Source organism: Vulpes vulpes, chromosome 10, assembly GCF_048418805.1.
Source record: "Vulpes vulpes isolate BD-2025 chromosome 10, VulVul3, whole genome shotgun sequence".
Taxonomy (NCBI): Eukaryota; Metazoa; Chordata; class Mammalia; order Carnivora; family Canidae; genus Vulpes; species Vulpes vulpes.
Window position 1 is genome coordinate 44,816,600 of NC_132789.1, and position 110,910 is coordinate 44,927,509.

The 110,910-nt window shown below is 39.9% G+C and overlaps 2 protein-coding genes and 2 long non-coding RNA genes across 25 annotated transcripts; 2 read left to right on the plus strand and 2 right to left on the minus strand.

Annotated features, from left to right (window-relative positions):
• Positions 1–694: 694 nt before the first annotated feature.
• ZMYM1 (zinc finger MYM-type containing 1) lies at positions 695–29,072 on the minus strand. 9 transcript variants are annotated; one of them, XM_072723888.1, is made up of 10 exons: positions 28,965–29,029; positions 20,612–20,782; positions 18,939–19,011; positions 18,267–18,516; positions 16,942–17,117; positions 11,913–12,084; positions 6,619–6,727; positions 5,174–5,311; positions 4,959–4,996; positions 695–4,423 (listed from the first exon to the last, which is right to left on the minus strand). In XM_072723888.1, the coding sequence occupies exons 6-10, from the start codon at positions 11,931–11,933 to the stop codon at positions 2,123–2,125; spliced, it is 2,607 nt and encodes an 868-aa protein (XP_072579989.1). In that variant the 5' UTR covers positions 11,934–12,084; positions 16,942–17,117; positions 18,267–18,516; positions 18,939–19,011; positions 20,612–20,782; positions 28,965–29,029; the 3' UTR covers positions 695–2,122. The 9 variants fall into 9 exon arrangements, with proteins under 9 accessions (XP_072579989.1, XP_072579988.1, XP_025847565.1 ...); XM_072723887.1 differs by having other exon boundaries at positions 6,619–6,772; positions 28,965–29,027; XM_025991780.2 differs by lacking the exon at positions 16,942–17,117 and having other exon boundaries at positions 28,965–29,072.
• A 19,017-nt stretch (positions 29,073–48,089) lies between these two features.
• Positions 48,090–48,774, minus strand: LOC140594189 (uncharacterized). Its single transcript, XR_011994787.1, has 3 exons — positions 48,690–48,774; positions 48,460–48,568; positions 48,090–48,186 (listed from the first exon to the last, which is right to left on the minus strand). It is a non-coding gene; the product is annotated as an uncharacterized lncRNA (long non-coding RNA).
• ZMYM6 (zinc finger MYM-type containing 6) lies at positions 48,767–89,192 on the plus strand. 13 transcript variants are annotated; one of them, XM_072723894.1, is made up of 17 exons: positions 48,778–48,984; positions 50,965–51,131; positions 59,336–59,510; positions 60,625–60,709; positions 61,411–61,660; positions 64,703–64,877; positions 64,976–65,167; positions 67,451–67,601; positions 68,014–68,129; positions 68,937–69,254; positions 69,429–69,579; positions 70,804–70,976; positions 72,085–72,232; positions 73,466–73,606; positions 74,045–74,085; positions 85,628–85,772; positions 87,238–89,192. In XM_072723894.1, the coding sequence occupies exons 5-17, from the start codon at positions 61,524–61,526 to the stop codon at positions 89,067–89,069; spliced, it is 3,720 nt and encodes a 1,239-aa protein (XP_072579995.1). In that variant the 5' UTR covers positions 48,778–48,984; positions 50,965–51,131; positions 59,336–59,510; positions 60,625–60,709; positions 61,411–61,523; the 3' UTR covers positions 89,070–89,192. The 13 variants fall into 13 exon arrangements, with proteins under 13 accessions (XP_025847569.1, XP_072579995.1, XP_072579996.1 ...); XM_072723895.1 differs by having other exon boundaries at positions 48,807–48,984; positions 59,336–59,434; XM_072723893.1 differs by having other exon boundaries at positions 48,808–48,984; positions 59,336–59,485.
• Positions 89,193–91,584: 2,392 nt separating this feature from the next.
• LOC112914698 (uncharacterized) lies at positions 91,585–100,421 on the plus strand. 2 transcript variants are annotated; one of them, XR_003233920.2, is made up of 3 exons: positions 91,585–97,004; positions 97,963–98,183; positions 98,582–100,421. It is a non-coding gene; the product is annotated as an uncharacterized lncRNA (long non-coding RNA). The 2 variants fall into 2 exon arrangements; XR_011994788.1 differs by having other exon boundaries at positions 91,585–96,512.
• Positions 100,422–110,910: the final 10,489 nt, after the last annotated feature.

Genomic DNA, 110,910 nt, shown 5'->3' on the forward strand with positions numbered 1-110,910 from the left:
CTTGAACTATCGAGTCTCCTTTTAGGTTAAGTACCCTAGAGCAGACTTTCCCAACTAGCATGTCAGGGATAGGTGGCTGGGTAAGGCCTTTACTGGCCACAGCTTCCAAAACCTCATCTTTTTCCTAGTGCAGCCTATAAATATTATTTTCTGTATTATCATCCACCTAAAGAACTGCTGAGTAACTTCTTCTAGCATCTTTCTTGGACCGCCACATTAGAAAGCTAAGTTTCATTGGAGTCAGGGCCTTGTTTTAGTCTCTGCAGGATCTCCAGCAGCTAGAACAGTGTTTAGTATATAGTACTTGTTGAAAAACATTTGTTGAATGTGCAAATGCATACTACATATGGAAATGTCATTGGAGTAATATAAAAGTGCAAAATCAAGGAGTATAAAATTTCCATTTAAATAGAGAAAGGATGAACATGTACAATCATAATGGGGTAATATTCAGCAGCTAAAAATAAATGAACTAGAAATCCATCTATAAATTTCAAAAACATTGAATGAAAAAAATTATTGGAAGGTATGTACAATGCAACTTAGAGTTTTATATAAAGTTCATAAATATGAAACAAAGCTATCTTTTAAGTATAAAATTAAACATTCATGAAAAGAAGCACAATAAATCATTGCTTCTGGGGAAAATAGAAGAGGAATGCTATCAGTAAACAATCTGCAAGAGAGCTCCATCTTGCTCTGTAATATTTTATTTCTGAAGTAAAAATCTGGAACATAGTAAAATGTCAGGATTTAATAGGATTAAATGTTATTTAGTATACTCTTTGTATTTTTATACAGTTAAACCATATTTTTAAAAGGTAGGACTGATAAATAAATCTAAGAATGTGTCTGAAAAACAAGTAAATAAGTCACTGGCTGGCTAATCAAGAAAGGAAGCATTTATAGAAATTGATGAGGAAACTTAGTATACAAAAAAAATAAAAAACTTTCTATAGCTCTACGTAAATCATTTTTTGAAAAACCTAAATAAAATGGATGCTCTCTCTAGACAAATTACAAATAATAATTGAGGAGAAAGAAACAGAATGGTGGCAGAAAAATATTCCTAAAAGAAACAAACAAAATTCTAGGCCTAGATACATCTACCACTAAATTCTTGGAAGTCTCTGAGGGACAGATTTTCCTTTATCACCGAAACCTTTCTAAAGTATAGTGATAGAAAAAGAGTCTCTTTTTTTTTTTTGGGGGGGGGTGTTATTTGTTATTCAGTCATATTTTCATAAGGCAGATTAAGAATTCATATTGTGTCATCTAGCTATTTGTCAACCAAAACCACAGCCATGTTTAACCATGACAGTTCATAGGAAAAGGAAATATAAATAGCTCAAGTAGATATCCAACCTTATTCTTAAGTGAAAATACAAAATTCCACTGGGGCTTAGAACAGACTGGCAAAGATCAAAATGTTTCAGAACTCTGTTTATAAAGATTCAAGGAAATAGGCAATATCACACACACATGGTTGAATGGGACTTAAATGGGCATAATCCTTATAGAGCAATTTGTCAGTATTTATCAAGAATAAAAATGCATAAATCTTCTGACCTAGTAATTGCAATTTAAAATTTTGTCTTAAAAAAATAAAAAATAAAATTTTATCTTACAGTAACTCACTCATGTGCAATATGACCTACATACAAGGTTACTAAATGTGGCATTCTTTATAATAGCAAAATACTGGAAAGAATTTAAATGTTTGCTGTTAGGGACTGCTCAAATATTTTATGGTACATCCATACAATGAAATTCTATGCAGTTGTAAAACGAAATCAAGAAACTATGTACTGATATAGGACAATTCAAAAATATGTTAAGCGGACAAGCTGAAGAATGGTGTGCATTGCAGAGTACTATCTATGAAAAATATCGCCAGGAGCATATCTGAGAAACAGCTAACACAACAGGGAGGGGGAATTGCATACTACAAAGGGGAAAGAGACTTTTCATTATACATCAGTCTGGTTTTTGAATTTTGAATCAAGTGATTGTTACATGTTCTGATGAAAAAAAAAATGTTTTCTTAGAAAATAAAATTCTGAAATTAAACATTCCAGTAGAAATACAAAATTCTTTTTACGTAAATCCAAATTAGCAAGTGTTATATTTCTTTCATCCGATGGATAAACTTTTCCACAATTCCATTGAGTCTTTCAGGTTCCATCAGTTTATTTACCAATTCCTGCTCAATAGCCATTAGGGCCAGGCCACTAAGCTTCTCTTGTCCCATGGTATGACATAAATATGTTTTAAGACGGGGCAGTGTAGAAAATATATTTTGAGCACTTGAAGTAACTGGCCAAGACAAACCAATATATAATAACTTTGATATGCAAGGAATATTATTGTGAAGACCATGCTGAATAAACAAATAGCCAAGATCAATGAAGTTGATACAATCATAATTTATGACAAAATTGAGCTTTGCATATTGCCGATAAAATCTAAGTTCTGGGATGATGTCTGCATCAAGTTTATAAAATTCTTGGACCTGTTTGGCTGTTGTTTCATTTAATGGTTCATTCCATTTAAATAATAGTTCTGAAATTTGTTTCATTTTGCAATAATCAAACTCTGAAAAACATAATTTTAAATTATCTAATATAGTGTCCAATCCTTGGTAATAAATATTAATTTTATATTGTTCTTCTGTTGACGTAGGAAAAAACATACTATCTGAATTGCCAAAATCTATTGTTTTCTGAATTTTTCTTCTTTTCTGAAAAGAAGGTCTTTCAACTTCAAAACCTTTACTGGTTATTTTTTGACATATTTCCTCTGCTCCATCCCAGATAGTTTTGAAATAGGCATCATTTCTCTCAGATGATAAACATTCTAAAATTGCTTCTATTTTTGAAGACAATGAAAAAATATCTATGGTTTCACTTTGAAGCTCTTTGGAAAGAATTCCTGTAACACTTAACACTCGATAAAGAAATTTCAAACAAAAGATAAATTCAAATTTGGAGACCAGTACTAACAAATTATTCAATTCATCAGCCAAACTTGTGTTTGAAGAATGGCTTGATACAACTTCCAAAGTTTCAATAATCTCCGGAAGACCCTCAATCACAGATAGTAATATATGATCGTGAACTGTCCAACATGATTGTGATGTATGTTTCTTGCATGTTTTGTTTTGACTTAGCTTACAGATGTTTTGAAAATTTGCAGACATTTCCCCAGACATATGAATAGTGTTGAACAAAGAGCTGAGAGTATTTAGAGTACTTCGGAGTTCTTTCACTTCTTTACAAAACCTAATTACTGCTAAATCCAAAAAATGTGCATAACAATGTATGTACAAAGCTCTTGGCTCTTCTTTTTTGAACTCTTCTGCAATTTTATTAAATTTTCCCCTCAAATTGGCGGTACTATCATAGGCCTGGCCACATATCTTATTCAGATCAACTCCAATTTGCTGCAGGTACGTTTTGATAGTCCTATGTAAGTTAGTCCCACTCATCTCTTTAACATCTATGAAGCCCAAAAATCTTTCTTTAATTAAGATAGCCTTTGACATTTTTTGTGGGTATCTTACACAAATTGCAAGCTGTTCTTTAGTGGCACTATCAGTTGTCTCATCACATATTATAGAAAAAGCTGAGGAGACATTGATTTCATCCACAATATCTTGCAGCATTTCAGTCTTTATTATTTCAATAATATCATTTTGAATTTGTGTGCTATTATAGAAGTCAACTTGTGAATTCATAAGTCGAAATATTTCTTCTCCTTTATCTTTTGCTCTGATTTCTAACAGTTCTAAAAAATTACCTTTATTCATAGATGAAATGGATTGGTCATTTCCTCTTAATGGTAAACACTGCTTCCCGAGAAATAAAATATTTTCTATTATAAGCTTTAGGTACTTTTTATTTCCTTCAATCTGCTTTGAATGAATAGATAAATTATCATTGACTGCTTCATCAGAAAACTGGTGTTCCCTCCAAAACTGCAATGACTTCAAATGCATTTCACTTTTTTCATGCTTCCTGAATTTTTCTAGAGTCTTTTTCCAATTAGAAATTCCTTGGCCTGCAAATGATTCTCCTCCACAACTAAAATTTTTTTGGCAGAACAACTGGCATGAATAACAGAATGCCACATCCTTCTTAATACTGTTTTTCAAATGTTGGAGATTTGAACACCAAGATTTTTTAATACTTCGTGATTTATCTTTAACTTTTTGTACTTTGGATGTAAACTTTGGGTGACATAGTCCATCACTTATTTTCATAGATTTCATATTGTATGTAGCATCTTGGTTTGACACTTGATCTCTTTGTACTTCTACACTGGAGTCAACTGTATGCTGACTGGGTACTGATGAAGATGGTGAAAGCCTTGGCTGTTCAACACTATTATTAGCAACACCATTACTTGATTCACTGGGTAAACTCTTAGAAATGTTTGGGAGAAAAAGAAAAAAAACATTTGTTCGAACAGTTTTCAAATGATTAATATATCAAACATATCTATTCTAATAACACAATAAAATGAATGGGCAAGTTGCAATATGAGCTCCGCTAGGGGGAAACATTAACAATTATTTATAATATAATGTTGCAATCTAGACTCAGCATTAAATGTTCAAAGAATCTTTTGGTATGTAATTGTAATAAAAATAATTTTTATTGCTCATGTGACCTAGAATATTGAAAAAGGTAATAAAGAACCCAGAGGAAAAACTATGGCTAATAATACTTGTTTAAATATTCTTATTAATAGTTTCAAGTCAAACCTGGGATTCGGGAAATTGAATATGAATACCAAAAGATGTTTCTTGTTCAACTTTTTTGAGCCTTAGGATGAAAATAGGGATGAATATGTATATGTGTGTGTGTGTGTGTGTATATATATATATGTTTACATATATAAATGTACAAAATATGCTTAAAAAAGACAGGGTCGAAAATATTAAGAACAAAACTTACATCTACAATGACTTTTGCTGTTACTGAAGAAACTGTATCTGGTAAAACAGAAGAGTATCATCAATTCAAGATCTTATACTATAATTTATAAAACAGCATCATAAACTATAATTGCTTATTTCATATCAGACAACAAAAACAACCTAAGATTATAGATAGATTCATCAAGGATGTGAAGACAGTGTATATATCAAGTATCTTTATATCAATTTTACCTTGTAAGACATCAGAGTTCATGATGGGCAGGGAAACATGAGTATCTGCCAATGACACTATATTGCTTATAACTGGAGTTGTATCTTTCTTTGGAGCTAAGAGCTCTGTTGAGGCATCCTGTACCACAGAAACATTTACTGAAAAAAATTAAAAGATTTCTCAACAACCAGGAGAATCAATCAGAAAGCACTGTTTAATAACCAGTGTTTCAATAAACAATGCAAATATCCAATAGCTTTAGGTATTGCTGGATATTGGAGTAGGGCTTATAGCCAGGTTCTTTAGCATAACACATTAGTACCCTGAAACTGATAATTTACATTTTCCATTTTTTAATATATTTGACCTTTGCATACAACTTCTCAGTCCCTTTATGTCATCTGCATGAAATTTCAAGCAAATCTTTACATGAACTTACCCACGAAGAAAAGAGATTCCTTCAGAATCTCCTAATGGATATCAGATCTTTCATTTTTTAAACACATTATTTTATTTTTTTAAAGTAATTTCTAGGGGATCCCCGGGTGGCTCAGCGGTTTGGCGCCTGCCTTCTGCCCAGGGCGTGGTCCTGGGGTCCCGGGATCGAGTCCCGCATCGGGCTCCTTGCATGGAGCCTGCTTCTCCCGCTGCCTGTGTCTCTGCCTCTCTCTCTCTCTGTGTCTCTCATGAATAAATAAATAAAATCTTAAAAAAAAAAATTTCTACACTCAATGTGGGGTTCTAACTCATAACCCCAAGATTAAGAGTCACTCGCTCTAATGACTGAGCTAGCCAAGCACCCCTAATGGGTCTCATTTCTAACTCTTTCAAGATTTATAACCCTCAACATGACTGGAGTTAGACTGGTGTCAAAGGTAGTATTGCAGAGATTTCTAAAATAAACCAGTTTACATGAAGTACAAGCCTCAGGGGTATCATTTTCTTTATTATCTATGTAAAATAGCACTAATGGTCCTATATGAGGCTCTTTGATAGAATACAAAGTTGGCCCTGGGTTACTTGTGCTTTTCTATTAGTGAACTTTCAAGTATTTCCAACTAGCTCCACTTCCTATAAAAAAACATAACTGATACCCTTATTTTTACAAAGCAGGGCTAAGTATAAAATTCTATATTCTAATATGATGATCTTTACAAATAAATATGAAGTCTTTGGTTGTGAAGTAGGCTTCCTTTTACATAAAACTACTGGAAAACATTTTTTTCCTTTTAAATGTAGGCTCCATGCCCAATGTGGGGCTTGAATTCACGACCCTGAGAGCAAGAGTCACGTGCTCTACCGACTGAGCCAGCCAGGTGCACCTGGAAAACATTTTTTTTGCAACGAGTTTTATACTGTTTTGACTCGTCAGTTTAATGTTGAGATAAATCAAGGTGATAAATTAAAGGAAATTAGTAACATTCAACAGTTTCTAAACCTCTGATAACTTCTAAGCAAACATTACCTGTTGATGATTCCATCTTAGCTTTATTGTAAGCAGAGAAACAATTAATAGAACAGAAGAGGTCTGTCTTCCCAAAGTCATTGGTGGTCTCAATCATTTCATCTGAGGGCTTCAATGATTTGCAAAGAACAGATGTAAGTGTTTGGGTTGGTTTCTGTTTAAAGATTAAAGTTATATTCATATTCCTGGTGTATGACATATTATCAACAAACAAAAATACACCCATTATTGCTCCTCTTAGCTAAAATATAACAAGTAATGATAATGAAGTCACATTTTTACACTTTCTTAAAAACCGGAAAAAAATAACAAGCACTGAATGTTATATGCAACTGATGAATCACTAAAGTCTACCTTGAAACTAGTAATACACTATATGCTAACTAACTTGAATTAAAAACAAACAAAAAAGAGGAAAAAAGGCACTACAGATTAGAGTGACTAAAATGAAAGAAACAGATCATTCCAATATTTGTGTTATTTATCAGATATACATTAGTAGCAGCATTATTATTAGATAAATATTAGAAAGCAGTATGCTTTCTTCATATGCAAGCAATGAAGAAAGAGGTCATAGAATATGTTTATCACTCCAGGCAATCAACTCTGACTGGATAAATACACAAAAGTCTTACAATTATATCTCTTTCTTCAATTCCACTTTAAAAAATAAAAAATAAAGATTTTATTTATTTACTTGACTGAGAAAGAGCACAAGCAGGGGGAGAGGGAGAAGCAGGCTCCCTGCTTGATGTGGGGCTCCTGGGTTCATGAACTGAGCTGAAGGCAGATGCTTAAGTGACTGAGCCACCCAGGTGCCCCACTCAATTCCACTCTGAATATTAACTCAGGAAAGCAGAGGAGCCAGAGAACAGCTGTGGGAATCATTGCTTTTCTAGCCTAACTTCATGGTAAACACTGAAAGCATATTGTGAGAAAGCACAGAAGCAGTAAGATATACAGAATATAGTACATTCAGTAAGCAGTAAGTGTGTAAAGGACATGAACTGTGTGGTTCCCCATCTATTGTTTCTACTGTAACAGGAACCATCATTCTTGGGCTTAGAGCAATGGTGAAAAAGAACCGCTTTTGGGGGCATAAAATACAAGGACAAATGAAAATACCACATACAGATTTTCTTCCATGAAAAACAGGATATCGGCAAAGAACAATGAGACAAAAAACAGTTTAAGTTTGAAAATTCTTTTACCCTTCATCAGTATGATTTTTTTACTTTGAGAAGAGCTATTTTAACATTATTTAGGGGATCCCTGGATGGCTCAGCGGTTTGGCACCTGCCTTGGGCCCAGGGCATGATCCTGGAGACCTGGGATCGAGTCCCACGTCAGGCTCCCTGCATGGAGCCTGCTTCTCCCTCTGCCTGTGTCTCTGCATATCTCTCTCTCTGTGTCTCATGAATAAATAAAATCTTAAAAAAAAATTATTTAGCCCAATATTTAACATTAAGTAACAACAGTGGTATTATTTATAGTTAATTTATTATTCATCTGGGAAAGAGAACAATTAATTTATTCTATTAAGATGTGGAGGGGGCAGCCTGGGTGGCTCAGTGGCTTAGCGCAGCCTTTAGCCCAGGATGTGATCTGGGAGACCCGGGATCGAGTCCCACCTCAGGCTCCCTGCATGGAGCCTGCTTCTCCCTCTGCCTGTGTCTCTGCCTCTCTCTCTCTCTCCTCTCTGTGTATTGTCATGAATAAATACATAAAATATTAAAAAGAAAAAAGATGTGGAGGAAAAAAGGTGTGGTCAAAGTAAGTATAATTCTATCAAGCAATCTACTTTAGGGTGGCTCAGTAGGTTAAGTATCTGCCTTTGGCTCAGATCATGATCCCCAGGTCCTAGGATTCAGTCCCCCTGCTCGTGCTCTCTCTCTCAAATAAATAAAATCTTTAAAAACTATTAAAAAAAAACCCAGTCCATTAGAAGAAAATTTTTTTTAATTTTTAAATTTTTTTTTTTAATGATAGTCACACAGAGAGAGAGAGAGAGAGAGAGAGAGAGGCAGAGACATAGGAAGAGGGAGAAGCAGGGGATCCCTGGGTGGCGCAGCAGTTTGGCGCCTGCCTTTGGCCCAGGGCGCGATCCTGGAGACCCGGGATCGAATCCCACATCAGGCTCCCGGTGCATGGAGCCTGCTTCTCCCTCTGCCTGTGTCTCTGCCTCTCTCTCTCTCTCTCTCTGTGACTATCATAAATAAATAAAAAAATTAAAAAAAAAAAATTTAAAAAAAAAAGGAAGAGGGAGAAGCAGGCTCTATGCACCGGGAGCCCGACGTGGGATTCGATCCCGGGTCTCCAGGATCGCGCCCTGGGCCAAAGGCAGGTGCCAAACCGCTGCGCCACCCAGGGATCCCTAGAAGAAAATTTTTAAAAGATTTATTTATGGCGGGGGGGGTGGGGTAGGGAAGGAGAGTCTTAAAGCAGACTCTGTAATGACTGTGGAGCTGGACATGGGGCTCGATCCCACGACCCTGAGATCACGACCTGAGCTGAATCTAAGAGTCAGACACTTAACTGTGTCAGCCAAGTGCCCCTAAAACAATCTAGTTTTGTGTTTTTAAAAAAATATTTTATTTATTTATTCACGAGAGACACACAGAGAGAAGCAGAGACACAGGCAGAGGGAGAAGCAGGCTCCATGCAGGGAGCCCAATGTGGGACTCGATCCCGGGTCTCCGGGATCACGCCCTGGGCTGAAGGCAGATGCTCAACCATTGAGCCACCCAGGGATCCCACAATCTACTTTTGGAAATAAAAAGTCACCCTATTTTTAGACTCATAGATTTGAACATTTTTCTAATTCTTATTACAGTTAACTAACAATATTAATTTTTCTCCATTATCACTATCATAGTAACTCATATGCAGGATATAGTGTTAAATGGTGCTTTTTAAACTCTTTTACCCAATCACATAGGCTAAGTATGTAGTACTCACAATAGCCTCTTAAAAACAGGACAAGGTGTATTCACTGAGTGTGAGGGATGAAGAAGGAAAAGACTGAACGGCATTTCTTGCCTTCAGAAGGCTCCCATTTTCCCACTTCTGTGCCCAAGGTCATCACATGAGCACTCTGCCACAGGGAAGATGTGGCTCACAAATGACTTAGTTGAATTCACACTTGTGGAGAATCCTATCTTGAATCGCGTGTTTTTAAGGAAGAATTTATGGAGATAGAACTGGGTCTCAAAGCATCATATGAACAAGCAAGACAATAATCCTACCTCATGAAAGGGGCTCAGACCACTAATTGCGTTAATCTCATGTAGTCCACCAAAGCAGGACAGCTTCTCTGCTCTCAGAACCACCTACCCACGGCTCTTCTACCAGAAAGGGGATTATTTCTCATTCAGAAAAGCCTGTGACATTCTTTTTTTTTTTTTTTAATTTTTTTAAAATTTATTTATGATAGTCACAGAGAGAGAGAGAGAGAGAGAGAGAGAGAGAGAGAGAGAGAGAGAGGCAGAGACATAGGCAGAGGGAGAAGCAGGCTCCATGCACCGGGAGCCTGATGTGGGACTCGATCCCGGGTCTCCAGGATCACGCCCTGGGCCAAAGGCAAGCGCCAAACCACTGCGCCACCCAGGGATCCCCGCCTGTGACATTCTTAATTCATTTTAACATTGCTTAGGTGTAAGAAAACAGAATTAAAAACACCTTTGTGGTTGAGTTTTACGATAGGTAGGCTATTGTTACTTCTGCTATCTTTATTTGCAGTTTATTTATTTTTTTAAAGATTTCATTTATCCATTCATGAGAGACAGAGGGGGAGAGAGAGGCAGAGACACAGGCAGAGGGAGAAGCAGGCTCCATACAGGGAGCCCGATGTGGGACTCGATCCTGGGTCTCCAGGATCATGCCCTGGGCTGAAGGCGGCGCTACACTGCTGAGGCCTATATATTTGCAGTTTATAAACAAGCTTCCATTTGCTTGGTTTTCTTCAAGGCAAGATCATCCTGAGAGTCTTTAGGAGAATCTCCATACAGCATTTATCATGAATTGTTATGTAAGAGGAACTGTCAGAAGTCTTATTTCATCTTCTTCACTGTCTTATCAACTGAAACTATTCCCAGTGGTACTAAAATCTTATCCCCACATTTTCCTAAAGTGGAACCATCCACAACTAAACTAATGGAAGGAACTCAATCTTGGATATTTTGAGTCACATAGACAAATTCAAATGGAGTTGTCCTTACTTTTATGCAACAGGTCTTTATTTGTACCCACTTATGTGCTGTAATACTCTGAACTATTTTTTTCAGTATTTTATTTATTTATTTGAGAGCGAGCGAGCATGAGCATGTGGCAGGCAGGCAGAGGGAGAGGGACATGTGGGGCTCATGACCTGAGCCAAAATCAAGAGTTAGATGCTTAACCAACTGAACCACCTGGGTACCCGCTCTCTAAACTATTTTTTTTTTTTAATTTTTTTTTTTTTAATTTATTTATGATAGTCACACAGAGAGAGAGAGAGGCAGAGGGAGAAGCAGGCTCCATGCACCGGGAGCCCGACGTGGGATTCGATCCCGGGTCTCCAGGATCGCGCCCTGGGCCAAAGGCAGGCGCTAAACCGCTGCGCCACCCAGGGATCCCCGCTCTCTAAACTATTAAAGTAATAGACTGTCCTTTCATCTGAAGCATTCGAAACAAACTAGAGACAGTGTAACAATAAGTAAGCCCCACAGTTCTCAAGATAGACTTCATGATGAGGTTGTTAGAGTCAAAGTGAAAAACATTACTACAGTGTTTCACATTCTGGTATTTTACTTTATACTGAATCTAGGATTTAAAAAAAATTCAGTAAAGGGGAGCCTGGGTGGCTTAGTGAGTTAAGCATCTGCCTTTGGCTAGGGACACGATCCTAGTGTCCTGGGGTCCAGCTCTGCATCAGGATCCCTGCTCAGTGGGGAGTCTGCTTCTCCCTCTCCCTTCGCCTGTTGCTCCCACTGCTTGGGCTTTCTCTATCAGATAAATAAATAAAATCTTGGAAAAAATTTTTTAATTCAGTAAAAACTCTAATATTTAAACAAAATAATCAGAATCCCTAAAAATTAGGGTGCCTGGGTGACTTGGTTGGCTAAGCGTCTGCCTTTGGCTCAGGTCATAATTCCAGAGTCATAAAACTGAGTCCTCCATTGGGCTTCCTGCTAAGTGGGGAGTCTGCTTCTCCCTCTGCCCTCCCCCCTACTCATGCTCACTCTCAATAAACCAAATATATAAATAAATATCTTTAAAAAAAAAGAATTCTTAAAAAAGTTAGATTTTCAACTTACAACAGTAGTCTTCTGACACATGCTGCACTTGGTTAAAATGCTATTAGTACATATGGTAACAAATACTTTTCTTTTTTCTTCATATGATGAAAGACAAGATTGGCTGCAAAAATTTTTGCTAGAGGTATCTTCTAGCTGGACACTGATCACATCCTTTAGATTTAAGAGGTCTCTAAAAAGAAAAACAAGGGCACCATTAAACACTTTTAGAAGTTAAAGCACTCCTTCAAGTAACCCTCTTCCATTTCATCTACATTTAGATTATGCAACAGCAAAAAAAAAAAAAAAAAAAAAAAGGTTATGCAACAGCAGTGACATCACATCAGCCTTGAAATAACAAAACCTGAATTTGGTATTTAGTTCTAGAATTTATTTATTTATTTATTTTTATTTTTTTTTAAATTTTTATTTATTTATGATAGTCACAGAGAGAGAGAGAGGCAGAGACACAGGCAGAGGGAGAAGCAGGCTCCATGCACCGGAAGCCCGACGTGGGATTCGATCCAGGGTCTCCAGAATCGCGCCCTGGGCCAAAGGCAGGCGCTAAACTGCTGTGCCACCCAGGGATCCCAGTTCTAGAATTTATACTACATAATGTTGGGTAAGTCATTTATACTCCCAAATGCTGATTCCTTTATCTATAAAGTAGGGATTACAAAACACATCTGATAGCACAGTTTTGAGGATTACCTAGTTGCATTAGTTAGTGCTAGTGATAATAGAATGTTGATGAGCAAACACATATTCATACCTGACCAACTCTGTAATCTACAAGACAGAGAATACCAAACTATGGTCTGCAAAACTCTAGGGATCCTCCGGATACTTTTAGAGGGGTCCACTAAAACAAAACTATTTTCATATTAAAATACTATCTGCCCAAAAAAGTGTCATTTGTCTTTTTCACAACATATGTTAACATTGGAACTGATGATGCAAAATCAACAATGGGCCACTGCAATTCCACTCCTCGTACTGAAAAAAGTATGAAGACACACATGTTCCTAACAGCTCTATTTCAAATAGCTAAAAGATAAGGGCACTGGGCCGGCACAGTTGGTAGAGCACATAACTCTTGATCTCAGGATTGAGTTCAAGGGCCACACTGGGCCTGGAACTTACTTTATAAAGAAAAAAAAAAAAGCCAAAAGATGGAAATTTGTGATATATCCATACAATGGAATATTACTCAGCTATAAAAAAAGATGAAGTACTGCTACACATGCTACAACATATATAAGCCTGGGATAAACCTTGAAAGCATTATGCTAAAAAGATGGACACAAATGGTTGTATGTTGTAGAATTCCATAATTATAAAATATCCTGAATACATAAATCCAGATAGACTGCAGATTGGTGGTTGCCAGAGGCTACAGAGAATTTTCTCTGGGGAGAAACTCAATGGATACGTTGGGAGTGAGAAATGTTTTGGAATTAGACACTGTTGAGTGTACTAAATACTGCTGAAATGGCTTTTTATGTGGATTTCACCTCAATAAATTAGGAGGAAAAAAAAAAAAACCAATACTGGGTAAAATGCCAGGGCCTTATTAGCACAAACTAATGCAGCTGCACCAAAATGTCCTGGTATCAGCTATTCATTGCCATACATTTGTTGTAAAAATCATTTACTTATTAAGCTTTATCCTTGAAAACTTCTTTTTCATATTCCATGTGGTGATATGGGACAGAGGCACAAAGTATTTCTCCTGCACACCAAACTATGATGGTTGTCTCAAGGAAAATCTCACGTGAGAATGTTGAGCTACAACCTGAGGTAGTTACTATTTTCATGGAACATATTTTTACTTGAAAGAACGTACCATTATCCAGAGTGGATATCTGGCAAATATTTTCTCAAAAAAGAATAAAGTAAGACTGTTACTTCAAGATAAAGAGCTGACAGTATTCATTGCCAATGATAAAATTCAAGCTTTCATTGAAAATTAGAATTTTGGAAAATTTGCCACCTCCAACTTGATTGCGTCCCAATAGCTAAGATTTCCTGATGAGATTAGTGTTTTGGTTTTTTAACAAATGTGATTGTTAAAATATTGCATAAAGAAATATGCCAACATTTGGAAGATCTAAATAACTCAGTGAAGTAGTATTTTCCAAATTATGATAGCATGTAACAAAAAAGCATTCATTCATGTGTTTAAAAAAAAAAACCCAAAGTACAAACAGATCAATGTATTTTAACCTTACAGTACAAAGAATTCATTGATATGGTTTCAGATTTCACATTGTAACTAACCTTTAAGAAGTACAACCTGTTTTCTGCTAGAGTATCAAAGAAGAGCATCCACAAAATCTAAAAGACTATTAAAACATACCTCCCTTTTCCAATTACTGATTGTTAGGACCAGATTTTTTTCACACTTTGGCCAAAACATTTACCAATTAATTGAACACAGAGGCAGATATGAAAACCCAGCCAGACATCGAAGCGGTTTGCAAAACTGATAAAATGATGTTCACTCAATTTTTCTTAAAATTCTTTTCACTAAAGACTACTTCTCATTAAAAATATTATTTATGTCCGCATTAACTGAGTTATTTTTAAAGGAGTTAATAATTAGTTTAAAAATTTCTCAGTTTTAGGGATCCCTGGGTGGCGCAGCGGTTTGGCGCCTGCCTTTGGCCCAGGGCACGATCCTGGAGACCCGGGATCGAATCCCACATCGGGCTCCCGGTGCATGGAGCCTGCTTCTCCGTCTGCCTGTGTCTCTGCCTCTCTCTTTCTCTCTGTGTGACTATCATAAAAAAAAAAAAAAAAAAAAAAAAAGTTAAAAAAAAAAATTTCTCAGTTTTAGAGGCACCTGGGTGACTCCGTCGGTTAAGTGTCTGCCTTCAGCTCAGGCGGTGAGCCCAGGGTCCTGGGATTAAGCCCTGCATCAGGCTCCCTACTCTACAGGGAGCCTGCCTCTTTCCTCTGCCTCCCCTCTCTCATGAATAAATAAAATCTTAAAAATTTATCAGTTTTAATCTCTAATACTGTAAATATTGGCAGATATAACCTACATAAAGTAAAGCTTCTGGCTTTTCAAAAAAATTTAAGAATGTAAAGGGTTCCAGAAACCAGAATGTTTGAGAACTGCCAATGGTGTCTGGCTACTTAGAAACCTCAGAACATCAATCTTTCAGGGTAATAGTTTTCTAGATGAAATACTCCTGAAATCAACACTATTTTAACACTTACAAATTTTCCTCCTGAAACAGATTGTACCAAAAATAACAGGTTCATTTCATTACTATGAATCAGTCATTTTACTGGTTTAAATAGCTCTAAATGCAGTATCTGAGTTGTACTATCCTTGTATTTTATTTGACAAAAATTTTTTTCTTGGATTCACTGTGCCAGCTAGTGTAAAGGCATTGGGAATATAAGGATGAGCGTGATCTGGTTCCTAATCTCAAGAGATTCATAGTTTAACTGGGGCAGTATCAATTCTTTCTTTAAAAATTTTTGATTAATGGGATCCCTGGGTGGCGCAGCGGTTTGGCGCCTGCCTTTGGCCCAGGGCGCCATCCTGGAGACCCGGGATCGAATCCCACATCGGGCTCCCGGTGCATGGAGCCTGCTTCTCCCTCTGCCTGTGTCTCTGCCTCTCTCTCTCTCTGTGACTATCATAAATAAATAAAAATCAAAAAAAAATTATTAAAAAAAAAATAAATAAAAATTTTTGATTAATGCTGTGGGAATTATGAACACTATTAAAACACAGACCATGGAACAATTATTCTGAAAAGGTGGGGGTTAGTGAGAAGAGAGGAAAAAATCATGTGGGAACAGAAGACAAGAGGTAAGGATATTTGAGGCAGACCTTTGTGACAGAAATAAATTAGCCAGATGGAAAGGGAGGCAGAAGAAACTGCATCGGCAGAAGCATGGAAGTTTGAAAATGCTTACTGATTTACTGCTACCAGTATACTAGATTCCTGGTTTCTAATCTACTAGGTCCTTATAAATAAAAAACTAAAAAATGAATTTTCTTAAAAGTGCCTAAAATTAGCTTAAACAAATTCCAAGCACAGGAGTCAACAAATTTCTTATTTATATGTGTTATACAGCATTAATGCACAGGGATATTCTGCACTCTGTTGATTGCTTTCAGAATCTCTGGTTGGGGGATCCCTGGGTGGCGCAGTGGTTTGGCGCCTGCCTTTGGCCCAGGGCATGATCCTGGAGACCCGGGATCGAATCCCACGTCGGGCTCCCGGTGCATGGAGCCTGCTTCGCCCTCTGCCTGTGTCTCTGCCTCTCTCTCTCTCTCTCTCTCTGTGACTATCATTAAATAAATAAAAAATTAAAAAAAAAAAAAAGAATCTCTGGTTGGTTTCAAATTGGGATACTACAGTGCAGAAATGACATTTCTTAAACACACTGCTCTCAAAAGAAGTCTTATCTAACATGACATTTTCTTTTTTTTTTTTTTTTTTTTTAAAGATTTTATTTATTTATTCTTGAGAGATAGAAGGAGAGACAGAGCCAGAGACACAGGCAGAGGGAGAAGCAGGCTCCATGCACCGGGAGCCCGACGTGGGATTCGATCCCGGGTCTCCAGGATCGCGCCCTGGGCCAAAGGCAGGCGCCAAACCGCTGCGCCACCCAAGGATCCCTAACATGACATTTTCAAAGCCACTTTTCATTTGGTTCATGAAACAAAAACTGCATTAACTCAAAACAGATTTTTAAATCATTGCTGTAAAAGAAACCTCAATAGTAACTGATAATTAGCTAAAATCTTGAGAACTGTAGATTAATACCAGAGGCTAATGAGGAAGAAAAAAAAACTTTGAGAAAAGCACAGGTTACTCTGAACAATGGACAGCCTCTTCCAGGCTATGTATGCATTATTATCACCTTTCCACCAACCTATACAATAGTATTTTGTATTAAAAAAATATTTGAAAAAAAAAAAATATTTGAAAGGAAGTAATTTTGGAAAAATATTCCAAAGGAAGTAAAACTTGTTTCATATTTTTGCTCATATTGGATTTCTTCATCTTAGAGAACAACTTACACTATATCTTTCCTGTTTCAGCCTTTTCAATCTGGGAGATCTGCTGAAGATGTATAATAGGTAAATTCCAAACATAGTAACATGGTACCTTAACTTCTCAGGACCTCAGTTTCCTCAAAACCAAAAGAAAATGTTTTGACTGGATGATTTCTAAGGCCCCTTCCAGTTTTATGATTCTGCAGAGAAAGAAAGCAGACTGAAGAGAGTGCCTTACAGCCCTTAGCAAAAAGGAAAAAAGACATAGTACTGAAGAGTTGAAAAAAACACAAAGATAAAGGTGAGTTTCAGGGAGTAAGATTTGAAGCAGCGGATAACACCCGAAGCAGCGGACAAATGAGGAGTTGAAGCAACCAATAAAAAGGGTTTGTGGATTTGTTACGAGAATAATAATGGTAATAATTAACATTTATTGAGGTCTTGTTACATGCCAGTATTGCTCTGATGGCTTAAATCTATTATTCAAATTATGGCAATCTGATTCTAAAATAAGACACTTGAAAGGTATTTACTATATTTACAAGCAAAACTGGTGGCCTGTGTGTTTCCTCTGTTCTCAAACAAAAACATTTAAAATTTAGCAATAGCATTTAATGAGAACTAATAAACCAGAATTATAGTATGATAGGAGTTTCAAAGCACATGGATTCTTTACATCTCAAGGTAGAGTTCAAAGTTTTGGACATTTTCCACTAATTCATTATGAAATTACCTCTACTTCCTCTCTCTGCATCTAAATTGCCTTACATACATTAAAAAAAAAAAAAAAAAAAAAAAAAAAAGGTAGCAATACAAACCCCAACAGCAGCTCACTGAAATCTTGAAAAGATTACATGCAACCATATTTACCTAGGACTACTCAAATTTGCAAAAGTATCTAATAAATTCATTTGCCATTACAACAGAAACATTACTTTATAATGTTATACCTTGGATATTTTATACCTTGAACGATCCAGATTGACTACTATTATATGATTAATGTGTTAGTGGTTTGCAGCCTATACAGTTACATGATAGAAGAGACATATAATAATCCCACTTACAGAGAATTTCTAATGAAAACAGTAGGAAAGTAAGTTTCAGAAGTCACATTATTTAAAGCTGAAGAGAAACAGAACTCCTTATGTTTTAAATTCTGCAAATCTCTCAACAGAAAAACTATTTCTGAAGAATCTAATTGAGGAACTGAAAGCAGAAGCGGCTTCTTTTCACTAAACCAAGGTGATATTTCTTTAGAAAAAATGAAAATGTAGACAGTTACAACCAAGACTCTGATCAAGATCTATGTAGGGAAATAAAAGGGGGCATAATTTAGAATTATATACTTTGAGCAGTTTGAGCAAGTTCTCTTGGGAAGAGCTGGTGAATTGGCAGATGAAATGTACTCATTGATGCACAGCGTGGAGCAGAAAAGCTGAGTAGACCCTTTCCTCTGATAGGCAGTTTGCCCCTTCTGAAGGATTTTTTTACAACCAGAACAGGAGACCTGAACAGCTGTGGTTGAAACTGAAGGAAGCATTTTATTCATGCCAGACGACGTAAGAGAAAGCTGAATGCCTGCAGTCAACTGTGGAGCTATAAACACAAAACAGGAAGAAAGAAAATTAGTATTTACATAAAATTAAGTATGCATTCTTTAATTTTCTTTTAGAGGTTACTTCTACTGGACTTGAAACCAAACAAACAATGCACTTTTCAAAGACATTCTTTTTTTTTTTTAATTTTTATTTATTTATGATAGTCACAGAGAGAGAGAGAGAGAGAGAGAGAGAGAGAGAGAAAGGCAGAGACATAGGCAGAGGGAGAAGCAGGCTCCATGCACCGGGAGTCCGACGTGGGATTCGATCCTGGGTCTCCAGGATCACACTCTGGGCCAAAGGCAGGTGCTAAACCTCTGTGCCACCCAGGGATCCCTTCAAAGACATTCTAAAAAAGTAGAATAAACTGGCTAATACGTTGGTTAGGATAAATATGATTAATTTAAGTAATTCTATTACCACTCTCTGAACAGGTAGTGTTTATTTTCAGTTCATTCTCCTGAGTTTTGGGCTGCTGGGCTTGACAGTACTCCTAAAACAAGAAATGAAAATAACGAATACAATGTGTATAAAACAGCTAGTTATTCAATAGAAAATAATAAATTATGTTTAAGTCTTTGCAGTGAATTGTGTAACTGAACTGAACCATAGGTAAACACTTCGTTTCTGGTGACCTTTGGCTGACAACACTGATCAATTACTACATTATATTCCATCATACCTGGACGTGACTTCAGTAATCTTTGTTCACACAGTCCTTCGGTAGCTACCACACAAAGAGCAGACACACTCAATGACATCTATTTTCCCTCCTTGTTCTAATTAGTACTAGCTAATTGTCTTTGTAAAGACCTTAAACACAAAAGTTGTTGGACTGAGCTAAGAGTCTTACGGAGGATTCTTCAGAGCAGCAGGCAATCTATCTAAACATGATCTATGTTTGGATGTCCACAACATCCACAGTGTTTGAATGTCCACAGACTGAAGAAGCAACAAACACTTCCTAGATAGACAATATTCCCCAGAATCACCAACTCAGTGGGAGTCATATCCCTACTTAACACTGATTTACTTTAGGCTATTTATAAACAGAATACCAGAAATAAATTAAAACTGAATTCACTTTTTGTTTCATTAGAAATTTCAGCTGGCTCATATATAAACAGTCTAAAGAAATTTGGCACTATTCACAGAACATTCACAGCTTGAGTCAGTTTATTATTTATAGGTTCTTTAGGACATAATATGTGTGAAAAAGTTTAAGAATAAACATGAAACTAATTTGGGTAAAATAATTACAAAGAAAAAATTTTAATAATTTATAATGTATTAAGGCTACTACTCTATTTATTTATTTATTTATTTTAAAAAAATTTATTTATTTATTTATTTATTTATTTATTTATTTATTTATGATAGTCACACAGAGAGAGAGAGAGGCAGAGACACAGGCAGAGGGAGAAGCAGGCTCCATGCACCGGGAGCCCGATGTGGGATTCGATCCCGCGTCTCCAGGATCGCGCCCTGGGCCAAAGGCAGGCGCCAAAACGCTGCGCCACCCAGGGATCCCAAGGCTACTACTTTAAAAGTCAGTAGCATAAAAACATACAATTAGTTAGTCATACTTTTTTAAGTTAAGAAAAATGAAAACAAAAATGTGTTAACCTTAGCTAGACCCATAATTTCCTAAGCAATCCTTTTATCAATCCAAAACCCAATGCCGGGAGGCCTGGGTGGCTCAGCGGTTGAGCGCCTGCCTTTGGCTCAGGGCGTGATTCCAGATTCCTGGGTTCAAGTCCCATGTCGGGCTCCTTGCATGGGGTCTGCTTCTTCCTCTGCCTGTGTCTCTGCCTCTCTCTCTGTGTCTCTCATGAATAAATATTAAAACAAAGAAACAAACAAACCCCCAAAAACAAAAAACAACAAAACCGCATGCCAAACATCCATTCTTTTCTCAAATCATTTTCTTATATAGAGTTGTGATGGCATTTCACACCATATACCTTATATTATGTGACCAACTGCTTCGGGGAAGATAAAGATTTAAGGTTTTCAACCAGTAAACTAGCATCTTGCATAACTGAAATGTACAATTAAATGCTGTTCTAGAAAAAAGAAAATAAAATATTTACCTGAGCACTGTCAGGTTCAGTCTTAATTTCATCTACCCGCCCCATTTGTGGTGCCACTGCTTTGTCACATTCACCATCTACTGGCGATTCTTTCATCTTAGTATCTGATGCAAAGGAATCCTCCAGTTCCAAACTAATGAAATTCTTCTTTGGGGAATAGTGTCCAGGTTCCTAAAATAAAATAAGAATTGAATAAATAAATAAATAAAATAAGAATTGAAAGAGAGTCTGATTTTAACATTAGTTCTTTTAAATATGGTAATTTTCTGGAAGCACAACAGGTCTTCAGACAGGTTGGACTCAAGGTTCCTTCACAGTACCAACACTGGCTTTCTTCCCTTCATCACTATTCCCCAACATAGTTTTGCTTTGTAATTCTCTGGTGGACATATTTCTCGCTTTCTTCTGGGACTAATCTTCTTCACTTCTATTCCCCCAGGCCTGCCTATAGCATAAACTCATTAACCCACAAGTTTACTTTTAAATTATTAGTCTTAGAAAACATAAAGTCTTCTATCTAAGGTTAATCCAAATGGCTGTAGTCACTACCTCTCCCCCGCCACTGTCCTCCTATAGAGCCAGTTATTATCTTCATCTCCCTCAATTCCTCTTTCCATCCTTACTGGTTCTTCACATATAAACATTCAAATACACTCAAGGGTCCAACTTTTAACGCTAGTGGCCTCTCTCTGACCACTCCTGTCCCTCATCCTTGAAACTCTCTACTTCCTTGAATCCTATGACTCCAAAACATATTCCTCCTCCTACCTCTTTGCCAGTTTTCTTCTCAAACATTTATTTCACCTGCTTCTAAATTATTTGTGTTCCAGGGATGCCCGGGTGGGTCAGTCAGTTAGGGGTCTGCTTTTAGCTCAGGTCATGATCCTGGGATCAAGACCCAAGTCAAGCTCCCTGCTTAGCGAGGAGTCTGCCTCTCCCTCTCCCCACCCCTCACTCATGCTCTCTCTTGTGCATGCTCTCAAATAAATAAAGTCTTAAAACAATTTTTTTTTGTGTTCCTTCAATTGCATAGGAATCTTCCTCATTTGTTCTGTGGGCACAACCTTGGATTCAATTATCATTTTTAGGCTGATTTCCCCTTACATTTCTGAGCTCCAGCCCATATATCTAATGGCCTACTAAATATCTCCACTTAGATGCTCCACAGGTCCCTCAAATTCAAGAGATTTTTTTTTTTTTTAATTCAAGAGATTTAAAACTATATTCTTATAGTATTCCTGTAAACCTGCTTTACACATGTTCCCTTTTTTGATAAAATGGCTCTATACCCAATTTCCCATGCCAGAAATCTAGGGGTAGTCCTAAATTCCTCTTCTCCCAAAGTCCCCACATTTAATCACCAAAGTGGATCAAACCTTCTAAATAGATTTTGAATCTATTTTTTTTTTTTTTAAATTTATTTATTCATTCAGAGAGAGCGAAGAGAGAGGCAGAGACACAGGCAGAGGGAGAAACAGGCTCCATGCAGGAAGCCCGATGTGGGACTCGATCCCAGGTCTCCAGGATCACACCCGGGGCTGCAGGCGGCGCTAAACAGCTGCGCCACCGGGGCTGCCCTGAATCTATTTTCCAATTACACCTCATGCCTGTCTCCTACTCTCTACCCCCATGAATGGATTCCTTTTTGGGAACTATATAAGATAAAGTCCCAAATCAAAATATAAAAGATTGTTGCACATTCAGGCTTAAAATATAATCCCATTTTATGTCTTTTGAGGAATCACAAGTGCCTTTTGATTGCTCAGCCTCAAGGTCTCTTTTTCCATGACAAACTGGTTCCTTCTATCTTCTTTTCTCTCATCTTTGGTCTTTCCCCCCACTTTTCTGGTACTTTAATTCAAAGTCCCTATCCCAGAGCAGAAAGTTAAATGATTAAGACCTGACTGTGAAGTGCAGTAGAAGCTCAGACAGCTTCTGTGCAGCCTACTTAAGCACTCCAAATAACCAGAGCAAAGCAAAGCTCACGGAAAATTAACTACTAGACTGTCATTCACTCAAAAGAAAATATGCAAGTCTAAAAATCAATTAAAAACAACGCATCTGGGATCCCTGGGTGGCGCAGCGGTTTGGCGCCTGCCTTTGGCCCAGGGCGCGATCCTGGAGACCCGGGTCGGGCTCCCGGTGCATGGAGCCTGCTTCTCCCTCTGCCTGTGTCTCTGCCTCTCTCTCTATCTCTCTGTGACTATTATAAATAAATAAAAATTAAAAAAAAAAACAAAAAACGCATCTTAAAGAAAAAAAAAAACAAAACCAAAAACCCACAACGCCATCTATGAGCTTTTGCATCTTGGAATCCCTTCAAATGTGTCAGTCATCACACAAATAGGCAAATAATGGAAAGTACCCTCAAAGTGTAATTAATTAATTTAAATTAGGTCTCTGAAGCAAGGAAGAACAGTATGTAACATTTCTTCAGCTATTAGAAAAACCAAAAGAGCAAAAAACATATATGAATAACAAATCTAGTACTTCCTTTTCCAACAAGATACACATTAAAAACCCTAAAAGATTTTATTTTTGGGGTGCCTGGCTTGCTCAGAGGAGTAAGAGACTCTTGATCTCCAGGTGGTGAGTTTGAATTCCACACTGGGTGTAGAGATTACTTAAATGAATAAACTTAAAAATTTTTTTTTAAAAAGATTTTTGTAAAAATCTACACCCAATGTGGGGCTTGAACTAATGACCCTGAGATCAAGAGTTGCATGCTCCTCTGACTGAGCCACCAAGACACAATGAAACCTCTTTTTTAATATAGTCTTTCACCTATCTTTCCCAACTAGGGCTAACCCATGTATGTCGGAGAGTATTAATGTGGCACATGTTCCTACTGGTTAATACTACTAGGTTATAACCAATTAAAATATTTTAATTTAAACCAAAGAGGGATAACATGGAGTAGAGAATAAAATTCACATTAATTAAAAAAATTTTTTTATTTATTTACTTGACAGTGAAAGAGAGAGAGAGAGCGCGCGCGCAGAGGCAGAAGCAGACTCCCCACTGAGCTGGGAGCCCAACTCAGGCTCGATCCCAGGATCCTGATATCACCACCTGAGCCAAAGGCAGTCGCTTAACCAACTAAGCCACCAAGGCGCCCCTCAAAATTCACAGTTTTAAAAGTAAAACTTGAGACTGCAAAGAAATTACAAGCTATCAGGAATTATTTCCAGACACACAAACAGATCTCCAGAGACTATGTATGTAGCTTTCCTCCTGGAAAATTAGTACAATATCGATGCTTCAAGTTGCTTCGCCCTTAATCTTTTAATTCTTCCCCACTATAACTGTGCTTATACTGCTCTACCCGTAAAGTCATTTTTGCTTATTCAAACCCTATTCAGCTTCTAACCCAACTCTGTTCCAAATTTTATCCGATTGACAAGAATTAAAAATAAGACTGATAAATCTAGGGGTGCCTTACTCCCTCAGTTGGCACAAAACTCTTGATCTTAGGGGTCATGAATTCAAACCTCATGTTGGGTGTAGAGAATACTTAAAAAAAAAAAAACGAGACTGATAAATTTAGGCACATCAGATAAAATTAACAGGCTTTAATTTTATCTGTTCTGAGGACACTTTCCAGAACAGAGTAGAGGAAAACAGCAGCACATTGAGCTAAGGAGATGGGAGTTTTGGGTTGCCAAAGCAGGTGGAGCTCCTGAGGCACAAAGGAGATGTGGGAACCAAGGAGAAATAAGCCTCCCAATTTGCACACAAATACCTCCTTCTCCACTTTTTAGCTGATCTCCAAATGTACATCTATGGAGTATGACATAAAAAAAATCTAGCAGAAAATAGCAGATTGAGTCTAAAGAGCTGAATAGAGATTACAGTAGCTTTGCAGAGCTAAGAACAAAGCTGAGATTTAAGCCCAGCAAAGGTAGAGGGGGCTTGGTAAAGATCTGGACTTTCAGTTGGCCATGTGGTAGGAGTAAGGATCATACCCCAGGAGAAAAGACCACTCCCTGGAAAAAAGGGCAACCCAAAATAAATCAGCCCTAAAAAGTCCCAACAAATCCTAATGCTAACCCTCAACAGGATCAATGTAATCTGTTAGAACTATCTGCCTGCTTATAAGGAACTCAGCCCTCTCTGGAGGAAGTGCACCTAGAGTCTTTAAATTTTGTCATCCACAATACAATAAAAATGTATGGGTATATCCTCCCCCCCTCAAAAAAAAGTCCCAAATAAGACTGACTGAAAACCAATAAAAAGAAAAAAGACAACAGAACAGATCTATAGGTAATTCATATTGGTATTATCAGGCTAGGACTTTGATACATTTGAGAAGATAAGAGAAAAAAGGTGAAGAAGTTTAGCAGACCCCTGGAATAAAAAAAAAGTCATAGAAATAGGAGAATTGGAAAATAGAGAAATTAAGAATAGATACATTTTATATCAATAGTAGAAAATAGTTCAGACTGATGATGCATAATAAAATAAAAATACAAATAATAAAAATAAAAAAAAAAAATACAAATAATGTAAGCAACATGTGGAAACTGGCAAAAAAGGTTAACACAGATGTAAATAGAGTTCCAGAAAGAGAAAACAGACAAGGCTACAGAAGCAGTATTTGAAGAACTACTGGCCAATTTCCTCCAAATGAAGAAAAATATCAAACCACACAATTCAAGAAGATCTATGAGTAATAAATACAGTAAATATAAAAGAAAAAAACCAAACCTATGCATATCAGAGTCATACTGGTGAAAACTAAAGATAAAAAACTCTTAAGAGTAGCTAAAAAAAAAAAAAAAAAAAAAAAAAAAGACATACAGGAAAACAGAAATAAGAATAAAGAATAAACAGAAACAATGAAGGCCAGAAGTCAATGGAGGGTCTTTAAGGTAATGGGAAAAAACAAAAACACCCCCCCCCCCGAAAAAAAAACTACTTAAAGTATTCTCTAGTCAGTAAAAATATCCTTCAAAAATAAAGGTAAGCGATGCCTGGGTGGCTCAGCAATTGAGCATCTGCCTTTGGCCCTGGGCCCAGGATCCAGTCCCACGTTGGGCTCCCCACAGGGAGCCTGCTTCTCCCTGTGCCTGTGTCTGTGTCTCTAAGTAAAATCTTTAAAATAAGAAAAAAAAATAAAGGTGAAATATTTCCTTCAGATACATGAAAATGAGAATTTATCACAAACAAATCTATACTGCAGAAATGCTAAAGAAAATTCCTTAAGTGAAATATTTAACAGAAATTTGGTGTAAAGATTGGAAAAGGAGAAGCAAATATACTGCTTTAAAAAAAAAAAAAAAGAAAATCCAAAAGGATCTCCAAGTAATTACTGCCAATTATTAAGTAAATTTAGGAAGGCCAATATTCAAAAATCATTTTTTACTTGAACAATCAAAAAATTTTATTTTTTTTTAAATTTTTTTATTATTTATTTATGATAGTCATATATATAGAGAGAGGCAGAGACAAGGCAGAGATAAAGGCAGAGGGAGAAGCAGGCTCCATGCCAGGAGCCCGACATGGGATTCGATCCCGGGTCTCCAGGATCGCGCCCTGGGCCAAAGGCAGGCGCCAAACCGCTGCGCCACCCAGGGATCCCAATCAAAAAAATTTAAAACAACCATTTTCTAGAGCATCACAAAACATCAAATGCATGAATATATCTAATGAAATAGGTCAAGATCTCTACACTGAAAAACCAAACAATGCTGAGAGAAAATTTTTTTTTAATGCTGAGAGAAATTAAGGAAGATATAAATAAATGGAGAAATATAGCACGCTCATTGACTGACTTAATACTGTTAAGTCAGTTTTCCCCAAATTGAGCTACAGATCAAAATCCCAGTTTTTGTGGAACTTACAAGAGGATTTAATGCATAGGGAATGTGTACAAACATAGAAAGTTAAAACAATCTCAAAAAAGAAAAAAGTAAAAAGTAAAAAAAAAATATATAAAAAAATATATAAAATATATATATATAAATATATGTAAAAAAAAGTTGGAGAACTTAACTCTAAAGCTACGGTAATTAACATAATGTGGTACCATCACAAGCAAAAATAAAGTGACTCAGTTTAGAAGCAGGTATACTCTAACCTTTTACTTCTTTGCATTACAGCTACTTCTTTATACATTACCCCTTTTTTTTTTTAAGATTTTATTTATTCATGAGAGACAGAGAGAGGCAGAGACACAGGTGGAGGGAGATGCAGGCTCCCTGTGGGGAGCCCGACAAAATCAGTAGCTTTTGGGGTTCAGCAAACATTTCACTCATATATATATATTTTTTTAAACCTACTTTTAAAAATCAAAAAAAGGATGCCTGGGTGGTTCAGCAGTTGAGCATCTGCTTTTGGCCCAGGGTGTAATCCTGGAGTACTGGGATCAAGCCTCGCACCCGGCTCCCTGCAGGGAGCCTGCTTCTCCCTCTGCCTGTGTCTGTCTCTCTCGCCGTGTCTCTCATGGATAAATAAATAAAATCTTAAAAAAAAAATTAAAAATTAAAACAAAAATCATTAGATACAGTTAACCGTGTAATATACCAAGCGTCACCTATTTTTGGAGACTTCTGAAGGATCCAGAAAATAGCCCTTCCTGCCATCTAGGGGAGTACACTTCACCCCCCCCCCCCCCCCCCCCCAGCGGTGACACTAAGGAGGACGGTCACAGCTTCTCACCTGCTCTTTCTGGATTCCAACCTGTGTATATGCTCCGGCACAGAAAATCCCGGGTTGGGGGTGGGGGACAAAAATCACTATTTCAAGCAAAGGGCAACTACTCCCCTAAACGCTCTTGCCTCACCCTACGAGCTAAACGGCAAACTGCTGGGTCCTGAGGCTGCCAGGGCTGAATGTAATATAGATCTTGCTATAAAATTTAAATTTCTCATTATATATATAATAAATATATTATATATTGCACATATAACATATAATAAGTAATAAATTATTAAAAAATAAAAATATAAGAACATAAAAATAAAAATAAAATAAACATTTTATTTTTTATAAAAAACACAAAAAAATTTCATATATAATAATATGTCATATATAATAAATATGCAATGAAATAATCATTAAAATAAAAATATAATAAAAATGTATAATAGAAATATTTATTTCTATAATAAAACTGTAATAAATATAAATATAATACATAAAATAATAAACTATTAAAATAAAAATATAAATAACATAAAAATAAATATATTATAGAATATATATAATTAAAATTAAAAATATAAAAGTATATAAATAAATAAAAATAAAACTTTATTTTTATAAACAAATAAAATATATAATAATGAAGTAATTATTAAAAATAAAAAATATAACAAAAATACATAAAAATGTCATAATATATTATACATAATAAAAATAATATATCATATATAATAAATATAACACAAACAATGTAATAAATATAATGTAATAAAATAAATTAAAATTAAAAATAAATAATATAAATAAAAATAATTTATTTTTATAAAAACAAAATATATAATATAATAAAATATAATAAATATAAGTATGATACAATATAATTTAATAAATATAATGAATATAATTAAAAATTAAAATATAATAAATATAATTTTTTATAAAAAATAAAAATATAATAAACATGTTATATATAATAAACAAACAAATAAATAAATAAATATTTAGACATTCGATTTATTTATTCCTGAGACCCAGGTGGAGGGAGAAGCAGGCTCCCCGCGGGCCCCCGTGACCCCCGGCCCCCGAGGCGGCCGCGCAAGCCCGAGCACAGGCGAGGAGACTCACGGCGTCCGCCGGGCGTCCCCCGGGGCTGCAGCTCCCGCCCACAGAGCTGGGCGCCGGGCCGGCCGCGCACCTTCCCCGCGGCCCGGCTTCGAGCCACACTCCTGCACGGGTCAGTCCCCTTCCGCGGACGCTCCGTGCGCAGCACCTTGTTGCAAGAGCACTTCCGTAATTCCTTTTTTTTTTTTTTACGGCGTCTCGGGGCCGCCCGGGGGCCCAGCGGTTAGCGTGACCCTAGAGACCCAGGTTCGAGTACCGCGTCGGGGTCCCCAAGAGCGTGCGTCTCGCTCCGCCTGCGTCTCCCATAAAAGCACTACAGTAGGGGCCGCGAGCTGCGGGTGTGCGCGGGTGTGCGCGGGCGGCCGCGGGGCGGGGAGCGCAGGCCGGCGAGGGGCACGCGGGCACGCGGCGGCCGCGGGAAGGGGCCCGGCCGCACATGGCGGACCCGCTCGCAGGGACCCGTGTCTGGGAGCCCCGCCCGACCCGACCCGACGCCTCATCCTCCCGCCGACCGGCCACGCTCTCTGCCCCTTCCGGGGAGGCGCGGGGAGAGGCACCGACGCCGCGACGGCCGGAGGACGCTTACTAATTTTTCTCAGGGACGCTCGCCGCGCGAGGAGGCTCGGAAGGACTTCGACGCGGAACGGTCACGCAGGCCCCGCCCTTTCCCGGCGTGCTCTGCGGCCGAGCATGCGCGGCGCAGCCGGGGGCGGGGCCTCCGGGCCCTTCGCTGGAGGGGGCGGGGCTGACCTCGACGGTTGAGCCTCGCGGGCTGGGCTCGGGGGCAGGTGGGCCTGTTAGCGACCTCTGTCAGCGACCTCTGTAAATCCCGATTTCTGGGTCCTCGAAATGGGGTTTATTTCATTTTTTAAAATATATTTTTTAATTTATTTATGATAGAGAGACAGGCAGAGACAAGCAGAGGGAGAAGCAGGCCCCATGCGGCGGGCCGGACGCGGGACTCGATCCTGGGTCTCCAGGGTCACGCCCTGCGCTGAAGGCGGCGCTAAACCGCTGAGACCCCCAGGCTGCTCCTATGGTATATTTTAAAGGCTACTTAATATTTTCAACACCCAGAAAAGTATAGGATCAAATAATTATGCTATTCCTAAAATCATTAACAGGATAATAAAAAAAAACTTTTTTAAATTTATTTATAATAGTCACATAGAGAGAGAGAGAGAGAGGCAGAGACACAGGCAGAGGGAGAAGCAGGCTCCATGCACCGGGAGCCTGATGTGGGATTCGATCCCGGGTCTCCAGGATCGTGCTCTGGGCCAAAGGCAGGCGCCAAACCGCTGCACCACCCAGGGATCCCCATTAACAGGATAATAGAAGATTTATAGAGTTGAGTGATGAATGTATTGCAGTCTCGTCTTTGACTATAATACTTCCTGTGCTACACCAATAAAAAATAAATTTATTAAAAAAATACTTCCTGTGCTATTATCAAAAGTCTATGTCCAGGGCAAAACGCCCTCCTGACCCCTGCTGCCAGGGTCCCTAAATGTCCTCTACAGTTAACCTTAAATTCAGACCCTTGGGTGATTCTGAATACTACATTGGTAACAACTGAATTTCTCCAACAGTCATTCTTACCTTCCTAATATAATCTATAGTAATTAGCTATATCATTTTATTGTTTGCTCTTTGTTCCCTTTCCTTGCCTTCTTTTGGCTAATTAGAACACTTTCTAGTATCTCATTTAACTATTGTATTTATGATTGTATCTTTTGATATGATTTGTTTAGTAGTTGCTCTAGTGATTGCAATAAACATAATTAACTTTTCATAATCCCCTTGGAATCATATTTTACTACTTCAAGTGGAATGTAGAACTATTACCCCAAATAAATCCCTTTATCCTCTCCCCACTGTCTTGTTATAGTTGTTTTTATGTATTAGAATCACAAACCCATCAGGCAGTGTTAATAATTTTCACTGTCGACTAGTAAATATTTTTAAAAGAACTCAAGGGGAGAACAGTCTATTATGTTTACTCATATACTTACCATTTCTGTTCTTTCATTCTTGATGTTCCCTGATTTCTTTCAGGTATCATTTCCCTTATATCTGAAGAACTTCCTTTAGCAATTCTTTTAGAACAGGACTGTTACCAACAAGGTATTTTGGTTTTCTTCTCTAATAACGTCTTTATTTTACCTCCACTTTTGAAGGGTATTTTCACTAGATATAGAAGTGTATTTCTTGGGATGCCTAGGTGGCTCAGTGGTTGAGCGTCTGCCTTTGGCTCAGGTTGTGATCCCGGGGTCCTGGGATCGAGTCCCGCATCAGGCTCCCCCACGTGGAACCTGCTCCTCCCTTTGCCTATGTCTCTGCCTCTCTCTGTGTGTCTCTCATGAGAAAATAAATAAAAATATTTTTAAAAATGTATTTCTTGGGCAGCCCGGGTGGCTCAGCAGTTTAGCATCGCCTTCAGCCCAGGGTGTGATCCTGCAGACCCGGGATCCAGTCCCTGCATGGAGCCTGCTTCTTCCTCTGCCTGTGTCTCTGGCCTCTCTCTCTCTCTCTCTGTCTCTCGGAATGAATAAATAAAATCTTTAAAAAAATGTATTTCTTGATAGGGTGGAAGAAAAATCCTCGTGAGGTGCTATCAAGTGACCACCACTGACTTTGTCATAATATCTGGAAGATGGAGTACTCTGATTCCAGTCTAGAACATATAATAACAATTTTGACACCTTCCCTCCCTGCTTGATCCATTTGTGATGTCCAACTCTTGGAACTTCCATATTATGTAAGCTGGTAGATTCTCTTTTTTAAAGTTTTATTTATTTGTTTTAGAGAGAGAGAGAGAGAGAGCGAGCACACTAGTGGGGCAGTAGGGGTGGGGAGGAAAAGAAGGAGAGAGAAAATCTTCAAGCAGACTCCCCTGTGAGTGCAGAGCTCAAGTGGGGCTTGATTCTGGGACCCTGAGATCATGGCCTGAGCTAAAATCAAGTTGGCCATTTAACTCACTGAGTGACCCAGGCGCCCCAACCAATAGATTCCCTATGTATTTAACCTTCTTTGATTTGGTTTTCTGTCACTAGCAGCCCAAAGTCTTGTCTAGTAAATGTGTATCCATGAGCAATTGCTGACAACAAATGCATTTTCTTTTCTTTTTTTTTTTTTTGCATTTTATTTTCTTTTATTTTTTTATTTTTTGCATTTTCTTTTCTTTTTTTTATTTTAAATTTTTTATTTTATTTATGATAGTCACAGAGAGAGAGAGGCAGAGACACAGGCAGAGGGAGGAGAAGCAGGCTCCATGCACCGGGAGCCCGATGTGGGATTCGATCCCGGGTCTCCAGGATCGCGCCCTGGGCCAAAGGCAGGCGCCAAACCGCTGCGCCACCCAGGGATCCCTGCATTTTATTTTCTAAGTTGATGTAACTTTGTCCAAGCAAGATAAAGCAGTTAAATCTTCAAGATATGTAGATTCTTGTTTCTTTTTTTTAAATTTTTTATTTATTTATGATAGTCACACACACACACACAGAGAGGCAGAGACACAGGCAGAGGGAGAAGCAGGCTCCATGCACTGGGAGCCCGACGTGGGATTCGATCCCGGGTCTCCAGGATCGCGCCCTGGGCCAAAGGCAGGCGCTAAACTGCTGCGCCACCCAGGGATCCCCTAGATTCTTGTTTCTAATAAATGAATGACTTATACAAATAAAATATATGCGTGAAAGATAAGCCCTAGCTTTTGTGTAACAACTTCAGGAAACTGGAGCACAGTGTACATCCCATATCAGAGCGTTTCTGATTATTATCAGACCAAGGGAGCCAAGGGAGAAAAAGCAACACTATAAAAAAGATTGAATCCTAGTTCCAGGTGAGGACTACCATTGAGTGTGCAAACTGTTCATGGGGAAGTTATCTAATTTTTGAGACATTAATTTGTATTATATACCTTTCCTCCCTTGCATCTTTGACAGAGGGGTTTTGGTAGGACCCAAAGCTGTTAGAAGTCAAGAGCAGCCTTATGTTTTGTAAAAATTCAACCTGACTTGAAAGGATTATGAAAATATACAGGGGGAGAGAGAGAGAGTGTGTGTGTGTGTAGACAGGAAAGTGCCTTAAAGAAAAGGAAGAAAAGATTTCAGAAGGCTAGGAAGGGGGTGAAGATCTACAGTTGTGTGATTTCAGGGAAGCTGCACCGTGTTCTTTGACAGCACTGGGGGGAGAGGGCTGGACCTTGAGCATAAGGATTTTTATTCTCGATGAAGATCCTCATGCCCCAAAGCCATGGGTCCTGGTGCAGATTGGGGCAATACCCATCTCTGTGGTAACCAGTCTGGACTACTGAGCCAATCGCTGCAGAGCCTCCCTGATGCTTTAATGGTGGGCGACCCACCCTGGCACCTATACATACCTCTGGTGGATTTCTTCTTGGGAATGCCATGATGACCGAGATTGAATTTTCTGCCAGTGTAATAGTGTGAGGAGGCTTCAGATTTGGGTTTAAGTTAAATTATGAGAAAAATGTTATCTTCTTCATACCTGAATATGTCCTAAAATTCATCCCTGTTACTTCTGGATGAAGCATCAGACCCCAACTTAGTTCCTTGACTTACTACTTTTGATTAAGTATCTGAAGAGACAGGCCCAATAGTCGAATCATAGTCCTATAATTCCCCAGGAGCTCATCCAAAATCAATGTCTTTATACCCTTAGGACAACACCTAAACATTAAGAGTGTCCTACTTTGGGTCCAAGAGTAAGAGTTCAGAAGAATGAGAATTAATCCCACAACTGTGTTCTTTGTATTTTATATCCCCCCAAAAGACTTCTCATATATTTCCCCTCAAACTATAACCTGTATCACTTTTATAATGGAGAAAAAGCCCCATAACTTTATTGAAAAAAAATCAAGAGTTAAAGAATGATCCGAAATAATAGTTTGAGATTTCCCCAGGTCATTAGTACACAGCTAATTGCCAATAACTATCTGCAGGTAGAGAGAATAAGAATGAGTCATAATTCTGTTTGTCTCCTTGTTGAGCCCTTTTCCCTCTTCAAGTTTCTTTATGCTAAAGGAAAATTTCATTTTATTATTTTTAAAAAAGATTTTATTAGAACGCCTGGATGGCTCAGTGGTTGGGCTCTACTTTCGGCTCAGGGCAAAATCCTGGAGTTCAGGGATCGAGTCCCACATTGGGCTCCATGGGGGGAGCCTGCTTCTCCCTCTCTGCCTCTGTCTCTGCCTCTCTCTCTGAGTCTCTCATAAATGAATAAATAAATAAAATCTTTAAAAAATAAATAAATAAGATTTCATTTATTTATTTGAGAGAGGGAGCATGAGGGAGAGAGAAAACACAAGCACGAGGGAGAGGGAGAAGCAGGCTTTCCTGCTGAGCAGAGAGCTGGACAGACCTGGGTTCCATCCTAGGACCCTGAGATCATAACCTGGGCCGAAATCAGACACTTAACCAATGGAGCCACCCAGGTACCCTACTAAAGAAAATTTTTAAAAGGCACCCGAATAATGTGTCATGTCTCAGGACAATTATTTGAAATATATATATATACACAAACACACACACACACACACACATACACACACATATATATATATATACTTGTATATATATAAAATATATACTTAATATATATTTACTTATATATATTTATATACTTTTTTCTGGTTATCAAACACGCAAGTTGAAATGAAACTTTCTGTGTAGGTCTTTCTCTGCATCTCTGCCTGACATGCGCTTTCTCTGTTTCTGGAACTGTAGGTCTTTGTCTCTCACAGCTCATCTCCTTAGTACTTAACACAATACTGGGCAAGGAGTCCTCCTCCATAAATGTTTGTTTAGTGAAGGGATGTGTGAATGTCTCCTTTATGCTTCAGAATATCTTTGTTTCTATTTCTCATTGTCAATCCTGGTGGAAGGGGGTATTATTCTAAGAGGGAACACAGGAAAGAGGGAGGTGAGCTGTTGAAGGAGTGGGGCACTGGGGCAAATAATGGGTTCAATTTTAGATATGTTGAGTCTGAGATGCTGTGGGCTACCCAAAGGGAAATATATGTATATTTTTTAAAGATTTCATTTATTTATTTGACAGAGGGAAAGAGAGAGAGAGAGAGAGAGAGAGAGAGAGAGGCTGGGAGGAGCACAGGGAGAGGGAGAACCTAATTTCAAGCAGATTGTCTGCTAAGTGTGGAGCCCAACCTGCGGCTCAATCCCATGACCCCCGAGATCATGACCTGAACTGAAATCAAGAGTTAGATGCTTTGGAATGCCTGAGTGGCTTAGTATTTGAGCATCTGCCATTGGCCCAGGGCGTGATCCTGGGGTCCTGGGATTGAGTCCCACATTGGGCTCCCCGCAGGGAGTCTGCCTCTGTCTCCGCCTCTGTCTCTGTCCCTCTCTCTCTCTCTGTGTCTCTCATGAATAAATAAATAAAATCTTAAAAAAAAAAAGTCAGATGCTTTAACCAACGGAGCCACCCAGGAACCCCAAAATCATATTTCTAACAAACGAAATGTTGGAATCATTTTTCTTGATCATTAAATATATAATACACATTTGACTAATTTAATTCCCTTAAACAATTTAAGCTGGAATTACAAATATAATATGGCTGGTAGTTTTGAATATCTCATATGCCTTAAACAATCAGCAAAGTATGCACAAATACAAAAATTACAAAATCAACTATGCTTGTAATCTAATTCAATGCCATGGGTTGAATATGAGTGCATTATTTTTGCACTGCTTTTATACTTCTTAAGATTTTTTTTTTAATTTATGATAGTCACACACAGAGAGAGAGAGAGAGAGGCAGAGACACAGGCAGAGGGAGAAGCAGGCTCCATGCACCGGGAGCCCGACCTGGGATTCGATGCCGGGTCTCCAGGATAGCGCCCTGGGCCAAAGGCAGACGCTAAACCGTTGCGCCACCCAGGGATCCCTTAAGATTTTTTAAAAAAAGATTTCATTTATTTATTCATGAGAGACAGAAAGAGAGAGAGGCAGAGACATAGAGGGAGAAGCAGGCTCCATGCAGGGAGCCGGACGTGGGACTCGATTTCGTGTCTCCAGGATCACACCCTGGGCTGAAAGCAGCGCTAAACCCCTGAGCCACCCACTTCTTAAGATTATACTTGTGTTTATTTCAATATCTTCTTAGGGTTTCAGTAGTAGCATTTTTTAAAAAAAGATTTTATTTATTTGAGAGAGACAGAGAGAGAGAAGCACAAGCAGAGAGGAGAGGCAGAGGAAGAGGAAGCCCACGTGGGGCTTGATCCCAAGTCCTCGGGATCATGACCTGAGTTGAAGGCAGACACTTGACTGACTGAGCTACCCGGGAGCCCCTGTAATAGTAATAGTTTTTAAATACCACAGGATTTGTAATTCTGTCTTCCTTATGGTTTCTAATTTCTGAAACTTAGTGTGTGTGCCTTGGAAATGATGTAAGCTCTAAGTTTTGCAAGACCAACAGCTCTTGATCAATCATCTTGCCATTATATAGCATTGATCTGCTTAAAAACTTATGGACTTATCACTAGTATTTTACAGTAATTAGGAGGGCCATTTCATTTTTTTATCTCCTGAGAGATGGAAGATTGATTCACCTTTCTCATTCTTAGAATAGCTTTTCAAATCTATTCTTACTTGCTTATTGTAAATCTGGTGCTGAATAATTGACAGACTCCCCTTCTATCTGGTTATGATAATTTTACAAAATTACTAGTATTGATGGATCCTTCCTCCTACCTTTGTTTCCTTTTTATCTGCTTGTTCATATATGAAACATAAATATAGGCAAATTATATATGTGAGTATACTTAAGTCAACACACCCTTTACAGTAGGAAAAAATACACATGCACCCACCCCTGTGCACTCAAAGACACACATATAACTCATTATTTCTTTTTTTTAAAAAAAAATTTATTTATTTATTCATGAGAGAAACAGAGAGAGAGGCAGAGACACAGGCAGAGGGAGAAGCAGGCTCCTCACTGGGAGTCCAGTGTGGGACTTGATCCCAGGATCCTGGGATCACGCCCTGAGCCAAAGGCAGACGCTCAACCACTGAGCCACCCAGGCACCCTCATATAACTCATTATTAAAAAACATATATTGTGTTTGTCCATCTATTGTATTAAATTTTTTTTGTTTGCTTAAAGTTATATTTTTTGTTTACTTCTCTCATTTGAGTCTTAGTGTGAATGCATAGCCTTTGTAGATTTGACTTATTCCAATTCATTCTAATTATGACATTTTAAAATTAAATTATTATAACTTCACCTGTAGGTACATCTCTAGGCTTTGTCCTTTTAGCTCTGTCCCTGACATCCTTGAAACATCCCTTCTTTCTTGCTATATATAACAGAATGTTCTTTAAAGTCATACTATTTTTTCCCCCCTGCCCCATATAATCAACTACTCTGCAATGAATTCCAGATACTTTTAGTGGATAAAACTACTGAAAATCAAATTTAAGTGTTAGGGATATATATGAGAGTAAAATGTGGGACCAAAATATTAGGCCTCTTTCAGTAGTGACAGACATGGGGAAAAAAATTCAAGGTCATGATCTTGCAGTGCTATTTTCCATTTTATTTATTTATTTTTATTTTTAAAGATTTTATTTATTTATTCATGAGAAACACAGAGAGAGAGGCAGAGGGAGAAGCAGGCTCCATGCAAGGAGCCCAATGTGGGACTCGATCCCCAGACTCCAGGATCACGCCCTGAGCTGAAGGCAGATGCTTAACCACTGAGCCACCCAGGCATCCCTATTTTCCATTTTAACATGTTATGTTACTGAATCATACTTTTCTTAGACTATAGATTCCATTGAGCACTAATGCTGTCCCATGCATTGACGAATTGTTCTATGAATTATTTGCTCTTCTGAGAGTCAGGAATGCTTTCAGGACTTGGAGGACTATTGCTCTTAACAGAAATCTTTGGATAGCTATACATTTTTTTAGTTCTTGCATCTGAATTATAAACTATTAAAGCTGAAAAAGCCTTTAGAGACTTTCTTGTGTAATCCATGCAGATTGCAAATACAATAGGCATTTGTCATTTTTGGCTACCTAGCATCCAATTCTCCCCTTCTTTTGAAGGATCCTGATCTCCCTTTTAGAGAGATTCTCCATTGTAACTGAAGACAATTTCTCTATTTGCTTCCTCTCATAGAATAATAGAGAGAGGGAGAGAGAGAGAGAGAGATGCTTTCCGTATTTCCTCCCTGATATGCCCAGTAGCTTAGCATGTAACCTGAACTTGGCCAATCAGATGATCATTCTCAGAACTTTGAATCTTGTTCAAGTGATGTTGTGACAGGGACTTTCCAATGTTCCTCAAACCTCATCTTCTTTACCCTCCTGGGCATACAGGTGTCCTACATTTTCCTTGCAGTTAGGTGCAGCCATGTGACTCAAGTTCTGGACAGTAGAACATAGAAACGATGCCCAACGTGTAGAACTGACCTGGATAAACCTGGATAAGCCTCCCACGTGTGATCTTTGCCCTCTTTTTCCACAACCACTGGCTTAGTGGAGAAAACTCCTATAGAAGAGGACAGAGACACACAGGGAAGGATCATGGGTCCCTGAGGCAATGCCTGGAAGAGAGCGGCCCAGAAAAGCCCCTAGACCGGGAGCGTGCATGTTGGACTATTGTGTGAGACAGAAATAAACTCTCACAATGTAGAACCTCTGTTATTTGGGAGGTTGTCTTAGCATTTAGCTTGCCCAGATTCAAAGACAGAATGCTTGGCATCAAGTTTATTTTAACGACATCAATGACATGGATTAAGCTATTCTTGCTGACAGATCTTGGGAGGTCCCTCCTTTTGTCCATTGCCTAAACCTTTTCCTAGAGCTTCTTTTTTCTATTTTTAAGATTAAATTTATTTATTTGAGAAAGAAGAGAGACACAGAGACAGACAGAGATAGTGAGAGAGAGAGCACAGGCAGGGAGGAGAAAGAGAAGCAGACTCCCCACTGAGCAGGGAGCCTGATGTGGGGCTGGGTCCCAGGACCCCTGGATCATGGCCTGAGTGGAAGGCAACTGCTTAACCCGCTGAGCCAGCGAGGCACCCCTTCTCATCATTCTGCAAGCCATCATATTTCCCCTTTTTGCCTTAAAACAACCAGACCCGGGGTCCCTGACTGGCTTAGTTGTTAGTGCATGTGACTATTGATCTCAGGGTCATGAGTTCAAGGCCCGTATTGGGCATGGGGCCTACTCAAGAAAGAAGTGGGGGGGAGGAGAAGGAGGAAGGGGAGGGTCCACTTATCTTGATGAGCACTGAGTAATATATGGAACTGCTGAATCACTATGGTGTACACCTGAAAATAACACTGTACATTAACTACACTGGAATTAAAATTAAAAACAAAGATAAAACAACCAGACCTGGTTCCTGTTGCTTATAATCAAGAATGTGGACTCTTTCATCTTAATTGAGGTCTTAAGTCGTAAGTGATTTTCCCTAGGGCACAACTCATAAATGGCAGACCTAGGATTTTACTGACTTGACTTTATATCTCCTGATTCAGGGTTCTTTCCACTGTACTAGTGGGAGTTTGAAGGAGGCCCAGTAATTAGCATTCCTCCTCCCCACTAACTTCTAAACCAATTGAGAAATGAGACTCAGGAAATGGCAAATAAAGGTATATATCACCTTCATTACTGGAAAAGGCTAGTTTGGAGGGTAGAGACTCCCTACCTGGCAGGCCTGCCCCTGTGAGACTTAGAGCAGAAGAGAGCCAAGGAAAACTAGATCCCTGTTGACAACTTGCTTTCACGTAGAGAGAAAAGCAGAAGGGGCTAAACTGCACAGTTTCTCCGACTAAACCGTCCATTTAGAGAAGTCCCTGCCTCAACTGAGGAAGAATGAGAGGGTGAATAGAAGTCAGTACTTTAATGTTAATGACTGACCCTTTACATTAAAAAAAAAAAAAAAAGCGGGGGGAGACAAAAGATATATATCTATGTATCAAAACACAGATATTTTGGCAGCTAGAAATATTGTATTTCTGATAATACATTATTGTATAAGACTGAAACAAAATCCTCTAATAGTTTACACATCCCAGGTAAGTGTTAACAGTCTGAAGTGTATCCTTTCCTACAATCATGCCAAAATTGAAATTTTGTGGTATCGAAGGATTGATCTGCGTAAAGCATCGTGTGTAGTACCTGGTACAGAAGGAATTCGTTTGCTTCCTTCCTTTCTTCTTCCTTAGTGCCCCGGAGCCTTCTCTAGTCTAAGAATCTATGACTAGAGTTGAGCTGGGCTGAGGTAACCAGAGTCTAAGGTGCGCCCTAGTTTCCAGGGTGCTGGCACATGTATGCGGGAGAGCAGTAGTTAGGAGTCCAAGCCCATAACAGGGGCCCTGGGGGCAAGAGCTGCTCAGCCAGGCCAGGCCCATGGCCTTTCCTACTCTCTGGGGCAGGGGCCTAGACCCTCACGAAAGCCAGGGCTTCGGGCTGCCTCCTGGGTTAGGACACTGTCCTGTAAGGTTCTCTCTGTGAGCAGGGGGGCCCATCGCCTCCTTCTGAGCCTCCTCTGAGCCTCTGCCAGAGGGGAATCCCACGCAGGGCTGGACCCCATGGAGCAGCTGATGGGCGGCTGCGTTCATGGGGCGGCACCTCCCACCGTTGCCTGTGACTCTGTGCCATGCTGACCTGGCCTCAGGGATGTCCAGGCTGATTTTCTCCTCTCTGCATTTCCGGGACACGCAGGAGGTGGGATTGAGGAGCTGGGACACAGCTGGAGGGTGTGTGGGTGGAGGAGGCAGCACTGACTTCAGGGGTCCTAGGCCTGACTGTCCCCACTCAGCTCAGGTGTCTTCCTTCCTGCAGGGAGTCTCTCCTGAAAGCCACTTCTCTTCCTCCCCAGCCCCATTACTCACTGGCTTCTAATTTTTGTTAATGGTTTTTCCATGTCTGTCTCCCCTCTAGCACATGAACTTTAAAAGCTAAAATTCATCTCTACGTCTCCAGTGCTTAGCACTGGCTCTGGCTCAATAGTGCTTGATAACTTTAGATACTGTGATTGAGCAAAAGAAGGCTGGTACCCCAGAGTGAATTATGTAAGTGGGGGCGAGGACAGAAGAGGGAGAAGGGGACTCCCTTCCTAGGGCCCAGCCAGGGTTTACGATCAAAACCTTCCTGAAGGCAGAGCTGTCCATTGTGAAAGTAGCTGCGAAGGAGTTAACTCCTTGTCTCAAAAGGTGTGCAGAGATTGAAGAGCCCCTTTGCAGTGCTGCAACACGGATTCTTTTTTTTTTAATTGATTTTTTAAAAAAGATTTTATTTTTTTATTCATGAGACACAGAGAGAAGCAGAGACACAGAGGGAGAAGCAGGCTCCACGCGGGGAGACCGATGTGGGACTGATCCCAGGACCTCAACCCAGGACCCTGGGGTCACGCCTTGGGCCAAAGGCAGATGCTCAATGCTCAGCCACCCAGGGATCCCTCATTGGCCCAAATTTATACACATTTCCTCCACTGCCCCCAGGCCGAGGTAAGCTATGGGGCTTCCTCTTCCCAGGAGTGGCCCAGGCAGTCCTGAGAAGGGCGGAGGTGGAGAAGGCCTGGTCTGCCGGTGACTGATAGATTTATTCATTAAAGAAAAGACTGAAATGCACTAGAAAGTTAGCAATCCACACCACATCTTGCACAGTATTTCCAGAAATGTCATTATTTGGCCCTGGCAAATGTCTCGGCCATGTAGAACATTCTTGGATTTTAGTTTCTGTCATAGTATTGCAGATGAGAAGTCCAAAGCTGGTCTAATTCTCTTTCCTTTGTAAGTAAGTGTTCTTTTTCATGTTTCATTTAGGATTTTCTGCACTTACTACTCATCTGTCTGCACTGTGCTCGTGAGCTGGAAAGCTGCCTATCACTTCCCAGCAACTTTGGTTTTGATTTGGCAACACCTCATGACCAACTATGTTATTTTTACTGTGGGATTATAATTATAGCCTGGAACGTGATGCTATTCTCTCCTCATTGCACCCTCCCCTGGCTTCAATGGTCATGTGGACAAAAATCTCTAATAATGTGTACTCAGAGTCTTATGCGTCATTTCCGAGCCCAGCAACCTAAGACCCAGGTGTGCCTCCTCCATACTCTCTGGAAGATGTGCCTGCGACCAGTTTCAATGATGGGAGAAACAAGATGGGAGAATCTTGTGTTCATAAATGATGATGTAGAAGCACAACTGCTAATGACCTAGAACACGTGCCTCAAACAGTGATATGAAAGAAAGATAAACTTCAGTTTTTTTAATTTTTTAAGATTTTATTTATTTGAGAGAGAGAGAGGGAGAGAGCACACAAGCAAGGGAGGAGGGTAGAGGGAGAAGCAGACGCCCTGCTGAGCGCAGGGCTTGATCCCAGGACCTTGAGATGGTGACCTGAGCTGAAGGAGGAAGCTTAAACAACTAAACCACCCAAGCACCCCTAAACCTCAGTTTATTTGAGGTATTGCATTTTGGGGTTTCTTTGTTACAAAAATAGTCTTCAACACATAGGGATTCAAAAAATATATATCATCCATAACTTCATCTGAGGAAAATAATTAAGATACTCTACTTTTCAAGGTAGAGAAAAGGGAAAGGAAAAGAAAGAGCGGTAAACAATAAATCTGTACTCTAAACAGGTCACAATATTGCAACCGGGAATCTGAAATAGAAGTATACAGTAAGGATTCTTGAAACAAGACATACTTTCTGCAAAGTAGTTCCTAATAGCATGTAATAAAAAAATTAAAAAAATTAAAAAATAAAAAATAAATAATAAAACAAATAAAAAATATAAAACATGTAAACTATTTTAGTGTGTTAGTTATCTATTGTTATGTAGCAAACCACTCCAAAACACTGTGGCCTAAAGCAACGATTTGTTATTTCTCATGATTCTGTGTTTGGTTGGGTTCAGCTGGGGAGTTCTTCTGCCCCACGGTACGTTGACGTTTTCATCTAGGAATCCGGCTGGAATGCCCAAGAGAACTTCACCCACATCCCTGAGACTTTGGCAGGGAAGCTCAGGGACTTCCCTCCTCCTCTCGGTGTGGTCTCTCCAGTTGGCTGGCCACACCTGTTCACATGATTGTGGCTTCGAGAGAACTAAGGCAGAAGCTGCCAGTTCTCTTAAAGCCTACACCTGTAACTGTCACACTGTCACTCCCCTGCAATTTATTGATCCAAATAAGTGGACAGGCTAGCCCCGATTCAAGCAGCAGGGAAACTGACTCCACTTCTTGATAGTAGAAGCCTCAGACACATACGGAGAGAGGAGGAGTTGTTGGTGACCAACCTTGGAAACAATCTCTTATAGTCTGCCTTCTGGACAAGACAATTCATGTCCTTTCCGAATCAAAATACACTCACGTCCTCAACCAAAAGCCTCAAGTCATTAGGCATTGGGTCAAAGTCCAGGCTCTTCACCCTCTGAATCGGGCCTATGAAGAAGCAGCTCCTCTGGTGTAGTTCATTCAGTGCATCTGCTCAGCTACAACTTTTTCTTTTCTTTTTTTTTTTTTAAAGGTTTTATTTATTTATTCATAGAGACAGAGAGAGAGAGGCAGAGGAGAAGCAGGCATCATACAGAGAGAGCCTGATGTGGGACTTGATCCAGGGTCTCCAGGATCACACCCTGGGCTGCAGGCGGCGCTAAACCGCTGCGCCACCAGGGCTGCCCAGCTACAACTTTTTCAATCCAGAGATCTGTGGACTAAAAAGTCAAGTCATCTGGTCCCCTTGCTCCCTGTTCCCCATACACCCAAAACACTTGATACAGAGACATAATGACTCCAATGAAGGCTCTTGTTCAAAAAGAGGAAGAACAGAAAGCATGTAACAGTCACTGATCCATAGTAATTCACTACCTGGGCACCTGTGGTCAGATTCTCCTACTCCAAAGACAAGGGATGTTCTTTGATTGTTTTGTTCCCTGGGAATGGTTTCATAATCCATTTTCTTCAGAGGCTTTTGCTTCTTCCCTCTGGGCTCATGGCTTCCTCCCCTGAGGAACTTTTATTTTCCATAAGAAATGGTCCATATTTGCATCTAATACCTTTCTCAGCTTCTGTAAGGATCTCTTTCCTTTCAAGCTGTCCATGATCCTTTTGGTCTAAGGTTTTGGTTTGGCAAATACTTTGTGGGTCTTACTGAAGAGATTTGGATTCACTCTGTGGCTCCCAAACCACATCTTTTCTTCTTTGTGGGACAAAACTCTCTCTCCTCTGGGTATGTGTCAGATTGCTATGGGACAAGGCCCTTGTGTTTCTTAGAAGCCCTTCAGTCTGGAGAAGAGGGTCTATGAGGCACTGTTTAACTCCTTTTGATGTCTTACAGCTGCACTCTTGAGTTGTTGACCTTGAGGCCACATTTTACCTTAATGTCCTATACGTGATTTTTCTTCCGAGATTTGTTTATTTTGCTGATATTTAGCTAGCTGGAGAGACTGTCCTGGGCCCTTCACGTTTTGTCTAATTTCTGCTTGAAAACACAAGTTCCTTCTTTAGCTTGTTTATCTTTTGCAAAATCTTATCATAGGTGACTAAAATAAACAAGCATTTTTATTTTTTTATTTTTATTTATTTAAAATAAGCATTTTTATTTTATTATTTTATTTTTTTATTTATGATAGGGACACAGTGAGAGAGAGAGAGAGGCAGAGACAGGCAGAGGGAGAAGCAGGCTCCATGCACCGGGAGCCTGACGTGGGATTCGATCCCGAGTCTCCAGGATCGCGCCCTGGGCCAAAGGCAGGTGCCAAACCGCTGCGCCACCCAGGGATCCCTAAAATAAGCACTTTTAATATTCAGCCTGGAAATCTCCTAAACTGGATCCACAAGTTCACTAATTACATTTTTTTTTTTTTTTTATTTTCCACGTTATTATCAGCAGCAGGGCTGCAGAACATTTTGCTACTGCATCACACTAGCTGGTCTTTCTCCAACCTCCAATAACAATTTCCTCACTGCTCTTTCAGCCTCCACTAACAGACTCCTGCTGTCTTTCCAAACTCTGCTGGCTGCCTGGTCCCAAAGTTGATGTCATGTGTTTTATTTTTTATTTTTTATTTTTATTTTTTTAATTTTTTTTTTTCTCCTTGAGAAAGTATGTCATGTGTTTTAGATTTTAGTTCTGGCGGTCTCCATTTCTAGATATCTCTTCTGCAACAGTTCTCTCCTGCTAAATAACCCTTCATTCATTTATGACGCTATAATTTGGGCTTAGCTAGGTAATTCTTCTGGTTATCTTGCCTGGGCCCGCTCATGAGACTGCCGTCATCTATCAACCTGAAGGATCCAAAATGATTCCACTCATATGTATGTAGCCCTGGTGCTGACTGCTCTGTACCTGATCTTCCATCATTCAGTAGTTTAGCCCATCTGATCTTGACATGATGGTGAGAATGTTCCCAAGAAAGTCAAAGCAGAAGCAGCAAAGACTATTGAGACCTACTCTTGGGAATTTATAGGATATCACTTCTGTCACATTCTGTCAGTCAAAATAACTCACGAAGCCAACCAAGAAACAAGGGATAAGGAAATAGACTCCCTCTCTTGATGAAAGAAGTTGCAAAGAATTTGCAGTAATTAATCCCCCACAGGTAGCTGCAAAAATTCTAAAGCAAATTTAATATTTAATGATCTTATATTGAAAACAACATAGCAGGAAGAAGATACTGATGCCCAAAACCACTATTTTTATTAGGGCAACAGAATAAGATGAAAATTATATGTTTAGAAAGGAAAATATAAGTTTGTCTTTATTCTCTAAATAGTTGAAACCCTAGAAAATATCTACAAATTGGAAAAACTATTAGAATTAATGAATGAATTTAGCAAGGGTGCTGTCTTCAAAACCAACATACAAAAGTCATATTTCTATATTTATAATGGAAACAAACAATTAGAAAATGAAATTTTACCATTTAAAATGCCATAAAAAAAGGGGCACCTGAATCCCCACGAATGGGCATCTGACTTTTGGTTTCAGCCCAGGTCATAGTCTCATGGGTTGTAGGATTGAGCCCCGTGTTGCGCTCCATGCTTAGCAGAGTGTCTGCCTAGAGATTCTCTTCCTCTGCCCCCCACCAGTCCTCTTGTGCTCTCTCTTTTAAATAAGTGGGTAAATCTTTTTAAAAAAGCTATTAAATATCAAAGATCTAGGATAAATCTAAAAAAGATGTGCCATCTCCATACTTAAAAACTATAGGGGATCCCTGGATGGCTTAGCGGTTTAGCACCTGCCTGCGGTCCAGGGTGTGATCCTGGAGTCCTGGGATCGAGTCCCACATCAGGGTCCTTGCAGGAGCCTGCTTCTCTCTCTGTCTCTCTCTGTGTGTCTCTCATGAATACATAAATAAAATCTTAAAAAAAAAAACAAAACAAAACTACAAACCATCATCAAGAGAAATTACAGAAATAAACGGAGAGATATACTATTTTCATGGATTGGAAGATTCAATCATATTAGTTTCCTAGGCCTGCTGTAAGAAAGTGCTACAAACAGAAATGTATTGTCTTACAGTTCTGGAGGCTTGATGTCTAAAATTATGGTATCAGCAGAGCCTTCTTCTCTCTGAAATCCAGATGGGAGACTCCTTCCTTGTCTCTTCTAGCTTTTGTTTGTTTACCATTAATCCTTGCCATTCCTTGGTTTGCAGCTGTAGTACTGCACTTTCTGCCTCAATTATCTTCTGGAGGGATCCCTGGGTGGCGCAGCGGTTTGGCGCCTGCCTTTGGCCCAGGGCGTGATCCTGGAGACCCGAGATCGAATCCCACGTCAGGCTCCCGGTGCATGGAGCCTGCTTCTCCCTCTGCCTGTGTCTCTGCCTCTCTCTCTCTGTGTGACTATCATAAATAAATAAAAAAAAAATTAAAAAAAATATATTAAAAAAAAATCTTCTGGTGTTCTTTCCCCAATTGTCAGTCTCTATGTCTCCTCTTCTTATAAGGACATGAGTTATATTGGATTATTAAGGGTCAATCCTACTCTAATATGACCAGCTACTCTAATTATTAAGGGTCACTCCTACTCTAATTACATCTACAACAATGCTATTTTCACATAAAGTCATATTCTGAGATCACCATATCTTTTTGGGGGACTCAATTCAACACAATGAATAACAAATGCCAATTCTCCAAAACAAGTCTATAGCTTCAGTGCTATACTAACCAAAATTCTGGGTGAGTTTAAAACATATATGGAAAATTTGGTCACATTTGGCAAGCAGATTCTAAAATTTATATGGGGGTGCCTGGCTGGCTCAGTCAGGGGACTCTTTGATCTTGGAGTTCTGAGTTTGAGCCTCACATTGGGTGTAGAGATTATTTAAAAATAAAATCCTTAAAAAATAACATTTATATGGATATGCAAAGGACCAAGAAAAGCCAAGACAATTTTGAAGATCATAATGGGAAGGAAGACTTTTTTTCTACCAGATATCAAGATTTCCTGTAAAGCTGTTACAGAAATTAAGACAATGTGACATTTCCACAAAGAGAGACAAAATGAATAGATTGCATAGTCCTGAAACAAAACCACACATTTATAGATAACTTGTTTATGCAAGGGTGACAGTGCAGAGCAATAGGGGAAAGGACAAACTTTCAAAAATAGTTCTTAGTCGGGCAGCCCGGGTGGCTCAGCGGTTTAGCGCCACCTTCAGCCCAGGGCGTGACCCTGGGGTCCCGGGATCCAGTTCCACGTTGTGCTCCTGCATGGAGCCTGCTTCTCCTTCTGCCCGTGTCTCTGCCTCTCTCTCTCATGAGTAAATAAATAAGATCTTAAAAAAAATAGTTCTTAGTCAATTTAACATTTACGTGTAAAAAATGAAACCTGACTTTCACACCATACACAAAACTCAACTTCAAGTGGATTGCAGAGCTAAATGAGGACAAAGTAATAACAATCCTAACAATTAATCAGCACTGTTGGTAGGAAAATATTTCTTAGCAGGACACAAGAAGCACCACCCATAAAGGTCTTTTATGTTCGTTAAAGACCCCAACCAGTAATCAAGTGGAAGTGCTGGCTGCTGAGTGGGAGAAGATCTTTACACCGCATAGATTATCTCAACAAAGGACTCATATCTAGAATACGTGTCCATAATAAAATGACAGACAACCCCATACAAAAGTGGATGAGACCCTTAAATAGGCACTTTATAAAAGAGAATGTCCAGGTTATCGAGAAACATAAAAAAAATGGCTCAACCCTATTAGACATCTGGGAAATCCACATTAAAACCACAATGAGGGGCACCTGGTTGGCTTGGCCACTGAAGAGAGAGACTCTTGACACCCAGGTGCTGATTTTGGGCCCCATGTTGGTGGCGGAGATTAATTAAAAATAAAATCTTGGGATCCCTGGGTGGCACAGCGGTTTAGCACCTGCCTTTGGCCCAGGGCGCGATCCTGGAGACCCGGTATCGAATCCCACGTCGGGCTCCCGGTGCATGGAGCCTGCTTCTCTCTCTGCCTGTGTCTCTGCCTCTCTCTCTCTCTCTCTCTCTCTGTGACTATCATAAATAAATAAAAATGAAAAAAAAAATCTTAAAAAAACCCCCCAAAACAAAAACAAACCACCCCAAATCCAAAGAAACAAACTCCACAATGAGATACCACTATCCCCGCCCCCCACCCCCCCGAAAGGTTAAAATTGAAAAGATGTACAGTGGTCCTTACAGGTGAGGATGTGGGGCAGCTGGGTCTCTCACCGATGGCTGGTGGGGGTGCGGAATTGCTTGACATCATCCCCTTAAGTCTCATATGTATGTAACAAGCAAGGCCTACACCCAGCATCTGTGCAACAAGGGGCAGGAAAGGTCACAGCAGCATAATTGCTAGTCAACTGCAACCTGGAAACAACTCAAAAAAAAAAAAAAAAAAAAAAAAAGAAACAACTCCAAGGTACATCAACGGCAGACTAATTGTCGCATATTCATAAAGCAGAATATTATGCAGCAGTCACCAATCAAAAATAATAATTCTGAATGCAAAAAAAAAAAAAGCAACAAATCTTGACTTCGACCAAGTTAATCTGTTTACATTTATATGTGAGATAAAAATTCGTACCTCTTGGGGCTGCAGTGAGGACTAAGTGGATTGATGGAGGTCAAGGAGTCATGAGCCCTTGGCTTAACAAATAGCCATTATTTATTCTTACGCTCTCTTAGGAGGCCATCTTTGTGCAAAATTGTGCAGAGAAAAACAAAAACAAAAACAAAAACTGTGCAGAGTATTTGCAGTGCCCCCAACTTTGTTTTGTCCCCCCCCTCCCCTCCCCCACAAAGCCTATTTGCTACCTTTTCATCCTCGGGTCTTGGTCTCTTTAAGAAGTCAGCCATCACTGAGGAGAGAGGAATCCTGGGAAGATCTCCTCGGCTCAGGCCCAGAGCATGACGGGAAAAGGAGGGCGGAGACAGGGCTGCGCATGCGCGGTTGGCCCCGCGTTGCGTCCCGATGGCCCAGGCGGAACAAGTGCAGTAAGAGAGCATCACCCCCGTGCCCGGCGCGCGGAGCTGTGGGTTCGGGCCCCGGCTCCTCACCCCACCCCGCGACCCAGCCGGGGCTCCGCGGGAGCAGGGAGGCGACCCGAAGGTGAGCGCGGCGGCGGCGGGGCGGGGCGGGGCGGCGGGCGCGCCACGTGACGAGGCGGCCCCCCGGGCGGGGGCGGCGCCGGGAGCGCGGCGGGGACGCGGTGACAGGGGCTTGCGGGGCGCCCGCCCTGCCCGCCCTGCCCGCTCTGCCTGCGGCGGCGGCGGGCACGGGGCTGGTCGGCGCGGGCGACACTTCGGAGCGAAGCGGCCCCGGGAGCAGGGATGAGCGCCCGGGGTCGCCGTGACCGCGGCGAGCGGCCCGAAGTCGTCCTCCCGTTCCCCGCAGGTTCCCCCGCCAGGTGCCCATTTGCACGCCCGGCCCGGCGGTAAAGACGAGGGTAAAGATGGCTCTGGGGGCGCCCTGCGGCTCGGGCTGGACGGCCGGGGACCCTAGTGACCCCCGAGACCCCGGAGACCCGGGAGACCCCCCAGACCCCGGAGACCTCAGGAGACCCGGAGACCCCGAGACCCCGGAGACCTCGGAGACCTCGGGAGACCCGGAGACCCCGGAGACCTCGGAGACCCCCGAGACCTTGGAGAGACCCCGGAGACCTCGGGAGACCCCCGAGACCCCGGAGATCCCCGAGACCTCGGAGACCCCGGGAGACTTCCGAGACCCCGGAGACCCCCGGAGACCCCCGAGACCTCGGAGACCCCCGAGATCTCGGGAGACCCCGGAGACCTCGGGAGACCCCCGAGACCCCGGAGATCGCCGAGACCCCGGGAGACTTCCGAGACCCCGGGACCCTGGAGACCCCCGAGACCCCGGGAGACCCTTGAGACCCCGGACACCGCGCCTGGGACCCGGGAGACCCCCGAGACTCCGGGACCCCCGATACTCTAGAGATCCCCGAGACCCCGGAGACCCCGGGAAACCCCCCCACCCCCCGGCCCGGAGACCTCGGAGACCCTGAGACCCTGGAGCTCCCTGGACCCCTGAGATCCCAGGACTCCGGAGACCCCTGAGACCCCGGAGACCCCTGAGACCTCAGAAGGGGCAGGACCGCTTTAAACAGGGGCCTCCCTGTTCACCTGCGAGCCGTATCTGGAGCTCGGCCGTCGTTGGGGCCTGACATGGGGCCCTTGGGGAGGCCCCCAGGAAAGGCCGAGCTCGGGGTGGGGGTGGGGAGCGTGCTGGGCGCCCCACTGGGAGAAGTGGAAGCTGAACGGGTCAGAAACTGTGCTTCTGAGTCCTCTCCTCCAAGTGCTTGATGACTTCTTCCCGCGTCCTGGCCAGCCGGTCTCACCCCCCACCCCCACGTAACTGCAACATTTGATAGACCCGAGTGTTTGTAAAGTTACTGGGGACGCAGGGACTACTTCCAGAAGACTTTCCTTGTTTTATTTTAACTTCTATTTTTTATTTTATTTTATTTTATTTATTTTATTTTATTTTATTTTATTTTATTTTATTTTATTTTATATTTTATTTATTTTATTTACTTTATTTTATTTATTTTATTTCATTTTATTTTGTTTTATTTCGTTTTATTTCGTTTTATTTATTTTATTTTATTTTATTTACTTCATTTTATTTTATTTTTTATTTCATTTCATTTCATTTCATTTCATAATTTTACAGAGGGAGTGGGGGGGGGGGCGGGTGGAGGGAGAGGGACTCTTGATCTTAAGCAGGCTCTGCACCCAGCACCCAGCCTGTGGAGTCCGAGTGGGAGGCTCCATCCCAGGATCCTGAGTTCATTGACCTGAACCAAAAGTCAAGAGTTGGGTGCTTAACTGATCGAGCTGCCTGGGTGCCCCCCCCCCCCCAAGACTTTTCTCTTGTGAAGATAACTTATTAAAAGAGCAGAAGGCAGGAAGGGGGGAGGACAGAATTAGTCCTGGCCCCAGAAGCCTTGTTTTTCAAAGGCTCAACTTTGAAGCCTTGTGCTCAACACAAAGCTTTTAATATAGATAAACGTGAAGGAGAAAAAAAAAAAAAGAATAAACCCGAGTGCCAATGCTTTATGTTGTATTTTAGGAGTCCACCTGTCCTTTACCAAGAAGAAGTCTATTAGTTTAAGGCTGGGGAATTCCTTTACATAAAAAATTAGAATGAAAGAGCCATTGGATGGTGAATGTGGCAAAGCAATGGCACCGCAGCAGGAGCTTCTGGACAAAATTAAAGAAGAACCTGACAATGCTCAAGTAAGCATTCCATTTTTTTAAAAAAAATTTTTTTATTCTTTTCTACCTGGTGAATTCAGATTTTTAGTTAGGCAATTTCTGACTTGTATGTTGAAACAAACAACCCAAACTGTTTTTTTCCCCCCATTAGATGAGTAAATCAGATTTCTTTAAGTGAGAAAAGATCTCGGAAACTGTGTATTTCTTTTTGTAAAAACTACTACGTATTACCATTTTTCTATACTTGGTACTTTTTTTTTTTAAATTTCTCTTGTATCTGACAGTAGTTTCCTTTTATTCTGTATCTGTGGTCTGTTCTATTCCAGAAGACTGAGGAGTCAGTTTAGTCCCTCTCCTCATTGAGCTTATAGGTTAGTAAGGGTGATAGACATTATACAAGTAATTGATCAAATAATATATATAATTACAAACTATGACAAGTGCTCTGCAAGAAAAACCTAAAATGGGGACTCTGACCTAGTTTTGGTTGGGGGCAGAGGTTGGCTAGGGAAGGCTTCCATGAGGGAAGGATGCGAAAGCCGAATTATGAAGAATGAGTTGACTAGGCAAAGGCGTGGAGAGTGTTCCAGACAGAGCAATCTGCATATAGGGAAGCCCTACGTTAGATGCACGGTTCTTTTGAAGAACTGCAAGACCAGTGAGCCTTGGAACAGAAAACATATGCAAATGGTGATGACGGTAATGTTGATCATAACAACACTAATAGGTAGTATTTATGTATCAACTTGTATATATTCTATCATAAAGACATATATTATAAATATTAACTTACTGATATTTATATGTGCTTAGACTATGCCAGGCACCATTCTCACAACTGCATTATCTCCATGTTACAGATGAGGCAACCAAAGTGCAAAGAAGTCAAGCAGTTTACCAGGGATCATAGCTCATAAGTGGCAGAGTATATTCAGATCCAGGTAGTCAGACTTCAAAGCCTGTTATCTTCTAGAATGAGGCTCTGTAGGTAGTTTGAGGCCAGATCATGCAGGACTTTAGGACCTTTTTATGAATTTTGGTCTCTCTGGGAAGACCCCGTGGGAAGAGAGCAATGGGAAGAGATTGCAGGATTTTAAGTGGGAGAATAAGATAAACATACTCAGAAAGATCACCTAGGTACCCTTAGGGACCGAGCTTGGAAATATGTGGAGATCAGTATAAAGACATTGGTTATTTGTTTTGGTGAAGAATGATGTTTTTTTTGTTTTTTTGTTTTTGCACAGTTCTTTTGCTTGATATCTTCAGTTACTGCATAAGCAAACCAATGATATTAAAAATACGAATTATACTAACAATAATAAATAATAATGCTAATATTTTATTTCTCATTCCATCTCAAAGGCAATGTTATTTCAGAACAGGGATGCCAAACAGATTTTGTCTCCCTAGAGTGCTGTGCTGAGAAGGCATCTGAGACACTGTGTATAGAATGTGGGGTGGGGGTGAGGCGTGGCATCTATGACGTTTATTTTCCCCCTAGATACTAAATTCTTACTCTTCTTCCAGAAGTAACCATTTGTGTGCCAAGTTTTGTGGATTCTACCTTTGAAGTATTTTTTTTTTACTGACTCTTCCTTTTCGTTCCTATGTCATTTTTTCTCATTTTAACTTTTTTTTTTTTTTTAATTTTTATTTATTTATGATAGTCACAGAGAGAGAGAGAGAGAGAGAGAGAGAGAGAGGCAGAGACACAGGCGGAGGGAGAAGCAGGCTCCATGCACCGGGAGCCTGACGTGGGACTCGATCCCGGGTCTCCAGGATCGCGCCCTGGGCCAAAGGCAGGCGCCAAACCGCTGCGCCACCCAGGGATCCCTCATTTTAACTTTTATTACAATTTCCTACTCATCCCTTTACCTTCAGTCACTATCCCCAGCAAAACCCTGTGTAATGATGCTATTGTACCTCCACAGATCTGATGCCATCACTACCTTTAAAGACCCAACCTCCTCATGCATGATGAAGCATGAACTTTGTAGTGTAACCTCCAAACTATCTATGTTTCCAGCCTTTGTTTCTGTCTTCAGTATCATTGGTCATCCTTCTCACCTTTTTGAATCTCTTTACCTGCAAACTATCTGCGTTTTACTCGAAGTCATATTCTGTTGAGTTTGGTTTCCTCACCTTTGCACATGCCATTTCTTCTGCCTGTGGTATTCTGAACTAGGCAGCGTGGCAAAAATTTGTCTCCTCTTTAAGACATAGCATACAGTCAGTCACTCTGGTAGAATTAATTATTCTTTTTTTTTTTTTTTGTATTGTATATTGCTTTCACTTTTGCTGTGGCATCTCCAGGTCAATGAATTTTGTTTTCATACAGAGTCTGGAAGCCTCGATTCCTAGTGCAATGACTGGCACAAGGTACATGCTTGATAACTGGAATAAAAGAGCCTTTATTTCATGACGAAGAAACTGGGCCTGAAGAAAGAAGGGGCTTCACTAAGGTCCCAAGGCAAACTTGGGATACAAAACCAGTTTTTAAAAATTCCAGATCCAAGTTTTCTTTCATTATGCCTTGTCTGTAGTATATAAATTTAACAAATATTGTGCTATGAGTTGAATGTTCTTTCTGAATGCCAAAATTGTGATAATGAAAATCTGCCTAACAGCTTACTTTTTTCTTTTTTTAAAAAGATTTTATTTATCTAAGAGAAAGAGAGAGCAGGGGGCAGAGCAGGGGAAGAGGGACAGGCAGACTCCCTGCTGAATGCAGAGCCCAAGACCCTGAGATCATAACCTGAGCCAAAATCAAGTTGGGTGCTTAACTGGCTGAGCCACTCAGGCACCCCAACAGCTTACATTTTATTTTATTTTATTTTATTTTTTTTTTACATTTTAAATTTAAGTAGATAGGGACCAACTCAGTTCTCTTTGTAATACTTAATATTTTTTGATATGCAGCCTTCTCCTGCCGCCCCACCACTCCTGAAAGTAATGTTCCTAGGAGAATTTTGTAGGCGCAATGGTGTTAAAATGAAATGATTGGGGATCCCTGGGTGGCTCAGTGGTTTAGCGCCTGCCTTTCACCCAGGGCGCGATCCTGGAGTACCGGGATCAAGTCCTGTGTCGGGCTCCCAGCATGGAGCCTGCTTCTCCCTCTGCCTGTGTCTCTGTCTCTTTGTCTATCATGAATAAATAAATAAATCTTGGGATCCCTGGGTGGCGCAGCGGTTTGGCGCCTGCCTTTGGCCCAGGGCGCGATCCTGGAGACCCAGGATCGAATCCCACGTCGGGCTCCCGGTGCATGGAGCCTGCTTCTCCCTCTGCCTATGTCTCTGCCCCCCCCCCCCCCCCCCCCCGTGTGTGACTATCATAAATAAAAAAATTAAAAAAATTAAAAAAAAAATACATCTTAAAAAAAAAAGAAATGATTACCACTAATTTATTCTGGAAAAAATTTTGAGCATTCCTAGATTAGGCTTTTGTGATGCCTTAGGACCTATCTTACTGACATGCACAAAATAAATCTAGATAAAACTTTGATGCTCACATAGTTCAGAGCTATAGCAGCTGAGGTGGTTGATGCTGAGGTACTGAGTGTACTTCCTGGGAAAGGAGCTTGGTGGTGCTGCTCTCACTTCTTGCTTCTCAGGATTCAGGCTGCCTCTATAACTGCATGCTACAAAACAAAGCTGAAGGCTATTTTCGCTTTTTGCCTTTTCTCATAAAAGCAAAAATCTTCAGTTTTTTTTTTTTGTTAGTGAAAACAGGTGCTAATAATATGTAAATCTTTTGTAAAAGTGAAGTGGCATTATGCAAACTTTTGAAAAGTGGGGAATACCTCTATTAATAGTCTTCTGGATTTAAAATTACATTTGAGCTGTCATTTATTCAATGAGTATTTATTGCTGCTTATCATAAATTTCATAGCTCTTGTTCAACATTGTTTTAAGTAGTTTACTTATATTAATCCATTTGATGCACATGACCCTAGGAGTTAAATACCGTTACTCTTCTTGCTTTATACATGAAGATGCTGAGCCACAGATAGTCATTTGTTAAAAGTCACACAACTCACTCAGTGGTTGAGTGAGGGTTTGAACGCAGGCAGTCTGGTTCAAGATCCCAAACCCTAAAAAAAAAAAAAAAAAAAAAAAAAAAAGATCCCAAACCCTTAACCCAGATACGGCGTCTAAGTTGTGTTAGTTATTTTGTTCTCAGAAGAGCTACAAAGATGGAAAGACAGGACCTCTGCTCTCAAGGGAATTGATAGTGTAAGAGAGGTACAGGAAGAAGAGATAATTAGTTATTGAGTGCATCTCATCAAAAGCTATGCTAAGCATGTTTTATGCATTCTCATTTAAATTCTACAACCATATGAGGCAAGTATCTTTACCCCATTATAGAAATGAGGGAACTGAAAAACAACAACAACAACAACAACAACAGAGAGAACTGAGGAAAGGAGAGGTTGGTAATTTACCAAATTCAAAGGCAGTAACAGCTGGAATAGGCACTGGGGTCAAACTTGTATTCTTTCTGTTGCTTTGTGCCATCTCTGTACAGATACAAAGTCACAGTATTATGTAGTTACTGTAACAGGAAATGTATAGGGTGCATTGGAAACATAGGAAAAGGAATCCTTAAGTCTAGAGAGGAAGGGAAGTCTTCGTGGGGCAGGTGGCACTTGAGTTGTGTGCCAAGTCATGGAGACGTGAGAAATTGTGGTAGGTTTAGTGGTTGAGTATTTCAACACAAAAGAGAAGAGAATAGTTTTTTTTTTTTTTTAAGATTTTATTTATTTATTCATGAGAAACATAGAGAGAGAGGCACAGACACAGGCAGAGGGAGAAGCAGGCTCCACACAGGGAACCTGACATGGGACTCGATCCCGGGACTCTAGGATCACGCCCTGGGCCGAAGGCAGGTGCCAAACCGCTGAGCCACCCAGGGATCCCCTGGATATAGTATTTAGATATGAAAGTTAATCTATCTGTAGGTTTAGTGTTAGATAAAATATAGAATGCCCAGGAAATTTGACTATCAAGTTAAGTGATTTTTTTTTTTGAAGATTTATTTATTTAGTTGAGAGAGCAAGAGAAAATGTGAGTATGGGGGAGGGGCAGAAGGAGAGGGAGGGGAGGGAGACAGTCCCAAGCTGACTCCACACTGAGCACAGAGCCCAACTCAGGGCTCGATCTCATGACCCAAGATCACAATCTGACCAGAAACCAAGAGTTTCTAACCAACTGTACCACCCAGACGCCCTTTAGCAGTAATTTTTTTTTTAATATGAGTAGGTTACATGCAATACTTAGGACATACTTACACTAAGAAAGTGTTGTTTATCTGAAATTCAAATTTTGCTAAGCTTTTATATTTTTATTTGCTAAATCTGGTAATCCTATATAGGTGATAGTTGAAGTTATGAATGTGGATGAGATCATTCAGGAAACAAAAGTAGAGAGAAGAGCTCAAGGTAGAAAGCTGGGCAATGGATTAATTTAGGGCTTCACAGTGGCTTCAGGGGATGGCTGGGTGGCTCAGGAGGTTGAGTTTCTGCCTTTGGCTCAGGGCATGATTCTGGGGTCCTGGGATCGACTCCCTGTGAGGAGCCTGCTTCTCTCTCTGCTGGTGTCTCTGCTTCTCTCTCTGTCTCTAACGAATAAAGAAATAAAATCTTAAAAAAAAGAAAAAGAAAAAGTGTGGGATCCCTGGGTGGCTCAGCTGTTTAGCACCTGCCATTGGCTCAGGGTGTGATCTTGGAGTTCTGGGATCGAGTCCTGCGTCGGGCTCCCTGCATGGAGCCTGCTTCTCCCTCTGCCTGTGTCTTTGCTTCTCTCTCTGTGTCTCTCATGAATAAAGAAATAAATAAAATCTTTAAAAATAGAAAGTGGCTTCAAGGTCGTCCCCCCAGTCAGCAGCCTCAGCATTACCTGAAAATTTGTTAGAAATTTATATTCTTGGACCCTGCTCCATACCTACTGAGTTAGAAACTCTGGGGTTGAAGCCCAACAATTTATGTCTTAACCGGACCTTTAAAGGGCTTCAGATGCCCTTGAATTTTGGAACCATTGACTTTAGGGCTGAATATAAAAGATCAATGAAGGATATGAAGACATAAGTAATGAATGGAAGTATAAGAACCAGAAGACAATGAAATGGAATCATTGGCAGTGTCAGATAAATCTGAGAAGCCTTGTAAGATAAAACCTAAAAATGTTTATTGCGTTAAGTAGCTGCAAGGTGATTGACTAGTTTTACAACAGTTTCAGTTGGGGGTGTGGCTGGCTCAGTTGGAAGAGCATGTGAGTCTTGATCTTAGGGTTGTGAGTTCGAGCTCCATATTGGAGATAGATATTACTTAATTATATAAATAAAATAAAATAAAATAAAATAAAATAAAATAACCCGTTTCAGTTGAAGCAGTAGCCTGACAGCATTGGGCTAGGGAGGGAATAGAAAGAAGTAGAAAAATAATCAGGCGCTTTTTCTCTGGCTGGTTGGAAAGAGAAGAGGGTAGTAGTTCCTTAGGAAATACGTTCCTTATAAGCAGAGAGGAGAAAAAACTGACATGGAGGTGGTGAGAGGCTGGAGATAACACACCAATGGTATGGCTTGCTGAAAGAAGGGAGAGGGAGAGGGACCCCAAATGCAAGCACTTTTAGTCATGGTTAAGAAGGTTGCTTTTTCTTATAAGAGGACAGTTTGCTGATCAATTTATAGGCATGGTGAAGGTGGAATCAGAGATTGAGGGATTTCTAGTTTCTTTTTTTCTTGGTGAAATGGAAATATCAGGGAGCAGGAAATTTGCAGGGTTGACTTACTAGTGGTGAAGAGTTGGAACAATTACTTTGTGAATCAAAAGGAACTGACGGGAGATTTAACCAATATTAGAAAAATATCAGAGATTGAATTAATGATAAGGTAAAAATATCAGAGATTGAATAATGATAGTTTTATATTCTTAGGTGTTGGGGATCCCTGGGTGGCGCAGCGGTTTGGCGCCTGCCTTTGGCCCGGGGTGCGATCCTGGAGACCCGGGATCGAGTCCCACGTCGGGCTCTCGGTGCATGGAGCCTGCTTCTCCCTCTGCCTGTGTCTCTGCCTCTCTCTCTCTCTGTGACTATCATAAAAAAAAAAAAAAATTTATATTCTTAGGTGTTCTTTTTGGTAAGTTGAAGGAGGGTGTATATAGATACTTTTAAATTCCTCTTCTTTTTGTAAGTGCCAATAGATAAACATTGTTATTTAAGTATAATGTTTAAGAACTTCCACGAGGAATCATTCACTCAACGAATATTTATTAAGTGCCATAATTATGAAAATAATATTAAAAGCTAGGTTTTTTTTTTTTGGTTGTAAATCATGGTTAACTTTTGATTTATCTGTAAGGTACCATGCTACAGACTGCATTTATATTAAATCATTTATCCCCTCATAATGGGCTTGTGGGTTAGATAATATATTTTATAGACAAGGAAGTTGAAACTAGAAGAGATTAAATATCTTGTTTGAGCCAAGATAACGTTTGTTTCTGACTGCTGTCAGAACCCATAGCCTCCTTTGTTAGGTTATGTTGACTGTGCCAGGTGTTGAGTGTCCAGACGTGGGAAAACAGATATGGTCCCTGTCCTTACTGGGCATGGTCCTTTCAGTCTTGTGTGCATGAGGAAAAGAAGAAAGGTGTTAGACATAACAAATGATCACCCAAATAGGAAATGGCATGTTGTGACAGGTGCTATGAGTGAAAGGAAATGGGAGACTACAGCTGGGGAACTTCTTTTCCAGGGAGGGCCATGGTTTGAATTCATTATAGTAATTTTTTAAAACAATTATTTATGAGAGAGAAAAAGAGAGCACGTGCACATGAGGGGCGGGGAGGAGGGAGAGGGGCAGACAGAGGAGTAGAGAGCACCCTAAGCCGACTGCCTGCTGAGTGCGAGCTCGATGCAGGACTTGATCTCATGACCCTGAGCTGAAACCAATAGTCCAATGCTTAGCTGATTGTGCCACTCAAGTGCTCCTGTAGAATTTTTTATTTTTATTTTTATTTTTATTTTTTATTTTTTATTTTTTATTTTATTTTTTTTGCTTCTGTAGAATTTTTTAAACATTGTATTTATACATCTATGAGGGAGATAGCATGGGTTTTGGAATAGACCTGGGTTTGATTCCCCTCTGTATACTTCATGTCTCTGTGACCTTGGCCAGATTGCTGAACCATCAATCTTTTTTTTTTTTTTTTTTTTCTTTTTTTTTTTTAGATTGCTGAACCATCAATCTTTAAATCACTTCGCTTGTCAATAAAGAAGGGATCATAGTTCCTGCCTGACTGGCCACAGCAGCTCGTTTGGTGCTATAATGTACACCATGAGATGTGCTAAATTAATGGAGTGGTTCCTAGTCTTTGGCATGTAATAGTCCAAAGAAATTTCAAAAGTAACTTTGGGAGCTGACCTATCAGTCATTTATTTTGCTAAGTATAGGGATGTTAAAAATACAACTATTATTTATTATCACCATTATTTCAGAAAATACTTTTTTTAAACTTTATTTTGAAATATGTATTTTAACACCAAAAAAAAAGGATGGTTGTCATCTCAGAATAAAGAACAGTCTTTTTCAAAATAGATATATGTATTTTTAAAATTTTGTTTTATTTTTTATTTATTTATTTTTTTTATTTATGATAGTCACAGAGAGAGAGAGAGAGGCAGAGACATAGGCAGAGGGAGAAGCAGGCTCCATGCACTTGGAGCCCGATGTGGGATTCGAACCCCGGGTCTCCAGGATCGCGCCCTGGGCCAAAGGCAGGCGCCAAACCGCTGCGCCACCCAGGGATCCCAAAATTTTGTTTTATGATTATATTTTATCTTAAAGCATTTTAAAGAATGTATAATTAGGATAAATCTGATTTAGGCTCTGATGATTTTATGTATAATGAACAGATTGCATTGAAAATCTTGTCTTTTCTGCCATTAATAGATATGACAGTTTGTGAATCTGTTGGTTAAAATTACTAATTGGATCCAGTCTCTAAATCATTCAGATTTAATTTTATTTATTGCTTCCTTATAAACACAGCCTAAAAAAAGGGTAGCATTCAACATTGAAATAGCTGTGTGTGGCTCCTATATATGAGATTACATTTGAAAAGTGGTTACAAGGGGATCCCTGGGTGGCTCAGTGGTTGAGCGTCTGCCTACAGCCCAGGTTGTGATCCTGGAGACCCAGGATCAAGTCCCACATCGGGCTCCCTGCATGGAGCCTGCTTCTCCCTCTGCCTGTGTCTATGCCTCTCTCTCTCTCTCTGTCTTATGAATAAAATCTTAAAAAAAAAAAAGTAGTTAAAATTGTCATGAAAGATCTTCCAGTTCTGAAAGGTTCTTTTTGTAAGGATTAAGTCTAGTATAACAACTTGTAAATTTTGACTTTTGAAGTATTTGTGAAGGTGATTATGATTAGAATATAGAAGAAATATGACAGGATTATTTTTTTGCTTGAATTTCTGGTTTATTTAGATACTAACACGGTATTTCTTTTTTTCCTTAAGGAGTATGGACATGACCCAAAGCTGAAAACTCAAGAAAGTGAACTGAAAATAAGTGCCGTGTTTTCAGTTGGTGACAGTCCACTTGGTAAGAAATATAACTGTATAAGTTAATTATGATTAGTATTGTTATATTTTGGCTAGTAGAATTGAGGGAAAGTGCCTCCTCGTATATCGTTTATTCCTTAAGATAAAGCAGTGCTTTTTAAACTGGGTAGCTGGTCTTGATTGGCACTTTAAAAAGTGGAATAGAGGGTCACCTAGCTGCTCAGTTGGTGGAACATGTGACTCTTGATTTCGGGGTTGAGAGTTTGAGTCCACAATGGATGTAGAGATTATCTACACAAAATTTTAAAATATATACGTTATATGTATATAAAGAAATAAAAGGTAGAAGTAGAGTAAGATTATATTAGAGTGTCATGCATGTAGTAAGGAAACATTATTTCATGAAACTACTGTTTGAATGATTAAATTTTACACACATAAACATACACACAAATGTATGTTTCTCCTGGGTTATAATGTGAAATATAGTTCTAACCATGAGTTATTGTTAAAAAAGTTTGAAACCCTCTGTTTTATTTTTTTGTTCTTTTAAAAAATTTTATTTAAATTCCATTTGCCAATATACAGTATAACATCCAGTGTGAAACCCCGTGTTTTTGAGTGCTTGTTACTTCATGGATATTGGATTTTAAGACTGAGAATTTGCCCTAAAAATGGAGAATGTATATGTGTTTGTATTGATACTAAAACTGTTTTTCCCCCCTTATTTTGTATTTATAGCCCAACAATTGACCCCAGGCTTTCAGTTTTCTCTTGCATCATCTGGCCCAAACATTTTGCTTCCTTCGGTTCCAGCCGTAGCTATTCAGGTTTTTTGTTCTGGTTGTAAAAAAATGCTTTATAAAGGGCAAACTGCATATCATAAGACCGGATCTACTCAGCTCTTTTGCTCCACGCGGTGCATCACTGGATATTCTTCACGGGTCTGCATACCACCTCCTCCCAAGAAAACCTGCACAAACTGTTCAAAGTATAAAATTCTTAATTACATCCCTTTTTACTTTACTTTTTTAAAGTGTATGTAGTTTAGTTCAAATATGCTGTTGTTAAAAAAACAAAACAAAAACCAAAGATGCTGTTGCTACTTTAAATCTCTTCAGCATGTTTCTATGGAAATAGCTTTTTAGCTAATTGAGAAATTTGCAAAATCTCAAGCTTTGTAACATGAAATAAGACTTGGTGTTAAAAGTGTCATCTAAACCAGTTTTCTATCTCTTTAAGTTTAAATTTTACTGTGGAAAGAAATAACAAACCATTTGTGGGAATTGTAGGACCACTCATATATCCTGTAATTGTAGACAACCATTCACAATTATTTATTATCTTGAAAGTCACTGAAGTAGAATAAAATAGTATATAAGTTATTTAATTCTTTAGGAGATAAAACACTAAGTGATTACAAAAATAATGTGTTTATTTCTGAAACATCTTTGTGAGTTTTTGTGGGAGGTTATTGTTGCCTTACTGTCACATGTAAGTGCAGAGAAAGGAAGAAATAGCAACAAAGCCATATAATAAACTTCTTTCTCTACCTTAGTATGTGTGAAAAATTTGGTATGTTTTGCCTATTCCTGTGTTAGTACAGTTCTAGGAATACATTGTGTTGTCAGTCAGTAGTCATTAATGTAAAGTGGTAAAAGTTAAGAGCTTGGTTTAGATCATGACTCTATCCCTTAGATTAATGGTCCTTGACATTGGGTCTATATATTTAACTTTTCTAGGCCTCAGTTTCTTCATTGGTCAATAGTATCTACTTAGATTTTAATGAAACAGTGTTAGCCCAGGGCTTAGGACATAGCAAATGGTTGATAAGTAGGATTCTATTACTTTTAATAATAAAATTAGTATCATTATGTATATTAACATAGAATTTATAGGCCCCTCTTTTGTCTTTGGAGATATATGACAGTTTTTTTTTTTTTTTAATCTGCTTGGGGTGTTGGCCTTACATATCTAAAAGTGATCCTGTTAAAATGGAAATCTCCAAATAAAAAAAAGAAGAATTTAAAAATATTTTACATAAATATTTTCAAATTTAGTTTTGTTCTAAAATGTTCTAATATCTTACTTAAACTCTTCTATACATTCTCATGGAACTGATCTAGAAGGGTAAAATTAGTTTACTGTTTTTAGATACTCTGTTTCAAGATATCAAATATCAAAATAAAATGAATTAAATTTTAAAGAATGTAGCACAACTTATACATCCAAATGCATATTATTCTGTTAAAAATAGGCATTCTCATCAGAGACGTTTTACCACAGTGCTGCTCTTACTCAAAAATTTTTTTTATCTTTTGATCTGGGATTGCATTCAGAGCCTATGAAACATTCCTGTAGACCGATTTAGGTGACAAATCTGTTTATACCATGGGTTTGGTTCTTGCAAATTGCCAAAAGTTGCTTGATGCCTTTATCAGTTGACTATCATAGACAGTTCAACTGAGTCATACACTTAAATGTGATATTTGACTCTCACATTGAAAAGTTCCTAGAGTTCTTGTAAATAAAAGAGAAATTAGAAGAAAGTTGGAGCCATGGATTTTGGATGTGTGTGTGTTTTTTAAGATAACTGTTAAGGTGTAAGTTTCATTTGGATGTATAAGGTTTTAGAATGCATTTATATTTATGTGCACAGATTTCCATTAAAAAGTCATTCTCATTGGTTTACGTATGTGTATATTATACCACTGGCAGATTCACATTATTAAATAACATTCTTTATTGCTTTGTTTTTAGTAGAAAAATCACTTTTCAAAATTAATAACTTCATCCGTGTGTAAGCATATCCACTTGGTTTCCAAGATTCACTGTCCTATTTTTAAGGTTAGGTGAGTTTTAGAAAATTAAAGTACTTTGTTGTTATTGTTATTCTTTCATAGTTTACTGTGGAAAAGCTCTGTATAATAAAGGCACAGGATGGGAGGCAGGATAGTGGATTAAGTCCATGGACTATGGAATTAGACTGCCTAGAGTTTATATTCTGGCTTCACTGCTTACCAGCTGTGTAACCTTGACAAACTCTTTAACCTTTCTGATTTGATCTCCTCATCTGTAAAAGGGCAATTATAATAATACTTACCTTGCAGAATTTTTGTGAAAAGTTGGTTAATTTGAATAAAGAGAACAAGGTCTGGTACATAGTAATTACTCAATATGTACAACTGTATATAATATTATTGCCATTATATTCTTTGTAGCCTTTACTAGTGCTTCTAATTGATGGCCATTTCCTATAGTTTTTTTATACTGGTCAGAAAAATGGCAATACTTAATCTTTGTTTTTACTGTCAGTGCTTATTACAGTCATGAACTCTTACAGAATAACTTGAAGAGTCTTAGAAAATGACTCGATTATTTGTATTCTCTCTGTTTTATTCTTAAGTCCATCTGTCCTCTGCTACCAAACCTTTATAGCTCTTTGGTTATGTTTCTTTGCTCTCTTCAGTTACAGTTAAGTTTTATATATCATGATAATTTTTTAAATATTAATCTTTGGTAGTTCGTCTGTTTCCCAAATCTTGCTTCTCAATTAAAAGAACCCAAAACATGTCATTCCTTGTCTCAATCATGTTTCTATCTTAGCAGCTGCTGGCTAGTAATAGGACAAGTGCTTTGTGGTCTGGAGTTGTGGGATGGCCACTTGCTCCATTGGCTCTGGTGGATGAAACTTGGTTGGGGCTGGAAGCCTTCCTATTTTTCTCACGGACATCATGAACATCTGGCTGGATATATTTTAAATATAATTTTCCCTTAATACATCTGTAAATTAAGTATCATAAGCCCATGTTATACATGAGAAATTGAGAGAGTAATTACCTCACTCATTGTCACTCAGCTAAGTAACAGAACTAATCACCAAACTTAGGTTTCCATATGCCTTATCCCGAGCCAGCTGTTTTCTCCTAAGCAGTAGCTGCCCTTAGTAAATGTAGTTATTTTAGCTCAGAGAGAGGAAGAAATTACAGTGATGAAGAACACATTTCATTTTGCCTTTGTTATTTATTTTTAGAGACATTTTAAATCCAAAGGATGTGATCACAACCCGACTTGAAAATTCTTCTCCTAGCAAAGATTTCTGCAGCCAATCATGTCTGTCTTCGTATGAGCTAAAGAAAAAACCTGTTGTCACCATATATACCAATAGCATTTCAACCAAATGCAGTATGTGTCAAAAGAATGCTGATGTAAGTCACATTGTACGTTTATTGGGCTTCTGCTCAAAGATCCGAGATTTTTAATTGGCTTTACTGATTTTGGATGTGTATGTGTTTTTATTTCCTAGATTCGATTTGAAGTTAAATATCAAAATGTGGTGCATGGTCTTTGTAGTGATGCCTGTTTTTCAAAATTTCACTCCACCAACAATCTCACCATGAACTGTTGCGAGAACTGTGGTAGCTACTGCTATAGTAGCTCTGGCCCATGCCAGTCCCAGAAGGTTTTTAGTTCCACAAGTGTCACAGCGTATAAGCAGGTATGAAGATCCATCTGTCACATATAGTTAGGATCGCTCCTTCCAGGGTGGCCCTGCAGGGATGAAACACAAAATAACACAAGTAAGCTCTTCCCGTCAGTTGATCTTGGTGTATGAGTTCCCCTGTAGAAAAGTGGGATAGATTCTGGTGGTGTAAGTGTGGATTGTGGCAGTGAGATGATACAGGTAAACCAGATCGTGTTTTAAGGTTTCCTTCATGATCAGGAATTCACAGATGGAATTTCATGTTTTGCTAGGAGTTGGAAATATTTTATGATATACTGAGAAGTGAAGAAAGCCTCATGTTATTGTAAATAAACTATGACCAAACAGTTATAGATGATAAAATCAGTGAATTTTTTTCCTTTTAGAAAAAAATATATTTTAATGTGTTTTATTTTTTTTAATTTTTATTATTTTTTTAATGTGTTTTAGAATGAATTTGGCAACATGCCTTATTAGACTATGTTAGCTAATTTTTATTTTTTATAATGAACAGATTCATTTGATTACTAAATAGATCAATTTGGGTTAATTATTGCAGAATGATTTGAAATCTTTAAGAAGTTACTTTTCTAAAAAAAGGTATAAATGATAATTTTTTTTTTCAGTTAGCAAGTTTATTTTTAATTCCTCTGAGCACTTGTTAGTGGACATTTAGCTTTGAAAAGTTTCCCTTTTCTAGGAATTACTACTTTTGGCAGTTAGGTTACTGTTTTCACGAGAAATAAAATCCATGTTATTTTTATATACATGATCCAAAAATCAGGTCTATTCCTTATTTTGTTGCTGGTATTATACTCTGTCAACTGCATAAATGATGTTCCTCTTTTACCAGGAAGATTATTTAGTGAAACTTCACAATTTATATTTTCCTACTACTTAATTCTCCTTATAACCTCTTTTTTAACGTTTAAATTCAATTAACATGGTGTAGTATTAGTTTCAGTCATAGAGCTCAGTGATTCATCAGTCTTATATAACACCCACTGCTCATTACATCACATGAAGGCCCTCCTTCATGCCTGTCACCCCATTATCCCGTCCCCCCTACCCCCTCCAGCCACCCTCAGTTTGTTTCCTGTGATTAAGAGTCTCTTAATGTTTGTCTCCCTCTGCTTCTGTCTTGTTTTATTTTTCCCTCCCTTTCTCTATGATCCTCTGTGTTGTTTCTTATATTCCACATATGAGTGAGATCATATGATAATTGTCTTTCTCTGACTTACCATAATACCTTCTAGTTCCATCCACATCTTTGCAAATGGCAAGATTTAAATTTTTTTGATGGCTGAGTACTATTCCATTGTATATATACCCCATATCTTTATCCATTCATCTGTCAATGGACACCTAGCCTCTTTCCATAGTTTGGCTGTTGTGAACCTTGCTGCTAATAAACATTAGGTGTAGGTGCCCCTTTGGATCACTATGTTTGTATCTTTGGGGTAAATACCTACCCTATATAACTTCTTATCAAAAGACTTTTTGTTGTGTCCATGGCAAAATAGTGTAATGGTTAGCCTGGAACTTTGGAGTGAGATGAAATGTTTAATCTCCTGCTTTTCTGTTTATTTGTTAATTGAATTAAAATTAATTTAAACTTTTGGTTAATATAATTTTTAAAAGTATCTCACTATGTTGTTGAAAGGATTCTATGATTATATACAAGTTATTTAGTGTAGGACCTAGCTCGTGGTGAGCACTGAATAAATAATAATATTGGTAATTTATATAAATGGTAGCCATCATTATAGTATTTTAAAACATGAGTAAAGTTACAGGCAGATTCTGTTGTGAACTCAGCTTGAAAAACAGGTAGTTCTGTAAGATCTCCTAATATACATTGAACATCATTTCTATTTCCTCTTGCTAAAGAGTCTTACTGGTTAAGTAACCTTAAAGGTGATAGATGATCTAGATTGATGTCAAGGATCTACTGAGAATGGTCTGTTGGTTCATGTATCATCTGGTCATCTTTATTTGTAATGAGAAAAGTGCATTACGAATGCACTTAAAAACCCATTACTTTTAATGTGTTTTGTTGTTGTTAATAATATATGAATAGTTACTAATTTTCTTCAATTTACTCTTTGTTATTGTCTGAAAGAACTTATTTTTCCCACATTCCAACTTCCAGAAAAATCTATACTTAGAATGGCCTTATAGTCATGTTCAAATATTTCAACTAAAGGCAGTCTTTGTAGGTAGTTTTTCTTTTTTCTTTTCTTTAACAACTTGTATGTTTGTGCTAGATATCTAAATGTTATTTTATTTTCTTGATAGAATTCAGCCCAAACTCCTCCATATGCCTTGGGGAAATCATTGAGGCCCTCAGCTGAAATGATTGAGACTACCAATGACTCAGGAAAAACCGAGCTTTTCTGCTCTATTAATTGCTTATCTGCTTACAGAGTTAAGACAGTTATTTCTTCAGGTAATATTTAAATTTGATAAATTTATAGATTTAGTAACTATTGAAGAACAACATAGCTGGTTTTCTTTCTTTTTGTTACAAACTGAATTTATGCAGTTCAATTGAGACCCAAGGTTTACTTTCAAAGAACTCATTTTTAAGTGAAAATAGTTTTTCACTGATTTTTCTTGGCTGAGGTATTTATTTTGTAGTTCTTGTGTGAAAAGAAAGACAAAAAAAAAAAAAAGGAAAAAACTTTTTGTTTTTTGTGTTAAGTAGGACTTCACTGTGATTAGTTGAAGTCAGCACAGATTAAAGTTCCTTGATTCTGGTTTTGTATATTACTGAGTATTTTTTAATCCTTCTAATACACTTTTGGATTATTTCTTCATCTGTGTAGCTTATTCATTGGTTTTTATTTTTTGTTACCAAGGTGTCCAGGTTTCATGTCATAGTTGTAAAACCTCAGCAATCCCTCAGTATCACCTAGCCATGTCCAATGGAACTATATATAGCTTCTGCAGCTCCAGTTGTGTGGTGGCTTTCCAGGTATGATCTAATGGAGTATTTAACCCCTGAGGTTCTCTTAGGAATTGGTCTATGGCAGTATGTTGAGTGCTGAAGGTCCATATTTACAAAAGATTATATTTAACTTAGAAAAAAACCTCTTCAACTCTGGTCCCAGAAGTCATTTCTGCAAAACATCCCAGTCAGGCATTGAACTTCAGTACTATCTTCCTTGTCCAGGGTCCTTAGCTAAACTACCCTCCCTCCCACTCTTGCCCTTGGTTCTCTGCCTTTCAAAAGGATAGAAACTAAGATAGGGTTCAGATAGGTGCTCATGTGTCCCCTCCTCTCATCCTGGGCCAAATACATAATGACTCCTGGCATGGAGGAGGCTTCCATTTACTTGTCCCATTTGTTCCTCATTCTCTGAAATAAAGTAGAGTTTAGTGACCCTCTGGGGTGACAAGATGCCTGATACAGTGTTGCTGGCTCCGGGGCGAAAAAGACTCCTGGTGGCCTCTGTGCTCTTCCTGGCCATCAAAGGCTGGTTGGTGATGAAAGTGCCAATGGAGAGGTATTTTGGGGGAAAGAAGAGGTCTGCTCTAATTTATCAGAACCCTGTATTAGAGGTGTTTGGGAAGCCTGAATTCCATTCCTTAATCTTTTAATGTGTTACTTAGTCCCTCTATTCTGCAAGTTTGCCATTTAAACTCTTTCTTTGAACTACTTTATAAAGCGTTTAGGAAATATTTGTGGGGACATTAATTTATTAAAACGAGAAAATGAAAATTACCCAAGTCACGTTACTTCTCAGTCGCTAAAACTTTTGTCTTATTTGTGTTCTTCCAGAATGTATTTAATAAGCCAAAAGGAACAAACTCTTCAGCGGGGGCCCCATCTCAGGGTCAAGTAGTTGTAAACCCACCCTCTGGGTCAGCAGTGTCAGCTGCAGGAGGTAACACCTCTGTTGGTTCTGCTTCTGGTTCTGCTTCTGGTCCCGCTTCCGGTCCCCCTGGCTCCATCAGCAGCTCTGCCTCTGCCACAGCCAGTTTCCGGCCTCTTGCTGCCCCATCTCAGCAAGTTGTGGTAGCCCGGACACTTGTTAAACTCAAGTGTCAGCACTGTTGCCATCTGTTTGCCACAAAACCAGAACTCCTTTTCTACAAGGTAAAGAGAAATCTTGAAAGGGATGGAATATAAACGTATCCATCAGAAACATTTGTCTTTTCGTCTTTGACAGTCAATTTGCTTTGAAATGAGGAGAATGATTTCATAAAGATAAGCAACTGTTTAATTCTATCTCACTGGTTGGTTTTTTGTTTTTTCTTTTTTTCTCTGCAGGGTAAAATGTTTCTGTTTTGTGGCAAGAATTGCTCTGATGAATACAAAAAGAAAAATAAAGTTATGGCAATGTGTGACTACTGCAAACTGCAGAAAATTATAAAGGAGACCGTCCGATTCTCAGGGGTTGATAAGCCATTTTGTAGTGAAGGTAAAGAAAGCAAGCAATTCAGTTTATCCACAGAGCATGCAGGTTTTTTTTTTTTTTTTTTTTAGCATGCAGGTTTTATAAAGTAATTCGTGCTGAGTTGGGCTATTAATCTATAATTAATTTTCAAGTAATTTTATTTTATGTGTAATTTGAGGCTTTTTTCTTGAGTTGATGCTTAATTCACTTTTTTTTTACTTTTTACTTATTTTTATACATAAGTCACTTTAAAGTCTATACTTCTAAATATTATAATAATCTCAATAAAGGAAAACTTGAAAAAAGTTTTAAAGATTTATTTATTTTAGAGAGAGAAAGAGAACACGTGAGGAGGGGTGAGCGAGCGAGCGAGTCTTAAGCAGACTGCATTCTGGGCACGGAGCCTGACGTGGGGCTTGATCTTACGACCCTGAGATCATAGCCTGAGCCGAAACCAAGAGTTGGATTCTCTCTCTCTCTCTTTTTTTTTTTTTTTAAGAGTTGGATTCTCAACTGACTGGGCCACGTGCCCTGAAAAAAAATGTTAAATATTGTAATATATTTGTGATCATGATTGGCTTGTGGTGATTTTTTTAAATTACAGTAATTTTAAAGAAATTGCTTTAAAATTCAAAGACTTTTGAAAGATAATTAGGTCAATGGTATTAGTATAGAGTTAAAAAAACCACTTCAGGGCAGGCTCAGGTGGCTCAGTGGTTTAGCGCCTGCCTTCAGCCCAGGGCGTGATCCTGGAGACCCAGGATCAAGGCCCATGTCGGGCTCCTTGTGTGGGGCCTGCTTCTCCCTCTGCCTGTGCCTCTGCCTCTCTCTGTCTCTCTCTCTCTCTCTCTGTCTCTCTCTGTGTCTCTCATGAATAAATGAATAAAATCTTAAAAAAAAAAAAGCCAACCTCTTCATAAGTTTAGCAATGACTTGAGAGATCTTTCTGTTCTTGTACCCCCTTGTAAAGAGGGTGCTTAAGCAATTACTGCTTCTTGGCTTAAGAAACTTTTAGATCGCTGATGTTTCTGAAAATAGATGGCCTAATATTTAAAGTATATTTAAAAGGTGCTACGATTTTGTTTTGTGAATATAGAGACTATCCTTGCTTCTATTCTAGAAGCAAATAATTATGTCAAGTATTTAGAATTTAGCTAAGTTGGTACCTGAGACTGTGGAAACTCACTTTACCTCCTTCAGGTTAATGTAAGTTTGATGTTTCTTCCTTTCATCCCTTTTGGTTCTCAGTTTGCAAATTCCTCTCTGCCCGTGACTTTGGAGAACGATGGGGAAATTACTGTAAGATGTGCAGTTACTGCTCACAGACATCCCCTAATTTGGTCGAAAATCGATTGGAGGGCAAGTTAGAAGAGTTTTGTTGTGAAGATTGCATGTCCAAATTTACAGTTTTATTTTATCAGGTAAATGTAATATACCTCTTTGGCTTTCTGAAGTTAGTACAAATTATTTTCTTAAAATATGTTTTGGATCATGTGAAGTAAAATTTAGTGTTTGGAATTGGGTAAAATAAATTATGGGCTCCTAAAGCAAAATTCAGTTGAATATAAATATGAAACTTTGGGGGTAAAGAGTATAGGATTTCTGGAGATTTTGCTGTTGTTTGAGCATATGTTCGTTTTATTTTTATATTTGGCTTTCTCTTGAGGCATATTGACCTTATTTATAACTGAGTTCTTTCAACTTAGAACCTTACATAGTTATGTTGCCTTAAGTGGCTCTCTCATTCAGAAGGTTACTGTGATGAATTAGAAGTCAGACCTTGTTCTCACTTCATAGATCAGATGACTCTGACTGACCTCCTTACCTTACCCAGTCATTGTAAAAGAAATTACTTTTTTGAAAGACTGTGAAAGCTACAATTATTGAAGCGTTAACACACATCCAGTGCTTCCTAAGTGTTATTTTATTTAATCCGTACTACAATCCTTAGAGGTATTACTACCAGTTTATAAATAATGAAAAAGAGCAAGATCCAGGGAGGAGAAATAATGCACCTGGTGAGTGATAGCTAGACAACACCTGTAACACTCCAGTGAAATCATGTTTATTTTTCTACCTACCCCCTAAAGCGTAATCATTTTGGTGGAGAAATATGTCTTTATCATAATTATATGACCAGGAAACTATCTCAATACTCAAGACAAAGGATACTTAATTAGATATTTCTTGAATAAATCAATAAATCAATGTCTTTATAACTCCAAACTGCATATTCTATTACATTTTGCTGCTTTTTAACCTCTTAAAAGTAGAACCTATCTTTAGATTCCTTCATCAGTAATTTTGGAAATGGGAGATCAATTTTTATATTCTATAGATTGAGGGCATCTATGTGCAACAAATAATTAAGTATATCTATCTTTAACCACATTATTTTAATCCTTATATTTTGTGATTTCATCTGACTTATGCATCCTGTTTTTATAGTGCCTTCTAGTTTTATGATTAATGTTTTCTTTGCATTATTTTGTGGTCTTAAGCCTATCCTGTCTTACATTTCTTTCCCAGATGGCCAAGTGCGATGGCTGTAAACGACAGGGTAAGCTAAGTGAGTCCATAAAATGGCGAGGAAACATCAAACATTTTTGTAACTTATTTTGCGTCTTGGAGTTCTGTCATTGGCAAATTATGAATGATCCTCTTTCACAAAATAAAGGTAAAATTAAACTTGACTAACAGGATCTTTATGTCACTGCTAGGATATACAATTGGCACACATAGTTGTAAATAATATAATAAAAACAAAATTTTACTGGATCCAGATAGCCTAGATTTCCTTAAATTTTCCTATAAGATTTCTTTTTTTTTCCTATAAGAATTCTTAAAGATTGCCCTTTGTCAATCCTGATGCTTTTTTTGCTGTCATAATCAAACATACCATGGATAAGCACTAATTTTATAGGAAAATTAGATTTGATTGCTTTTACTTGAACATATCTATACATAAATAACTTCCACTAAGGGATATGTGTAATTAAACTTAATTAGTTTAAGTTAATAAACTAGAAAATCAGGGCAAACAAAGGGAGAGGATAGAAGTATAATATAGTTGCAGTGACTGGCGTCAGATTTGATCCGGAGCTTGTTTGTAGCCAAGGAATAAAGAACCAACACATTAATTATATCAGAAAAATAAAGTAGACCAGTTCTTCATAGGTAGCAAAGTTTTTTTTTGGCTAAGAATAAAATAATTTTGCAAGTAGGACAGCTAATATGGTCAAAATATCCAGATGAATAGATATATATGTGGCATGTTCTTAAAGTAGCTCCTTGAAGTAGTACTTCTTTGAGTTGGGTTCAAAACATTTGGTATTATGCTCTCTGATCAAAGCCTGGAGTGCTGTTGAATTCACAGAATCCATGTGCTTTGTCCGTGCAGTCTGGCCCTTGTCCACCTTTGCAATCCTATTGATCACCACCTTAATCACATATGCCACGTGCCAGGCTTTTATGTCTTCATCCATTCCCTAAGACCAGTCAGGAAGAATTTTCATTTTATAAAATGGGTTGACAGAAAACTAGCAGATGAACAGGTGCCTCACCAACTTATTTATAAAAATTGTCATGTTAAATTTTTATTTGAAGTAAGCTTAGGTAGAGGAGTTTTAATATTCACTAATAGAAAAGGCCAGTTGATTCTGAAGCTAATGCCTATATTTTTACCTGTTAAATAGCATTTGAATTTTATAATTTTAGAGAACCAGCCTGTCTCTAGTCCTAATGAATGTTAATCTGACCAGAATCACTCTTTATATAGTAAGATATATTCTGTAACATTATATAGAGTTAGATATTTGCACTGCTCCTTGAAAACTTTAGTTGTTAAACAGGGTTTTTTTGTGTGTAACCCTTTTGTTTATACTAGGTCTTACCTTTTTATTTTAATCAGTAAATATATATAAGGCGCAAAGTGCTTCAGTGGAGCTCCCTTCTGCAAGGAAAAATACAACACCAGTTATAACCAGTGTGGTGTCATTGGCAAAAATATCTCCTACCCAGCCCACCGGGAACACTAACAGTGTATTAAAAGGTATGACTTGATATAAAGGCATTTGGTTGGACTGCTGTCTAGTCTAAGCAGCTCTTGTTGCTAATATTTACATTTATATTCATATAAGGAAACATGCTCCTTTTTTCTCAGAGAAAAAGTGAGTAGCAAGTAGGTTGGCCTGGATAGAGAAGGAAGTGGCATGTATAGTTTATTTTTTTTAAGAACCTAAGTGATTTTAACAGAGTTGCCTTTATCACTGGAGATTCTAATACAGCTAGATGAGATTGCGGCCCAAGATTCTTTACCTTTTCCCAGCATCCCAGGTGATACTGATGTCCAGTTTCCTCGGACCATTTTTTGTGAAATTCTGGACTAGACTCCAACCCACCTTATTAGTAAGGGGAAAATAATTTCTTGGTCTCAGTGTTTACATCTGTATATTCTGGGGATAATAATGTATATTTTAATTTATAACAGGTGCAGCAGTTACTAAAGAGGCAGCAAAGATCATCGAAGATGTAAGTTTTACTGTTTATTGTTAATATTTTTCCTCATAATGCCACTTGTTTATTTTCATTTTGAATGTAGTATTCTAAGACATACCTGAATATATTTTATGTGGAGTTTAGTCTTTAAAAAGAGTAATCTAGGGATCCCTGGGTGGCGCAGCGGTTTGGCGCCTGCCTTCAGCCCAGGGCTGATCCTGGAGACCCGGGATCGAATCCCACGTCAGGCTCCCTGCATGGAGCCTGCTTCTCCCTTCTGCCTGTGTCTCTGCCCCCCCCCCCCCCCGTGACTATCATAAATAAATAAAAATTAAAAAAAAAAAAAAAAGAGTAATCTATCATGTTATTTTTTTTTTAAAGAAAGTTTCTTTTTCTTTCTTTTTTTAAAGATTTTATTTATTTATTCCTGAGAGACCCAGAGAGAGAGAGGCAGAGACACAGGCAGGGGGAGAAGCAGGCTCCATGCAGGGAGCTGACAAGGGACTCGATCCCAGGACCCCAGGATCATACCCTGGGCGGAAGGCAGGCGCTTAAACCGCTGAGCCACCCAGGCTGCCCTATCATGTTATTAGTTTTGTTTTGGGATTGGGTAGCCTGAGTGGCTCAGTGGTTGAATGTTTGCCTTTGGCTCAGGTCGTGATCCTGGGGTCCTGGGATCGAGTCCTGCATCGGACTCCCCATGGGGAGCCTGCTTCTCCCTCTGCCTATGGCTCTGCCGCTCTCTTCTCTCATGAATATATAAATAAAATCTTAAATTTTTTTTTTTTGTTTTGGGACCTTAAGGTTACAACATTAATAAGAATATGTTTTTGACTTATTGCATTCTGGCTTCTTAATTTCTTTAAATACTTACTAATTCCATCTGATTGCTTATATTTCTCTTTTACTACATTCAAGTATTTTTCTTGAAAACTAGAAAGTCTCTTGAGGGGTGCCTGGGTGGCTCAGTCAGTTAAGGTGTCTGACTTTTGGTTTCAGCTCAAGTCTTGATCTTAGCTAATATGGGGTTAGCTTAGGGGTTGTGAGTTCAAGCCTCACATTGGGCTCCATACTGGGTGTGGAGCCTATTTAAAAAAAGGAAGTCTTTTGAAAAAGTTCAGTGTAGTGTTTTAAGCATCTTCAAATTATGTGAGGCTGAAAATAGTGCAAAGTAAAAATACATTTAAATTCCCACTTTATGTCTCAAATTTGAAATATTGTGAAACTTTCCAAAATTTAAAAAAATATTTTGAAGAAATGCATAATTTCAAATCTGGCAGGCTGAAAGGATTGCAAACTATGTCATTGTTGTCTGTGTCTTGTGTTAGCAGGAAACAAAATTCCCATCATCCTTTATCAATATCATATGAACCTGATGTATCAGATCTTGGGTTAATGTTTTTGGGTGACTATTTTTGGCTGTTCTCTTAACATTTGCTTTTAGTGCAATTAAAAATGTTTTTGTATATCGTATAACATTGTCATTTAAATTCATTAAGTAGTAGTAGTGCTAGTGCTAAAAAGTGTGCCCCAAATTCAGTATCTTTGGAACAGAAGTTGGATGTGATAAAATTCTGTGATGAAGGCTCAACTGTGAACCTCCATGCTGTTCATTTAGGAGAGTGCAACCTGCAGAATATTAGAGAGAATGCTCAAAAAACCAAAAGCAGCATTAAAGAAGGTACATCATTTAGTTCACATAAAAATATCTTAGAACCAGGCCAGAATAATGGAATAAATGGAAAAAATCCTGGCAACACAGCTGCAAGATCATTGCTGCCATAATGTGCCCCTAAGGCCAAGCCGTCGCCTGTGCTAAGGCATGAAGTATTTTTGATGATTTGAAAGGAATTGAAAGTGAGACAAAAAGGTTTATTACAAGTCATGGCTGGCTTTCCAATTTTAAAGCCTACTGAGGTTTTAAGAATATAAAAATGAGCAGGCAAGCTATATCTGCTAACCGAAGCTATCAAAAGCATTTCAGCTTTACCATAACCTAAAGAGGCTTTAACCTGGAAGACAGCCTCACACCTAATAAAGAGTCTGTGAAAGAAGATGAGTTTGTGCAAGGTTGGTGAAGGGGATGTTGACATTTTCCTTGGGTGGTTCTCCATGGATTAATAAAGGAAGGCTTGCTAGAATTAGGAAAACAAAGGTAGCTGAAGGAGGGCCCCAGCAGTTAGCCTGGGCCTTCAGCACAGCAGCCAACAGTGAAGTACCTGGCATGTGATTTTGAACATACTCCAGCAACAATTGTTATTATTAAAGAAAATGATCCAAATGTGGATTGCTATTTCATGGTGGCAAGGTGAAAAATGGACAGTGTGTCTGCATATCAAGAAATTTTCAGTGGGAAAAAAAATCTTCAGTGGGAAAATAAAAAGGAGAGAAAAGAACCAGCCACATTAGATTCATTCGTTAGCAGAAGTCTTCCAGGGACTCAGACTAGCCTTCCCCATGATGTGGAGAGAGAGCTTCTCCTGATTGATAACTTTTAACCTTCTCCTTAATTTGTGTTGTTGGAAGATGATAATGATAACTTCTTAGTATTTTCAGGCTGGAAACTACATTAGTTAATTAAATACCATTAAGTTAACTTTGTACTTAGTATATTATGTATTATACATTTAATTGTATTTTAAAGTTACTTGATTAATAAGTTACTGTGTTACAGAATTAATAATTCTGTTAACCACATAACTATATAATTAAGGTATTAATGTACTACATATTATACTATACTAATATATTACACTTAATATGTTATTAGTGTATATTATAAAAGTGTTCTATATTAGTTGCAGATGTTTTCTGAGAATGCATCCCTCTGTATGTGTGGGATGGTTGGTTTTGAATTATTCAGGGTTTTCAGGAATATATCCCTTATATTAAATATGATTATGCTGTGTATTTTTTTTCTCCCTACATGGAGTACCTTTATAATTCACCAGTCATTTAAACTGTGTTATAGGGGCATCTGGGTGGCGCAGTCAGTTAAGCTTCTGCTTTTGGCCCAGGTCATGAACACAAGGGTCCTGGGGTTGAACCCCATGTGGAGTCTGCTTCTCTCTCCCTCTCGGTGTGCTTTCTCTCTCAAATAAATAAAATCTTAAATTGTTACAGAATCGCTCTGATTAATATTTTCAGTTTAGTCTATAGCAAGTATAGTAATAAATATGTAGTACTATTACAATGTTTAAAAATCTAATAGTTTTAGAATCTTTTCTTTGTTTCTATGAGATTTTAGTGTGAATTTCCGTCAAGTTATTTAAATAGTCTTAAATTTCAGGGAAAGGTGAGATACAGGAAAGCATGAAGAAGAAAACCTGCAAAAGTCAGTAAACTTCCAATAAAGATCTATGTAGTAAGTATTTTAGATTTTGCAGGCCATACAGACTCTGTTGCAACTCCTCATCTCAGCTGTTATAGTGCAGAAGTAGCCATAGGCAATCCATCATGAGTGAGTGGCTGTTTTCCAATAAAATTATATTTACGGAAACAGGTGGTGGGCTGGACTTGGTCCACTCCATACTTTGCCAATTTCTGCTGTACTGTATTCCCACCATTAAAAATTAAACCTTGTTAGATTGGGCTTATTTGCTTATTTTCTCCTATCTCTTTTTCATTTTCTTTTAAAATTTATGTTTTTTTTTAAAGGTTTATTTTAGAGAGAAAGAGTGAGAGTTCACAGGGGAGGGGGAAGAGGGAGAGGGTGAGAGGGAATCTCAAGCAGACTCCCCGCTGAGCTCGGAGCCCAACACGGGCTTGATTCCATGACCCTGAGATCATGACCTGAGCCGAAATCAAGAATCGGAAGCTCACCCGAGCCACCCAGGTGTCCTTAAGTTTTTTCTAATTGAAGTATAATTGATGTATAATATCCTTTTGTATAATTGCCATACAGTATCCTATCCTAGAGAGTACCTCAGTACATCATAGTGATTTGATATTTTTATACATTACAAAATGTTTCCTACAATAAGTCTAGTTGCCATCTGTCACCAAAGTTATTACAGTATTATTTTGTTCTCTATGCTGTACATTACATCCCCATGGCTTATTTATTTTATAACTGGAACTTTGTACCTCTTAATCCCCTTCACCTGTTTTGCCTGCCCCCCTAACCTTTCCCTCTGTCTGATAACCAACAGTTTTCTTTATCTATGGGTCTGTTTCTGTTTTGTTTGTTTTGTTTTTTTAGATTCCACATACAATTGAAATCCTATGGTATTTGTCTTTCTCTGTTTGACTTGTTTCACTTTGCATAATAACTTGCTAGGTCCATCTATGTTGTTGCAAATGGCAAGATTCCATTCTTTGTTGTGGCTGAGTTATATTCTTCTGTGTGTGTCACATCTTTATCCATCCATCAATGGACACTTAGGTTGCTTCTGTATCTTGGCTATTGCAAATAATGCTGCAGTGAATGTATTTCTTCCTTTGGTGTTTTGGTTTTCTTTGGATAAATTCCCAGAAGTGGAATTGTTGGATCATATGGTAGTTCTATATTTAATTTTTTTGAGGAAACTCCATACTATTTTCCACAGTGGCTGCACCAGTATACATTCTCACCAACATGCATGAGGGTTTTTTCCTACATCCTTGCCAACACTTGTTATTATTTTTTAAATAATATCTGAGCTGACAGGTTTGAGGTAATAAATCATCGTGGTTTTAATTTGTATTTCCCTGATGATAAATGATGTTGATCATCTTTTCATGTGTCTGTTGACCATCTGTATGTTTTCTTTAGAAAATGCCTTTTCAGGTCCTCTGCCCATTCTTTAATTGGGCTATTTAGTTTTTTGATATTAAATTGTGTAAGTTCTTCATATATTTTGGATATTAATCCCTTATCAGATGAATGATTTGCAAATATCTGTGTATTCTATGTGTCTGTTTTTATGCCAGTACCATACTGTTTTGGTTACTGTAGCTTGTAGTATAGTTTGAAATCAGGGAGTGTGATACATTCAGCTTTGTTTTTCATTCTCAAGATTGCTTTGGCTAGTCAGGGTTTTTGTGGTTTCATACAAATTTTAGTATTCTTTGTTCTAGTTCTGTGAGAAATGTTGATGTTTTGATGGGAATTGCATTGAATCTGTAGATACCTTACGGTAGTACGGGTGTTTTAAGAGTATTAATTCTTCAATCCATGAGCATGGTATATGGCTTTCTATTCATTTTTATCTTCTTCAGTTTCTTTCATCAGTGTCTTATAGTTTTCAGGGTACAGATCTTTTATCTCTTTGATTAAACTTATTCCTAGGTATTTTATTCTTTTTGATGTAATTATAAGTGGGATTGTTTTTCAATTTTCTCTTTCTAATAGCTCATTATTAGTGTATAGAAATGCAACTGATTTCCATATGTTAATTTTGTATTCTCTGACTCTACTGAATTAATTTATTAGTTTATTGACTACTATATAGTAGTATGTGGAAGTAACACATTTTGTTTATCCATTGCCCTGTTGGTGAACATTAGATTGCTTCCAGTTTTTGACTATTAAAAATCTCTGGTACATTGAACATCCTTGAATACATCTCTGTGTGCACATGTGCAGGTGTTTGTCAAGTGTAGATATAAAATAGAATTTCGGAGTCAAAGAACATTAGCATTTTTAGTTTTTAAAATGGCTGTTTCAGTTTTTGTTCCCCAGAAGTTTATGATTTTACTTATTTCCACAGCTTCACTATAATTTGATGTTGTCAGATTTAAACTTTTTTTTTGTCAATCTGTTTAGTAATATCTTCTTGTTTTATTTTGCAGATCACTAATTACTACATGTTTGCTTATATTTCTATGTTTTTGTTTTGTTTTTTAAGATGTTATTTATTTACTAGAGACAGAGAGAGAGAGAGAGAGAGACAGGGAGAGGGAAAAGCAGGCTTCATGCAGGGAGCCTGATGTGGGACTCAATACTGGGTCTCCAGGATCAGGCCCTGGGCTGAACACGGTGCTAAACTACTAAGCCACTGGGGCTGCCCATATTTCTATGTTTTTGAACATTTGAAATTTCTTTGAATTTCCTATTTTTAATTTTTCCCCATTTTTGTGTTGAATTTTTTCCTTATTGATTTATAGAATTTCTTTATGTACTCTGGATTTGCCCCCACCTCTTCCTCCTCATGTTCACTGATACAAAAACATGCAGTAATACTTAATATCTATTTAAAAAGATATTTTAGGGCAGCCCTGGTGGCTCAGCGGTTTAGCGCCGCCTGCGGCCTGCGGTGTGATCCTGGAGATCCGGAATCAAGTCCTGCCTCTGGCTCACTCCATGGAGCCTGCTTCTCCCTCTTCCTGTGTCTCTGCCTCTCTCTCTCTCTCTGTGTGTGTCTCTATGAATAAATAAATAAAAATCTTTAACATATATATATATTAATAGCATAGTCCTTCAGCTATTGTCCTATTTCTCTACTCTCCATATTAGAAAATCTCCTTTAAGGGTGGCCTCTACTTCCTTTCTGTTATCTTTCCTTACTTAGCTAACTTAAGTCTGGCTTTGTCTGCACCATTCCACTAAAACTGCTCTTGTCAAGGTCACCATCAGTCTTTATTTTGCAAATCTAGTGGTCAATTTGCAGTTCTCATTTTACTCATCCTTTAGCATTTGATAAAATTAATCTCCCCTTCCTTCTTGAAATCTGTTCTTCAACTTCCAGGTCAGCATACTTGCCCTTATTCTCAATCTACCTTACTTCCCAGGGACTCAATATCTCCTGTGTTTTTTTTTTTTTTTTTTTAAGATTTTATTTATTTATTCATGAGAGACACACACACACACACAGAGGCAGAGACATAGGCAGAGAGAGAAGCAGGCTCCATGCAGGAAGCCCAATGTGGAACTCAATCCCAGAACTCCAGGATCACCTGAGCTGAAGGCAGACGCTCAACTGCTGAGCCACCCAGGCATCCCACTTCCTGTGATTTTATTTTATTTTATTATTTTTTTTTAAATTTTTTTTTTTTTTAAATTTATGTATTATAGTCACAGAGAGAGAGAGAGAGGCAGAGATACAGGCAGAGGGAGAAGCAGGCTCCATGCACCGGGAGCCCGATGTGGGATTCGATCCCGGATCTCCAGGATCGCGCCCTGGGCCAAAGGCAGGCGCCAAACCGCTGCGCCACCCAGGGATCCCCCCACTTCCTGTGATTTTAAACACCATCTGTATGGTGGCTTATTCCCAGATTGATTTCTCTTGCTGTGACCTCTGAGCTCCAGATTCCTGTATCCAACTGCCTACTTTATGCCTCAACTTAGATGATTAATAGCCATCTCAAATAATAATGTCTAAATAAGAACACTTTTATTTTCCTCAGACTTCCTCTCTATTGTTCCTTACTTCTTATCACTCCTATTGCTACATCTTTTGTCTGAGGCACCATCATCTTTTCTCTGGTTCATTGCAGTGACTACCCACTTGTCTTCCTGCTTCCATTCTTATCCTTTGCATTTTTTCCCCTCTATATTGTTAGCAAAATGATCTTAAAACAAATCAGATTGTGTCACTTTACTGCTTAAAAACCTTCAATGAAATTCTGAAAAAGAAGAATAAAGAAGGGGGAAGAGCTAGCTTCCGAAATTATAGTAAAACTCTGAATTTTACAAAGCAAGGTAGTTAAAAATAACTGATACTGAAGCCTTGAATAGACAGACAACTCAATAAAAAGTCCAGAAATAGACCTAAATATATATACAAATTTCGAAATAATAAAGATGGCATTCAAATAGATCAGTGGGAGATTTAGATTATTCAATAAATAGTGTTATGACAATTGAGTATACATGTGGAAGAAAATGCAGTTGGATTTCTACCTTATAGGTTACACCAAAGTGAAGTTTAGATGGAGAAGAGATTTAAATATAAAAAAATAATAAAGTAGTTAGAAAAAATACAGGAAAGAATTTTAATGCAGAAGTGGGGAAAGTCTTTCTAAATATGTCGCATAACCCAAAAGCCATAAAAGATTTGTTAGGGAAATTCAACTGCATTTCAAAGTCAAAGGACATGGAAAAAAAATAAAAAGATTGCAATTCATGTCATAAAAGGCTAGTTTTTTTCTATATGTAAAGAGCTTCTGTGAATCAATAAAAGGACCCCACACCCAATAGGAAAATGGGCAAAACTATGATCCTTCAGTTTACAGACTAGGAAGTAAAAATTGTTCTTAAACATATGCAAAGATATTCAGCTTCAAAATTAGAGAAATGCCAGTTAAAGCTACAGTTTTATGAGATTGGCAAAGATAAAAATGATGGATAACACTGTTAAGGCATTTTTACATATTGTCAATAGCAGTTGGTAAAACTGCTACAGAGAGCAATTTAGTAAAACTTGTTAAAATTTAAAATGTAAATACCATATTACCAAGGAACTCCATTTTTAGGAATTTATCCTTCAGATACATTTCACACATTTATAAAATGAAGTATATACAGGGATGATTGCAACATTGTTTGTAGCAGCAGAGGCTTGAAAACAACCAAATTGTTTCATCAGTAGTCAGAGCCACTGTGAGTTCATCCTAAGTTACTGTCTGAACTAGAAAAAAATAGGCCTACATGAGTAGGGCCTGAAATATACCCCTCTCCTATCTCCTATGTGGTAAGTGGAGTTCCTTTCACAAGCATATGCAGCAACTCTTTGGGGACTGTAGTTAAAATAAATTTGCTATATCCATACAGTAGAATACTATGCGCTTAAAAAGAATGTGGTAGCTATATATGTACAGACATAGACCAGTCTCGTATATAATAAATGAAAAAGACAAAATAGTATATAGCCTACTGCCATTTGTATTTTAAACACATATGCACACACAAACCACATGTTTGTACATATATATAGAAAGCACTGGAAAGCAGCCAGAAAGTAGATAATAGTGGTTGCCTCTGAGGAAAACTGAATGACTGAGGCAGAATTTTAAGAGGGGGAATTATTACTTTTTCATTGTTTAATGTTTAGATCTTTGAATTTTATGTCACGTATTATATTGCTCATTCAAAAAATACACATAGAAGTTTTTTTAAAAGCTAAAGGAAAACACAAGATGATAGGAGTAGATAGTTCACAGAAGATGCACTAACCCCACTAATGTTAGGTAATCTTTAATTTATTGAGAAATAGCAAAAAAGTTTCATAGTTCTGCATTAACTAGAGTATGGGGAAACAGGCTCACATACATTGCTGAAGGTCGTATACTTCGATATAATACGCTTCTGTGGAAAGCAATTTGGCTGCACCATCATAATAAAAATCTTCTGGCCCACCCAACTGCACTTATAATACCTTACTCCATAAATATACTAACACATGTAGAATTAATTCACATGTAGGGGTATTTATTATGGCATGTTTATAAAAGCAAATATTTTTGACATTTCCTGTTGAACAGCGGACTCTTCAGATTACCTATGGTACACTGAATGTGTAAAGCTGCCCTAGGAGCAGTTACATAAATATACCTCTAAGATAGCTTGCTGTATGTACAGTGCAAGGTACTGGAACCTAACTAATATGCTACCAATTTGTAGTCAGAAGCAACTTAAGTACAGGGGCCGTCTCTACAAGGGTGTCTGAGAAACTGGGGACCATGGTTGTGTTCAAGGATGAGTCTGGATAGAGGGCAGACAGAGGTGAAAAACTTAATTTTCATGTATATATTTCTTTTTTTTTTTTTTTAAAGATTTATTTATCTTAGTGCACATGGAGGGGAGGGGACAGACGGAGAGGGAGTCTTAAGCAGACTCTGCGCTGAGCAGAGCCCGAAGCAGGACTCCATCTCATGACCCTGAAATCACTACCTGAGCTGAAACCAAGAGTCAGATGCTCAACCGACTGTGCCACCGAGGCACCCCTTCGTGCATATAGTTTTATACCTTTTGTATTATTACATAATTTAAAATTATTACATCTGTTGCTTATTTAAAAAGTAAGTGTAAATAAAATCTGCAGTGGTTTCCCATCACTTTTAAAATACAGTCCTAACTTCTTGTTTTTGAAACTAAGACCTTCCTGATCTATGAAATTTGGCTTCTGCCTACCTTTTCAGACATTTCATTCTAGCCTCTGCTTACTTTATTTCAGCCTTATTCTCGTCTCTGTTCCTAAAGCAGGCCAAACTCTTTTCTCACTTGAGGACTTTTGCATCTATAATCCCAGTGCCTGGAGTCCTCAGACTTCAGGCCTTTGCATGGTTTGCTCTTTTGAGTATTTATAAGATCAATGTTCAGATGTTTACTCCAAAAATACCCCTCCTCCGCACATCACTCTCCATTCCCTCACTCTGCTTGCTTCTTGCTTGCTTTTCTTTTTCTCTTTCTTTCTTTTCTCTTTTCTTTTTTTTTTTTTAAAGATTTTATTTATTTATTCATAGACACAGAGAGGAAGAGGCAGAGACACAGGCAGAGGGAGAAGCAGGCTCCATGCAGGGAGCCCGATGTGGGACTCGATCCTGGGACCCCAGGATCACACCCCAGGCTGTAGGCGGTGCCAAACCGCTGTGCCACTGGGGCTGCCCACTTTCTTTTCTTTCATAGCACTTCTCACTACCTGGAATTATACATTTTATATTTACTTTACTTGTTTATCTTCTGTCTCTTCCTGTAGAATGTAAAGCCCATAAAAGCAGGACTTTCTTTGTCTTGATTTTTGCTATATCCCCAGGGCTTAAAAACAGTGCCTGGTTTATAGTAAACATTCGGTAAATATTTATTGAATGGAAAACATGTTTTCGGTACATTCTCCTACTCTGTTGATTATTCTTCAGCTTTGTCTTATAAAAACTTGTTATTTGCAAAAAAATTCAAGGTAGTCAAATGTATTAGTCTTTCTGTTTTGTTTTTAACTCTTGTATTTTGAATACCTAAGGTTCTCCTTAGGGTACCTGGCTGGCTGGTCAGTAGAGCTTGCAACTCTTGATGTCAGGGTTGCAGGTTCAAGCTTCATGTTGGGTGTAGAGATATCTTTAAAAAAAAAAAAAAAAGAAAGAAAAAAGAAAAAAAAAAGAATACCTTCTCCTTGTTCTGGCTATTTGAAAGTTCTCCGTTGATTTTATTTTATTTTTATTGATTTTTAAGATTAAAAAAAATTTTTAAGTGATCTCTCCTCCCAACATGGGGCTTGAACTCACAACCCAAGATCAAGAATCACATGCTCTGCTGGCTGACCCAGCCAGGTACCCTTTCCAGATTTTAAAGCTTTATTTTTTTAATGTTGAGGTCTTTAATCAATATGGAATATATTTTTGCATGTGGTTTGAGATTGGATCTGATTTTTCTGAATAGCCAGTTGTCCTAATCAGCAAAGATTGTCTTTACTGTTTTGATGGTCCTTACTATAGGTAGAGTATTTTTTTTAATTGATAAATGGAACAGATACTGATTGGAAGAATCAGGAATTAGTGTATATTTTCCAAAGTAACTTATTTATTGCAACTGCTCTTTCAGAAGAATTGTTATTATTACTATTTTTTTGCTATGTGCCACCTTTCAATTGATAGCAATTATGGTCAGTGATAAGGTACTGAAAAACATCACTTTTTGGTTTCTGAATTTGTTTTGAACCAGGGAAGCACACAGACAGATGCCACGAAACTTCTGTCTTCCCAGTCTTCCAGGCTTTTAAAAAACAAAGCAGTGTTGTGCAAGCCTGTCACACAGACCAAGGCCACCGCTTGCAAACCACATACACAACACAAGGAATGTCAGACAGGTATGTGTCCCTGAGCTCTCCATATGTAGAAAGTTACTCTGTTTTGCTTGCTTTTGTTTTTTTAAGAAAAGTAAAGAAAATCATTTACAGTTTTGTAAATGTGAACACATTCATTCTTGGATCACATACTTTGAACATCTGATTGCTTCCTTTTATAATTATTGTCAACAATGATAACTACTAAACTGCATCCATCTGCACACACAGCATTATGTGTAGAGTGGACAAACAGCTCTGCATGTGCACTGCTGTTTTTCAAATGTACAAACTGTTATGACTACTAAGATATAAATTTATTTAAAAGCATTAATGATATAAAAAAGGCAGCAGTGATTTAGCCTTAGTTCTTTTTTAAAAAAACACCATGAATTGATTTTGTTATTTACTGAAAGTAGAACTATGTATCTGAGGTGTTGGCGATAGGGAAAATTATTTTCATTCATACTTGGAAAGGTTATAAACTATTGCCCCCAAGCCATGTTAACTGCCACTACCCTTATATTTTCAGTGACTTGTGTAGCCTACTCTGCCCAAAGCATTTTTTTGATTTTTGTTTTTAATGATAATTTTACTACCCAGAATATACTGTATTTAAAAGCATAGTCTGAAAAAAAAAATAAAAACATAGTTTGTCAGTAAGTAATCATGAGTTTTTATGTAGGGTACCTTTCTTTTTGGTAGGAGTCAAGGAGAATCCTGCATAGTGCTGCTGAAGCAAGCACTATACATCGAGATTCTTAATGGATGCATTGATTATAATGTATATAACCTATTCGTCCCCCTATGATTGAACCGTGAGATTGCTTTTAGTTATGTAATATTATAAACAGTGTTAAGTTGTGTAAATGGATTTTTGTTCACTTGTCTAATTAGGATAAATCCTAAGTAGTAGAATTCTAGATTCAAAAGGTATCACAGATTTTTAAGGCTTTTGATAGGTATTACAAAATTGAAAAATTACATCAGTGTTAAAGAATATCCATTTCTCTTTACTCTCATTGACACTGGGTATTCTAATAATTTTTTTCCTCCACTTTGGGAAAATTTCAGAATTCAGAAAGATTGAAAATATGGCACAATGAACTTTAATATATCCTTCATCTTGATTCACTGTTAACTTTTTGAAACTTGTTTTCTGAAAAACTTAGAAATAGAATAATTTGTTCTTAATTTGATGTATCCTGTGGACCTCAGCCCTAATGCCAGTAATCTACTGAATACATTGCATTGCTAGTTCATATACCACAGCCTGCCATTTTGCTTTAGTCAGTGGCTAAGTTTGGAGCAAGGAGAAATTCAGTTTTTAATGGTACCATGGAAATATCATGGTTTGCATTTCAACTTTAATGTATTCTTTTGACAAATATAAATAGTAATAAAATATAAATTTTAAATGTGTGGGGGAAAACAAAGAATATAGCTTATGTCTTCTTGAAAATAACAGTGATTCAAATATTTCATTCAGATTTCCCTATGCCTAATGAGAAAAAGGAAGCAGAACTTGAGTCTCCGCCTGCAAAGAAGAAAAGAATAGGTTTTTTCCAGACTTATGATGCAGAATATTTAAAAGTTGGTTTTATTATCTGTCCAGGATCAAAAGAAAGTTCACCAAGGCCACAGTGTGTGATTTGTGGAGAAATCTTATCCACTGAAAACATGAAGCCAGCAAATCTTTCTCATCATTTGAAGACAAAACATTCAGAATTAGAAAACAAACCAGTAGATTTTTTTGAACAAAAATCTCTTGAAATGGAATGTCAAAATAGTTCTTTAAAAAAGTGTTTACTAGTTGAAAAGTCACTTGTGAAAGCTTCTTATTTAATTGCTTTCCAAATTGCTGCCAGCAAGAAACCATTCTCCATTGCTGAAGAATTAATTAAACCATATTTAGTAGAAATGTGTTCAGAAGTTTTGGGTTCAAGTGCTGGAGACCAAATGAAAACCATTCCTCTTTCTAATAATACAATTGGACACAGGATCGATGAATTGTCTGCAGACATTGAAGATCAGCTGATTCAGAAAGTCACAAAGTCAAAGTGGTTTGCCCTTCAGGTAGATGAATCATCCGAAATCTCAAATATCACCCTTCTTTTGTGCTATATTCGTTTCATTGATTATGATTGCAGTGATATAAAAGAAGAATTACTATGTTGCATTGAAATGCCTTCTCAAATGACTGGTTTTGAGATATTTGAACTAATAAATAAATACATTGATAGTAAATCATTGAATTGGAAACATTGTGTTGGTTTCTGTACAGATGGGGCTGCAAGCATGACTGGCAGGTGTTCTGGTTTAAGGGCAAAAATTCAAGAAATTGCTGCGAATACAGTGGCATTTACATACTGTTTTATTCACCGTGAACATTTAGCAGCAGCAAAGTTGTCTCCATGCTTACATGAAATTCTTTTGCAGTCAGCACAAATTTTAAGCTTTATAAAGAGCAATGCATTGAATTCACGAATGTTAACAATTTTATGTGAAGAAATGGGGTCCGAGCATGTGAATTTACCACTCCATGCTGAAGTACGTTGGATATCAAGAGGGAGAATTTTAACAAGATTATTTGAATTACGACATGAAGTTGAAATTTTTTTAAAACAAAAGCATTCAGACTTGGCCAAGTATTTTCTTGATGAGGAATGGGTTGCAAAGCTGGCCTATTTATCAGATATTTTTTCACTTATAAATGAACTCAATTCAAGTCTCCAAGGAACTATGACTACTCTCTTCAATTTGTATAATAAAATGGATATATTTAAGGAAAAGTTAAAAATGTGGTTGAAGCGCACACAAGAGAATGATTATGACATGTTCCCTTCATTTTCTGAATTCTTAAACTCATCAGACTTAAATATGAGAGGCATTGCAAGCATTATTTTTGAGCACCTGGAAGGTCTTTCTCAAATGTTCCATGACTGTTACCCACCAGAAGAAGACTTGCGCTCAGGAAACTTGTGGATAATTAATCCTTTTATGAATCACCAAAATAGTAACCTCACGGACTTCGAAGAAGAAAAACTAGTACAGTTATCTTCAGATTTGGAATTACAATCAGTATTTAAATCAATGTCTGTAACTCAGTTTTGGATAAATGCAAAGGCAAGTTACCCAGAACTCCATGAAAAGGCAATGAAGTTTTTATTGCCTTTTTCCACTATTTATTTATGTGATGCTACATTTTCTGCTTTGACAGAGTCAAAACAAAGAAATCTGTTGGTTTCTGGTCCTGCCCTAAGACTTGCAGTCACATCTTTAATTCCAAGGATAGAAAAATTAGTAAAGGAGAAAGAATAGAAACATGGCAATTGCTTATTATCAAAGTCTATAATTTTGTGTGAAGTTTTGTATAAGTACTCTAAAATATAATTTCTTAATGTGGATATGTGTTTTCAGTGATTAAATAAGTCTTTTAATTAATAATTTTTCTTTATGTTGAAGAATTTAGTAATTATGCATTTATACCTAGTTATGTGTAATTTTATTAGTCCAAGGTAGAGAATTTAACTATTTTATCGTTTGATTAGATAATCTAGATTAGGGACAAAACTGAGGGTAACAAAACCGTTTATAATGTACCAGCACAGCTGGATGTAGAAATAGAAACCGCTGGGCCTTTAGGAACACAAGGGACATTGCTGTGCTGGGCCTTTAGGAACACAAGGGACATTGCTGTGCTGCCAGACAGCCCGCAGTCCAGCAGGCTGAGGGTAGGTACAGCACATATCTGAGTGGCTTGGCTAACCAGAAATGGAAGCAGGAGGAGAGTTTGAGAACCCTTGTAGGGGTCTCTGTAGCCCTCTGCTAGGGCTTGGCAGACTTTTTCCATAAAAGGCCAGATAGTGAATATTTTAGGTTTTGTAGGCCATATGGCAGCAGCTCCTTAGTTCTGTGGTTGCAGCACAAAAGCAGCTGAAGGCAATACACAAACGAGCGTGGCCGTGTTTCAACACAACTTTTTATTTATGAATATCGAAATAATACAGTTTGGTTTTTCTTTTAAGAGTTTATCTATTTGAAGGGATCCCTGGGTGGCCCAGTGGTTTAGCACCTGCCTTTGGCCCAGGGCGTGATCCTGGAGTCCGGGATCGAATCCCACATGAGGCTCCCTGCGTGGAGCCTGCTTCTCCCTCTGCCTGTGTCTCTGCCTCTCTCTCTCTGTGTCTCTCATGAATAAATAAATAAAGTCTTAAAAAAAAAAAAGATTTTATCTATTTGACAGAGAGAGAGCAAGCAGGGGGAGCAGGGAGGGTGCAGCAGGCTCCCCACTGAGTAGGGAGCCTGATGTGGGCTCCATTCCAGGACCCTGGGATCATAACCTGAGCCGAAGGTGGATGCTTAACCGACTGAGCCCCCCAGGTGCCCCCAAATAATACAGTTTTCATGTGTCATGAGAGCTGCCTTTATAATTCTTTTTATCATTAAAAAATGTAAAGAAACATTGTTAGCTGGGGAGGAGGAGGGAATGAAAAAAACCAGACAGCTGGCTTAATTTGGCCCACTGTTGGTCCATCCAGGTCTCGGCAGATCTCCAGGTCATACCGACAGGCCAGGAGTGGCTGGTAAGGTTTTGTTCAGTTGGAAGTCTCTCTTCCCACAGCTGCAAGTGTCCGAATTTTCTTTCTTTCTTCTTTTTTTTTAAAATTAATTAGTTAATTTATTCATGATAGAGAGAGAGGCAGAGACACAGGCAGCGGGAGAAGCAGGCTCCACGCAGGGAGCCCAACGCGAGACTCGATCCTGGGTCTCCAGGATCGTGCCCTGGGCCAAAGACAGGCGCCAAACCGCTGAGCCACCCAGGATCCCCAAGTGTCTGAATTTTCAAATGCTTTTCACATTTTAATTTCAGCTGAGAGAAATTCGAAGGAAAATGTGTTTTGCACGAAGGAAAGAACAATGTATATAGATACTTGTTATTGATTTATTACTAATAATGTCATAACTTACTAATATTTATTTATTTATGCATGCTAGTCACACAGAGAGAGAGAGAGAGAGAGAGGCAGAGACATAGGCAGAGGGAGAAGCAGGCTCCGTGTACTGGGAGCCTGACGTGGGATTCGATCCTGGGTCTCCAGGATCGCGCCCTGGGCCAAAGGCAGGCGCCAAACCGCTGCGCCACCCAGGGATCCCCATAACTTACTAATTTACAGATGACTTTGGAGCTCTGCCCTGTGCCAGGCATTGTGCTAGAACTAACAGGCCCGTGGGAGGCTAGGGGGCCGCTCGGGGGGCGGAGCTGGCTCAGGCAGGAAGGAAACCCGGTCTTTGGGGAGGAGGCGCGTGTAGATACTCCTCTGGATGGTCTCTACTGGTTGGGAGACCAGAGACTTCTGAATTCAGAGGGGCTCACTTGGTCATTTGAGCCGGTGGCCTCAGTGCCCTGGTCTGTGAGATGGGGCTGCCCTGCCAGGGAGGAAGGTGGCAACAGCCTGGGGGGTGAGGATCTGGAGACTCAGGAGGCCAGGCCTCCCCTCCCGGCCCCTCCTTCTCCTCCTGCTCCCCCCACCCCAGGGCCTGTGGAGTTGCTGTGGGCTCCCTCGGGGGAGACAGAGGGGGGGCGGAGGACCGATGGGTGGGGTCCAGTTGCCTTCTGTCCCACCAGCGACAGACGCAGCCCTCCTGTCCCTGCCCGTCCTTTCTGGGGTCTGTCCCTGAGGTTCCCTGAGGTTCGTGAGGAGCGGGTTTATTCCCCGCTGGGTGGTAGGCAAGCCGCTCAAGAGTGCGGTGCATCCGCTCAAGTTGCACCGACAGCTTAGAGTTCTTGCAGCCCAGTACGGAGGGCAGAGCTGGGGGGGGGGGGGGAAGGGTGAGGTGGTCTTGTGGCCCAGATGGAGCCCGACTCAGCAAAGTGAGCCCCCGAGTCTCCTGAACTACTGGGGAGTCTGCTGCAAGGGATCCAGGCCCCGCAGACCGTGTTCAGAGCTGGACCGTTAAACAAGGGACAGTCTGCCCGTCCAGCCTCTCCCCCACCTCCCAGCATTTCCTGCGGGGTCCTGGCCTCCAGGAAACCAGGCCTGGCAGCCAGACAGAAGCTGGGTATGCCTGGCTTCCTGGTCTTGCAATCTGGGGCTGGGCTGTCTCCTAGGGAGAGCTGTGGAGGGAGTCAGTGCCCCTGCACCCCCCCCCCCCCGCCCCGCCCTGCCACCCCGGCCCTTCTGGAGAGTAAAGCCTGCTCTTCCTGATGGCAAAGCTCACTTCCCGGGGCCGTCTCCTCTCCAGACGACCTCAGGCCTGGACCTGCCCCGGAGCGGGAGCTCACTGCTGAGGGTGCAGGCGCAGGGTGCCCCCAGGAGGGCCCAGGCCGTGGACCCCAGGGGGCGGCTGATGGGGGTTCCCTGCCGCCCCTAGAAAGCCCCGCGCGTGCAGCCTGCCGAGGGCTCCCGTTGAAGGTGTCGGGCTGCCAGCCAGACCCCAGGAGCCACCAAGAGGCAGTGGGCTGCCTGGCCACGCTGGCCCTGGGCCCGGGGGTGCTGCAGGAGGTGCGGAGCTTGCTTTTGGCCCTGCTCACGATGGGTTAGGGGGTGCAAGTGGGCTGGGAAGTGGGGACTTCTGGCAGAGGGCAGCAGAATGCCTGGTTGTTCCCGTCCCTGCTGCCTCCTTTCCTTTTCTTTCTGGAACTCGTTGCTCTACTGTCGTTTCCAGACCAGGACAGGTGCTTTTTATTTTATTTTTAAAGATTTTATTAATGAGAGGTAGAGAGAGAGAGGCAGAGACACAAGCAGAGGGAGAAGCAGGCTCCCAACATGGGACTCGATCCCAGGACACCGGGGTCATGCCCTGGACTGAAGGCCGAGCTAAACCACTGGGCCACCAGGCTGCCCAACAGGTGCTTTTTAAACCTCACGTAGCATAACAGGATTCTAGGTCAGATGTAGTTCCTGCCTCGTGGATTCAGTGGGTGCAGGGTACCCCCTTGTAAGGATGTGTTCTACCCTATGAGCCCCCGCTCCCCTCACCCCTACCCTTGAGACGAGGGGCCGGAGTAGCAGCTGCCAGTGGCCCTATGTGTCCGGCGGGTGGGGAGCGGGCACAGCAGCCGGGCCCCCTGATTGGAGGGCACAGGATGCCCTGGGGACAGGCGGGCCTCGAGGGAGCCCTCAGTGGTTCTGCCCGTGGGAACCGCTGACGTACAGACAGCAGCCGCTTCGAAGGCCAGACGTCTTCAGGCTCCTCGTGTCCCCGGCCCTGTGTCACCCCGACTGCGGCCACCGCCACCCCTGCCCCAGCGTTTCTTTCCATCCCTGGAGCTTCCCTCATTTTTGGATCTTTCCCGTCCCCCCTCCACCAAGCTCCATCATGCCTCTCCAGGAGGACTAAGAAGGATGAAGGACCAGAGGTTGTTCCCAAATGCCCGCCCCCCGGGCTGGATGGTCCAGTTTCCTCCTCCCCAAGGAGGGGGTCTGCGTTAGTTCAGGAGGCTTCCAGTCTGGGTTCTAGTCTCTCCTGAAGGCCCGAGGGGTGGGTGCAGCTCGCTTAGGCCGCGTGTGTGCATGTGTGTGCAGATGTGTGCAGTGGGGCCTGCGGTGGCTCTGGGAGCCTCGGGAACCCCACTGTCCACGCTGGGGCTCTTCACCTGCCCGCCCCCCTCTGCCCGGGGCTCTTGCTGCTACTGCTGGGGGTCCGCGGCTCATCGTCCAGAAGAAGGAGGTGGCCGGAGCCCTGGGAAGGAGACTTGCCCGCGCGTTTAGGGACCCCAGGAGAGGTCCCTTCCTTCGCGCCGCGGCAGGAACTCGGGGGAGCACGTGCCGTGGGCGCCCTGTTGCCAGTACATCCCTGGTTGGGCGCAGTTGAAGTGCATGCCTCCTGGCCCTGCTTCCTCCCGTGGATGTTTCCTGCTCTCTTTTGAGGGGTACGTATTCTACATCCTAGCATGCCTCCTGGCGTGTGAAAATAGGACATAGAAAAGCAATGTAAATCACCCTAAATTGGGAAACCTGGGGGGCTCCGTGATTGAGCATCTGCCTTTAGCTCAAGTCATGATCCTGGGGTCCCGGGATCGAGTCCTGCATCGGGCTCCCCGCAGGGAGCCTGCTTCTCCTGCTGCCTGTGTCTCTGCCTCTCTCTCTCTATGTGTCTCTCATGAATAAATAAATAAAATTCTTTAAATAAAATAATCACACTAAATTTTAATGCTTCAAAATAACTACCACTGATTCCTTTTAATAACTGGACTGCTCAACTTTTTTCATTGCCATCATAGCTATTTTTTTTTCATCATAGCTATTTTTTAATGAAAATGAGACAACATAAATTACTTTTTAAAACTCTGTAACACCATTCCGGGTCTATTTTAGCTCAGTGATTTTTTTTTTAAGATTTTATTTATTTATTTATTTATTTATTTATTTATTTATTTATTTTACTTTTAAAGATTTTATTTATTTTTTCATGAGAGACAGACACAGGCAGAGGGAGAAGTAGGCTCCCCGTGGGGAGCCCAATGAAGGACTGGATCCTGGTCTCCAGGATCACGCCCTGGGCCAAAGGCAGGCACTAAACCGCTGAGCCCCCCAGGGGTCCCCATAGTGATGTTAATGGCTGTACGGTATTCCCTGTAAGGATGTCCTGTAATGCATTTATTCAAGCCCCCACCGAGGAACACTCAGACTGTCCCCAGTTTTTGCTATTGTAAACTTCACTGTACATCACCTTTGCAGATTTAGTGTTTTTCCATAGAAGTGAGGAGAGAGGGTGGGGAGGGGGAGAGAGGAAGAGAGAGACTCTTAAGCAGGCTCCATCCCCAGCACTTGGGAGCTCGAGCCCATGACCTTGAGATCACTACCTGAGCTGAGATCAAGAGTTGGACACTCAATGGATTGAGCCACCCACCCAAGCACCCCTGGGGTGTCCCCTTTTTTTGTTGCTATTGTAAACTTCACAGTACATCACCTTTGCATCCTTATATCTTTCCCCAGAAGGGAGGGTGCTGCTCCAAAAGGCATGTTAAAAAAATTTTTTTAAACACTTTTTTTTTTAAGATTTTATATATTTATTCATGAGAGACACACACACACACACAGAGAGAGAGAGACAGAGAGAGAGAGAGAGAGAGAGAGAGAGGCAGAGACACAGGCAGAGGGATGAATCCCGGAGGTGCTGGGGAATCAGGAGGGCATGCGCGTGCGCGGGAGAATTACTGAAGGAAAGTGACCAGGTCAGAGTCCCCACTATCACATCACCAACCATCTCCACCTCAGTGGGGGCCTTTTGGAAAGCATGCGTCCCCCCATAACGGAAGAGGAAAAGAGCTCATTTATTTATGCAAGTGCTCTAGCCTCCAGCCTACAGACCACTGTGGGGGCAGGGACCTTGGCTTTTGGGAGCCCACGGGGGAGAAGTCTGTGCACCTGAGACCATTTCATCCGCCCTGCAGAACAGCGAGCTCTGCTCTGACGTGGACATCCTGGGAACCTCGGGCAAGCTGGAACCCTTGGGTCCCTTCTTCTTGTGTCTGAAAGCACAGCGATGCAGTCTAGAGGACGCGTGCACGTATGCGTCTGCACGTGCTGGTGCATCTGTAATAGCATGGAAAGATGGTCGTCTGTGAAAGGCACATGTACAACAAGCACTGGTGCACGTTCATTACGCAGGTGTCCTAACAGTCAGGAAGCCGTTTCTTTAGAGGTCCAGCGATAGCATCCCTTCAGTTTCCAGGTTGGGTAATTTGGCTGCTTTGCAGTGACATCAAAGACTGACGTCCTCTCTACTTTCTGCCTTTTTTTTTTTTTGACAGTGTGCACGAGTGCACAATCATGGGGAGCAGCAGGGGGAGAGGGTGAAGCAGACTCCCCACTGAGCAGGGAGCCCGATGTGGGGTCCATCCCAGGACCCCGGGATCATGACCTGAACCAAAGGCAAAGGCTCAACCTACTGAGCCACCCAGGCGCCCCCGGCCCTGCTGCTTTTAATTTATCTGCTCCTGCCCTCGGTGTTGCAAAATAGTTGCAGCATCTCCAGACAGCACGTTTGCACATAACATCCAAAGGTGAAAAGAGAGAGGAAAGCTCTCTTAGGAGACCCCCAGATTTCTCCTCACATCCCCACTGGCTGGAATTATGTCCCATTTCTGTCCCTAGACCCACCATTGGCAAGGAAAATGGAATTCCCACGATGGACTTAAACTAGTTAAGCTTTATGCACTCTGCTCGGCAAAAAACAGAGGGGGTATATAATGGTCCCTGCCACTTGCTAGCTTATTTCCAAAATATGGCTCATAATGGTAAGTGCTTCATAGAGTTGCTGGGAGGATTTAGTGAGCTAAAGTGCTTACAGTCATGCCTGGCACATAATATGTGCTCAGTAAATGCTATTATTAAATAGCATTTGTTATTAAATAGCAGTTTGTTCTACAGATGAGAAATTGCGTTCAGAAAGCTTCAGCGCCTACCTGTCATATCTGAGACTGGAATTAAAGCCTGATTGACTCCAGATCCCCACTTTCCACTGCACCAGTTGCCAAAGTCAAAAGTGGGCAGGCAGGGCACCCCTGCTTTCTTCAACAGGGGAGATGGGATGATCTGTCCAATGTGATTAACTGTGCCTTGCCTTCCAGAATCGCCCCTCTGCATGAACATTCTGAAGCCCGTGAAAGTAGAGGCTGGAGCCCCTGGGGTCCTGGCCTCTTACCATCTCCACCCCTTCCAGGATGTGCCAGCCAGCCAGTCTCCAGCCAGGACTTTGAGTAAAACCTCTCACAGCTGGCATTAGATCCAATTTGGCCCCTGAGCTGATTAGCAGGTACAGCCCCCGCCCCCCTTCCCCACCGCCAGCGTGACTGTTGGCCGCCCAGCAGCTGCAGAAAAGGCAGGGTGCTGGGGAAGTGGGTTGGCCAGCGGGTGTGGAGCAGAGCAGCTCTGGAGCTCCAGCAGTGCCTCTGCAGCCCAAGGAGAAGCCAGGCCTCAGGAAATGTGACCCCCCACCCACCAACCACACCCTGGACCTTGCTCAGGTCAGCACCAGGACATTCAGCTTGCAAGGCCTTTCCTCCTCCCTGTGCCTCCTACCTCCCCTTGGGGCCCTGGCTGTACCCCACAAAGCCAGCTCAGAGCTGCCACAGGGGGGCCCCAGCCGCTCCAGCTGTTGGGCCCCATTCTTCACGTGGTGTCCCAGGATTAGTCGTGGATGGGAGGGTCTGAGATGTGTGGGCAGGAGTGCAGTGCACTCCCTCTAGCTCCTTAAAGCCAGGTGCCCGGGCCCGGGGGAGTGAGACAGCAACCAGAGCAGTAGGAGGTAAGAGGGGACTATGACGTGGTGGGATGGCAGGGAGAGGTTGGGGTGGGCCGGTTGGGGGCTAGAGGCGTAGTGGACAGAGCTGAGGGTGGGGGGGTGGGAAGAGAATACATTCGGGGTCCCGGAAGGATGGCAGCCCGAGAGGTTCCAAGACAGCAGTGCGAATTTTGGTATTGGGAGAACTGAGTTGTGGGACCCCTAGGAGGGTGACTGTGCCAGACAAAGGAACAGGACATTGGCTTGTGCACCCCCCCCGCCCCCCCCCCCCGGGACAAAGAAGAGGAACACGCCCCAGATGTCTGTGTTGTTCTGTGAGCTCCGGGTGCCTGTGTGGGTGGTGTGCACATTCATCTGTGTGCTGCCTGCAAGGGAAGGGAGCTAATGGTTATGGGGTGTCTCCCCGGTGTCATCCGCTGCGCTCCGAGTTTTACTTATGTTTCCTCATAATCCTCCCAAGAAGGCTGTGAGGTAGGTATTTTAATCTCCGTTTTACAGCAGACAAGCCCAGCTCGGTGAAGTGGAGTAATTTGCCCAAGGTCACATGGCAAATAAATGTGTGTCTCCAGGATCTGCCTCATTCCTGGCCCCGTGCTCTTCTTTTGCTTGGCTGTGCAAAGTTTAGAACCAGACCCAGGATTTCTTTGGGGTCAGACCCAGGTCCAGGGGAGGCTGGAAATAGGCTGGAGAGCCTGAGAGTCGTAAGGGCCTGTCCTCATGGGCCTGTGCCTGCCTCCGTGGTTTGCGGAGGAGGGAGGATGGGGCTTTTTCTGGGAAGGACTCTAGATTTGGGTCTGGTTTCTCCAGAACTCCCCATTGGCTCAGCTTTGCTTGGGCTCACATGTGCCTCCAGTATCTGAGCCATGCTCCATCCGTGCGAGGCGCTTCCACTCGCTCCCTCACCAGGGCTGGAAATTTCCAAGCTATCTGGGGCTCCTGTCTCTTCCTCCTTTCCCCGCAGCTTGTCAGAAGCCCATCCCGCTTCAGATGACTCTGGAATTCATCCCCTGCTCCATCCCCGAGGGGCGCCGGCTCAGCTCCGTCCTCCTCCTCTCCCACATGGACGTCCTGCTTCATGAGTGGCCTCCCAGCCGGGCCTGGGGACCAGGAGCCTGGGTGGGGGGCTGCTTCGGAGGCCAGCCCCGCGGTGACTCTCTTCCTCTCGCTGGTCCAGGCTCTGAGGTGAACGGCCCTGTGTGTGGGGACCTGGGGGGCCGTGGCTGTGGCCCCTGCGATGACCCTGCTCGCTTGGTGGTGGTGCCCACAGCCTATGCCTTGGCTCTGGGCCTGGGGCTGCTGGCCTACGTGGGCACCCTGGTGGGGTATCCCCAGGTGGGCGCCTGAGGGAGAACTTGGGACCCCAGCTGCTCCTCACCCCAGCCGAGGTGCTGTCCGCGCTCACGCGGCCCCTCTGGTCTCCACTACCTGGGCACCCCCACACCCCATAATCCCGGGACGCTGCCTTGGTCTGGATACAGGTAGACTGTCCTCAGGTTTTCCTGGGACTCTCCAAGCTCTTACTCCCTGCGTTCATTCTGGACTCGGCCTTGATGATCGCTTCCTTTTTCTGTTGCATCCAGCACTGATACCTGCAGTTCAGCTATCAGCTCCCGGTGCCCGAGACTTGGTGGTAATCCAGCTGGGGCAGGACCAGCCGACTTGCTGCCTTCTGCTTCCGTTCAGCTGGGACTCACCCTGGGTGCACATCCCCGCCAGTGTCAACGGCCACCAGTGCTTTCCCTCCACTTGCCTTCCTGACACAGACACAGCAGTTGGCTCCAGTTGGGGAAGGGAGCCACCCCTCTCCTCCGCCCTCTTGCTGGAGGCCCCACAGCAGGACTACTTGCCTCTCCAGGACCCAGAACTTACGACCGAGAGCAGCAGCTTCGTGTTGCCAAGTTGGCTGGGTCAGCAAGGGCCCCCCAATGAGCCACCGGGTCTTATTTCTGAATTTGCCTTCGATTGGTAACAAGTGACAAATTGCTTCTTTTCTTTTTGATAGGTTATCTTTCATTGGTCCCTAATTCCTCCTTTAAATTGTTCTCATTTACATTTTAAAAGTAATACAGGTTTGAAAATGAATTCAAAGGGATCCCTGGGTGGCTCAGCGGTTTAGTGCATGCCTTCAGCCCAGGGCGTGATCCTGGAATCCCAGGATCGAATCTCATATTGGACTCCTTGCATGGAGCCTGCTTCTCCCTCTGCCTGTGTCTTTGTTTCTCTCACTCCCTCTGTGTCTCTCGTGAATAAATAAATAAAAATATTTTAAAAAATTAAGAAAAGAAGAAAATGAATTCAAAGCATAGAGGAAAATGTGAAATGGAGAGTAAAGGTCCTCTAGTAGGAGGACCTCCTACTTTCTCTTGTGAAAGAAAACAGGACCTCCTGTTTTCTCTTGTGTAGATCTTTCTAGATGTTTTCTATTCCAGTACACATGCAAGTATACTTAATAGTCTTCAAAAACCCACAAGTAGGACAGGATTACAAGACTCTTCTGCGATTTTCTTTTCTTGTTTAAGAATCTTGTACAAAAAAATAAGACTCTTGTACATGTCTTTATAACTTTTAATAATAATTTTATCTTGTACATCTACCTCATTCTTGTTGATAGATGCGGAGTATTTATTTTACCCAATTGGGTAAACCAATAGTGAATTGGTTCACTATTGACGGGGATTCGTTTTTACTATCTTCTGCCATAAATGATGCAAGGAGTGTCCTTGTCCACAAATCTTTGCATACTTGTAAATCTGTAGAATAAATTCCTGGCAGTGAAATTGCTGCATCAAGGAGTATGCATGTGCACTTAAATTGTTTAATCGCATCATCTAATTACCACCGAAAATGATGCACCAACTACACACCCATCGATAGTATGTCATGCTCCCTGTTTTACCACACCCTCACTAGGACTGGGTATTGTCATCTGCCCTCTCTGGAATTCGGACTCCTGTCTGCATTACAACTATGAGAATGGCATCCAGAGAAAACAACAACAACAACAACAACAACAAAAACCAAAAATAAAACAGAAAAAACCCCTATAAGAATGGCTAATTTTCTCTCTTTTTCCTAGAAGGCTGCTCAGTCTCCTCCATATTTATTTGAAACCTGGACAGGGTGGGAGTGGGAAGGATCGGATGTCACCTAATACCTCACATGAGCCAAATCTTACCCATCTCCTGCTTTTTGGAGGAATGAAACAGAAGCACGAATGACATCCCAAACGCACACTGGTAAGTCAGAGCTAATTGTCAAATATCTCTCCTTCTTTGGGGGTTAGACTGGTTCATCCCATGCAGCGGGGGTCGGCATCTCAGGCCTAGGCCAGGAGGCAACCTTGGCCCACATCATGAATTTCTCTGGTGGGATGAATTGCTCAGCCTCAGGGGCCATGCAAGGCTGGGTGTCTGAGAAATGATCCGGTGTCCACCTTAGGGCCAGCTGAGTCTCCTAAGGCTGAATTTGATTCTGTCCAAATAAAAAATGATTCCCTATGACCTCATCCATCCCTGTGGTCTTGTACTACCTTGCTTTTAATGTGACTTTTCCCGTCGCAGTCAGTTTCTTTTGGGAAATGTCTGACTTAGTCTTCTGTGTCTGACCTGGGGAAAAATAGCTTGAGATTTGATTGCCTCTGGGAGGTTAGGCCTGGTGGAAAGAAAGCCTCAGTCTAGAGTTACAGTGTGTGGGAATCCTCTTCTTTCCTTCCCATCGACTCGGGCGAGTGGAGCCTGGGCTGAGGACCCAGAGGCACAGAGCTTGGGGGGGAGAGGGAGAATAGACTGCTTTGTACTGTCAGTCCTTTTGGATTCTTGAACCCCGTACTTAATCCAAACCTTCAAGAATTTGACCCAAGACCTTCCTTCAGCCCAAGATGGAGAAGAAGGTAACCCAGGTTGACTGGTCCTTGATTAGATGTGGGACATCCCCTTCTCCAGGGTCCAGGGAAAACTCCTACGCCAACAGTTTTCAACAGCTATCAAGTAGTATGCTCAAGACTCCCCCATCCCTCTTGCAGGGCTAGGAACGCCCAATCCCTGGCCCTACCCACCCAGGCCCTTTGGCTGTAAGGATCTAAACGTGGTGCTGAGAAGCTGCTCCTGACACAGAAGGAACCAATCTCCCCTTCTCTACTGGACCCCACTCCCTCCCTCAGCTTAACAACAGTCCAGATCGCTGAACCCAGCCCAACCCCACTCCCGTCCTTGGCCAGGGCTGGTCCAGGTTCTTGGCTCTGCACACATCTGCCTGGGCCGGGTGACCAGCTCTGCAGCCTCTGTTCCTGCTGTAGGCCTCACCTCTAGCCCAGGTACCATCTGCTCCTTTCGCCTCTGTAGGGAAGCCTATTAGATTTTACCTTAATTTATCTCTCTGTCTTCAGGCCTCAAGGTGCTGTCTCTGTAGCTGTTCCCTGACATCTATTTCCCTTTCCTCTAGCCCTAGGAGGATAGTGTCCCCCCGCCCCCTTCCTGTGGCTGTAGCTGTCCTTCACTGATCCTGAAACTACCTCCTTCCCAGAATAGTCACATGTGGAGCTCTCCCACGCCTGCTTTTCCAGCTGTTGCTGTGGCACCTGCCCACCACCGAGGCCTAATAGAGACACATTGACATAAGATCATGCTTCCTTACCCCGGATTCTCAGTGAGCACTAGTCTGTTTCTGAAATGGCCTGTGGTTGGGGTGTTGGGTCCACATTGGTCCCTGGCCAGGTAAAAGTATAAATAGAAGCTCATATTCTATATGTCTAAATATTTATTTATTTATTTATTTATTTAAATTTTACATCTAAATATTTAAAAGTTATAAATTAAGTAATCTCTACACCCAATGTGAGGCTCGAATTTACAACCCCGAGATCAAGAGTCACATGCTCTTCTGTGAGCCAGCCATAGCTAATGCATCATTAAATAAAATGTGTTCTATCCTCCTATTTTGACAAATATACCTTCATAATGGCGGGATAGAAAAATATGTGTAAATGTGTTTTTGAGGATTGAAAGTCAGCAAATTATCAGAAACAATTGAATTAAATTTGATATGTTATGTTTAAACATTGTGTTTGAATTATTGTCACAGACAATATAATTTTTTTTGAAAGATTTTTATTTATTTGTTCATGAGAGAGACACAGAGAGAGAGACAGAGACAAAGGCAGAGGGAGAAGCAGGTTCCCTGCAGGGGGCCCGATGTGGGACGCTGCGATCCCAGGACCCTGGGGTCATGACCTGAGCCAAAGGCAGCCGCTCAACCACTGAGCCATCAAGGCGTCCCTGTCACAGAAAATCTAAAATATTTTAATTTAATTTCCTGCTTGGAGTTCTTTCAGCTTTTTGGATCAATGATTTTATACTGTTCCTCATATTGGGGCAAGTTTTAGTCATTGTTTCTTAAAATAATTATGTGTCTTTTTTCTTTTTTTCTGGGATTCCAATTACAGGTATACTGAATCACTTGAAATTGTGCCATTGAGTCTGTTCATTTTCCCCCATCTCTTTTCTCCTTCTTTGTTCTTTCTTTTGAATAGTTTTTATTGTGTGTCTTCAAGTTCACTGATCTTTTTTCTCCAGTGTTTAACTTGCTACTAATCCCATCCAGTGACTTTTTCACATTGTGTTTTTCATGTCTAGAAATTCCATTTAAGGGGCAGCAGGGTGGCTCAGGTCATGATCTCCAGGTCCTGGGATTAAGCCCCACATCAGGCCTCCTGCTCAGTGTGGAGTCTGCTTGTACCTCTCCCTCTGCCCCTCCCCCTGCTTATGTGCGCATGCACTCTCTCTCAAACGAATAAATAAAATATTTTTTAAAAATTCCATTTAGTTATTTTTAAATCTTTTAATTCTTTTTTCATTATGTCCATATTTTCCTCCTAACTACTGAGTATATTTAACATAAGTATGATAGCTAAAGTCCTTGCTTGCTAATCCTATCATCTTTCTTATTTCTGACCTTTGTTTCTATTTACTAATTTTTTTTTGATTATAGGTCACATTTTTCTGCATCTTGGTATTTCTGTTATTTTTGGATTGGATGTTGGGGATTGTGATAGTTCTGCTATTGAGTTTTGGTGTCCTCCTCTAAAAACTTTGGATTTGGTTTTATTAGGCAGTCAAGTTACTTTCAGTTTATATTGATCCTTTTGAGTCAAATATTGAAGTTTTATCTGGGCTAGTTTGGAAGCCTTTATTCTAGAGATAATTTAGCCATACTACCAATGCATGATCCTCTTGAGCTCTTAGTAATAATATGAGTGTTCAATGAGGACTGTCCATTCTGGTTTGTCAAAGCTCAAATATTCTGTCATTCTTGTGGAGCTCTGATGATATTTCAACTTGCAATTATATGTTTTTTGTGTTCTGTCTTCTGATGTTCACCTTTGTGTGCATGGTTGAGTGTCAGCATAAACTGAAGGAGACGCTTAAGCAGATTTCTAGAGCTCTTTTCCTGCAGAGTTTCTCTTATTTGTAACTTTGCTCTGCTACTTGCAGTTCTACCTCAAGCTCCATGAATCCCAGTTTCTGTTCTCCTCAACTAAACAATACTTGCACACTCTACTTGGGATCTTCTACTCTGCACTATGGTGTATCTCTAGGCAGATAGCTGATGAATTTGTAGGGCTCTTTTCCTGCAGAGTTTCTCTTATTTGTAACTTTGCTCTGCTACTTGCAGTTCTACCTCAAGCTCCATGAATCCCAGTTTCTGTTCTCCTCAACTAAACAATACTTGCACATCTTGGGATCTTCTACTCTGCACTATGGTGTATCTCTAGGCAGATAGCTGATGAATTTGTAGGGCTCACTATGCTTGTTTTCCTCCTTTCAGATTCACAGTTCTGCACAATTTGCTAATGTATGAAAACAATTGTTTTGTGTGTATTGTCATGTTTCTTAGTTATTTTGGTGGAAAGGTAAGCATAGTCCCTATTACTCCATCATTTCCAGAAGCAGAAGTCAAGACAGACACTGCTTTGAGACAGTATGTAATTGGTCCAAGAACAGACCAATAGTTTGGGGGGATAGGATAGAGTGGAAGAAACATGTCCAGACATATACAGTTCCTTTTTTTTTTAATAATTTTTTATTTATTTATGATAGTCACAGAGAGAGAGAGAGAGGCAGAGACACAGGCGGAGGGAGAAGCAGGCTCCATGCACCGGGAGCCTGGTGTGGGATTCGATCCCGGGTCTCCAGGATCGCGCCCTGGGCCAAAGGCAGGCGCCAAACCGCTGTGCCACCCAGGGATCCCTATACAGTTCCTGATTAATACCTAAAATGCTACTGCGTTTCAGTAGAGGTAAAGGGAGATCTTTTAAATAGATGATATAGGAGAAAATTAATGTTGAGTCCTACCTCACATCATACCTAAAAATTAATTGGAGACGAAGCACAGACCTATATATGAAAGGCACAATGATAAAGCTTCTAAAAGAAATAGGGTGAGAATATCTTCCTAGTCTTCAGGTAGGCAAAGATTTCTTAAATAGGGTATAATAATAACTATAAAAGAAAGACTGTTAATTCATTTTTAAAAAGATTTATTTATTTCAGGGAGAGGGAGAGTATGAGTGGGCAGAGGGGCAGCAGGAGAGGGAGAGAATCTCAAGGAGACTCCCCAATGAGCATGGAGCCCTATGTGGGACTCAGTCCTAGGACTCTGAGATCATGATCTGAGCCAAAGCCAAGAGTACCATGCTCAGCTGACTGAGCCACACAGGGATCTCAGTAATTTGTATGTGTGTGTGTGTGTGTGTGTGTGTGTGTGTTTTATTTTTATTTGAGTTGACACACAACATTACATTAGTTTCAGGTGTACAACATAGTGATTCAACAAGTCTATATGTTATACTCTGCTCACAACAAGTGTCTACCATCTGTTACTGTAGAACCCTATTATAGCATCATTGACTATATTCCCTATGCTGTGCCTCTTTTTCCCATGACTTATCTATTCCAAAACTGGAAGCTTGTATCTTCCTCTCCCCTTCACCCATTTTTCTCATCCCCCAACCCCCTTACCTCTGGTAACCATCAGTTTGTTCTCTGTATTTGTAGGTCTGATTGTGCTTTTTATTTGTTTATTCGTTTTTTTTTTAGAACCCACATATGTGTGAAATCATATGGTATTTGTCTTTCTCAGTCTGACTTATTTCACTTAGCATAATACCCCAAGGTTCACCCATGTTGTTGCAAATGGCATGATCTCATCCTTTTTCATGGCTGCATGAAAGGATGGTAATTTGACTTCATTATAATTACAAACTTCTCTTCAACAAATGACAAAATTAAGAAAGTGTGAAGACAAACCACAGACTTGTAGAGAATATTTGCTATACATCATTTGGAAAAAGCACTCTTAACGAATATATAATGAATCCCTTCAAATCAATAATTTTTTAAAAAAGACTGACAACTCAAGTTTTAAAAAGACAAAAATCTTGAACAGACTGTTCACAAAAGAGGATATCCAAATGGCTAATAAATATTTGTAAAAGTGTTTGACATCATTTTCTTTCAGGTGAAGTCAAATTAAGACTACAATGAGATACCATCTCATACTTGCACAATTTTAGGATGGCTAAAAATTTTTAAAAAACTGACAAGTTCAAGTTTTTGAAGATATAGAGAAACTAGAAGTCTTGTACATTGCTCATTGGGAATATAACTTTATATAAACATTTAGAAAACTGGCAGCGTAGACTAAAGCTAAACAAACATGTGCTGCGTGACTGTACAACTCAGCTCTAGGTATATGCCCGAGAGAAATGAATGTGTATGTCTACTAAGATATACATGTAGCATATTCACAGCAGCATCTTCCATTATAGCCGTAAATTGGAAGCAAACCAAGTGTTAATCAACAATAGAATAAATTATGATCTAGTCAAATCTGGGGTATTAAATAGCAATGAAAAAGATTGAACTGCATGTAATAACATGGATGACTCTTAGTTATAAAGTTGAGCAAAAGAGTCAGACACAAAAAATTACACTCCGTATTATTCTATTTTTATATAAAGTACTTGCAAAACTACTCCATGGTGATAGAATTTCAAAGCAGTGGTTATCCCTTGGAATATATTAAGTGGCATAGTGCATAAGAGAGTCTTTCTGGGGTGTTAGAAATATCTGTATCTTCATTGGAATGGGAAGTACATATGGAACAATCCATGGATCTGTACACTTAAGATTTGTGCAATTTATTGGGATATATATCCCAATAAAAAGGGAGAAAAATCTTATACTTCTAAGAAAGGTATAGAACTAATGATGTGATAATTATTTAAATTTTTAAAAAGTTTTATTAAAAACTAAAGTTTTTCACTTTAAACATATTTTTTAAAAATTTTAATTTCAGCATATTTAACATACAGTGTTATATTAGTTTCAGGTGTACAATATAGTGATTCAACAATTCTGTACATTATTCAGTGCTCATCATGATAAGTATACTCTTAAGTCCTTCACCTATTTCACCCATCCCCTCAACTATTTCCCTTGTGGTAACCATCACTTTGTTTTCTATTTCTGAGAGTCTGTTTTTTGTTTTTCTTTTTTTCTTTGTTCACTTGTTTCGTTTCTTAAATTCCACATGTGTGTAAAATCATATCCTACTTATCTTTCTCTGACTTGCTTATTACACTTAGCATTATACTCTCTAGATCCATTCATGTTGTTGCAAATGACAAGATTTCATTTTTTGTGTCGCTAAGTAATATTCCATTGTGTGTGTGTGTGTGTGTGTGTATAAACACACACACACCACATTTCCTGTATCCGTTTATCTAACACTTGGGTTGCTTCCAAAACTAGGTATTGTAAATAATGCTACAATAAACATAAGGGTTAATATAGATGTTCAAATTAGGGTTTTCATATTCTTTGGGTAAAGTCTTAGTAGTGGAATTACTGGATCATATCATACCCTTACTGGGTAACAACCCAGTAGTGGAAGCACTGGATCATAGTGGAATTACTGGATCATTACTGGATCAATTTTATTTTTTTGAGAAACCTCCACACTGTTTTCCACAGTGGCTGGCCTGATTTGCATTCCTACCAACAGAGTATAAGGGTTCCTTTTTCCCCACATCCATGCCAACACTTGATGTTTCTAGTGTTTCTGATTTTAGCCATTCTGACAAATGTGAGGTGATACCTCATTGTGGTTTTGATTTGCTTTTCCCTGATGATGAGGGATGTTGAGCATCCTTCCATGTGTCTGTTGACCATCTGGATGTCTTCTTTGAAAAAGTGTCTAATCATGTCCTCTGCCTATTTTTAAAGAGATTATTTGGGTTTTTTTGGTGTTGAGTTGTGTAAGTTCTTTGTATATTTTGGATACTAACCCCTTATCAGATATGTCATTTGCAAATACCTACTCCCGTTCAGTAGGTTGTCTTTCTGGTTTGTTGATTGTTTCCTTTGTTGTGCAGTAGCTTTTTATTTTGTGATAATTATTTTTGACTTCTATCTTCTGGTAGTTGTAATATATATAATACAAGCTTGAGGATTCTGAGAAGATGGTAGAGGAAGAATCACCAGGAATCTGTCTCCCCTCTGGGAGGACAGTTGCATTGGCAGAATCAGTGTGATGTAACTGTTTTGGAAGTCTAGAGTCTATTGAAGGCTTGCAATTTTCAGGGAAAACTTAGGATGGTAAGTTATGGTTAATTTTGGTCACTTTTAGCTCTTAGTTTGATAGCACCATCCCCAGCCCTCAGCTATAGGGCAGACAGCTGTGCACATGTTCCTGGAGCAACCTGCATGCAGTATATGGGAGATAGGGTGGCCAACAATGATTCAGTCACCTAAGTATATGGGATCCATGCTTTGATCACTGATTGTTGCTTCTGATCAAAGAGGTGCAGACAAAGCTATTGTTGTTGCACCTCCCCCACCCCTTTGCCCTACACTTGTTGGAACACATCTCTGCTGAAGTGTGATCTGCAGGGGGATTTAAAAGGCCAGAGTCCCTTTTTACTCCTTCATTTTTTGCTTTTCTCCTTTTAGGAGCCAGACATTAAAGATAAGCACATTCAAAAGTAACTGCATGTACAGAGAAAATTAGAAAGTGACCACACTTGCCCAGAGAAAGGCTCAGAAAAAAACCCTAAGAAGACATTAAGCTTACACCTCATTCTGATCCTCAGCACAGAAACAGCCTAAAACAAACAAACAAACAAACAAACAAACAAACAAACATAACCCGCAGTATACAAAAATAATAACAAAACCCAGAAAACCCTGGGGAAGATGGAGAATCTGGTTTCCTGAATTACTACAATATTAGATTCAAATTTCCTGTGTTCAACAAAAAGTCCCAAAGCATACAAGGAAACAGCAAAGTGTAGCCCATTCAAAGGAAGAAAAATAAGCCACCACAAATTGTCCCTGAAAAAGACCTAATGGCAGATCTACTAGAAAAAGACTTTAAAACAACTGTCTTAAAGATGTCCAAAGAACTAAAGAAATATGTGGAGAAAGTAAATGATGTGTGAACAAATGAAATCTCAATAAAGAGATAGAAGACCTAAAAGAAGCCCAAAAGATAGATATTCTGGAGATGAAAAGTACACTAGCTGAAATGAAATCTCACTAGAGAGATTCAAAGGAAGATCTGAGTAGGCAGAAAAAAGAATAAAAAAACTTGAAGATAGGACAATGGAAATTATTGAGACTAAGAACGAGAAAAAAGAGATGAAAGAAAAATGAACAGAATTTCAGGGATCTGTGAGATATAATCATGTGGACCAACATATGCATCTTGGGAGTCCCAGAAGTAGAGAGAGAAAGGGGCAGAGAGAGTATTTGAAGAAATAAGGGCTGAAAAATCTCCAAATTTCCTGAAAGACATGAACCTAAACATCCAGGAAGCTTAATGAATCCAAGTAAGATGAATCCATGTAAAATGACTTCAGGGAGAGTATTTGAAGAAATAAGGGCTGAAAAATCCCCAAATTTCCTGAAAGACATGAACCTAAACATCCAGGAAGCTTAATGAATCCAAGTAAGATGAATCCATGTAAAATGACTTCAGGGAGACCCACACCAGCCCCCCCACCAAGGCACATTATAATCAAAATTCGAAAGACAGAGAATCTTGAAAGCAGCAAGAGTGATGTGAACTATTATATACAAAGAATTGTCAATAAGATTATCAGCAGATTTTGCAGAAAATTTGGAGGCTGGAGAGAGTGGTCAATATATTCAAAGGGCTAAAAGAAAAACCCTGTCAAGAATCCTATCTTGGCAAAGCTGTCCTTCAATAGTGAGGAAGAAATTAAGAGATTCTCAGATAAACAAAAGCTGAGGCTTTGGTGGCCGCCAGACCTGTCTTGCATGCCAGGTGGGGTCCTGCAAGGTGAAATGAAAAGACACAGCAGACAGTAATTTATTTAAAGTTGTATGAAGAAATAAAAATCCCAGTAAATGTAGATACATAGGCAATTATAAGCTCTAGTATTATTATTACAATGGTTTGTAGTTGTATGTTTTATTAGTTTTCCACATGGTTTAAAACACTAATATGTTATTTTTTAAAAGCATTTTTATTTATTTATTTGAGAGAGAGAGAGCAGAGGGAGGGGCAGAGGGAGAGAGAGAATCTCAAACAGACTCCATCCCGGTGGAGCCCTATGTGGGGCTCAATCCCAAGTCCTTGAGATCATGACCTGAGCCAAAAACGAGAGTCAGATGCTCAAATGACTGAGCCACCTGGGTGCCCCCAAACACTAATACATTTAAAGAAAAGAATTTTTAATGTAAATCTTGTATTACTGTAACTTTAGTTTGTAGTTCCAAACCTTGTTTTTACATAATTTAGGGTACTAATGCATTTATTAGTTTATGTTTTGGGGACATATAATGTATAAAAATGTAATTTTGTGACATCAGCAACCAAGAGGGGTGGGGACAGAGCTGTAAAGGAGCAGTTTTTGTATGTTATTGAAATTAAGCTGGTATAAACACAAATTAGAATGTTATAACTTTAGGATGTTAAATGTAATCCCCATGGTAACCACAAAGAAAATAGCTCTAGAATATACACAAAAGGAAATGAAAAAGAAATCTAAATCTTTTACTAAAAAAAAAATCATCTAACGCAAAAGAACATAGCAATGCAGGAAATGAGGGACCAAAAAGCTAAAAGGCATGTAGAAAACAAATAGCACAATGACATAAGTAAGTCTCATTAGCTGTCATTACTTTAAATGTAAAGAGATGAAACTCTCCAATCAAAAGACAGAGCTTGGTAGAATGGATAAAAACACATGACTCAATGATACGATGTCTACAAGAGACTCAGTTGAGATCCAAAGGCACAAGCAGTTTGAAAGTGAAAGGATGAGGCATGCCTGAGTGGCTCAGTGGTTGAGTGTTGCCTTTGGCTCAGTTTGTGATCTTGGGGTCCTGGGATCAAGTCCTGTACCTCTCATGAATAAATAAAATCTTTTAAAAAAAGTGAAAGGATGGGAAACAATTCTATGCAATGACAACCAAAATAGAGCAGGAGTGGCTATACTAATATCAGATAACATAGTACTTAAATAAAATAAGTTTGTAGGAGGCAGAGAAGGACGTTATATGTTAGTGAATGATTTAATATGGTAAGAAGATAAAATGATTACATTTTAGTGCACTTTGCTTACTTCCCAGATACTGTGTTTTTAGAGATTGAAGACTTATGATAACCCTGCATTGAGCAAGTCTGTCAGTGATATATTTTTCCATGGCCAGATGATAGCAGTTTTTTAGTAATAAAGTATTTTTTAAAAGATTTATTTATTTATTTTAGAGAGAGAGTGAGTGAGCATGAGCAGGAGGGAGAGAGGGAGAAGGAGAGGGAGAGAGAATATTAAGCAGATTCCACAGTGAGCACAGAGCCTGATGTGGGGCTCAATCTTGACCCT

Bases quoted from the DNA above. Each gene is read 5' to 3' on its own strand.
- ZMYM1 (XM_025991778.2), bottom strand. From the start codon at position 20,707: ATGAAAGAATCGCCAGTAGATGGTGAATGTGACAAAGCAGTGGCACCA. The intron at 19,012-20,611 runs GTAAATATTTTA...TTCTTGTTTTAG, and splicing joins CTGAACCTGACAGTGCTCAG to GAGTACTGTCAAGCCCAGCA. The intron at 5,312-6,618 runs GTAATGTTTGCT...AATTTTTTTCAG, and splicing joins TAAGATGGAATCATCAACAG to TAAATGTTTCTGTGGTACAG.
- ZMYM6 (XM_025991784.2), top strand. From the start codon at position 51,039: ATGAAAGAGCCATTGGATGGTGAATGTGGCAAAGCAATGGCACCGCAG. The intron at 61,661-64,702 runs GTATAAAATTCT...ATTTATTTTTAG, and splicing joins ACCTGCACAAACTGTTCAAA to AGACATTTTAAATCCAAAGG. The intron at 73,607-74,044 runs GTATGACTTGAT...AATTTATAACAG, and splicing joins CACTAACAGTGTATTAAAAG to GTGCAGCAGTTACTAAAGAG.